The sequence below is a fragment of the Canis lupus genome, chromosome 11, assembly GCF_011100685.1.
Source record: "Canis lupus familiaris isolate Mischka breed German Shepherd chromosome 11, alternate assembly UU_Cfam_GSD_1.0, whole genome shotgun sequence".
Classification (NCBI taxonomy): domain Eukaryota; kingdom Metazoa; phylum Chordata; class Mammalia; order Carnivora; family Canidae; genus Canis; species Canis lupus.
The window spans coordinates 35,079,759-35,201,654 of NC_049232.1; the positions used below are offsets into that span (position 1 = coordinate 35,079,759).

The 121,896-nt window shown below is 37.1% G+C and overlaps 1 protein-coding gene and 1 long non-coding RNA gene across 5 annotated transcripts; one reads left to right on the forward strand and one right to left on the reverse strand.

Moving 5' to 3' along the window:
• Window positions 1-54,907: 54,907 nt before the first annotated feature.
• Window positions 54,908-117,167, reverse strand: ZDHHC21 (zinc finger DHHC-type palmitoyltransferase 21). 4 transcript variants are annotated; one of them, XM_038552417.1, is made up of 9 exons: window positions 117,032-117,167; window positions 109,027-109,164; window positions 103,072-103,271; window positions 101,743-101,841; window positions 94,523-94,634; window positions 92,259-92,397; window positions 71,166-71,282; window positions 58,528-58,571; window positions 54,908-57,980 (listed from the first exon to the last, which is right to left on the reverse strand). In XM_038552417.1, exons 3-9 carry the CDS (start codon window positions 103,223-103,225, stop codon window positions 57,848-57,850), a joined length of 798 nt encoding a protein of 265 aa, XP_038408345.1. In that variant the 5' UTR covers window positions 103,226-103,271; window positions 109,027-109,164; window positions 117,032-117,167; the 3' UTR covers window positions 54,908-57,847. The 4 variants fall into 4 exon arrangements, with proteins under 4 accessions (XP_038408345.1, XP_038408346.1, XP_038408343.1 ...); XM_038552418.1 differs by lacking the exons at window positions 54,908-57,980; window positions 58,528-58,571 and adding an exon at window positions 66,422-67,233 and having other exon boundaries at window positions 103,189-103,271; XM_038552415.1 differs by lacking the exons at window positions 54,908-57,980; window positions 58,528-58,571 and adding an exon at window positions 66,429-67,233.
• Window positions 117,168-117,514: 347 nt separating this feature from the next.
• On the forward strand, window positions 117,515-118,865 carry LOC111098047. The gene is made up of 2 exons (XR_005366395.1): window positions 117,515-117,922; window positions 118,218-118,865. It is a non-coding gene; the product is annotated as an uncharacterized LOC111098047 (long non-coding RNA).
• Window positions 118,866-121,896: the final 3,031 nt, after the last annotated feature.

The following is a 121,896-nucleotide window of genomic DNA, read 5'->3' on the forward strand; positions in this document are numbered from 1 at the left end:
GTATATAATTTCATTCTTTTAAGTTTATTGATATTTGTTTTGTGGTCTAGATGAGGATACTGTTATTCCTTGCTTTTTAGGAAGAAGCCTTTAAAAAGTGGTATTCTGGGGGTGCCTGGATGGCTCAGTCAGTTAGCATCTGACTCTTGATATCAGCTAAGGTCTTGATCTCAAGGTCATGAGTTCAAGACCCACACTGGGCTCCACCTGGGGGTGAGCCCACTTAAAAAAAAAAAAAAAAAGAACAGTGGTACTCTGAACCTCTTGTCCATCCCTTTATGTTTCACCTTTTCCCTCCTCTGGTCTCTAAGTTTCTTATCTTGCTGGAACACTTGTCAGAGCCCAGACTTTTCAAACCCTTGTCTTCCTTATGAACTTCTTTTTCTTTTATGTGAACCAGACCTTAAAGTTCCTTAAAGACTTGCAAGCAGCCTGGCTCTCTAAAAGATAGATTCTAGGAATATTTCCCAAACTTCTAAGGAAATGGGAATCTGGAGATAAGTTTATGTTTCTAAAATATCATGGGAAGGGAGGGAACCTGGGTGACTCAATGGTTGAGCGTCTGCCTTCAGCTCAGGTCATGATCCTGGGGTCCTGGGATCGAGTCCTGCATTGGGCTTCCTGTAGGGAGCCTGCTTTTCCTTTTGCCTAGGTCTCTGTCCTCTTTCTGTGTCTCTCACAGAATAAATAAAATCTTTAAAAAATAAAATAAAATGTCATGGAAGAATATGTGGACTAAGAATAATAATAAACTCCTTAACATTTTCCCCAGTGATTTACATCTAGAATGGTCTCTGAAAGAGATCATCACAAGGGAGAAGAGAGCCTTGTAATAATATCTTGAGGGTGTAGGTTGTGTTCACCTCCCCAAATATCTGTTTAAAATACAGTTTATCAGGTTGTAAGGGAAAAATTCTGTTTCTCAAATGGAAACTCATGTATGAAAATTTCACAAATTACAGGTTCATATTGCCATTAAACTCAGAGAATTGACACAAGGGAGCAGAACCCAATGGTCTAAAGCTGTGCTAATATGGTAGCCACTAGCCACACATCTGACTGGAGTCAGGCAGACCTTGGCTTTCACTCCAGGTCTACCACTTGGAAATGTTACTTACCTCTCAGATTGTTGGTTTCTCTTCCATAAAATGAGCATAATAACAGAACTCAATAATTAGAACTCATCTTATGTTACTTATTATTGTAATCAACTCATGATACTGTGTACAAAGTGTTTAGTAGTGAATACATATTCCTTATCAGAAGTTGAGAGATCAAGTAACAGCGCCATTGAGAAACATAAGGTTGGGGCAGAGCATGTACCAAAGCAGAGATCGTAGCAGTAGCTAAGGAAGTCATTTGGACTGCCCTGTATGCAGCTCAACATGGCTGGAGGCTGTCACCTTACATATTTAAAAATGCCCAAAAGTAATAGAGTGGAAATAGTGGAGATTAAAGTTGACAAATGACAGAACAGTGCAATCGGAAGTGGAGTCATGTGGGCAGCCTGGGTGCTCAGTGGTTTAGCGCTGCCTTCAGCCCAGGGTGTGGTCCTGGAGACCTGGGATTGAGTCCCATGTCAGGCTCCCTGCATGGAATGGAGCCTGCTTCTCCCTCTGCCTGTGTCTGTCTTCTGTCTCTCTCTCTCTCTGTGTCTCTCATGAATAAATTAAAAAAAAAAAAGAAGTGGAGTCATGAGCCAATGGGGCCACCATAAAAGTGCGCTCAGAAGAAGTACAACCTATGTGAGCTGGAGGCCATGTAGGTGAGGGGTGCCAACATCATTTCCTTTGGCCAACTGAGCATGAATGAATGGAAACGTGCATTATAGCAGGGCAGACCATAGGGGAAAAATGATTTGGGCATAGAATCAGAAGAACCTTAAGTCAAACCCTGGCTCAGCTTGTCAACCATGTATGTCATTCAACCTTTCTGGACTGCAAGGCCCTCACCTGTAGGAGAGTGGTACTATGCCTTGCTGGCTAGATGCATGAAGTATCTATCAGGAGGTCTAGATAAGGAAGCTGAAGATTGCTACACAAATATAAACTTCCTGGGAGGATGGCATTTGAATGAGGTCAATGTGGCCTGTCTCTGCCAGGAGGGCAAGGGTGTTACCAGTGGCAATGCAGCTCTCCGGTGTTCCAACGTGATTTAGGAGGACAAGGTCCTCTTTTGGCTCCTTCTCCTTAGATCACCAGGATACTCAACCCAACCACACTCCTTTCTGCTACCTCCTCCCCAGGGATTCTGGGGAGCTTTGGACAGGTGCAAGGTCTCTTATCAAAGAACTCGACACATGTTTGGACCAAGAGAGGTCCATATTGCATTTGATTTATGCATTTTACTCTAATCTGAAAATGGAGCAGCACTTGGGGGTGGGTTGGGAATCCCCTTCCCTCCCTTTCTTTACTGTCCCCCTAGAACAAATCCATTCATAAGACCCATCTGGGCCCCTGGACATAGACAGAACCCCTCCTCCATGAACTGTTAAGGTCGGTGTTTTAGAAGAGGGCTCATTTGCTCTGCGCATTCTCATTCTAAAGCAAACACATGGTGGAGGAGAAAAATGACCCAATTCTGCTTTGTTTCAGGTGCTTCAGGGACAACAGACCAATTCTGCACTAGGTCTTAATGTCTATGGATCAAGACAAAGAGCTTTCTCTCTGGTACTACTGCCTTTCTACATGTCATCCTTCTTCCTTCTCTAATTCTTCCACTTAGTCCATTTCAGATCAAGTTCACAGAGAAAGAATAACTTCCTGCCCCATCAGGGAAATGTCATTTCTACAAGTAAAAAGGGAATGTGGACATTGGTTTGTTATCATAGAGGGGGCATAGTCCAGGCAAAGCCTTAAAGATGCCAGAAGAAGGTTGGCTTCTCAGTGGTGTCAGCCTCCCAGGTACCACTGCATAATGGAAGCAACCAGCACTGACGGTCTGAAGACCCTGCTTCTGCTCCTATGGCTTCTCCTAATGGCTATGTGAACTGGGGTAACTCACTCCTCAATAGGTCTGGGTCTAACCCTCATCCACACAGTGAGGGTGGCGAGTAGTAACAATAATGCTGATAACTAACATTTAATGAGAACATACTATGTACCAGGGATTGTGCTAAGCTTTTTACATGTTTTCTTCCCTGATATTATTTCTCATATTTCTACTGACAAAGAAACTGCACTGAGTGCAGATGAATAAACCTTCCCAAGGTCATGGAGTGGGTTTCTCTGGAGAAGTACAATTCACTTACAGGTATGTCTGCCCCAATGCCTGTGTTGGAAGCCTCTGTGTCTATATTTGTTATTTCTTCTCTGAAGACTTCTTTCAACTTCTTTGGTCAAAGTTGACCAAATAATTGTCACACTGCAATGCAGAGATGTTTGCTGACCCATGTCAGCATGGGAGACATAGCCAGAGAACCTGGAACAGTTCTTTTTTTGCTTGTTTGAAGATTTTATTTATTTATTTGACAGAGGAGAGAGAGAGAGAGAGAGAGAGAGAGAGAGAGAGAGAGAGAACATGAGGTAGAGGGAGAGGGAGAGAGAATCTGACGCAGACTCTGCACTGAGCACAGAGCTTGATGTGGGGCTCAATCTCGAGACTGTGAGATCATGACCTGAGCTGAAACTAAGAGTTGGATGCTTAAAGACTGAGCCACCCAGGTGCACCTAGAAGAGTTCTTGGTACATAATAGATAATAAAGATTTGATGGATAAGCAAGTAGTTTCTGCATATCCTATATGAAAGCATGGATTTGATTTAGTAAACTGGCACACCATTCTCTCTTTGAGTTTAAGTACTACCAGCCAGCATCCCTTCATGGTGGGAATTCAGCCTCCAACCTTATCTCCTATGGAGGGGACCTGGGAGTGAGGAATAAGTGGAGTTCACCAGAGCTTCCAGACAATTTCTATGTGGTTAAAAAGAGAAGGTTTAGTTCAACCTTATTATTTTAGTATCACTGCTATCTGATCCTTCAATATACTGGGACTTAAAAGTGATAAATTATATTTAAAAAAAAACAGCCAGGAAAATGCATAGCCCAATAAATAGGAATGCTCAATAAATGAGTTGTGCACAGATTTTAGGGGGCACATTTAAGAGAAATTGCCTTAGTCTGATTTTATATAGCTTGAGGAATTTATTTCCATACTTACCTACTTACTGCATGGTATTAAAGAACTCAAAGTAGATAAATCTTTGGTTATTCCAAGAAAGTAGTTCAATGGTAATTATGGATTAGCACACACCCACAGTTAATAGTTGCTACAGTTTGGATTCAGTGCAACCACTCACACTGGTAATATGTGAAATACTCTTTCTCCCCACCCCAGGCACAGTGAATGACTTCCAGGGCAGGATTACTTTCCACTAAGTAGATTTTCATAGTGCCAAGCCTCAAATCATTTGTAACCATTAGGGAAAACATGAGACTGAACCAATTAAAAAAATAAAAACTATCCTGAAGCTCACAAAACCACATAATTATACTGCATCACTTAGCATTTTGATTGAGTTTTTGGAAAACTTGATACAAAGGCTGAGAAACTGCCCCAAAAGGCCTACAGACACAATGCCTTTACTTACATAAACTCACTTTTTAAAAAAAAAATGTGTTTTGGGAGGCCAGGATGGCTCAGTCAGTTAAGCATTCAGCTTTTGATTTCAGCTCAGGTCATGATCTCAGGGTCCTGGGATCCAGTCCCCAGGGGGAGTCTGCTTGAGATTCTCTCTCCCTTTGCTCCTCCCCCAACTTGTCCCCATGCTCTCTCTCTCCAAAATGAATTCTTAAAAAAATATATGTTTTTAAATTTAAAAAATGTGTTCCCAAGATGTATAGACACAGGGAAAGATGGATGGAGAGAGAGGCAGATGGATAAAAATGTAGACAAATACTATCATTAATTTCCTTGATCCAAGTCCATTAATTGTTACTTTTTTATTCATTGTTTTATGATTTTTATTCATCATTTTATAATTTTTAATAGCAAATTATCATTTTACTTATAGAAAGGCCAGCAGCATTGCCATATCACTCCTTTCTGAGTGACTGTTTATGGACCACTGGTAGTAATCAGATGATGGAGTTTGATACTAGATTTTCCTCTACCCTGGGAGAGATCACTTACTCATTTGGGTATTCAATATTTCCATGGGTGAAAAGAGGCTGTCACCTACCACAAGATTAGTCAGAATTTAAAAAGCACTCTGGAGGGGTGCCTGGGTGGCTCAGTCAGTTAAGTGCCTGCCTTTGGCTCAGGTCATGATCCTGGGGTCCTGGGATCGAGCCCCACATTGGGCTCCCTGCTGAGCAGGGGAGTCTGTTTCACTCTCTCCCTCCCCCTGCTCATGATCTCTCTCATTTGTTCTCACTCTCAAATAAATAAATAAAATCTTTTTTTTTTTTAAGCACTCTGGAAGGAATATTCAGCTCTACAATAGAAGCCAAAATGTAAATACTAAGTGGGTATCTGGAAGAGTGGGCCAGCGGATTCTCAGTGCATCCTTTTCCCCACTGCTAATGCTGCATCTCCCACCTTCTGAACAGGCGCCCTCCTGGTGCACTTGGTAGCACTCATTAGGTCCCTGGGCCTCCTCTCACATTACTTTGCTTACCAAGAAGACAAAAGTGTGTCTGTAGCCAAGTGCTCTCGGGTTTCATCCACAAACACAGATCCTGCATGGGAACCCGAGCAGAGAGAGAAAGGCGCTGTAATAGAAGCGAAGAATAAAATTGTAATGAATGTTTCATGGGGGCCAACCAGCCCTAGCAGGAAAGCAGAAAAGGGGAAAGACAGGAAGAGGAGCCCAGGAGCGGAGGCCCACGGGACTGTTCCCGAAGCTGAGGTGAGGAGAGAAAAGCGAGAGCCCAGCATTGGGACCAAGGCGTATACATAGACATGGCTTTTTAAAAAGTTAGTTAATTCAAATATTACCTATAGAAATCAGACTGCATTCAGTATCTCTTCTATAACGCGCCCCCAGCCTCTCATTAGTATTTCTTTTAATCTAAGTAGACAAACAAAACAGTACTGCTACGCAAAGAATTAATTTCAAAAATCAGAAATAACCACTGTTAACATTAGAGTATAATGTGCCAGATGCACTCATATGTTTAGGCTTTTTTTATACATAAATGATCATATTCCATATACTATTTTGTGATTTTCTTTTTTCACTTAACAACACATCAAGAATAGCTTCCCATGTCAGTTAACATAAACCACATCATTCTTAACGGCAGTCTCATATTGCATTGTCTGAATGAATGAAATTTCACTTAACCAGTCTTCTGTTGGACATATAAGTAGACTGTTTTTTAGCGATTACAAAGAATGCCTTATCAACTGGTTTCCATTGTATAATGAGCCACCTCAAAATTTCAGAGCCTAAAATAACAACCCTTTTTCTTTTTATTTAAGGGTGGGAGGGTACAAGAGAAGAGAGAGAAAAAAAAAAAAAAAGAGAAGAGAGAGAGATTGTGGAGGAGGGGAGGCAGACGGAAAGAGAGAATTTTAAGCAGGCCCCATGCCCAGTGCAAAGACCGACATGGGCCTCCATCTCATGTCCCTGAGATCAGGACCTGAGCCAAAATCAGGAGTCCGATGCTTAACCAACTAAGCCATGCAGGCACCCCAACAACCCTTTTTCCTAAGTTCACAATTCTTTGAGGAAACTGGGAGATCTGGTACAGCTGAAATGGCAGGGCCTCTCTCTACACAGTCTCTCATCTTCCAGTGGGCTAGCCTTGGCTTCTCCACACGGTGGCCTCATGGTCTCAGATGGTAAGTCCCAAAGTGCAAGTGCTTTTCAAGCCTCTGCTTCTGACACATTTGCTAAAATCTTGCTGGCTATCCCAAGTCACACATCCAACCCAGATTCAAGGGATGTAGAAATGACCCCCCTGGCTTGGTGGGAGAATCTGCAATGTCACATTTCAGGTGATGCATGTATAAGGATGGAAGGATTCTTGCCATTTCACAATCCTCCAGAAGTGCTATAATAAATATCCTTTTAACTACTTCTGTGCACGTGTACCTGGTTATTGATGTGGGATAAATTTCTAGAAAGTAACTTGTTCAGTCAAGGAACATTTTAGGCTGTAGATTCATCCTGCCACAATTGCAGTGTCTCTAATCAACTAGACTTGTAGCAATAAGAGCTCAGCGCCTGGCAGTATGTATATCGTGCAATAAATATCAATTAAATAATGGAATGAATGAATGGACAAATAAAACTAAATAAATAAATCAACAAAAAGATGAGTAGATCAACAGCCTAACAATACTGAAGTTACCATTCTTTAAATATTTGCCAGTGGAGTAAGCATTAATAGAACCCTATTATTTAATTTATACTTTAAAAATTACTAATAACCATATGCTACTTGAGCCCATATGGACAGGTCTATTTCTGGGCTCTCTATTTTATTCCACTGTCAATTTGTCTATTCCTAAGCTCTGGCACTTAATACTGTCATATCTAATTCATGCCTGCATAATACTCCATTGCCTGGAAGTACCACAATTTCCTTAAGTGTTCATTTCCTTATAGATAGATGTGTTCCTAGTCTTTTGATAGTAAAGACAGGGTTTGTTTTTTAAAAAATATTTATTTATTCATGAGGGACACAGAGATAGAGATAGAGACATAGGCAGAGGGAGAAGCTGACTCCCATAAGGAGCTCGATGAGGTACTTGATCCCAGAATGCTGGGATCACGACCTGAGCTAAAGGCAGATGCTCAACCACTGGGCCACCCAGGTGCCCCTAAGGACAGGGTTTAAACAAGTATCCTCTACACTTATGTTTTTGCTCTCAAGTGAGAGTATAGCTTTGGAATGAGAATTACTGGATAAAATAGCATGTTCATTTAAAATATTGATATTTATTGCATAAATGCTTTCCAAAGAAGTTGTAGTGATTCCCACTTTTCCAATCAGTGGGTAAATTTGCAGTTTCCCCAAACTCTCACTTACACAACATATTAGTTTTTGCCAATCTATGTGAAGAATGACATATGTCACATTTTAAAAATTATATTCCTATTTGAATTATAATGAACATTTCTTTTTTAAAGTTTATAAAGCTGTTCACATTTTCGTGTGTGACTGAACAGATTCAAATTTTTTGGACATGGATTGATTTTGTTGTTGCTCTTTCCTTAATTCTAAGAGCTCCTTGTATCATAAGGAAAATAGACTTAATATTTTGTATTTGCTTTATTCCTGGTTCTTCTCCACAAAAGTGTGTAATTTTTATATGGTCCTATTTATTAAGTATGTATTTATTGTGCCTGGATCTCAAGTATTTATTAGAAAGTCCTTTCAATCCTCTCTTACAAAAAATTGTTTCCCAAATTTTCTTTTAGTATTTTTTTCTTACTAACTTGTTTGAGAGAGAGAGAGCATGAGTGGGGGGAGGGAGGGGAAAGAGAGGGGGAGAAATAGACTGAGTAAGGAGCCCAATCTGGGGCTCGATCTCAATACCTTGGGATCATGACCTGAGCCAAAGGCGGATGCTTAACCCACTGAGCCATCCAGGTGCCCCCTTACTAGCTTGTTTAAATTGTTGGGCTCTCAGGAACTTATTTTGCATGAGAAGCAAACGGTACTTTTTTCCAAAGGACTAACCAATGCCCTTTCTCATATACTACTAATAATATAATAAATGTATCCATTCCTTCCAATGGTTGGGACTATATGTTTATCAAATAGTAAATGTATGCATGCATTTGGCTCTATTATTGAATTTTATTTTGTTCCATTCAGCTATCTGTCTATTCCAATCTTGCCAACCTTTTAAACTTACTTTAGTTTTTAGAATACATCTTACTATCTAGAGGTCCTGATTCACTTTTACTACTTTTTTTTCCCTTTCCTCTTTTTAAAGATCTTTTCGAGCATTCTTAAATATGTATCTTTGATATGCATTTTGGTTTCAATTTGTCTTTCACAAAAGGAGTATGTTAGATTTCTAGATTTTTGATACAATCAGCAGTATCTTCCTACTTGTATCTTCCTACCTAGAACTACACACATCTCTCCAATTATTCAAACCAATTTTATATCTTGTGTAAAATTTTAAGTTTTCTTTCATTTAGATTCCATAAGTTCTTAGTAATTTTCTAAGCATTTTATTTTTAAAAAATGTTGTCAATATATAGGAGTGAAACAGACTTCTCTGCCTTTGAATAATAAGTATATTGTCTCTTATTTGTGGTAAAATACACATAACACAAAATTCACTGTCTTAGTAATTTTCAAGGGTACAGTTCAGTGATGTTAAGTATATTCTCATTTTTATGCAACCGTCACCATCATCCACAACCATCTTTAATGTTGCAAACTAAAACTCTGTACCCATTAAACAGTAACTCCCTCTGCCCCTTCTACTTGCTGTCAATGAGGCAAGGATTCCAGGACTCATGTAAGTGGAATCATGCAATATTTGTTCTTTTGTGACTGGCTAGTCCATAGTCTTTAAGTGGAACACAGAAACACTGGAAATAAATGCTGCCAATAAAATTAATACTCATTATTTCTTAGTTTTTAAAGTATATTTTCTTTTCTTAAAGTATATTTTCCAGTGTTTATTGTTTCAGAAGTCAAATGATTTTGATTTGTTAAACATCAAAGTCAACTTGGTTATACAAAACAAAAATAACTATTATACCACTCAGCTAAATTTATATGTCATTCCAACTTCAATTATTTTATACTTTATTTGTATTTGATAGACCTTTTCGTATTTGTATATAATCATAGTTGCAAAAAAAAAATACATGGTTGCTCCTAATGTAATATTTTAGACCTGGAAGGTAAATTAGTGATAATCTTGTCCAACCCTCTTTTTCTTTTCTAGATGCAAATACCATTTCCCAAAGAAGGTAGGGCAAACATTATAAAAAAGAAGGTGAAGCCCAAGGAATTATTCTAACAAATATTTCAAGGCACTGAAAGAGGTAGAGAATATGAAATCCCCATCAGACTTTTTTTTTTTTTGAGAAGTCATGGAAAAGAGTAGAGAATGCTAGAATTCACAGAATCCTGGGTGAAGCATATGCGCTCCCCCTCACCATTTTTTTAAAAAGGGAGGAAAATGATAACTTTAAGGGTGACTCTGTTGTAAGTTTGAGGCTGATCACGCTCATTTTCTTGTGAGGACTTAGAAAAACTGGTTGGGCACCTGGATGGCTCAGTGGTTGAGCGTCTGCCTTCAGCTTAGGGCGTGATTCTGGGGTCCTGGGATCGAGTCCTGCATCGGGCTTCCTGCAGGGAGGCTGCTTCTCCCTCTGCCTGTGTGCCTCTGCCTCTCTCTGTCTCATGAATAAATAAATAAAATCTTTTTTTAAAAAGTTGTGAAAACTTAGAGCCATCATATGTTCACCAAAAACGTCATGTTGACTAAATCCAGTTACTAGTTTGGTATTTTTTTAGGAGCGGAGGGGCAGAGGGAGAAAGAATCTTAAGCCTGCTCCAGGCTCAGTGCCTGACATGGAGCTCTGTCTCCCGACCCTGAAATCATGACCTAAGATGAAATCAAGAGTCAGACGCTTAACCTTGGTGAAGCACCCAGGTGCCCCCAAATGCAGTTATTTTTATTTGTTAATTTTAATTTTTCTCAAGTTCAACAGAAAAAAATGTAATAAACATTGAACTCAACATAGTTTTCTTTTTAAGATTTATTTATTTATTCATGATAGACACAGAGAGAGAGAAAGAGGCAGAGACACAGGAGGAGGGAGAAGCAGGCTCCATGCCCGGAGCTCGACATGGGACTCGATCCTGGGACTCCAGGATCATGCCCTGGGCCAAAGGCGCTAAACTGCTGAGCCACCCAGGGATCCCCCTCAATATAGTTTATTAATAATAATATACCAATAACATAATTTTCTTCTGAAATATTTTAAGAATATATCAATTTATGTCTCGTGGCAATAATCAGCATTCATATACAATTTTATTTCCTACTCTTTCAACTTGGTATCATTATTACAGCATATTTTCCCTTATCTACAAACATCAGATATCTTTTGCTGGGGTGAGAGCTATTCATTTCTTTTTAAAGATTTTATTTATTTATTCATGAAAGACAGAGGGAGAGAGAGGCAGAGACACAGGCAGAGGGAGAAGCAGGTTCCCTGCAGGAAGCCCAATGCAGGGCTGGCTCCCAGGTCTCCAGGATCACACCCTGAGCCGAAAGCAGGTGCTCAACTGCTGAGCCCCCCAGGTGTCCCAGGGTCAGGGCTATTCAGAAGGCTGATCTATTGAACGGGCAGAAGAGGTGGGTAATAGAAGTAATATTAATTACATAGGTGAATTCAAGCAAAATCACCAGTCCCCTGGGCCCAGGGGAGAAAGAAGCTGAGCGGAGCAGGGGGAGGAAGCCCAGTGAGGAGAGTAACGCTTGGCATCTCACTTGGCCTCAGGAGTGAAGTCAAAAGAACACAGCGGGAGCTTAGGGTAGTGAAATTCAAGCCTTAAAACAGGCAGAAACTGCACATGCCTTGCTTCTGGTTTCCTAGTTGTGATAATTGATATATAATGACAAAAGCTGCATGCACTTGAGTAAATAGTAGAACCACACCAGGTGGAGATCTGAGGAGTCCAGAATGGCTGTGTCATTTCTCAGCCCCAATGGCTGAGACCCTGAGTCACCAGAACAGGGTCTGGTGTCCAGTGGGCTCTCGGCAAATACCTGTTACATGAACAACTAACAGGATCACTGGACTGATAGGTGAAGAGGTGCCCCAAGATATGGTGTGTCTTGATTTTGATGAAATGAAATCTGTGATTATATCCTAAGGATAAGGCCATTTCCCAGTGTGGGTAATAGTTATGTGTATTTTTGCTTGATGGACCAAATATACCCAAACTGTGGATTGATAGTTCAAGGTATGAATTATAGGACTCTGTCCTTGATTTTGTCTGGTTTAATAGTTTTAATAACAGTTTCAACTTGTATTTCTTCAATGTAATTCCTTTTCTTAAAAAAAAAAAAAAGATAGACCCTCAGTGTTGGCCTTAAATTATTTTTATCATAACGTTACTTAAACATAGGCACAAGGATCATTAAATATTGCTCATGGCTTTTATATCACTATGAAGCTAAAAGTTAGAACTAAAATGCAAACCCCGTGAAAATCAAATTAACAACATCACTGTGACATGAGATCACTGGTCTACCTTGCACGGTCCTCATGGCAATGGGCAGGTGCTTTGTGCACAGCCGGGCAATACCAGGAAGGGTCTCGTGATATCTGCGTAGCCATTACCCCACAGCCTGACACAGTGTTGTTGGTCTTAGCTCAGCACATGCACGTCATTTACACATCCAGTTGCCTAGTTTCCTTTTCTCGGTAGCCTAGATCATTTGTTGCAAGTACCATCTTAACTGCTAATGCAAATGCATGCACCCAAACACCATGGCAGTCTCAAGACAACTGGAATTTTTTACGGATTATATGATCATTGAAAGGAAAACAGGAAATTTATGATTCCTTTACAGAGCTCATTCATTCAACCAATGACTGAGCTCTCCCTAGGCACTGGGCGGCTGCTAGATGCTACAGACACAGGTCGAAACTAGACAGAGCACGTTCCTGCCTGCAGGAAGAACTGAGGTATTAACTACTCCTCAGATTTACAGATGACACTGGACTGGAAGGAGAAGCAATATGTGAAAACAGGACCTGGATTATTTTTAAAAAGTGTATACATTTTCCCTATTATGGTATGTTGCAATTCCTAAATCACTACGTGCTTATTGTAAAAAAAAATTGCAAGTGATACAGAAGTCTATAAACTAATAACTGAAAGCTACCCCTCTCTCAAACCCCATGGTCTCACTCGCCAGGAGTCACAACTATATTAGTTTGAACTTTCCAGTTATTTCCATGAGTTTGAAAAACCAATTCTGGAAAACTTCACCCTGCGAGGACAGTTTTTAGCCCCTTTTTCTCTACATGGTGGCATTTTCTAAAAAGGTGTCCTTTTTACAGAGGAGAATCCTCCGAGATGGAAGTCTCATAGAGACTGCACTGGGCAAGACTTCAATTTTGCAGAATCGCAACCTTGTTTTAAGTTTTATGAAAAAGATTAACAAGGGGCACCTGTGTGGCTCAGTGGATGAGCATCTGAATTTTTGGCTCAGGGCGTGATCCCAGGGTCCTGGGATCAAGTCCTGCGTTAGGCTCCCTGTGAGGATTCTGCTTCTCCTTCTGCCTGTGTGTCTCTGCCTCTGTGTGTCTCTCATAAATAAATAAATAAAATCTTTAAAAAAAGGATTAATGATGCCATATACAAAACACCCAGCACATAGTAGGCACTTACAAAATATCGATTCTTACATTAAAATAATGGTTGTCCTTGAACTGTTACTGGCTTTTCCAGGTGTGGTATACTATGTCTTGATTATGAAGTGATGGCAGTTCTTTTCTCGACAATCTTGGGGTGAAAAAAACCACGTTTTTTAATGTGGCTGATCTTGGAAGATTATAGCTTTTCATATCTTCAAAACACCACTGTTCAGTCACCCTTCCATTTAATATAATATCCCCCTTGTCCTCATACAGGAGATGTCAGAGGGGAGGTGGAGGTTTGGTCATTTGAATTGAGACAGGGTATTAGCATCAGGACCATATTTCTTTCCAAGTCTAAAATCTAATTTCCTCAGAACTGTGTTTAACAGTTCTGCATTTACGGCTTGAGTTCCTGGCGTCCCATCCGCTCGCCTATACAACATCACTTAGGTAATGCTTGGAAAGTACTTTGAAGGAAATGGGCCCAGAAGTGCTAAGTGGAATTACATGATATGAGTCGACAGTGGGGAGCCACATGAATAGATAAAATCTCCTGTCTGCACTACATTTCATTTTCTCCAGTAAATTTTATGGAACCCTCATGTGTTATGCTGGAAATAAAGCAGGAAGTCACATTTTTTATGAGTAATATGTATGTTGAACATTGAAAAAAATAACAAAGTAGTGGAATGGAATATTTGCACTCAGTTGGGTATAATAAAAATAGTCAGAAATTAAGGGTCAGCCACTTTCCATTATACAATATTTTTAATAAATAAGAAAAATAAAAGATAGGATAAAGTAAACCATGGAGGGAACAGTTATGGAAAAATTTCTTATCCAGGAAATGTGGTTCTGAAGAATTTGAAAGAAAGTTTATATCAGAATATATTTACCTGTTCAACATTTGTGTATTAATTCAATAAACGTTCACTAAATGCCATCAGAAAGCCAACCACTGTGTTAAATACTGGTATAGACAGCATGGGGCCATGCTATACTGGAGGCAAGATAAATGCGTCTTTGTAGAACATGGAGAAGGAATTCTCTGGCAAAGTCATAGAAAGTGTCTCTCGAGGAGATGATATCTGTACAATCCTACGGGTGATTAGGTTTTTGCTAGGTGGAGATGGGGAGAAAGAGATTTCACCGCAGTGGAACAGCATTAACAAAACATAGAAGTGTGAAATACATGGGAGGTGAGGGAATGACAAGGTTTAATAACCTGGAACACATAATGCTAAGTCTAAAGGTGAGACCAAGCAAAAAGCTAGCTCTGATTTTGCAGAACCTTGTAGGTATTGCTAAAAACATGTGCCCTTTCTTCCTTTTTCATAGAACATATACTGGCACATTTGTGGAAATGATGTATTCTACTCATTGAAATTCAGCAGAAGTACCCAGGGAAATCCTGAGGACATTGAGATGAAAATAAAAAGATCCCAATGGTCCAATGCTCACAGTGTAGTTAGTATACTGTTCTTCCACACACCTTTAGTATTCACTTCAATCATTTGTTACTCCATTTGTTGGTACTATCCCCTGAATACATCACTTCTAAGATCAAGAGCAGTAAGCCATAGAGGAAGGAGTGGGGCTCTAGTGTCAGATTTCCTTCTAGAGTCAGACTCGACTCCCAAGTCCCACAAACACTAGTTGCTTGACAATGGGCAGCATCTCCTACTCCATCAAAAGGGAGTCCTAACTGTCCAAATTCATAGGGATGCCACGTGGATCAAGTGAGAAAATGCAGGCACAGCACCTGGCAAGCTGTGAACACTGTAGATATGTAGGCTGTTCCTACAGACCTGTTATATGGGCATCTGTGTTCCAGTGAAGAACTGTGTGGCTTCTCAGAGCATCATCTGCAGCTCCCTAGGGAAGAAGCCACCATTGCTGATTGCTTCTGTTCTGTGACTGCTCTCCTTCCTTTGCAAGATGAAACGGATATCATTTGGAGATGTTTGGTCACCATCCTCTGTAGAACCATTGTCACTATCACTAGCATTGTTATCATCCCATCATATATTGGTGGAGAATGCATGTAAGTGAACATGAACCAGTCAGAGAGCAAACCCTAGCCTATATAGCCCAAAGGGACATGGAATACTGTAGCATAGGAAATAAACAGATGATTTTTTAAAAAATAAAGTAAATGGGATTACATTTGGGGAAGTGTTTTCTCTTCCCTCAAAATGCCACAGCAATGTATATATTTTGTTTCTCAGGGCCTTTCTCAGTGCCATTCTCAGTGCCTCAGTGCCTCAGTGCCTCTAACCTCATTTCTACTCACCCCAAATTGAAAAATCAGATGAGGAGACAGAGGGGTTCAAGAAGATCAAGTCCAAAAATATAAATAAAACAACAGGATGACTGGCACCTATGAATATACTGAGAATATATTTTACCTTTTGACAATGAGCTTAGGACTGAACCACTGATTGGTATATAGAAAAGTAAAAAATTCAAAAATCATGGCAATTGTTAACTCCAGGGAAAATAGAAAGTTGTTCAAAAAAGTAAATGTGGTCCTATTAATTTACATCATTATCTACATGATAACATTTACATCATATGACATTCCACCTTCTACCTTAAATCTTTGTATCATGATAAAGAAAGCGTACTTCTCACACAGATGCTTCCACACAAACCAATATATAGGATGATGGATGGGTGCTAGGTCTTTCATACTGTCCACAAAAAATGTGAATAAGACTAGATGCTGAGTAAAATGCCTACTTACCTCCAAGCAAGTCATTGCAGGGGATGAGATAAATGACAACATGATTTATACACTGGAATAGACAAGTATAGTAACTTATATTGTCATTACATAAAATGATGCTGTAATGTAATATAGTCTTCATACTTTCATTTAAAAAATTCAAGTATGGCAAATATGGCTCAGCTGTGAGAAATATTCATGTAGTTATGTTAAGGTAGAGTCTGAATATGTATCTATCAAGTGTATGATATAACCATAGTGAGAGGATATAGAAGGAAAAGTGTGTGTGTGTGTGTGTGTGTGTGAGTTGTGGAGGCAGGACAGGGCAAAAATAAAGATAACATTAAATCTCAAAAGTCAAAACAGATCATCATATTACTTAGTAATATGGAGGCAATCCAAAAGAAACAGCTGAAAGAGCTGAAAATGGCTGCCCTGGGAAGGAGCACAAGCAGAGGTTACTGTTTTTCACAATAAATCTTATAAAGCAGGATTTTTTCACTATAAAAACTATGAACATGTATTAAATAAATATAAAATATATTTAAAGGCATGATGAAAATGGGGTTCAGTTTGAAGTGTTTGAATCAAGGGCTGCAAGGAGGGATGAGTTTTGGGTGAGTCCATTGTTCAGGGCTTCAGAAAGCAAGAAAAAGGTGCAAGTTTTTAAGCAAAGGAGTAACTTATCAAGTTGTATTCTGGAAAAACTAGTCATAAATATATGTATATAAAATATAAAATTATATAGTATAATTAAATCTATTATATTTTATATATATTAAACATTATAATTAAATATATATTAACTATATAATTGAATTACATATTTTTATTTACACACAATAAACAATAACCCCACAGGGATTAGGAAAAGTTTAAGAACAGGGAAGCCAATTTGCAAACTTTTGCAATACTCCTAGTAAGCAATGATGACTTTCAGAACCAAACCAGGGAATATGGGCATTGAGAGAACATGGATCCAAGTGATATGTACGAGGTGGACTTCTCTCACTTCTATGGGAAACGAAGAGGACAAAGTGAAGAACCCAGGTTCCTGGCTTAGCAGATTGGGAGATGGTGGTACCATTAACCAAAATGGACCTTCAGAAGGGGAGACAAGTCTCTAGAGGGAAGTCCAGGGAGGAAAAAAAAAAAAATAGTGCATCTGTTTCTGTACACATCTGAAATGTCAAAGGGACATCTAGAGGAAGAACTTGTAAATGCCCATCAGGAGGTCAGGATGGAGAAAGAAACAGAAGACAGGGATTTGGGAGTTCCTGGTTTATGTGTGGTAAGCAGAGTCTCAGGAGGCCAGTCCAATCCCCAAAGAAAGTGTATGGTATAAATCAGGGCAAAGAACTGCCCTGGAAAATAAAAATTTCGAAGAAATAATCAGCTGGGCAAAGGCCAACAAAGACAGTAAAATGTAAAAAGGAAAGTAGAAGAGCTAAGTGAGGCTGGCAGCACTGAAATCACAACAGATGAGGGTTTTGAAGAGCAAGGAGGGTTTCACCAAGTCAAAATTTCCAGAGACAAGTCAAGGACCACAATGAAGATATCAGTGACTTTAACAAGGCATATGTAGTGATGGAACAGTATGGACAGGATCGAATAAATGACAGTTGATTAAGTAGATACAGAAATCATGGCAATGCTTTCAAGAAATTTGGTAGAAAAAAGAAATAGGAAAATAGAGTGGATCATGAAAATCTATTTTCACTGTCCAGTGCCCTTCCTTTCTTCTAGTTAAGCAAACCTGCTTATCCAAACCTTTATTTGGATATCTGCTATATCCACATGGGGCAGAGAATGTTGCAGTCATGGTATCCACTGTAGGGTGGCACGTGGCTCAAGAAAGGCTGAGAGGAGACCTTCTCTGGGAATTATTATTTTTTTCAAATTATTTACATAGAATTTTTATTAACTTTTAATGGACATTTATATTTTGAGATGGGCACTGATGAAGAATCAAGGGCCAAGACTTGTTCTCATTCTTTAATTATTGACTTAAAGTTCCCTCATGGCATTCACCCTCCCAGGCCACCTCATTTAGAGGCAACATCCTTTCTTCCCATCCTGATTGTTTTTCTGCAGAGCCCCTGTGATAACCTCAGTTAATGGCCTACAGGTATATCCAGGTCCTAAACCCTGGAATCTGTGGATGTTCTCTTCTATGAAAAAAGGGTTTTTGAATATGTGATTAAGTTAAGGATTTTGCGATGAGTAATCTTCTCTTGGAATTATTAAACTGGAACTAAGAAAGGTTGGTTGATTCTCTCTGGTGGCAATGCTGAAAAGAGATACCCCTGAGAAATGCCCAAAGCCATGTTTCCAGCTTGGTAGAGAAAAACAGTCTGAGTGGTTGAAGCCCCACAAACAAAAGCTGAGATAAGCAATAGTAAGATAGGGAGTCCTATGGAACAGCCTTGGGAGTTTCCTAAGTTCTAGACCTCAAGGCACCTGAGCCGCCCTGGTCTGTCTTCCTGAAGCCTGGTTGCTTAGCTCTTGTGGCTTTCCCTTCAGTTTTCTGAGCCATCCCAGGGTCCTTCAATTAACCCTTCAGTTTGCTCAAACTCAGATTGCTTTGCCTATCATTTACTACCAAAAACAAAAGTTCCACTAGAGAGTGGTAACTTGAAGGAAAGAAAGATTGGAGAGATGATTGATAGATGATAGAGGTGGATAGATAGATATTGATTGATTGATTGATTGATTGATTGATTGATTCAGGGAAGTAAGCATTGTTTGAAAGCACAAGGGAATGAGCTAGAAAATAGAAAGGCTAAACATATACTGAGAGAGCATGCCTGATGGACTTTTCTGAGAAAGTAGGAGGAGGTGGGATTGTGAGCCCGGGTGGAGGCAGCCATCCCTCTGAGACAGAAACCAAGGACAGAAGCATTAAAGAACCTCATCCCTCTGCTACATTATTCTTCCTCCTGTCCTGGGAGACAAGGTCATTTCTGAAAAGGAGTGAAGGTTTTAGGGTAAGGGTTTCTGAGGAAAGTAAAAATAGCTTCAAGCCAATGCCAAGGGCCATGAGAATAAGAGTTGTTTAGGAACAAAAATCTAAGTCTTGTTTTCCTCTTCTTTAACATTTATGTGACACCATGTATTGGTGTTTGTGAAAGTTATCATTTGTGGAATTATGTGTGAGTTGCTATGTATATCCCGTCTCTTCATTTTCAACAAGATGAAGGACACTTACACAGTCAATTAATTATCTAAAGCTGGGGTTGGCAAACTTTTTCTGTAAAGAACCAGAGAGTAAATATTTTAGACTTTATGGGCCATATGGTCTTTGTGGTTGTAGCTCAGAAAACAGCCACAGACAAAATGCAAATGAATGGGTGAGTTCCAATAAAACTTCATATCCAAAACCGGGCTACTGGCACAACCTGATTAAAAAATGGGCAAGGGACTTAAATAGACAAGGCTAAAAAAAAAAAAAAAAAAAAAAAAAAAGGCATACAAATGGCCAATAAGCACATGAAAGCTTAGTATCACTAATCATTAGGGAAATGAAATGAAAATCAAAACCACAATGAGATACCACCTCACACTCATTAGGATGGCTACCATCAAAAATTCAGAAAACAAGTTGTTGGCAAGGATGTGGAGAAATTGTAACCCAAGGGGAACCTGGGTGGCTCAGTTGGTTAAGCGTCTGCCTTCAGCTCAGGTCATGATCTTGGGGTCCTAGGATCCAGCCCCACGTGAGGCTCCCTACTCAGCAGGGAATCTACTTCTCCCTCTGCTTCCCGCTCCCCACCCCCAACTCATGATTTTGCTCGCTCTCTCTCTAAAAAGTAAATAAAATCTTAAAAAAAAAAAATTGTACCCCTTGTGCACTGTTAGTGAGGTTGTAAACCTGTAGAGCAGGTCCTCAAAAAATTACACATAGAATTAACATATGATCCAGCAATCCCACTTCTGGGTATATAGCCAAAAGAATAGAACACAGTGTCTTCAAGAAATATTTGTACATCCATATTCAGAGCATGGTACAACATGGATGAAACTTTGAGGACATTATGCTAAGTGAAATCGGCTAGTCATAAAAAGACAAATACTGTATGATTCCACTTATATTAGGTACCCAGAGTAGTCAAGTTTGTAGAAACAGAAAGTAGCATGGTGGTTGCCAGGAACTGGGGAAGGGGAGATGGGGGCGGTTTCAGTGGGTTATAGAGTGTCAGTTCTACAAGATAAAAGGGTTTCTGGAGACTGGTTGTGCAACACCAAGAATGTACTTAACACTGCTGAACTGTACACTTAGAAATGGGTAAGATGGGGGTGCCTGGGTGGCTCAGTCAGTTAAGGGTCCACCTCTTGATTCTGGCTTAGGTCATGATCTCAGGGTTGTGAGATTGAGCCCCACATCTCCCTCTCTCTGGAGAAAGAAAGAGAAAGAAGAAAGAAAGAAAGAGGAAAGAAAGGAAGAAGAAAGAAAGAAAGAAAGAAAGAAAGAAAGAAAGAAAAGAAGAAAGAAAAGAAAGAAAAAGGAAGAACCAGAAAAAGAAAGAAGAAAGAAAGAAAGACAGAAAAGAAAAAAGCAGCAGAAAGCCCGCCCGCCCGAAAGCCCGCCCTCCCGAAAGCCCCCCAACGAACAAGACCTGCAGCCCCTACGCCAAAGAAGAAGGAAGAAAGAAGGAAGGAAAGATGGTAGATTTTGTGTTGAGTATATTTTACCACAATTTTATAAAAAGCAAACAAAGAGGAGTTTCTGGGTGGCTCAGTCAGTTAGGTATCTGCCTTTGGCTTAGGTCATGATCCCAAGGTCCCGAGATCAAGCCCCACATTGGGCTCCCTGCTCAGTGGGGAGTCTGCTTCTCCCTCTCCCTCTGCCCCTCCCCCCAGTTGTGCTCTCTGGCTCTATCTCTGTCATATAAACAAATAACATCTTTTAAAAAAAGCAAACAGATAAATGGCCAAATTCAACCATCAGGCCATCATTTGCCGGCCCCTGATCTAGAGAGTCTGAGGGAATGATTATTACAGAGTGGAAATAAAAATTTCCCCTTCACAGGGGGTGAGTGCTGTAAAGGTCAAGCCTCTCCTGGGCCTCTCTGCCCCTCTTCTATTTAGTCTTATGGGGGCAAGGCATAGACGTTTCATACATAGTCACTGAACGGAACTGCAGTTTCTCTGTGGCCAAGTCCCAGAGGGGGTAGTGTCTGGAGTCAATCACATGGGGAGGGGGAGAAGGAAAGGAGTAAAAACATTATTTCCTCCAGAGGAAAACTGGTTTCAGTAACACCAATGCTCTTACCCAAAAGTCAAAGTTCCAGTTGCCTATATTAAACGCATCCTGTGTGCAGAGGCCCTGTAATAAGCCTCTGAACAGCCAGCGTGGCCATAGCCTCCACAGGGCCGCTTTGTCTTCAGTGTTGTTTAACCTGTACCTAGAACAGTGTCAGACAATTTGTTTGCTTGCTTGTTTCAGACAACCTTTTGATGCGGTTTCCAGCTGTCCTGTTGTGCACCAAATGCAAGGTTTCTAGATTTAAGATAAGAAAACAAGTCACCGATGACTAGAGAGCCCACGAGGTATATGCATCATCTTGGGAGCGGTGAACTGAGGTGGAGCAGGTGAGGTGAGGTGAGGGGGGTGGCTCCAGTCTCTAGCGCATAGACGTGGGCAGCTCTCATCCTCAGGGGTGCCGTGTATGGCTCCCTACTCACGCCTGGGCTTCCTGATTTTCTTTGAACTACCTAACTGCACAGTTTTATCAAAATCCATTTCTTCAAAGGACACCATCCCCCTCCCTGTGATTAGGAAAAGATTTTAGTAAGAAATGGAGGATAACAGAGGGTCACCATACTACCACAAGGCATCACAGGGGGATTTCTGGGGCCTTCAGAACCGCCGCCCACCTCCTAGCTGTCTTCCCAGAAAGCCAACCCTGGGCAGGGAGCAGGGGAGCTCTCAAACCCACTTCCAAAGTCGAAACCTGCTCCTGTTTTACAAGGTTAAATGTTGAAAGTGAAGGTTTGATTGCGGGTTCTGTAAAAATGGGAAAGGATGAAAAGAGACAAAAATGTGGCTTTTCAGGGTAAGGCTTTTATTGAAAGCAGGTACATTGTGGAGCTCAAGCCGAGAGACAAAGGGGGCCTTGTGTAGCTCCCTCGGCCGGGCGCTGTGGTGCGGCCACAGGGGTAAAGGGAGTCAGGGAAATGGCTTCTGTGTGCCGTGGAAAAGAAAGAGCAATTCATGAGGACTGCAAATGGGGGCTTGCTCTGAGGGGCGCCCGCAGGCCAGGCTCGGCCGCGGTCAGGTTTCACGTAAGGAGAGGAGGCCTGAGGGGAGCTGGGAGCTGAGGGAGGCCGAGGGCTCCCTGTGGCCCATCGACCAGCAATGGGAGGGACGGGCAGCTTCTCCCCCAAAGCATCATCAGAGCAGGAGTCCGAGAGGCCCCTGGCCAGGACTCCTTGGAGAGGGGTGCCCAGCAGAGGGAGGGGGGGAGGAGAGCCTCCTGCCTTACGAGTCAGTTCTCTGGGGCAGACCCTGTGCAGCACACTGTCCAACACGGTGCTGGCTGAGGCCTGGAAAAGGAATGGGTCCCTACTGAGGTGTGCTGTGGAGGTACCCTCTCTGTCACAGAAACGAATGTAAAATGTCTCAGTAAGTCTTGTATTGACTGTATGCAGAAAGGAGAACATTTGGGATATGTTGGCTCAAATAAAACCCATCATTGATTCCACCTGCCCCTTTCTACTTTTTAAATATGTGTCTGCTGGAAAATTCTAAATCATACACACGGCTCGCAGTTTGTTCTCTTTGGGCCCTGCTGCCTGGAGGACACACTCAGAGGTGCAGTGCCATTGTCAGCTAATTTTCTTTCAGTATTGGATCAAGGACAGACTAAGATGGAGGAGAAAACCCAGAGAACTCACTCACGGTCCTTAGGCCAGAACCCCTACCTCGAGGCAGCTGATTCACATGGCACAGATCCATCCCGCTCCCGTCCTTGCCCCCAGGCCCCCCATACCTGGGTCACACTGTGTTCCCAGCACCCAGCCTGGCACAGAGAGGCCCCTATGTCTGTCTGAGAAAGGCGTATGGCTGGGATCCCTCCATTTTGTAAGGATTTTCCTTATGGTGTAGAGGGCCCTGGTGAAAAGTGTACAGCCTGAATTCGAAACCATTTCACCATCACCAGGCACATGACTCTAGGCGAGTGACTTAGAGTGGCAAGACCTGATTTACCTTTTCTGTCAAACAAAAATGCTAACTAACCATTGCTCTGATTTCCTCATAGGGCAAAGATCAGATGAGAAAGAATGAACCCCAAAGCTCATGCTGGCATTTGGAGCATGGACGATGAATGCTATTTAGTGCTGAGATTCTTTTGAATCAAAAACAAAAGGTCTCAATGTTTCCCTCCGAAGTTAAGAAACGGTACCCAGGGTGGATGGGAGGGTGAGGGAACCCGACACTGACCCAACTCCATCAGGCCAGCAGGAACTCTGGACCATCACTCGGAGTCTACTCTCCTTGAGCCACTGGAGGACTGAAATAGTCATCACAAATGTGTTCACGACGTCAGCGCTGTAAGAGCTCTGGGGACCAGCCATGGGTGAGATGGAACCTTAACTCATGGCCAAACAATGAAGAAACTGAGTTTTTTATTTTAAAGTATCAACAAAAGCCAATTTTATCCATAGAACATTGCATTTCAAAGACATGAAGTTGGGACGCCTGGGTGGCTCAGTGGTTGAGCATCTGCCTTTGGCTCGGGGTGTGATCCCCGTCTGGGATCGAGTCCCATATCAGGCTCCCTGCAAGGAGCCTGCTTCTCCCTCTGCCTGTGTCTCTGCCTCTCTCTGTGTCTCTCATGAATAAATAAATAAAATCTTTAAAAAAAAAAGGCATGAAGTTAACAGGTTACTTATTTTATCCCTGCCAGCTGAATACACAGTAAGTACTGCATCATGCCACATGGGCGTTATCTAATAAATTGCCCTAGCTTCACAATAAAAAAGAGTTAAAGTACTGACCCCTACTAGCTTTTATTTTTTTTACAAAAGATTATTTATTTATTAATGAGAGACACACAGAGACATAAGCAGGCTCTCTGTGGGGAGCCCAGTGTGGGACTTGATCCCGGGACCCCAAGATCACGACCTGAGCCGAAGACAGACACTCAACCACTGAGCCATCCAGGTGCCCCTGACCCCTACTAGTTTTTAAAGCCTAAACAGGATGTAGGATCTATCTCCAAATTGTTCAGCTCTGCTAATCACTGTCCCCGAGAGGAGCTGACTCCCAGTGCAGAGGGGAACCAGAAAGAAGGGAACATTTAGTACCAGATGTGGTCAGACTGTGTAGGGTCACCCAGGATGACCAAGGGTGTCTCTTCTCCCCGAGATCCCAGGATGCCCGCCTCTTGCAAACCCCACTCGCTGTCCTAAGGCTGGGAACGACTTTGGTTTTGCCATCTGCCTTACAGCTTTTGTCTCCTGTCCTGAGATCATTTATTTTATTTTATTTTTTTCTGGGATAGGAGGGGGAGTATACAATATGGATGCAGTTTATGGAAAGTCTTCCTTCTCCTTCCCCCTCCCCTGGCCACACATGCAAAATGTGATTTGAGAATAAATGACAGGAAGGCTTAGACTAAGGCTTGTTATTCGATTTGAGAGCTAGAACCACTGGTATCCATGGTAAAACTGTTACCCAGGAGACACCCTAGTTTGGGAGACGTGGGCCTGCAGGAAGAGCGTTCCAGATGGGAAACGAGTGATGTCAAGGGGCAGGAGACCGAGGTCTTTTTAAAACACTGGTTCACAGAGCCTCAGACAACAGCTGATGGAACAAGGTGTGACACGACCTGGGCCACCAGTCACCGAACACTGGAAATCAGTCAAAGAACACGGGACACCTGCATTTCTATCAGAGAATCCAAAGGATTCTGGTAGTTTGAAGATCCCGAAAGAGCTGGTAGTTTGAAGAACCCGAAAGAGCTGAATGGGTTTCCCCTTTAAGACTGAAGGATAGGGCCAGCCTGGGTGGCTCAGCGGTTTAGCGCTGCCTTCAGCCCAAGGCCTGATCCTGGAGACCTGGGCTCAAGTCCCACATGGGGCTCCCTGCATGGAGCCTGCTTCTCCCTCTGCCTGTGTCTCTGCCTCTCTCTCTCTCTCTTTCTCTGTGTCTCTCATGAATAAAAAAAAAAAAAAAAAGAAAAAAGACTGAAGGATAAAGACAGCCCAGGTGGTGGAATGACTGTTTTCTTGAAGAATGAAGAGTTTTTAGAGGGCTCTGAACTGTACAGCCCAGAGGTGGTGAGACAGGTTGCTGGTAACAGCCGCCGGAGACCGTGGGAGTGGAGTGGGCTGGAGGGAGGGCGGGTAACGAGAAACGCTGCCCCGTGGGAGGAAGAAATGCAGGCATCCTGGTGCACAAGCATCTAAAGCCGCAGCAAAACCCACTGAAGTGAGGGATGCTCGCCACATTATCAGCCTGGAAGACACCCTGACCATCTCACAATACGGTGGTTCTCGACCACTGGTGTGTGAGACGCCTGCTGGCCTGGCTTCATCTGAGTCACCAGGGAACTAAATAAAATCATCATTTTTTTTTCAATCTTACAAGACTGAGGACAGAATGGCTATTTTTAACAAGCTCTTGGGGGGCTTACTTTGCAAAGCTTGACAACCACTTATCTGGTCTACCTTCCAGTGTCTTTAATTAGAGGGCAGGGCTAAGGTTAAGTGACTGGCCCAAGGACACAGAACCAGTTAGTAGCAACAGACGAACTAGAATCTGATCCTGTAATTCTAACTGGTAGTATCTCCTTGGCCTCACAATGCCTCTTCAAATTTCTATTTGGGCATATCAGTTAGCTCTGAGTCATAACCCCCCAAAACATCACTGAAAACCACCACAATTTAGCTCAGAATGCTAAACAACTAAGTTGTTGGACACTTAGACATGTCCCATTTGGGTGCTTTTTCTGGTCTCAGATGGGCTCCCTTGTCCATGTGGTCAGCTACAAGTCAGGTAGGTGGCTGAGGACTGGCTGGCTGTTAGCTGGGGTGAAGTGAGGTGGGTCACATGATTGTCATCCTCTCACAGGCTGAGTCTGTTCTCTTGGCACCTGGGCAGGTTCCAAGATGGTGAGTGGAAGATGCCAAGCCCCTTGTGGCCTCATGTGAACTACAGCATCATCACTGCTGCCACATTCTATTAACCAAATCCACCACAAGGCCAACCTGGATTCCAGAGTTTGGGGTGCCATTCTGAAAACAGGGTTAAGTCTAGTCTACACACTAGAAGATGAGACTCTCAAGCTAGAAGGTGAGGCTCCCAGCTGCTTGTCCAACTTGGCTTTGAGAAAACTGGCAACCAGATTTATGCATACCAAACAAGAGATTGTAGGAATCTTCTCTAGGGAAATTGATCAACCCAAAAGAGACATCATAAAAATAATGACCTTTGTGAGCTGCTCAGAAAATGACAAGATATCTGTGATTTCTCCATAAGGAAGCCTCCAGCCAGGGCCTAAATCTTCCATACAGATTGCTCCTGGCAACTTTATATGGGAACCATCCGCCGAGGCCCAGAGACCTCTGAATGAAGTCTCTACCATGACAGACAGCAACAAAACCAGCAACCAATTAATGAGACGGGAGGTGGGCATCGAGGTTGCATGATAAGAAAGCCACATCCACATTTTCATAGATGAAAGTCAGCATATGACACCCACTTGGAAAAAATTAAGAAATATCATCACAAACATTTAGAAATATATTGGTAGCCAAACTAAAATGAAAGAGTGCTAGAAATTATTCTCTCTTAGGAATGGGACTCTAGGGAGAAGAGAGCAGAGCTTGCCTGATTTCACAAGAAACTTTGTAAAACTACTAGATATCTTTTTTAAGATTTTTATTTATTTATTTATTTATTTATTTATTTATTTATTTATTTATTTATTTAAAGAGAGCACATGGTGAGGAGGGGCAGAGGGAAAGAGTCTTAAGCAGAAGCTGTGCTGAGCATGGAACCCAAAAGGGAGCTCGATCTCATAACCCTGAGATCACAATCTGATCCAAAAGCAAGAGTCAGGAGCTCAACTTACTGTGCCCGCCCCGGCACCCCAAAACTACTAGATGTTGTGAGAATAAAAATTTATTAAGTATACAAAACCTACTTAAATGTCTTCTCTTCTTCCAAACTTCTCCATCTCACAAGCAAGTTCATGGCTCTACTTTACATGTTTCCACACAGGATTGGTTTATTGAAACATTGGTGAATAAATATAAGATGAGAACACATTCATGCCTTTAACTACATTTCATCTGAAATGTATCTGTTTAGCTGTCTATCCTCCTTTCTATTAGGCTTTCTGTTTTCTGAGGTCAGTACAGCAGTGCGGTGCCCTCAGAGGATGATCCTACGTGTGGGCAGGAGGTGGGGGGTGGACATTATAGGTCCAAACTCTTCTTGTTTTATTCACTATCCTTTTCATTTTTTCATTTGTCAGTTTATAATTAGCCTTGGTCCTCAAAACAATTTAACTTGACCTGTAAAAACATATCCAGTTATAAAAGAAATAAGTGTAGAAATCAGGACAAATGGAAGCCTGCTTTTGAGAAGTCACACAAACATATTATTTAAACTGTGAAAGAAAGCAGGTGGGGGTGGGGGGCGAACGGAAGAAAGGAAGAGGATTCAAACAGCGTTGCACTGCAGTGAAACAGCTACTTATTCCAGCCTTCTGTTCTCTCTACCAGTTGTTATTCTTAGGCATGCCCATTTAATATGATTTAATCATAGCACAATAAACATTTATATTGATTTATTCTGTGATATTTTAAGCCACAAATCATTTTCTCTGATGAGAGTAGTAAGCTGGTGAATTATGATCTTCATAATTATTTTTAGGGAGTTATACCAACATCTCATCCTGTCAATGTGCCATAATTTAATAACTCATTCTCTTGTTATTGAATATTTTGCTGTTTTAATTGGTGCTACAATGGTATCTTGTACATATTGGATATATTTTTCCTTTTGAAAAAAAGATTTCCTGTAGATAAGCTATCTATTCACCATAGATAGTTGTACAGGCCTGTATTATAGGGTCTGGAACCGGTGAATGAATGGCTTTAAACTCCCTCAAATTCTTACACTGCTAAGAGCAGTGCAACGGTGTGCTGTTCAGAATCACTATTAGAGATGAGAATTTCTAATTTATTAACATTTAAAAACATTTTTATCTTACAACTTCCATTTTTATCTTATGTCAGTTCTAGGTTCTCATACCTTCTACTCATTTATCTGTTGTATTCTTGGTGTCTTTCTCCTTAACGTATATGTGATTTATATAACATAGATATTAGTCTTTTGTCAATGTAGTAATAAATATTTTTCCCATTGGTTTTCCATTTCATTTTGGCTTTGATGTTTTTAATATAATAGAAAGTTTTCATTTCATTTATTTCATTTTTAATTTTTATTCATGAGAAACAGAGAGAGGCAGAGACATAGGCAGAGGGAGAAGCAGGCTCCCTGTGGGGAGCCTGATGTGGGACTCGATCCCAGGACCCTAGGATCACGACCTCAGCCAAAGGCAGACACTCAACCACTGAACCACCCAGGTGTCCTGAAAATTTTCATTTTAAAAATAGATTTGAAAAAAATGAAGTTGAATCTGTAGATTTTCCCTCATGATTTCTTCTGCCCATCCATTTGTTGCTTCGAGTCCCTGAAGAATTCAACACAAGCATCATTTGCTTTGTTTATAACTGAGCTTAATGCCAACCATATTCAGTTTATCATTCAAATAAACAGCCTTCTGAAACTAGGGAAGCCAGTTCATCCAAACAACACCCAGAAGCCAATTCTAAAGTTCTGAGCTAGAAATTACTCTAATTGAAGCTATGACAAAATTTCATAATGGGCATGAGTGATGCTGGGGCAATAAAAAATTACATGTTACAAAATTGCCTTTTTAAGTTCCTTCACCTTTTAAAAAATTCCATTCCCTTTGCACATTTTAGGTTCAGGATATTAAAATGTGAGACTGACCCTTGACTCGTTTAACCTTTGAATTTGAGTTTAACAGATTCAAATTCATGGATTCCATTTCAACATAAAATCCTATGAGCTTTGCACCCTTGGGAATGTTAACAGTAAGAATTCGAAGTGTTCTCCGAGCAGAACTAAGAAGCAGGAAAATGGAGCAGTTTCCCGGATCATGCCTTCCCCCTCTTTCCTTTCAGCTCCCACTCCCAGAAAAGTCAACATTCCAAGCTTGGAAGGAGATGAGGAGAATGAAGAGCCTGAAGGCGAAAATTTATCTGAGAGAAAGAAAGAGACAGAAGACACGGGACTGGAGGGAGTTTGCAAGCAGAGCCTGCATGGGCCAGGAGTAAGGAAGAGCCACTCAGGTGGCTCAGAGAATTTGCCCAGTGCTTCCACAGCACCCCGCCCTCCGCCCCCCACTCTGGAAGTCTCTTGGCCCTGGCCTTGCTCAGGCTGTCCTCCCCACCACCCAAACCCCTCCCCACTGGTAGATGATACCTACTTATCCTTTGACACCAAGCCATTCAAAATGTGCTCTAGGAATTTGTGCCAGGCTCTGTTTTGTTGTTTTGTTGTGTTTTGTTGTTTGTTTGTTTTAACCAGTGAAATGAGGTAAGGCTGGAAGTTAAAAGTAACCATTTAGGAATTTTTATAGTAATATGCTAGAGTCATTATGTATTGGTATACTCTAATCACAAAATTGGGCTTGTACTTTTTAATTTTACTGGTCTAGTCACCGATTTTTTTTATTGTATATTACCTAGGAAACTGGAAATTAAAAAGAGAAAAAAAATTAGTCCTTTATTATGGATAGTTTGAGAAGCTGCCTGAAGACTCATCTTTGAATATCCCTTCCTCCAGGAAACCTCAACCATTTCCTCCCAGATGGAGTGCATACTTTTCCTCCATGCTTTTAAATATGCAAGCAAATCTCTAACCTTGGACACTTGTTTTAATCACCTGTTTATTCCTTTACATGCAATAAACTGAGCTTCTTGAGGGCAAGTACTGTTACTTATCTTTATATGTCCAGCATCCAATATAATGCATGGCCCACAGAAAACATTCAATAAATGTTTGCTTAATGTAATTAACTGAATGGTCCTGCCTGGGAATGTACAGCCTATATTTGACTCAGTGACATCCACTGAGCTAAAACATCCATTATTAATCAAATCCTCTCCTAACTGGCAACCTTTCTTTAAAATATGCTTCATCATTAGATACGGTTATTGGCAAACACCATATTGCTATCCTGGGAGCCAATCCGACAAGTTTCGTAGGCAGAAAGTTTTAAGCTCCTTCTCTGCATTTGTCTTTGTGTTGATTTCACAGCCTAACCATCTGAGGTAATTTTATTTCCCTGATTTTCGATTTCAGGTGAACACCTTGCTTTTGTTCTATTGCCCACATGGAAGAATGATATATTTCCTAGTGTTGCTATGAGGAATATATCATATGGTGGATGCAGAGTACATGGCATATAGTAGGCTTGAAATAAATCTTTATCTGAAGGGATGGCAAACTTAGGTGTGGTGCTATAGCCTCCTCCCCACCATCTGAGGCATACATTGCTACATAATCACGTTCTTGTCCAGCCACTACCAACTGATGTGAAATGGAAATGTACACCTTATTTGTCATCCTCAGTAGAAACCATGCATCCCCGGCATGATTCTAGGCTAATGTTGAAGTGAGTGATAATTCCAGTTCAAAAGCAGTTTTTAGCAAGTACAGGATAATGAGTCTGGGTAAGCAGGCAATCAATGGTATAGGAAAGTGAGAACATACTTTTTCCAGATCTCCCAAAGGTGAAAGAACTATCGCATTGTTGAAAGACAGGCAAGTAGGTCTTCTGGACAGTGATGTTATCTCTTCGTTTGTAAGAACTAGAAGTGTAAAGAGCATACAGCCAGATTAAGATGTAACCAACTAGTATATTTCCCCCAAGAGAAAGGAATCGGTAAATCCTAGTCTCCTGGTAGCTTTACTTAACAAGGTAGGGAATGTCTATGTTAGTCTCTGGAATGATGCAAGGACACTGAATGGGTCTTTAGACAAAATTATACGAAGAAAATACAAAATGGAATTGTGATAAAAATATGTAATAAATATGCACAGCAAAAAAGACTGATGGACATCCATCAAAATAAAGATTGTGGTTTTAGAATACAATTAGACTTGATGTTTTTATTTGGGGGGGGTCTTCTATCATGCAGTTTTATTAAAAATAACATTAAGATTAATCAAGTGAGTGTTTTCAATTCTAAAATTTTCTAAATAGAAGGAACATTTAAGAAAGGGAAAATGGGGTCTCCAGGTGGTAAGGGCCCTGAAATAGAGAGCAAATAAGCAATGAGTATTTTATTGGTTTCCTGCTTCTTAGTTACGTATGGGGAGAGAAACAAACCCATGCAAAGGCAGCCATGTGCCAAAATTGTCCTGAAAACGAGACTTCCAACTTCCCCCAAGAAGAGTAGGTCTTGGTACCTCAATTAGAAAACTGGGAATGATTCACCAAGTGGACTATTCATGGGTGTGTCTGTCTTTTGAGGCTAGAAGCAAGTACGAACCATCTAGGATCATAGTCTCTTCTTTGCATAACATGGTTTTATTCCAGAGTGTCTGATAGAGTTATTACATCCATACACCCATGAACTGGAAGTTTGTGCATCCTCTTCAAGTACTCCAATATTGACTGTTTTTTAAAATGGCCCATTTTAATCTGACCATCACTGTAACATACAAAAAATAACTTGCAAAAAATAATAAGAGGAAACAAGAGAATGTTGTCTTTTGTTGTAATCTGTGGGAAGATATGAGATGAATGCTTTGAAACGAAGCATTTATGCAGAGAACATGGAATAGTGTGTGTCTCTGAGGAAGCTGTCTTGTTTATCTACAAGATAAGGACCATGTGTAGCCAGGTGCATTACTAGCTGTTTTCAGAAACTTGGTGTCTGGGTTGGAAATGATTTGAATACTTTTTTTTTTTTTTTTTCTCCTGGAGGCTGTAAGTTTTCTCCCTAATTATTAGTGGAATGTCGTATAAAAGCCAAAGTGGTGATCTCTTCTTAGGTTGCAAGTTAATTTCCATCCTGTGATACTATTTTTTTATTCATCCTGTTTAGAATAACTGCCTTAGAAGTCTCTCTCACGTTGGTTCCCAACACTTTTTAAAAGATTCTCTCCAAAAAAAAAAAAAAAAGATTCTCTCCAAATCCCCTAAAAATGCAGATTCATATATAAAAAGTGCTACTACCCACCACCCCTCATTGACCGGCATGCCTTATGCCATGTGTCATTCCAAAATAGTGAATGGATCTTGTCTCCTGACTTCTGTTGACGAATGTCTTGGGAGACTTAGAGGCCCATTCATTCTACCTGACCCTACACACTCACTTCTTTTTTTTTTTTTTAAGATTTAATTTATTCACTTGACAGAGACAGAGAGAGCACAACAGGGGAGAAGGAGAAGTATGCTCCCTGCTGGGCAGGAAGCCCCGCACAGGGCTCCATCCCAGGACTCGGTCATGACCTGAGTGGAAGCCCAACGTTTAACTGCCTGAGCCACCCGGGCACCCTCAGCACACTCACTCCTTAACCCTATTGTCTATGCTCCCCTGCCACCAACCACCACTTTGGAATCAAACTTGTTCTTAGGATTCTCTTCTCTGATTTCAACTTCCTTGACCATACCAATTCCTTACCGTTGGTCATCTCTTTTTTCTGGACACTTCCGTCTTTGGTGTCCATGGCCTTGGACATTCTTGGTCCTCCGTCTGCCTTTCTGCTTACTTCCTTACCTCCTTTAAGAGCTCCTCAGCACCTGTCTGCTTTCTATATGTAGGAGCCTCCAGAGTTTATGTCTTGTCTCTCTTTTTGTGTCTGCTCCATGACCTCACCCACCATCACCCTCATTTGAATGCCTCCTTAAGCTGAGTATTTGGTTGCATCACTTTCCACCCAAGTTGATGAACTTCAACTTTAATAACCTGCCCGCACTTCAAAGTTGCCTTATTTCCAACTGAGATAATTATCCTCCTCCCCCTAAATTAGCTCTTTCTTAATTCCCTATTTTCATATATGGCAACACAGTTCTTTGAGGGACCTAGGCTGCAACATAGAACTGTATTTGCTACCTCCCTCTTTGTGGTCCTCAGTATCCAGACAGTCAGGAGGTGTTGCCAACTCTCCATGGCAGCAATGGTTTCCTGAATTCTCCTTTCCTTCACTTCTGGTTCATATCCTTCTTCTATACAAAGAACTATTAGAATGGCCTCTTCCTGGTCTCTGTGTTCTCCACCACAATGATCTTCCCCAAAGCGTGGCTTTGATCATGACACATTCCATGCTCAAGAACATTCAATGGCTCTCTATTCTCCAACAATGTAAGAGCAAACTCTTCTTGCATTCAAGCACACACAGCTTTCTAACCTAGTCTCCCCACACCCCTATGTGTACCTCATACTGTGGTGAATTTACACCTGTGTATCTGTTGTCTTCTGGACATTCCATGTTTTATACTTTTACTCACTCTCTTGCATCCATCTCAAATATCCTTCCTGATTATTTCTGTTTCTAGAAATCTTATTCATCTAGTAGACTCAGTTCATATTCTTCATAAGCCTCTCCTTATCCTACCAGACCACACACCTGTCATTTTCCTTTTTCCTTTCCTATTCTGCTTTGTAGTATAGTTGTTTGTATACTTGTTTAGCCCTCTTTATTAGACTGGTCAGAAACATGTCATCAGAAGAGAGGGACTTGGTTAGCAGTCTAACTGTTACATAGCTCCTTTGAGCCTTGGTATCCTCGTTCATAAAATGCAGATGATGATATAATGTAATGATGATTAAGACCTTGGGCTTCAGAAGCAGGCTGACCTGGATGATAAGTTCCTGCTAAATACTGTCTATTATTATGATTGTAATTAATTCCTTCTTGGGTTGTTGCATCAATTCTGTGGGGTAAAACAAAAGCCCCCCTCAAAGGCAAGTTATTATCAGCTCTGTAAAAGTAACGTGGAATAATACAGAACAGCTAGCAGCTCTGGGATCTAAGTCCCTGTGCGTAATTTGGTGTGCATATAATTATAAACAATAACAAGCTATATAAATAAGGTATGATCCTGTTCTGTCTTCATCTTTGAACCTTCTGAGGTGGTATGACAAAGTATTAATGGTAGAGCCCTGGACTTTCTCAAATACCTGGACAAAGAATTCTATGAGTCTCTGTTTCCTTATCTGTAAAATACAGCTAACTGTATCAGCCACAGACATTAAATAAGGTAAATTATAAAATTCTTAGTACAGTATTTGCCATAAAATAGCTGCTCAAGGGATCCCTGGGTGGCGTAGCGGTTTAGTGCCTGCCTTTGGCCCAGGGCGTGATCCTGGAGACCCAGGATCGAGTCCCACGTCGGGCTCCCGGTGCATGGAGCCTGCTTCTCCCTCTGCCTGTGTCTCTGCCTCTCTCTCTCTCGCACTGTGTGGCTATCATAAATAAATAAAATAAAATAAAAAATTAAAAAAAAATAGCTGCTCAATAAATGTTAGATTCCTTTCTCTTATTTCCTCCTTTTCCCAAAAGTGCCTCACATCTAGTATAAACTTATTAAATATTTGAAATTAACTGAACTTAAAAATACTGAGCATTTGGGGCACCTGGGTGGCTCAGTTAGTTAAACCTCTGTCTTTGGCTCAGGTCATGATCTCAGGATCCTGGGATCAAGCCCCACATAGGCCTCTGCACTCAGTGGGGAGTCTGCTTGTCCCTCTGCCCCTCCCCTGGACTCATGCTCTGTCTCTCAAATAAACAAATAAAAATATTTAAAAATTAAAAAAAATACTGAGGATGTACTTAGAATATATGTACTTTTCACAGGGCATTAGAGTCTTATAACAGCTGACTCCTGGAGAAGCCAGAAGTAATCTCTTCAGAGGTTTAAAAACATATAATTAATTCTTTATTAAAACTGAATTCTATGAAAAAGTTTTAATAAAGACAAAAATTACAGCAAGAATTATAGGGAAAATCTGGCACAAGGTAGCTCCACAGCTCTCTCTATGCCCAGATACTGTAATGGTCAGGCACATGTAGAACAAAGATCTTCCCTGTTTTCCTACAGGATTCAAACAAAACAAGCCTCAAAGCAAATATATGGCCAATTTTTTTCTTCAAAATAAGTTTACACTTACGATAACCTATTAAGGGGCTTCTGCATTCTAAGGGTTTTACATGTACTAATTTATCTGATCCTCAAACCACCACATGTGGTAAAGTACAATTATCATTCTCATGTCAGAGATTATGAAAATAAGGCACAGGAAGGTTAATTGTTCAAGATCACACAGCTAATAAGAGCCAGAGCTAGGATTAAGAATCTTGGCTCTAGAGATCTTCCTTGTAACTATTACACACAAATGATACATTTAGTGCTCCATTTTAGAAAGCACTAAGGTAGAGATTCTCAAGCCTAGCTATATAACTGAAATCACCTATGGATTGATACACGGATTCAGATTCCCAAGTCCAGATCAAGACAGACTGAATCAAACTCTCCAAGTGACATCTGGCTGTATGTGGTTTTGGAGGCACCACTGGGAATTCTTTAAGGGTGGAACAGAAGAGTGCTAAGGGTTGACATCCTGATTCTAGGGCGGGAAGGGTCTGTTGTTTCAAGACATCATGGAAGAAGGCTCTGGAGAGCCTCATTTCCTATTGTGGGCCTCATCTAGGACCAGCAATACATCTGAAGCCCACCCCAATTGACCACAGGCCATGTCCTCTGAGGCGGAAGTATCAAAGATTCCACAGCCTGGGTAAGGTTCTGAAGCCACTGTGCACAGTACGGAAGGCCATACCTGGCATTCTTATTGTGCCCACGTACATGTCCATTAGAACTTAAGCCAGCCATAGGGTGATGCCAGCCAGGTCCCTGGAACATTCTCAGACCCCAGACACCCACTAACTGTAGATGTGGCAAGATGTGCTCCTCAGGAGGGCTGCTGCCATGTGAGCCTTCTCCTCCTTGATTGTCTTTTCAGCTTGTTAGCTGTCAGTGCCTTTCTGGTCTTTGGGTTTATCTCAGGGGGTGGGGAGTGGGATGGGAAAGGGTACTCATTTCTATATCGCTGCTGCTGGCAATAGGAGGCAAAGTTGAGGGTAACTGCCAACAGCTTCCCCTTTCTCTTCTTTTTGTTCACTCAATCTGTCTGGACCAATGCACAAGGAAAAAAGACAGACAGAATGGCCCTCCAAAGTTGCACTCTGTTTTAAAGCTGATAAAGGATGTGTTTCCCACAGCTTAGGAGAAAAATATATTATCAAGTGCCTAAGCAATTAAACAAATGGTATTTGCAAACATCTGCTGTCCAGAACTGTTGCCTGTGTTCAAACAAAGCCTCACACTGTCTTTGGCAAACCAGGGTGAGAAAAGCTGGGTGCCATTTGCTAAATGAACTCTTCCAGATTACAATTCTGTGGCCTGAGGGAATTAATTCAAATCCACATGGGGAAATTAATTCCCAAAGAGGTAGTTATTCCCTTAGAGAATCAAAGAAACGAGGACCCAGAGTAAAGTTGGCAGTAAGTCAATGAGTGTTTTATTACCCTCTATAAACCATATTTATTATTTATGTCTAAATCACAGGATCCTAAAGTTAAAAAGACTCCAAAAGGAGAATGAGACTTTTTGGTTGAAAATGGCTGCTAACAGCACCAGGGCTTCCCTGAAATTTGTCTAGATGATACCTATGAATATACGACCAAAGATGGAAACTTGCAATTGCATCCCTGAGACAAACAGCCAAATGCACAATCTGGGGGAAAGACAGCACTAGTGGTTAGGAAATGCAGACTCTAGATCTGAATTTTGGCCCTACCTGAATTTTAGCCCTGGCCAGCTGAGTGGCCTTTATATTCCTGCCTGGAAAGATGAGATCATGGGGACAATTTCATATGCTTGTTCTAAGGATTAGAGAAGATAACCTCTGTAAAGCTCTCAGCACCACGTGTGGCACAAAGTAAGTATCCCACAATCATTAGCTTCTAGTAGCAGAATTTCATGGCTGTTATTGTTGTCACTGTAAAACAGAATTTTCCCCATTGTCCTAGAATCATAACAAATGAAGAAAGTAATGGCAGAAAATGCCCTAGGTTTACTGAGAGGTGCCCATTTCGGTCTTCCCCACCTCCATCTCCAGTCCTTCAATTAATATAAAGGAAGAACTGGCAGGGAAATGTGGCCTCTCGGTGAATCTTTTAAGAGAAAGGGGGTATATTCACCCTCCCTTCCCCATAGGGGAGGGTAACTGACATTTGTTCTCCTTGAAACTAAGGAAGGGAGACCCTAAAAGAAATTCTAACTAACTTTGGGGGTTTCCAACCCCCCCCCATTTTTAATTAACCAACAGATTAGTAATCTTTCCACTGAAAGCTGGCAAGGCATTGGGCCAGCTGAGTATCTAATGTGTTCCTTGGGCTCTAGGAAGTGAGTAGGAAAAGATGGTGAGCTGGGCTTTGAAAGGATCAAACTGGTCAGCGGGTAATTAAACTGCCCACGACAACAAAGTCTAACAGTCGTAAAGGAACGCAATAATACCTACTGTACAAAAGTGTCAAATTCAGAAAATTCAACATCTAACTGAACATTACTAGATGCATGATAAAGCAAGAACATGTAATCATAATGAGGAGAAAAGTCAGTCAATAAAAACAGATGCAAAAATGTCAGAAATGATGGAATTAACAGACAAGTCTAAACACAGACTGTTTAAAACACAGCTGTCATAATCATGTTTAAGTGTTTAAAGGAAAACATGTACCTCATAAAAAGATAAATGGATGATACAAGGAACTAAATGTAAATTTTAGAAATAAAAAATAAATCTAAAATGAAAAATTCACTATATGGAATTAACAGTAGTTTAGAGACTACAGAAGACCATGAATTTGCAACATCAAAATTGAAACTTTTTGAACAGGACAGAGAGAGAGAATATTAAAACAAGCAAATAAAACAGAGCCTCAATAGCCTATGGAACAAAACCAAGTGTTATAACATATATTTAAAAGTGATGGGGTAGACAAAATATTTGAAGATATAACAGCCAAGTTTAAAAAATGTTATGAAAAGAATAAACTCATAGATTTAAGATGTTCAATAAGCCCACACAGGATAACCACAAGGAAAACCAGACCAAGACATATCATAATTAAACTGCTGAAACCACATATAGAGAGATTATTAAATGAGACAGGACAAAAGAAAAAATGGTACTTTGGGCAGAGGGGGGAAAAATAAAGGACTTAACAAACTTCTCACCAGAAAATATGCATGCCAGAAAACAATGGAATGGAAGGGCTAAAAGTGGGGTAAGAAACCCCTCTAACCTAGAATTCTATATTCAACAAAATGTCCTTCAAAAATGAAGGTGAAATAAAACTTTTCCAGACAAACAAAAGTTGAATGAATTCATTACCAGCAGGCCTGAATCACAAGAAATGTAAAAGGAAATTCTCAGACAGAAGGAAAAAGATATACATAAAACCAAGATCTAAAAAAAGGATTGAAAAGCACCAGAAATGGTAAGCAGATGGGGAAATTTTAAAAATATTTTTCCTACTTTTAAATTTCTTTCAAAGATAATTGACTGGTAAGAGAAAAGTAATAACAATGTTATTGTGAGCTTTGTAACACATGTACCAGTAAATATATGACATCAACATTCAAAAGGAAAGAAGAAGGAAATGGAAACAAAATGTTGTATGATTTTTGCATTATACATGAAGCAGAATAATATCTGAAAATAGACTGGCAAGTGAAAGAGGTATATTGTAGTTCTGAGAGAAACCATTAAAAAATTCAAAGGGGTACAGTTAATAAACCAATAGTGGGGGGGGGAAATGAAGTATTAAAGAAATACTAAGTTAATCCCAAAAAGGCAGGAAACAGAAAACGGATAGGACAAATAATTTTTTAAAAAGTATGAGATGTTAGACTTCAAAACGACCATAATGGTAATTATGTTAAGTGTAAATGGTCTAAATCAGGAGTTCTAAATCCATGGGTTATGGCCCCTTGGCAGAAATCAAGACAAAACATCACACTGTATTAGTAATCATGGTATTGTTTATCCTCATTAAATCTGCAGGAAAAAAAGTCCCACTTAAGAAAATCTTCATGAAGCAGTAAAAATTACTGATATTATTAAATCATGATCCTTCAGTACACATCTTTATATTAAAAAAAATCCCTCTTTGTCTCTAATAACATCTCTTGGTATAAAAATCTCTTTTTATCCAATATCATTACAGCTATTCTAGCTCTCTTATGATTACTGCTTGCATGATCTATCTTTTGTAATCCTTTTATTTTCAGCCTACTTATGTCTTTTATCTCTTGTAGATAGTGTATAGTTGGATCTTGCTTTTTTTATCCAGTCTGACCATCTGTACATTTCGATTGGAGTTTTTATTCTATTTACACTTAAGTGATTATTGACATAATTGGATTTATATATACAAATTTACTACTTGTTTTGTATATCTTACATCCTTTTTTTTCCCCTTCTATTCCTCTCCCACTGCCTTCTTTTGTCTTACATATATATTTTTAGGGTACCATCTTAATTTCTCTACTAATTTTAAATTATATTTTATTGGATTATTTTCTTAGTGGCTATTTCAGTGATTAGAATCTTCACTGTAACTCACTACCATCTACTATGAATTAACACTAACTTAATTCCAGCAAAATAAAGAAACTTTGTTCTAATAGAAGTCCATCTCCTCTCTTCCTTTGTGCTATTGTGTATGTGTGTATATATCCATATCCATACATATATGTAATCTATATATTTTATATATATAAAATCTATGTTATAAACCAAACAGTATGGTATATAACCAGAAAGCTCTAGCAATTATAAATCTATACTCATCTAACAACAGAGTCCTAAAATACATGAAGCAAAAACTTGAAGAATTAAAAGAAGAAATATACAATTCAACAATATTTAGAGAGTAATGCTCTAATCTCAATAATTAAGATAAGACCTTGACAGAAAACCACTACAGATACAAAAGACTTGAAAAAACATATTAACTAACTTGCCATAACTAACAAGAGAACACTACCCCAAACCAGAATATACATTCTTTTCAAACATATTTGTAACATTCTTCAAGAGACATCATATGCTAGGACAAAAACAAACAAACAAACAAAAAAACCTCAATAAATTAAAATAATTGAGAAACCATTTTCCAACCACAGCAGAATTAAAGGAGAAATCTACGGTAGAAATAAACTTGAGAAATTTCTAAATGTTTGCATAGAAAACAAAAATAGAGAAAACTAATGAAAACAAAAGTATATCATTAAAATGATCACAATACTGCCAAACCTTAAAGTAGAATAACAAAACAAGAAGAGGAAGACATTAGTAAAATTAGAAATGAAAAAGGGGGCATCACTACTGACACTACAGAAATTAAAAGGCTTCTATTATGAACAAGTTTATGCAACAAATTAGACAACTTGGATGAAAAAGACAAATTCCTAGAAAGACATAAATCCCCAAAACATGGAAAAACTTGAATAGACCGTTGATAACAAGTTAACAAACTGAATAAGTTAATTAAAAATCTTCTAGCAAAAAAAAAAAAAAAAATCTTCTAGCAAAGAAAAGCCCACGTCCATTTATCTTCACTAAAATTTATCAATTTATCTTATGTTTTTAAGATTTTATCTTTTTGAGAGAAAGAGAAAGAAAGAGAAAGAGAAAGAGAGAGAGAAAGAGAGAGAGAGAGAGAGCATGAGCTGGTGGCAGGGTGGTGGTGGTGGTGAGCCTGGGGCAGAGGGACAGAAAGAGAGAGAGAAGTAGACTCTCCGCTGAGCAGGGAGCCTGACACAGGACTTGATCCCAGGACACCGGGACCATGACCTGAGCCAAAGGCAGACACTTAACCCACTGACCCATCCAGGTACACCTCATCAAATATTTAAAGAAATACAACCAATCCTTCATAACTGCTTCAGGAAGTGGAACAGATAATACACTGAGGATTATTCATACAAAAGAATAACACTCAGCAGCAACAACAAAAAACGAACTGATACAACATGAATGAATCTCAAAAACATTATGCTGAGCAGAAGCCTGTTAAAAAAGAAATGGGACATACTGTATAATTCCATTTATGTGAAGTTCTGAAAAAAAAAAAAAAAAACATGAGCAGCTCTTGTTTCAAATGGGTGGGGGTATTTAAAAATACCATTTCTTACATGAAGTCTACAATTCAAAAATATTGGTGAATGCTTCTGAAATTTTTAACAATAATTAGAAGAATTAAATGCATGCAAAATACCTCCAAAAACACAAGTAACCTTATAAATCAGATATGAAAAAATAAGCTATCCCCAAAAAAGTTGTGTTGGTGACACTTTGTACACCTAAAAAATTTAAACTTAGTCTCCCACTACACATTTATTACAAAAATGAAAGTTTATAGAAACTCCTCACTTCCTTTATGCTATTGTATGTGTATATATATCCATATCCATACATATTTGTAATCTATATATTTTATATATTTTTGAAATATATAAAATTCCAAGAATTTTGGAAGATAATTTGGTATTTCCTATCAAAATTAAAAATATGCACATCCTCTGACTTGTCAATTTTACTTCTAGAAATCTACCTAAAGAAATAATAGCAAAAGAGCAGAAAGATATTGTACAGAAATATTTACTGTAGCATTGTTACTAATAGCAAAAACAATTTTTTAAAAGGAATCCATTTGACGTCCATTATAGAAGACATAAATAAATTAAATAAATTATAGGAAACTGCTATAGGGAAATCTATAGAAAAGTTAAAAGAATCCAATAGATTATTATATCTTGATATGGATGATCACAAGACATATTATTAAGTTAAAAATTCAAATCACACAAGAGTTAGTAGAATCTCCCTTGAAAAACAAACCAACCACTCATGTGACAGATCTATGTATATATATATATGATATATGTGAAGGAAGGGTTGAGAAAGGACAGACACCAAATTATGGTCAGTAGCTACCTTGGTGGGAGAGTGAGAGTGGGGATTTTTCACATTTTGTTCCTGATGGTGGGAATTGCTATGGAGAAAGAAACAGAAGAGATGAGAAGAACTGTTGTGGGGAAGTTTATGTAAATTTAAGAAACTGATCAAACAATAAAATATTTTTCATGTTTACACAAAGTATAAAAACATGAATGGGATAATAGGTTTCAAATTTATAATAGTGTTTACCTTCAGTAAGGAGAAAGAAGATTCTACAAGGACTTGGGTACCAGAACATGGGGCTGACTGAATGCCCTCTTAGAGCTTATCTACCAGTGATCACCCAAATAATTGATATTATTTTTCAAAAATAAAAAAATGCACATGGCAAATGAATGGCAAAAATTAGAGTACTTTGGATAGATTGGTATTTTCCATATTGTGGGCACTTTTCCATACTGAGAATATATGAAATGCTTTCAAACATTTAAGAATTCTCTAAATCAGAAATAAGTTATAAGAAGTACAGACCACTCCAAAAAACTTGGTATCAGGTACTTCTAGTTGCCATTAAAATATGAACCTACTCAAAGGAATGAGGCTATTTGGCCTATAGTTACATAATTTATAGAACATTTCATTAACTTGATGGTCATTACTTACTCATTAAGGATTCGTCATCCATAGTTTCAGTGTGGAACTATAAAAGCTCCACATCATATTAGACCCCTAATCAGTTTTTGCCATGAATCATAAGAAGTAGGGAACATTTTTAGTTATTTAAAAAAAAGTAAATTTCAGGGGTGCCCAGGTGGCTCAGTCAGTAAAGCTCCGACTCTTGGTTTCGGCTCAGGTCAAGATCTCAGGGTAATGAGACTGACACCTGTGTCGGGCTCTGTGCTGAGCACAGGTTCTGCTTGAGATTCTTTCCCTCTCCCTCTCCCTTCCCCTCTGCTGCTCTACTTGTTCATGCCCTCTCTCTCTAAAATAAATAAAATCTTTTAAAAATAGTAAATTTCAGTATTAAAAAGGATAAATATAATCCAGACCATGCCCAATTAAACAACTAACAACATACTTAAGTGCATATGTATGGTAGCATCTGAGTGTTTGGATTTGTATATTCCAAGTTCTCTATTTCCTGAATTATTCTGGCATTTTTTACATGCAAAACACATTGCTATTTGAGCGTTTGATCTAAGCAGAGGCATTTTTTTGAAGAAGAAGATAGCTAATTTGAAAAAAAGAAAAACTAAACAAGAAAAGGACATGTAAAGAATATGCTGCAACTGATACAATTTTTTTAAGTTAGCTTAGATGTATTTTTTTTCTTCCAAACACATCCTGTATCCTTCCTCAGTCCTGTTTGCTCAGCTGGATGTCCACAGGGTCCAATTTTCCCTCCAATTGCCCTTGCACGCTAATATAATTGCTGCTCGTATGGGTAATTGGTCAGCCTAGAGCAGCATTTGTATGGATTTGTTCATCTACAGTATCTGGCAGCTTCTCAAATGGTTTCGCAATATTATACTATCATGCATTTTTAGTTTTTGTCTTTTTATAACAAGACTAAATAGATGTAAATCTTTAAGGATGCTATATTTAGCTGTTTCAAAAGTAGGAATACAAATGTAAGTTCTATTTAAGCAGCTACTGTTCCTTTCCACTTATCAAATATAGAGTAAATGAACTTGAGTCTCAAATGCATAATGTTTTGCCCTATCTTCCTTTCCTTCTTCCCTAGACATAGCCAAATTAAGTAGATCCAAACAAACTTTAGCTTAAAAAGGATAATAAGCCATCTTCACTTAGTACTGCCCTTGATGAGTCAGTAAAAATGATTAATTTTATTAAATCTTGATCTTGGAGCACATTGCTAATATTCTGTTTGACAACATGGGAAGTACACATAGAGGATTTCACCTGTATTCCAAAGTACAATTGTTATTCTTGAGGAAAAGCACTGGTGCAACTGTTTGAGTTGCAAGCTGAACTAGCCATGTTTTTTATGGGACACTATTTTTTATTTGAAAGAGTAACTGACAAACTATGCTTTTTCAGATGTAAAAATGTAAAAAAATGAGAACTTTTTTTTTCAAAAATAAGCAAAATACTCCTGTCACTTCAAGGAAAACTATAGACAGTATGTGGTTACCAGTGATAAAATTCAACTTTTTAAGTAAAAAATAGGATCTTGAAAAATATAATGTATTACTAGGAGTTTAACAGATTTCTAGTATTTACTTCTCTGATAAGGTCAGTGGTAATATTTTTTTAAATTTAATCTAATTAATATTATAGAATGAACAGTGCAACACATGGAAGATCTGCATTATTCTAGTATTTTCCAAGTGACCAATGAACGGTGTCACAAAATCATGGAGGGGTCAAGAGAGCTTTCCAAAGGGAAAAAAGAGACCAGTGGATTTTAATATAACAAAATATGAAAAGTTTTTTGGGGAGAGTCTGGAAGACGGTGGTGTAGGAGGACCCTAGGCTTGCTTCATCCCATGAATACAACTAGATAACTATTGAACCATCCTAAATATCCCAGATAACCAACCTGAAGCCTAGCTGAACAAACTCCACAACCAAAAGTAAAGAAGAGGCCACATGGAAGAAGGTAGGAAATGCACAGACCCGGTTTGGAAAACAGCTCCTGGCCATTGTGGTTTGGGGGAGGAGAGCTGCAGTTGCAGAGGAGGGCAAGGGACAGACTGACGTACAGGGGAGTGCACAGAGAAAATGAGTCCAAACAGCAATTCACTTAGGAAGTGAGAGGGGCTGAATTTTGCTGAGTTCTTATAACCAATGGGGCTTAAAGCCTGGAAGGTTTTTTTTTTATTTTTTAATTTTTTTAAAGATTGTATTTATTTATTCATGAGAGAGAGAGGCAAAGACAGAAGCAGAGGGAGAAGCAGGCTTCCTGTGGGGAGCTGATGTGGGACTCGATCCCAGGACCCTGGGATCATGACCTGAGCCAAAGGCAGATGCTCAACCACTGAGCCACCCAGGCATCCCAAACCTGGAGTTTTGAAGATCAGCCAGCTTGGCTCCAACAGAGCCAAGAAGCAGGGCAAAGAACCCACAGACATACATCATGGAAACAGCCATCTGAAGAGTGCCTTGCACACACTGTGAGGAGGTTATTTGCTCATCTTGGAGCATGTTTCAAAGAGGTAGCCTTCACTGAGAGACTTCCTAGGAAGAAAAGAACTGGCAGGGGCCACTCCCTTCCCCCGCTTCTCAGCATAAGCACAGAGACACCTGTGGGAATCAGTGCAGTGCAGACACTAGCTACCTTACTTACACCAAGCCCCACCCCGGACACATACAGGTTCTGGGAGAATCACCCTTCCCAGTTAAGCTTGGCTCAGTCCCAGTGTGATTAGCCTCTTCCCTCAGAAGACCAGCCCAAACCTCCATCTATACCACATCTCCCCAGCTTGGGAGCTCTGTGGAGCCTTGGTTCCATCAAAATGGCAACAGTTTTCATTTCTTAAGCAGACCAGAGCACATCTATTTAAAACATGCCACATTCAGGCCAGGGAGCAAACACTGCCAATAACGGGGAAAAGGGAGCCAGCAGACTTACTGAAAAGAGAAAAGACCAAAATAAATTAAATCACAAATAAGTGAAGGAGTAGCAACCAACACTATAGAAATACAAACTATTATAAAAGAATATTATGAAAAACTATATGCCAAAAATTGGACAACCTAGAAGAAATGGATAAATACCTAGAAACACAAAAACTACCAAAACTAAAACAGGAAGAATTAGAACATTTAAACACACTGATAATCGGCAAATACATTGATTCAATAATCAAAAAACTCCCAACAAACAAAAGTCCAATACCAGATGGCTTCAAAGGCAAATTCTACCAAACATTTAAGAAGAGCTAATATCTATTTTTCTCTAATTATTCCAAAAAGTAGAAAAGGAAGGGAAACTTCCAAATTCATTCTATGAAGCCAGCATTACCTAATTGCAAAACCAAAGATCTCACTAAAAAAAGAAAAAGAAAAAGAAAAAAAGAACTACAGGCAAATATCTCTGATGAACATAGATGCAAAAATCCTCCACAAAATACTAGCAAACTGAACTTAACAATACATTTTTTAAAATCATTCACTGTAATTAAGTGGGATTTATTCCTGGGTTGCAAAGGTGGTTCAATATATGCAAATCAATCAATGTGAAATATCACCTCAATAAAAGAAAGGCTAAGAACCATATGATCATTTCCACAGGTGCAGAAAAAGCATCTGACCAAGTACAACACCCATTCACGATAAAAACCCTCAACAAAGTAGGTTTACAGGGAACACACCTCAAAGTGATAAAGGCTACATATGAAAAGCCCACTGCCAACATCATCCTTAATGGGAAAAAACTAAGAGCTTTTCACCTAAGGTCAGGAATAAGACAAGGATGTCCACGGCCACCACTTTTATTCAACATAGTATGGGAAGTCCTAATCACAGCAATCAGACAACAAAAAGAAATAAAAGGCAACCAAATCAGTAAGGAAGAAGTAAAATTTTCACTATTTGTGGATGACATGATACTATATATAGAAAAGCCAAAAGACTCCACCAAAAAACTGCTAGAATTGATGAATGAATTCAGTAAAGTTGCAGGATATAAAATCAATGTCTAGAAATCTGTTGCATTTCTATGCACCAATAATAAAGCAGCAGAAAGAGAAATTAAGAAAACAATCCCACCTACAACTGCACCAAAAATAGTAAGATGCCTTGGAACAAATCTAGGCAAGAGATGGGACTAGTACTCTGAAGACTATAAAACACAGATGAAAGAAACTGAAGATGACACAAAGAAATGGAAAGACGTTTCATGCTCACGGATTGATAGAACAATTGTTAAAATGCCTATACTATCTACACATTCACAATGCAATCCCTACCAAAATAATATCATTTTTTTTTTTACAGAACTATACCAAACAACCCTACAATTTGCATGGAACCAAAAAAGATCCCAAATAGCCAAAGCAGTCTTGAAAAAGAAAGGCAAAGCTATAGGCATCGCCATTCCAGACTTCAAGTTATATTTCAAAGCTGTGGTAATCAAAACAGTATGGTAATGGTACAGAAATAGACATATAGATCAATAGACCAGATTAGAAAACTCAGAAATAAGCCTACAATTATATGGTCAATTAATCTTTGACAAAGCAGAAAAGAATATCCCATGGGGAAAAAGCAGTCTCTTTAACAAATGATGTTGGGAAAAGTGGAGAGCAAAATGCATAAGAATGAAACTGGACCACTTGCTTACACTATACACAAAAATAAATTCAAAATGGACTAAAGACCTAAATGTGAGCCCTGATAATACAAAAACTCTAGAAAAGAACATAGACAGTAACTTCTCTAACACTGGCCATGCAACATTTTTCTAGATATGTCTCTTGAGCAAGGAAATCACAGGCAAAAATGAACTATTTAGACTTCATCAAAATAAAAAGCTTCTGCACAATGATGAAAACAATCAACAAAACTAAAAGGCAGCCTATGGAATGGGAGAAGATTTTTGCTAATGACATATCTGATAAAGGGTTAGTATCCAAAATATATAAAGAACTTACAAAACTCAAGAAACAAATAATCCACTTAAGAAATGAGAAGACATGAACAGAAATTTCTCCAAAAACGACATACAGATGGCCAACAGATGAGAAAAGATGTTCACCATCAATTATCAGGGAAATGCAAATCAAAACTACAATAAGATATCACTTCATATCTGTCAGAATGGCTAAAATCAACAACACAAGAAACAACAGGTGTGGGGAGGATATGGAGAAAAAGGAATTATCTTGCACTGTTGATGGGAATGTAAACTGGTGCAGGCACTGTGGAACAGTTAAAAATAGAACTACATTGTGATCCAATAATCAAACTACTGGGTATTTACTCAAAGAATACGAAAACACCAACTCAAAGGGATAAATGCACCCCTATGTTTATAGCAGCATTATCTGCAAAAGCCAAGATATGGAAGCCTAAGTATTCACCAACTGATGAATGGATAAAGAAGAGGTGGCATATATACAACGGATTATTCAGCTATAAAAAGAATGAAATCTTGCCATTTGTGATGACATGGATAGAGCTAGACAGTATAATGAATGCTATGTGAAATAAGTCAGAAAAGACAAGTATCATATGATTTCATTCATGTGTGGAATTTAAGTAACCAATGAGCAAATGAAAAAAGAGAGAAACCAAGAAACAGACTTAGACTCAACTATAGAGAACAAACAAATGGTTACCAGAGGAGAGGTAGGTGGGTGAAATAGGTGATGGGAATTAAGGAGTGCACTTGTGATGAACACTGGGTGATGTACAGAACTGCTGAATCACTGTATTGTACACCTGAAGCTAATAAAACACTGTATGTTTACTAAATGGAATTAAAAACTTAAGTTTCTTCATTTTATTTCCGGTTCCACATTGCAAGTAAAGTTTCAAGAAACCATCACTTAATGAGTTGTTGTGTAGCATCAAAGAATATGCATAGCCATTTGAAGAGACTATTAAAATGTTCACCTTTTCACAACCTACACTATTTGCATGAGACCAGATTTCTCTAGATACTTCAAACAAAATAACAATACAACAGATTAAATGCAGAAACAGAGGAGATGTGAAATTTTTTAGAAAGGCAGATACTAGAGCTTTGAAAAAAATATATAAATTCAAGTCTCTAAATAATAATCACTTATGTTAACATGCAATGAGTTTATTATTGCTATTCCAATGAATAAATAAGCATTTAAAATACTTCTTAGTTTTAATTTTTAATAATAGTCAATAGTGATTAAGACGACCTGCAAAAACAAAAACTCTTTGAGGTCTGCAGTAAGTCTTATGAGTTTAAAGGAGTCCTCTGACCAAAAAGATATAAAATCATTGTAATTTAGCATCACCAAGGAAGCACAAGTATTGTAAATGTTGCTTAGAATCAGAACAAAAGAAACTGAAAAAGAAACAAGATTACAGTTTAGAATCTTTGGTTTGTCGGAATGCAACAATATTTGCCTTCAAAGTTTGTAGTTTTATTTGCAATTCCACCGTGTCATTTAAGTGTAAATCCAGAATATTTATCAACATAACCTTTCTGATAATAAAAACTTAAGAATTTTAAATAAAGTTAAGCCTGTATCTTTCCATCTCAGGGCAGCGTATATTCCTTCACTGTTTCTAAGACAAACTGATTGGTCTTCTCACATGGTATTTTTGACCAATCTATATTCATTAATATACACTTCACTTCTCCTTTGTGACTTTTACGTGGAAGTAGTTAGTTGAGACTTTGGAAATTTCTCAATAAAAAACTATCTAGAAACCATGAGACTACAACCCCATGGGAACAAAGGTGTTAAGTAATTTAATAACCCTGGCTCTAAAATGCCTAGATGTACACTTAAGCTTTCTGCATTATATGTCAATTATTCCTCAAAGAAAAAATATTTCTATAAAATAGTGTCTGGCACAACAAGTGGTAAATAAATTGGGTGACTGAATCTAGCCATCTGGGTCATCTCTAACACAAAAAATGACTGTGAATATTGTGTTTGTCAATTTCAACCTAGGATGCACACCTAGCTCTTCTTGATGTGTAATGAATTTTGAGATTATGGTAGAACAATATCCTAAAAAGGCAACTAATTATCAATAATCGTCCAAATTGCATAAAACTAAAAAAAAAAAAAAAGGCCTATCATACACACTTGGTGCTGGAATCTAGAATTTGGGTTGATTTTAATAAAGAGGTGGGTGAGGAAAACAGTTCTATATTTTTAAAAAATATTTATTTAAAAATAAGATTTCTAAAAATACAGTACATAATACATTTCAAGAGAAGTAAAAATTCCACAATTTAAATTAAAAACAATCTGTAAAGAAAAACAGAAATATTACATGAATAAAAACTAAATTGCTAAAATTATTTTTAAAAAAAGACATTGTTCTTAAGGTAGATACATGGTTTTTCATTTTAAGAACCAGTGGAGACTTTTCATTTAAACAAGTACATCTCAGATACACAGCTCCTGCTTGTCATAATCTTCCCTATTTTCAACCTAGTCTTGAATCTTTCAACTGCTATTTTCTTTTTTACCATTAGCACTAGAAATGTTAGTGAAGATTTTCTTTAAATGCTCTTGAGGGATCAGACAAGGTAAAACAGACAATGCAGCAGCAGAACAGTCCTCAGATTTAAACATATTCACTGAATGAAAAAAACACCTGACATTTTTAAAAGCAGGATCTTTCTATGGCACTTGGAACACACCACCATTAAAAGGTGTTTTATCTTAGGGATAGAACACTACAGACAATTAGAGGTTGACACAAGTCCCCAAATATCACAGATTTTGCCCATTCATTAAACTTGCCAGTCAGATTTTTTAAAAGCCTACTCTGGGGACACACAGCTCATACAAACATGGTCATCAGTGCTCAAGCCTCCCAAAGCTTATCCTGCCGCCCGCCCACCCCACCCTGCCCCCATCATGTTAGCCTTACAACCCATTTATCTGAGTATCTCTGATAGTACAGGAGATTCTTCCTATCATAACATCTTAGCTGCTCCATTCTACCTATGGTAAAGTAAAACTTCTTTTTAATATTCATCTCTGGACAACAAATTGTGGCGAACTATCCACTAACAAAAACTTGAACAAGTAACTGCATTCAACCACATTAATTGAAATAATACATAAACAAGTCAAAAAAAGCTCAGAACCAATATTGTAGCAACAGAATCTAGGAAATATATTATTGACAATTAGAGAGAGACTATTGGTTCTTCCCATTTTGCTTACAAATTTTCCTTTAACCTCTAATGACATGTACATATGTATTTCTACGTATATTAGAATGATCCTAAGTTATATTTCATTTCAGTTTCAGACTTGATCCTTTTTTTCCATTCAGAAATCACTGCAAAACCATATATTGTATCTACATTCAAGGAGAGAGTTTCAGTTGATTGAAAATAATGCAAAATATTCTCAAATGTGATTGTCTACTTTTCCAATACACCAACAATTGTCTTCTTGCCAGAAATCTTACCATTTCAGTTGCAGTTTTAAAGACACTAAACAAGTGTCCTGAAAATTTGTGGGAAAAAAATAAGGAACCAGATTAGTGTACATAGCAGTACAACATTTGGACAATTACAAATATTTCTAAAGGGTATTTTCTCACATTTTTTGTAAAATGAACCATTAAACAGAACTGGTTTTCAAAATAATCTTACTCTAACTTTTTATGTAAAATAAATAACATCCAGACCTCTTTTTTTTGTGTGTGTTTTGGTGAAGTTCAATTTTCTATTAATTGTTTTGCTTAAATCAAGGTACATCAATCTGCATTTCCTCTTAGGAAAGTGTGTGTGTATGCGCGTGCATGCGCAAATGTGTGTACACATAAATTTCTTAAGGTGTTCTTTAATTGTATCTTTATTTGCAAAATACATAAATGGCAACATCATTCTTTAGTGCCACTAAGGGTTAGGTACACCTCCACCCCCACACAGACACAGATGCAGGATTCTCATAATCAGAATGGGCCCTTCACTTTTCATTTTAGCATATTGTTTCAGCATTCATTTAAAGGGCTCAATAAACTATATAGCTCATGTATAGAAATAAAAGGAGAGTTCTTATTATTTTTTCACTTACTCCTGTAGAAATAAAAACAACATAAAAAAATCTTGTGAAAAGTGTTCAATTATCTTTTCTAACCTCAGCCCATTAAACTATCTTTTAAAGTAGCCAATCTATATTAAAATACAGAAATGAAAAACCATAGTCATATGCCTAACTACAAAAAAAATTCCAAATGAGAGACATTTAAAACCAATTAAACTGAGGCAGTGTGCAAAATCTAAGATGTGATCATCAAAATTGTTGTTAGGAACACTGTTCACAAGTCTCCATCAACCAAAAATTAAGAAAAAAAAATTCACTCTTTGGTACAGGAATTACAAATGTCACTCAGTGCTAAAGTGAGTAGCACCAGGATGTTTTAGTTGTTGAGGTTGTAAAACACTAACACTAACTTCAGGCACCAGTAGGTTAAAATATCACCCGATGCATACTGGCAAGAATACAGAGCTTGCAATACGCAGACAATCTTTTCTTTTAGTTAACAGCCTATACAATTAAACCCTGTGCTTAGTCAAACAGGCAAGCGAAACCACAAAAAGAGACACCCTTTGTTGTTGCTGTTTCGTCCACATCTGTTTACACGTAAAGCTATCAATACCAAAAAAGACTCAAGTGTTGAACGACTGTGGTAAGCACTATATTGCATGTTACAGCTATTCATAATACCAATAGGTTGGGTGGCCTTCCAGGGATCAAGAGCTCCCAAACAGCCCAAACTTCAAAGTGAAAAATCATCCTTTACATAGAAATCGCTGATTTTCCCTCAGTGGCAAAATTTACTCTCTCTCACACTTAGTATCCTTTCACTGCAATGGGAGGCTTGTAAAAAAAGGACCTGTCTTTTCAAATGTTGGGCAACCTATTCATTTCTCCCCTGTGTTCAACAGCTCTACCTTTCACATTACTCATAACACTTCAGGTGAGTATATGCTACATAATTGTGATATTTAAAATTTAAAATAATTTATCAAAGGCATCTGGCCAACTGATGAAATCAGCAATATAAATAAAGTAACTCGAAATGCTTACATGCATTAGCAACTCTCACAGTAAAATGATATCAACAAGAGATGAGGATGAGGCTCAAATGATTGTAGCTGGGGGAAGGGGTTTCCTGATGTCCCAGAGACTGCACCCAGTCAACCCTGCTGCCCAGATGCTGCTCATCCATGTCCCACTGGCCCTCTCTCCATCTTTGTAAATTCCCCTACTCTCTCCATCCAGTTCTGGCTGCCCTCTATTCACTTCTACCTGCCATCCATGGTAGACAAAGGGAAAAGGACGTACGATGGTAAAAACATATATATAATGATAATGGAAAATACGGGCAATATCAACAACTTAAGAACTGTAAGTTACACTGTTATTTCTGTTTCAAATCAGCACTAGCAGGAAGCATTACGACATCTGAAGAACAGACCAAAATGTAATGAATTTTGTTGCTAAAAATCGCACAATGAAAATGAAAGGAAACATCAGAGAAAACACTTTCCTGAAATTAAACCATCATCATCCCAAAGGCAGCAGAAATGCTAAATACTAGTTGATATATAAAATAACATGAGTTCAAAATACTTTAAGTTGCTTTTATCACTTTCTCACATTCTAGTATAGAATATTCTAGAATTCAAGTGAGAAGGGCTAAATTCAGAGCATAATGAAATTGATTTCTAGATAAATTGAGGATAATTCTTAGAGTAGAAGGTAACAAATGTGGACATTAAATAATACACCCATTTAATTGTTAATTATATGGTTAACAACACTAGTAAGTAGAATAGTAAGTAGAGTAAGTAGAATATACTAAATGTACCAGACTAACTACATTTGCCAATACTTATATTTCAAAAGCAAGAGTAGGTTGGGTAAAAAATCTAATACTTGTATTTATTAGTAAATTATTTAATGTTTGTAAGTATAAACTTTCCCAAATAAATTCTAGGTATATCTACATTTGTTAGAGATGATGTCAACAATTTATTTAATGAAGCAGCAACAGTTTAGTAAACTTGAGCTAGATAATCTATTCATACATAAAGCACAAGGGAAGTAGTTAGAAAAAAAGTTCAGGGACAGACTAGTAGCTCTGTTAACATTAATGCCGCTGTAAACCATGGCTGGACACACTGCAATTTTATAGCAACACATGTGAGAACAATCGAACTGCCCTCTGATCTAATACATAGAAAACTATGTGGCCAAAATCTAAATTACTTCACATTTCCTGGTTGGAAGTGTTATCCTAACCAAAGTCTTCATGATTAGCTTTCAGAAATAATATATCCTTTTGGGTGAAACACACCTTCAAGTAATTACTTTTATAGAAGTGACTTGAAAAGGCCTGATGACGAATAGTTATAATTAGCCAGCATCCTTAGAGAAAAATACCTCTAAGCATCAGCAAAAACTCACCAATGTTCAATCTATCAGAAGTTTTAACTTAGTTGTTAAACTAAACATTATGTATTGTAATGTGCTCTACTTCCATTATTATTAAAAGTAAACTATGCTTTCTTCTGTTAAGAGTACCATCAACTAAAATGTTAAATATAGGTATCTCTTACACTAACCACAGATATTTTTAATACAACTCTTAGGCAAAATAGTATTTTTCTTATAACGGAACACCTTCACATATTTTAAAACTCCATGTCTTGGTTATAAAGTACTAAAAGCTCTTTAACTGAATGCCTACTATTTAGGGAATCCTGAACTCAAGTCAATTTTTGCCTGCAATCTTGGGCCCATAAGCATGTTTGTTCACAGAACAGAAGAACAAATATAATCGTTCAAGAGGTGTAACTTAGAGTCTCTAGCTAAAAATATTTCATTTCCAGAAGCCCAACTCCAAACTTCACTGATCTAAAGCATCCTTTAACATATATTTTGCTTAAAAATGAAAGGGAATGTTTATAAGGAAACAAAGCGACCATATCAGTAATCCCACTGCTCATAACTATTTTCTGATGCTCAACATCATTACTTATTTACATCCAAAGTACATAACACAATGATTACCAAAGCTAGAGCTGTAACTCTGAATAAGATAATTAAAAAAGAATGCAGAAAGGTATAGAAAGAATTATTAATCTCTCATTTTTAATGCAGTAGAATCAATAAAAAAAGTCATTCCAAAACTGAAATTAAAAAAAAAAAAAACGTATCTTTTTTCGATATTGATTAAAACACATTAGGTACTTGCTTGCCAATGTAACTACAGTAAGGTTCTGTGTTTTGTAATAAATTGGTCATTTTAGGTAATGGCTTTCCCAATCCTAAGGACTTAATCTGCCCAAGTAAGATTTAAAATAAAATTCATGAAACAGTTTACATTTGTTTATCCTGATCTGACAGAAATTTCTAATTGAGAATAAAAAAATATAAGAATATACATAATGAAGCAAGGTAGTTATCACATTTATATGAGCTAGACATTGCCATCATAAACTGGAACAGACTGATTTTCATAGACTCTTACATTTTTGTACATACAATCCCCCTAAGCTCTGACATGTTCAGAATTAGGCTATACAACGAATTGCGGGGTAGTACATCTCTAGAGCCAGGATAATTATACCAATTAGCCAAAAGAGGGCGCAGACGGAACACAACTAGACTTCCTGCACTCCCTGGGAACCGGCTGGTTGGTTTCTTTCAAGTAGTGGCACAAGAATTACAAACCCAGTTAGGTGTGCTAACTTCGGAATACTGAAAGTTACAGCATACGGATATACAGATATGCTTTAATATAGATTCTTATATAAATAGATCGATATAGAGCATTTCTGCCATTCAAACAAAATAAATATATGCCTTGCTTAGTGTATCAGTTTGTATCCCAGTAACTTAGAAGAGTAAGGTGGCAGGATCAAGACCAGGGAGGTAAAGAGAAAGGAGGAAAGAAAATGTGCCTAGAAGTGGTATGTCTGAGAAAACTAAAAACAATCTTCGGGAAAGGGACCACCTCTGGCTCTCATTGCTAAGGCAGAGGTTGGCACTGCGGACCTCCCAGGTACATAACTTTAAGGTAGTTACTGCTACTACATGAAGTATAAATATGTCCGTAAAGCTCTTTAGGGGGTCTACAGTTGGCTTTGCTTTTGCTCAAGGTTCTCATTTGACAGGAATGTATACAGCATAAGGCATTTGACTGATATCTATCTATATATCTACACATTACCTCCCTATTAACAGTTCTGTCACCAGACCAAATTTGGTCAATATGTTAGCTTGCACAAAACCCAACTCAGTTGCCTGACACGAACATACTAATTTTGTGATTCATTAAGCTCTATAAATATAACTTCTCATATTAAATTTACTATGCATCTTATCAGCACCAATAAATATTTTCATCTGCCACGTCTAAATTTTTAAATAATAAAGTACTGCAGTCAGAACATGAAAGACATGGTATTTATATCTCTGAGAACAGCTTATTCAATTATTTTAGAAGGTATTTACAATTCCTGAAAGAACTAACTACAGTAGAGTTAACTGGCTGACAATGGAAATCTGTTTCATGATTTCTCAGGTATGACTCCCTACTCTCAGAACTAAAAGGAAAATATTGATATGCTCCAAGAACAGCAGACCTCTTCAATCTTCTCTTCAAGGCAAAGACTGTGAGGGCATACACTTTCTAAAAAGATATATGGATTTTGCAGTATTCTCATGGAAAAAATATAAAAGCTGAATTTCTTTTCAAAGCATGCTAAATGTCTTTTCACACAAATCATCTATGCTTTCCAAGAGACCATCACCATTAGAAATTTAAATTTGTATAAGCTAATGATAAATATAGATCATTATGTTTTCTTATTTTTAAGGTCATTTCTTAACGTTAGCTACTAACAAAAGGTATGTCAATCCAAATTTGTAGTTGGCTGATTAAAATTTCATTTCAATGTGGGTGATTATAGGTACGCAAGAGTTACTTATTTTTACTTGCAACTTCCTATACAGTTTCATTATGAGTTGGCCAATACCTATACATATAAACGTCCAATATGTAATTTTAGATATACTAGTAGGTAAAGAAAAAAGTACATATGTTTTTCAAAAGCACAATATTCCTCTTTATACTGTACATTATATATTATCTAGTTACACTAGTATTTTAAAAACATATGCATTCTAATATAACTGTACTAGAAAAGGTATCTGTGGAATTATTGCAAATCCTCTACCCTTTTTGCTCACCAAAATCTTAGGGTAAAACAGAATACATGCCTGTGTGGTCAAAAGTTCCATCTTGGAGCATTTTAACAACAACCAATAATCACATCAGTACCGGGAAAAGAAACGGGAAAAGCTAATATGGGAAAAAATCTTTCCTTTAAAATAAGGTAGGTAGTTGGGTGCTTTATTTTAGTGGTGTTTTTATTTTGTTTTTGGTGAAGAGAAAAACAGAAAACATTAGAGAGCTACTTCTAAGAAAATACTGCCCTTTTTCAGTTGTTTTTGGTTTTTTGTTGTTCAATTCTATGCTGTATTAAAAGAATCCTGCAGCACATGTAAAAGGCAGTATTTATTACTACTTAAGCTATTATGTATGTGAAAAAGAAAATTTACATAGAATATAAGGTGTATCAACTTTTGTAAACCCGAAGCATTAAATTCAGATTTGGTTAGTACTGCTTAAGAGTGAAAAATTTAAATAAACATCTGAAATTTCCCATAAATTAAAACCTATAACACTGTCAGTACTAAAAAAAAAAATATGTACAATTATTTTATCTCAATCACCGCCTTTTGGGTTTAATAATAAAAGCATTTAAAGAAATCCCTGTGGAAAGCTAATTTGAAAGTAAACATGCTTTAAAACTTAAATATAGATCTCGTATTAGTCCCACAACAGGATCAAGATCACTATTAAAATAAAGCCTGGGGCACATTATGATGCCTAAGATTGGTGGGTGGATTTTAATTGACTTGAAGACTGTCATAGTTCTATTATCAGAAAACCTGTAACGCATTTCCAGCATGGAGGACCCATCTGTGCCCACCATCCATCTGTTTAGACGTGATTGGCAAAGTGGTAGGGAACTCGCAGTGGTTGCCTCTGCCTGAAAGGAATAAACCACAGGATCTTCCAACGAGTGCCAAAAACTTCTGAGAAGGTCTGCTGCCATGGCTTTCGGGGCCTCGATCTACAGAAGACAGCATTATTAGTGAAAGACAGCACTCCCATGGTGCACTTCAGTCAGCTAAAACAATACAGGTTGGCTGGGGATCCATTACTGGACTCTGATGAATTGTGTCCCAGCATCACAAATACAGCTTTTCTTTCATTATGGCATGCAGCTGAGTTTTAACTCTGGCTAGCAGATATTGTATCTGTGTCGTCAATCAACCTAGGGCAACTTTTGAAGCAGAGGAGAGTCTCAGGATTAACAGGATGTGTGTCAACAACACAGTAGCAAATCTCTTTTGATGTACTTTCAGGACAAATAATTTAACTTACTTTAGTTAGACAAGTAACAAGAATGATCAGTACTTATTTTGTTTGAAAACTATCATGGCTTGAAGACCCCTACTGTAAGACTGGATTATGCTTGTCTAGCTCAGGCTTTAGACAAGGCACCAAGAAAAAGCCATCATTATGTTATCTTTCCACTACATGCACACATTTTTCAAATGTGGCCAGCTGTTTCCATTTTTAAATAAGAGCACCACAGACTTCGCTTTTATACTTACATTTCTTCACAACAGTTTGACATCTTTTCAATAGATGTTGTATCCTATTAAAAATTAAAGAAAAATTATACTCAGATGTAACAAAGTTATCAAGGCTTTCTTCCATATCTACTTTATGAACCTTTTCATCATATTCAGAGAATATTCTAAAGATTTAAACAGTTTACATATGGGTACTAAGAATTTTAAATTAACTGCATACATTGCTGAAATCCCCTTGACAAAAACAGAATGAACATTACACTGTGCCAAATTAAAAAAAATTATTCAATTACAAAACCTCACAAAAATTGTAGGAGTCTCACTTTATTAAAACATAACCCTTTATTATATTTGCTTTCTTTGATAATTCTTTTAAAAGTCTAGGATTTATTTTTAATTCAACTGTTAGTGAATAGGCACTAAAAATTAAATACCAAAATGATGAATTAAAGGCACTCATGAACAGAGAACTGCCAAGGGCCAAAGAGTGCTACTGGTTCTGGATTTCTATAAACAAATACAAATCCAACAAGACAATCTATGCATTTGCCACATATTACAGCATCTATTATTCTGAAAAGTAAACTTTTTTTAACACAAAAAATCAGTATCTTCATAATAATACAATTTTATGTGTTTTCTATAGAGCTCTAACACAAATATGTGAGCAAAACAATTTAACGAAGAAAAGACCATTTTCTAGACATGCTGGTTTCATGTACATTAAGAGAAAAATCCATCCTCAATCCACTGAGAAACCGTGACAGTACGTAATATCCAAATAATCAAAACACAAATCACACAATCTTATTGTAGACATATATTTATATCTTAAGCATACTTCAAAGCACTACAAAGAAAATACGTTCTTTTAAATATATGAAAAAAGGCAAGTTTTCCTCCTCTCATCCTCTAATAGCTTGCTCACATATGGCAGGTAGACTATGCTGTTATTAAGCAGTACTATTCATGCAAATATCTGGGGTGACAACTCCAATGCCAAGAACTTCTTTGGTTGTAAAACTCTCTTCCAATGATACTAATAAAAAACACTCTGACTTTAAAAATCTCTTTATAGAAGTTACATCAATGGCTCACAATATTAAGTTCTTAATGTATGAACAGCTGAATAACTATAGTTAGCCCACAAATGAGAAAATTATTTTTTTAGATGACAAAGTCACCAATAGCAGTGTTTCATTTCCATATTTCCTGGGAATTTGTGACAAGATTGTAGATTAGCCACATATTCCATATTCATTAGTTTTCCTATCGTGCTTTGAAATTCATGGTATCCAATGACAAGTCTATTTATAATTAACTTTTCTCAGCTCTGTTGCATAATTTCCTCAAAATAACATTTTACTTTGTGACAACACAGTCTGCAAATACATGAGAACGTTGATTATGGGCTTAGCGGAAAGTGGGGCCTCTGCTTCCACATCTGTATGGAAAGTGAATGAAGTAATTTTAACGGGTTCTTAGCAATGATGGGTGACAGGTTGCCCCAAAACAATGAAGGCAGGTTGTGCAATCAGGCAAAAGAAAAACAGGACAGAGGTCTGTAAGTGTTCCTAGGACAGGTAAGTAAATGGCCTTAAATCACACTTGCAGAGAATACTTACAAACTATTTTGAGATAGGAAAGGTGACTGACTACAAAGTCACTACTATACCTAGTATTATTGGAAATTTTTACTATGCATAAATTTACAATTTGATTGAAACTTTGAGGAACTTATTTGTGGCAGTAAAAGAATCAACTTCAAAGTCTTTGGATTCAGACATTACGAAAAGCTTTTATTTCCAAGTGCTTTTGATATCTTTCCAGGATCTGGTTCAAGAAATAAGTAGAATAGTACCTGTTAAGTCACCATAAACAGATGGTTATTCTATCAAAGAATGTGATGTTTACCATGATGTTTTGAACAGGATTTGTGAGGCTAGCCAAAAAAAGGTGTTTTTCCCCTCTATGAATAGCAAATGATTATTTCTCTGAAACTCAGCTATCAAGAATACTATTGTAAGAAAAAAAATACAATTTGTATTTGAATAGCCAAACATGGCACAAATATGTCCTTGTGTTGCTCAGAGCAACACAAGTTATCACGCTACCACATTCGTAAACACGATAGGAATTGCAAACCAGAGGAGAGAGGGTTCTACTGGCAGAGAACACTGAAAACCACAACTTAGTGCCAAAAGTGCCAACTGAGCCTTCATATACTGTTTGTTTTGTGCTGCAAAGCAGGGAAATGTGGGATATTTTAGAAAAAAAATAAAAATAAATAAAATAGATGTTGGTGCAGATTATTTCATTCAGCATGAAAGATTCAATACCTTTAGTACCGTCAGGAAAGATACTCAGAAAACTTTGTTCTTCAAAGAATGATAAGAAACAAGGTTTTTTTGTTGTTGTTGTTTGTTTGTTTTTAGAAACAAGTTTTTATAGTATGTTGTCTACAATTGGAATAGTTTACCCAGAAAAATACGTCATGACGATGGGTCTAGTGACTAAAATATCTAAGACTTCCATCTATCTGCATAACTAAGAGATATATGAAAATCCCTTCCTATTTTATTTTTAGAGAGAGGGAAGGGGGGGAGAGAAGATGAGCATGTGCAAGGGAAGGGGGTGGGACAGAAGAAAAGGGAGAGAGAGAATCTGAAGCAGACTCCACGCCCACTACAGAGCCCAATATGGGGCTTGATCTCACAGCCCTGAGATCATGACCTGAGCCAAACTCAAGAGCTTGATGCTTAACCAACTGACTCACCCAGGTGCCTGTTTTCTTATTTTAAGAACTGAAAGTTTATTTTCTAAAAAAGTAAACTGGAAACAGCAAGATCTATATGGGCTTTGCCTATTTTATCAACAGTTACTCTATCTTCTCCTGCATGTTGGTCTTACCCTAAGAAATGATCTTTCAGGGCACCTGGGTGGCTCAGTGGTTGAGTGCCTGCCTTCGACTTGGGGCATGGTCCTGGGTTTAGGTATCAAGTCCTACATCGGGCTCCCTGCAAGGAGCCTGCTTCTCCCTCTGCCTATGTCTCTGTCTCTCTCTGTGTGTCTCTCATGAATAAATAAATAAATCTTACAAAAAAAATATCTTTCAGATTCAGTCTAAGAAAGTAAGTTAAAATATCCTAACTGATAAGATTATATTTGGAAATGGAGGAGAGAGAAGTAGTTCCTAACAGAAAGTCAGAGGGAAGTATTTATTGTTTGTTAGAAAAATTAGGAGTATTGGGGGCCAAAGAGCAAGAATTTATCACCAAACATTTCCTGGTTAACAGTCCTAAGAATCTGGCCCTCCTGGAATAGACAGCTTGATGATACAATCCATCCAACTGACTCATCCTGTTTTGAGTTCATTTTCACCAAGCAACACTGCCATATATGTTGTTGTACAGGAGAAAGAATGTGCTGGAGAGTACTTTGGCACACCTGACAACTACATATAAGGGAATAAACAGTCAATCTGGTTTATATGACTATCACTTTTGAAGTAATAAACATTATTGCCTCTGGGCCTAACTCTGGAAACGTGTTCAAAGTGGAGTTTCTACACCTGCCAAACTGAAAACTTGATGCAATTTAAGAGCATTCTATCACAAAGACATTAAGACAGCTCACTCTAACCTCAATGATTGCCTACACTCTTTATTCTTACTTTATTGCACATACCTAATTCAATGATTCTGTTGATTTAATCTGGAGTTTAAAAAACTGCTCAGGAACTTTATTCATGAGAGATTATATATCTGTTTTATCTATCACTAATGTCTATTAATTCTAAGATAGACTTTTGCTTGACTTCCTAGCACCTCTTATCCATGTATGGACAGCAGCTTTATATCTTCCATGGCACCAAGCAGCAAAACTCTTCCGAGTGGATACTCAATATATGCCTGCAGCACTAAACTCACTGAACATGGACAGAAATAGCATGATTCCTTAATTTCTTTCATTGCAATCCAAAGAGAGAATATTTCCTGTTAATCATAGCTCTCTCTCCTCCTTTGAAGCCAGAACTCACTATATTCCTCATTTGAAATAATCAGTTCTTTAAGCATCTATCTCCAACAGAGGACCTATATCTTTTATTAAAGCTGTATCTTTTATTACAGATCTGAAGTTCATATAAACATTTAATCAGTCATGGAATCAAAGTGAGAAGGCAGCAGATCTTATATGTATAGTCACTGAAAATCTCTTTCCAAAATAATTCCTGTACTTCTCTTCATCAAGCCACTTTCTGGCTGTGTAACCTTAGGAAAGTTACTAAAACTCTGTATCTCAATTTTCAAATAATTCCTTACTCTTAGCTTTTGTAGGCATTAAATGAGTTAATATATATTAGAGCCCTTAATAAACCCTCAATAAATGGTAGCCCTACTTTTTACTAGATATTGCCTACTATACTTTTTATTGATATTTATTGATATACTATACTCTTTTTGAGAGGGCTGAGAGATATAATATCTCAATTATATTAGAATATAATTTTTAAAAAGTGGATTGTATAATGAAAGATAAAATAACGGGGACTATGGGAGACTACACAGATAATCCAATGTCCACAAGGGGCTTACAATCCAGTTGAAAAAATAAATACTATGTACATAAACCATGATTCATTTACTCATTTATCCATCTATCAAAAATATACTAAGACATATTATACCACAGTCCTTAGAATCAAGGAGCTTATAGTCAGTGAAAGCAGTCAAGTAGACAAGATAATTTGTAATACACAGAGAATGACAGAGAGAATGGTTACATAAAATAACATATTGTTTAAGTAAGCCTTAGGCTAAATATTTGGAACAGCTGGAAACCATGTTCACAATCAACACTCCAGGTTAACAACTCTTACATTTTTAATACAACATTATACTTTCAATAAGATTTCTGGTTACCAGTATACTGGTAAGTAAGATTGGTTAATGTGCTTCTCTGCCTGAGATTTAGGGAGTAACAAAAATATTAACAAAATATGACAGAGAGAAGCACAGGAATCATTGTGGGAAAGATCTACAAGTTAACTATAAATACAGGATTCAGTGCTTCCTCCAATCCTACAGTAATATTTTAAAGTCAGATCAAAAATTCATGTAGATTCAGAACATGAGAAAATGAATGGGTAAAAATTCAAGTAAAATGAAAACTCGTAACTGTTTAGCTTCTTTACCAAAAAGCGCATCAATTTAATCACTCAAGTAATTAATAATGCTTTGAGAAAATTAAAATGCACTATTCCTATGGAAGAACTTCTAGAAATAGTTTTAGATAGTTAATTACTTGCAATTTTATCAGAAATACAAGAAGACTGACACTGAGCCAGAGAGATGACACAACACAAATATACTTTTCACAGAGGAACGTGTTTATGCTAAAGAGCAATACAATTCCACACATAATAACTTTGATGCTAGAGGCATTTTTTAAAAGAATGCTTTTGTATTACTATTATGCAATGTAACTTAGTATGTATTTAAACCAATTCTTTGGCAAGGGAGAACCTAGGTTCTATAAAGTTCTCTATATATTCAAAGTTCAAAGAAATATTAATTAGCCAATACTTGTGTATAATATTAAAAGCATATAAGAAATGGCATTTTTAATTCTCATGATTTTTCTAGGTTTTTAAAACCCACTAAGAAGATATTTCAGTTAATATTACAACTAGAAGATTCTATTAGAAATATTTTGTTTTTATTAAACAAAAAATATAATTCAGAATAGAAAACAAAATGTTATACGGAATGCCCTTTATAAAAATGTTAAGTAAGCTGAGTTCAGCATAATTAGCCATGATTTCCATATTTGCAATGCTGATCTGTAGTTGAGTAAACCAAACATAATTTGTACAGAGACTATACTGAATGTTGCTATTCACCACACTGATTCAGTGGCATACTTGGTAAAATTTAATTATAAGGATTAATAATCTCGGGGCTACATTTCTGGGTATATATTAAAAGGCAGGTAAGTCCACTAATTGTCTGATTAATGAGAATGCCATTCAGTGGATAATCTCATTTAAACTAACTGAACATTTTGAACATAAGATACTTTTCATTGTATAAAATAATCAAGTTAAAGTTAAGTCACCCCTGCATTTGTGATTCTTTCTGCATTTGAGTAATCATGAATCAGGATGTGGGGAGGGGGGAGCATTTTCCCCCTTTTAATTTGAAAAGCTTTACTGTAAGCTATCTTTTTAGTAATTCAAGTAGAGTCCAACAACAGTACCTGGGAGACTAACTGAGCAAAAGCTCAAATTTTTTCTTTGAGAATTTAAAGCTCAAAACCACAGCTAAATACATCTTCCCCATCCTGCCCTCAACCTCACCACAACTGAGAAAAGCACTCTGCTCCAGAGGCGCCATCAAAAGCTTAAGCTATTATATAAACTCCACGGTGCCCAGGAAACAAAAATGCTGGTATACAAAATTTAGATAAACTGTCAGAGCAGTGTCATGGTACACAATAGCTCACTGTCAGAACCTCACCAGAAGGCGCTGTACCAGCTGTTAGAGCGCTTCTTGATGAACTCTCCCCAAGCCCAGTGACTGAAAACATGACTAATACAATCATCCAGCACTATGAGTACTGGTGCTCATCAGAATGGACATTATTCTTGGCTGTGTGTGAACTACTGCTCAATAAGAAATTCTGACAACATCAATTACATTAATAACAACATCACTATCCATTTCGGAAACAGAAACAAAAAGGCTAAGCAGACTAAGTAAGGAATAATTAGAATAATCTGCTCCCTAAATAAAGAATGCTTCAAAGCAGATTGCTCTGAAAACATTTTAACTTCAATATTAATTTTAGTAAATATGCACAAACATATCTTTAAACATATGTCTAAAATTAAATCTAAAAATAATCAAAGGTAAATCCTCTAAAATTGGGTTTAAGATAGTCTATTGCACAGAAACATCTGTTTGTGTTGAGATCTTTTAACCTTGGAAATGAGATTAGAAATCCACTGTTTTTAAATTTAATTTCTAGTTATTTTATCTGGGTCACAGATAATCTGCTCTTGTTAAATCTAAAATGACATCAGATAATCATTACTGTAATTATCCTGTTACCTTCTACTATAAATAAGAAGACAGGATCTTCTCTCTCACATGGACAGAAATTATTTATTTATTCCAAGTAAGAATAAGGAAAAAATTACTGAAAACGGATGTGCTGCTTCCTCAAAACCTCAATCTAAATCTAAAAAGGACAGCATTTGTTTTGCCTATTTGTTGTCTAATAAGCCTATATTCAAGTTATGTAATGATACAGTTTATATAATGAAATAATACTCCTACCAGTGTTTTCCCAAAATGCCTCCTGGTCTTTGGAATGCAGGAATAGGGGAAGGAGGAAGACGTCAGTGGAAGGATTAAATTTACTGTGATTCCTTCTCCTTTTCTTTCGTAAGCTACCTAACAAATTCATCACTTCTTTCACATTGTGAGAGATGCTTGGATTCAAATTACTACAAAAACACTCCCAGGTGTGAAATTTCCTGTGGGTAGTACTAATTTTTTCATAAAATGAAACAGCAAGCATACTGTATTTTAAAAAAGCAAAATCGGGATCCCTGGGTGGCGCAGCGGTTTAGCGCCTGTCTTTGGCCCAGGGCGCGATCCTGGAGACCCGGGATCGAATCCCACGTCGGGCTCCCGGTGCATGGAGCCTGCTTCTCCCTCTGCCTGTGTCTCTGCCTCTCTCTCTCTGTGACTATCATAAATAAATAAAAATTTAAAATAAATAAATAAATAAGCAAAATCTCTGTATTTTTAATTTTAATTAAAAATATTAAATTCTTTTATTTAAATACTGATAATTCATTAGATTTAAAATTAATACTGAGGTTTAACAACTTTAAATAATTAAACCTTAAAGAGCCTTAAATCAATGTGAGGAGGAGTACATTCTGGAAACCATAAAAGAAATTTTGTTTTTAATCCCAAAAGAGTGATGCTAGAAGCTCACTATGAAAGCCCAGAAAATGGAATTGAAATTTACTGTAAATGTCCAAAGTACTTAGATTCAATAGGAGGTAGAGTGGGTAAACACTGGACTAACAAATATATATCTTAACACTGCATTCTTTTTTTGAATGTTTCACAAATGTATAATTTCTACAGATATCAGAACTGTTTAGTAGAGTATTCTGAGAGGGCACTATATGTACACAGAAAGAAATGAAACTTTTGGAGAAAGCATTATATAACAAATGTGGTTTCTACTTAGTTTTAGAAATAGCACAACATCAGAACCCAAACTCCCCATCTTAAGACAATGAAGTGCTGTTCAGTATTATAGCAAAAGAAAAAATCATGCAATTTGGAAAATATTAACATGTTGGTAATACAGAAAAGAGTCAGAATAAAATCTGGTATCATATGTCCTTTAAAAACCAACAAATTCAGTAAGTAATCTGATATTCTTCATCCTTTAAAAAGCAACAAATTCAAAAAATAACTTTATGGCCAATTCAAAAGTGAACACTAAAATTTTATAGTGGAGATTCTTGAAAGATTTTTGAAGACTTTGCTGCCAAACTTCCTTCTCTGAAGCTTCTGGGGCTGCTGGGTAAGAAGGAACCTGTTGCCCCCAGCTATAAACCCAATGACCCTTATAAGTAACTTGCACTCTTAGCAGCAACATCCCAAATGTCCATTTCCAGCCATTCATCATTAGAAACTGAAAAAAAAATCTGAGAATTATCATTTCAGGGGATATAAACCTCTACCAATGATCTTGGCAACTGCAAAAGTGAAAATTCAAAGTGTGAGTATAATCTAGCAATTCTGACATAATTTAAAGATAGACTATAAAACAATTATGAATTAGTAGTATAAGAGTAGAGAAAAGAGGCAAAGACCTACTTTCATCTTCACTACTGTTATTAAAACCATGTTATTCATCATCATTCAAGAAATCATGATATTAAAAAATATTTCAAGCTGATTAACAATAAAAGTAATTTAAACAGACATTATACAATCGATGAACAGCGAATAAGCACATGAAGAAGTGTTCGGTATCACGAGTCATCAGGGAAACAGAAATTAAAACAAGATGCTAAAAAAACCGACCTCAGGAGTTGCAATTAAAGGCTGACAACAACAAATGTTGACAAGAATGTGGAGCAACTAGAATTCTCATACATCGTTGGTGAGAGTACAAATGGTACGGTCTCTTGGGAAAAAGATCTGGCAGTTGCTTATGAAACAAAAGATAAACTTTTCTTAAGTGACAAAGCAATTCTTGTCCTAGATATTGCCCCAAGAAAATGAAAGCATGTTAATACAAAAAGACCGAACAAAAATGTTCTTAGTAGGTTTATTCACAATTGTCCAAGCTGGAATCGAGCCAGCCTTCTATCAACAAAGTAAATAATTGTGGCACAGTCATACAGTGCAATACTACTCAGCAACGATAAGTAATCATCAATACATGCAACAACACAGATCAAAAAAGATTATATTGAGTGAAAAACTTATATGAATGACACACATGAAATTCTACAACCAGTACTAATCTATGGTGGGGAAAAATCAGATCAGTAGTGCCTCTGCGGAGGAGGCAGATTTATTGCCATGAGGCATGAGGAAACTTTCTGAGGTGATGGTAATATTCTATGTTATGAAAAGTTTTGGGGTGCACTGCTCATCCAATAGGAACACCCAATAGGAACACTTAAATGTATGCTCTTCACTGTAGGAAATTTTGCCTCAAAGGAAAAAAATGTAAACAAGCATCGAGCTCTAGTTAATGATTTGCATGGTGAACAATTTGATGCAATTTATTTTGATATGTATATCAAAAGATAATATAGACTGATAGTTTGACATGAGATAATTATTCTACTATGTCCATTGTGGCTGGATATTCACCTACCCACATGCAAAATTCTTCAAAATTTCCTGTGTGTTTAGTATTTTTCCTATAAAACCTAGGGAGCAAAGGTTATGAGTACCTTATAAAGTATACAAACACAGGTTATACAGGAAATATGTTTTCCCTCCATTTCTGACTATTCTTTCTGTTCTATTCAGAGGCTGGTTATCACTACCTATATCTAATGTGCCTTTCCAGGGGTAGTCTGAAAACAGATAGAAGGACAGAGAGAGACACACAGCTATTTCCTGCATATTTCTTTTTTTCTGAAAGTTAACATTGTTATTAACATTTCTTACTGATCAATAAGAGGAAAGAACACATTAAGAAAATAGGACACTGACAAATTATATGCAAAATGAATGAAAATAAAATGAGTAAAATTAACACCTAACTTATGAGAGAAGTCATTTTGTTAAGAGCTATATTGTCATATAATTGATATACTATACAATTCACACATTTAAAGTGCACATTTTGATGTTTTTTTTTAGTATGTTCACAGTCATTCAACCATTACCAAATATGTTCAGCACCTCATACAAGAAACCCAATATCCTTTAGCCATCACCTCCAGTCCCCCTAGCTCTCCACTCCTAGTTAACCATTAATCTCCTTTCTGTCTCTACAGACTTGCCTATTCTCCACATTTCATATAAATGGAATTACACAAAGGCAAGACCTCTTATGACTGGTCTCTTTCACTTAGCATAATGTTTTCAAGGTTCATCCATGTGGTAGCATGCATCAGGACTTCCACTTCTTTTTAGGGCAGAATAATGTCCATTGTATGGATAGTCCACATTTTGTATATCCACTCATCAGCTAACAGATATCTGGAGTACTCTCAGTTTGGGGCTATTATGTATGAACAACATTGCTATAAATGTTCATGTACAAATTTTTCCATGTGAACACACGTTTCATTTCTCTGGAGTAGACAACTAGGAGTGGAACTGCTGAATGAAGTGATGATTCTGTGTTTAACTTTTTAAAGAACTGCCAAACTGTTGTCTGCACTGTTTAACATGCCCCCTAACAGTGTGTGAGGATTCTGACTCCTCTACATCCTTACCAACTTTTGCTACTATCTTTTTTTCATACAGCCATCATAGCGTGTGTGAAGTGGTACCTCATCATGGTTTTGATTTTCATTTCTCTGATGACCAGTGTTATAGAGCATCTTTTCATGTATTTTTTGTCCATTGATATAACCTCTTTGAACAAATGTCCATTCAGATTCTTTGACCATGTTTTAATTAAGCTGTCCTTTTATTATTGAGTTACAGGAGTTCTCTATCCTAGATATAAAAAGCCCCTTATCACATACATGATTTACAAATATTTTCTCCCATTCCATGAGCCACCTTTTCACATTCTGGATAGTGTCCTTTGAAGCACAAAAGTCTACACTTTTATTTAACTATATTTTTTTCTTGGTTGTTTGCACTTTGGGAGTCATATCTGAAACACTATTTCCTATTCCAAAATTTACTCTTATGTTTTCTTCTAGGAGTTCTATAATCTTAGATCCTACATTTAGGTCTACAATCCATTTTGAGTTAATTTATGTATTATGGTTTGAGGTAAGGGTCAACTTTATTCTTTTGCATGTGTACATTTAGTTATCCCAGCAGCATTTATTAAAGATTTTTCTTAAAAAAAAAAAAAAAGATTTTTCTTTACCCCATTGAATAGTTTGGGTGCTCCTGTTGAAAATTAGTTGACCATATTTATATACAAATACCTCTAGAGTTTCAATTCTATGTCATATATATATATATATATATATATATATATATATATATATATACCCTTGTGCCAGTACCACACTTTTTTGATTACTGTTACTTTATAGAAAGTTTTGATATGTTTTTTTTCTTACTATACATTGTTTTCACTGAACATATTCTGGTAAACACTTAAGTTTACATATACATTTGCTATACATAACATAACAATGGAGATCATTTCTTACATACATATTTATTTATACATATGTCAATAGTTTCTGCAAAATAAATGTGTAGAGATTGATCAAAAGGACTGTGCATTTTAATGTTTGATACACACTGACAATTCACCTTTCCAAAAGGTTATGCTAATTTACCCTCTATCAACAATGTATAAGAAAACCTTAACCTATATCTTCTACAATGCAGTGTATTACCAAACTTTTATATCATTACTCAATATAATTTTCTCACTTTTTGAACTTCTCTGTTTGATAAATCCCATTTGACTAATAAATATATGCAAAAAATAAATAAGACCTAATTACTAATAAAATGTTTCTACCAGCAACTCCACTTTTTGGAATTTATCTTAAATAGTTTAAAGAGGAAAATGAGATGTTCAAAGTAGTGTAATTTGTAATATAGAAAAAAATATTACACATTAGATGCTGATCAACAGGAAAAGTGTTAACTAAAATATAGTCAAGTCACTAAACAGAGTATATCCAACTATTAAAAACTATAAACATGGAGTCTGTAGTCATACAAAAATATGCTAATTTTTAAAAGCAGGATACAAAATTGTATAATTGTATATATACTCTATACACCTATTGTAACTACTTTAAAATTACATAGGCATATGAAAATGAAAATATATAAATAGCTATGGGTAATTTTCTCCTTTAATTTATAAACTTTTTGTCACTTCTTAGAATTAAGTTCATAATTAGGGAATATGTTCATAAATACATTACATTGAAAAAACATACTTACTGTGATGATGCCAATAAGCTGAGTATAAAAAAGTCCAGTTATTCCAACTAACATAGTGATGCCCATAAAGGCAGCTAGTCTCATTATGGCCAATTCATGCCTAACAACAAAGAGGTCCTATAAGAAGAGAGAAAAAAGACTTAAAACAAATTGACAAGTTATGTAAAATTTCAAAACAGTCAAGAATTAACCCATTAACATTGCTCCCTTATCTTAAAAAAATACTCTCCCCCTTTTAAGTTTATTCCACTTAATCAATACATAAATATTAGAAAATTTCAAAAATAAGTGTTTTAATTCATAGTAGCAAGCCAAAAAATAGGAATTTTACTACTCTTGTATCAAAAAGCCTCAATCCTAAAGTTCCAAATTAGCCAAGCTTATTTACTGTTTCCAGAAAAAAAAAAATAAACAAAAAGAAAACATATAGTGCACAATTACACAGTTACACAAAAGGAAATTTTATTATTATATTTCTAGAGAGTTTGAATGTACAAGCCTGACTCATAGTATTAAAGATCAAGTGATCAAGACACCTAGAGATACGTCACTTAGTCAAAATGAGGGGGAAACAAATGATAGGATCGTGTGGACCAGCTCTCTTTAAGCCTTCTTCACCCATTCAACTATCCATCCACTCAACCATCACCACCAAACACTGTGCTATGTAACAGAAAAGTAAGAATGAGAAAGATATGATCTATGCCCTGAAAAAGCTGCAGTTTATTTCAAGAGAGAACCCAATTTTTTGAAACTCAAAACAACATGATATATGCTCTCTAACAGGGATGCATGCAGAGGACTGTAGAAACACCAAGCAAGGAGGAGAAATGTAAATGCTCTGAGGGAAAGCTGATTTCCTGGCTCAAGGCATAAAAACGAGTCTCTTGAAAGTGAACCCAAGAAAGTGGTGTAAAAATGAAAACAAGAAGCATTTCATTTCCTCTGTTACCAAGCAGAGAGACCAGAAGAGTGAGAGAGAGTTCTGGAAACCTACTGCTGCTAAGCTCTGAAATAATACTTCCACAGTGAACAGAAGCAACAAATGAATGGGAAGGACCCCCAAAATATAACCACCCATATGCTTTTTAAACACTAATTCAGGCTAAGGCTTAAAGATATCTTCCTGGCAACATCAAAAATAGGAAGGTCACTGAACATAATGAGTTTGCTTGAAACAAAAGAACTGGTGCCTTTCTGTGTATCACAGTGACCATCCACCAGACTCAAGCAGAAATCTGAGTCTACACCCAAACCACTCAATTCGTTAGTCTAGAAAAACTTAAAATTCACCAAGACACTCATGATGCTGTTTAGCAGTCAAATTCTGGCAGTCAGTTCAAAAGCTCAGTGAAAAGAGCCTAACGCAGAGTCCTTACAAAACATGCTAAAATAAAAAAATGGAGCCATGTATAAGAAATTAAGTGCAGTAAATTCTGCTATAATGCTGCTTGAAAACACGAAAGTGTTCCAACATGGTCAGTATGTGAAACAACAGCTTGAGCGTAGCAAGAATTCCATTTACTTATGTGTGATTTTTAACTGCAAGAAACCCTACATGATTTTGGAAAACCACACCCTGCTAAACGAAGGTACATGGGAATACACATAACACGTGCACACATCTGAACACCTACTGGCTACCATAATTCATTGTCTGTATTATGAGTCACACTCTGCCACAACTGCTATTACAATTTTCCCTCAGATTTCAGATGGCTCTCCTTCCATTGCTTCTGAGTAAGTCACTTACTGCAACCTGTCTGATGCCCACTTCCACAACTACATGGCAGGTCTCTTTTAAGGTAAAGTGTCAAGTCCAGTATAGTATTATGTATGCATTTCTTAACTATTTAACTGTGAAACCAAGCTGTTGATTTTATTAGGTTCTGATCCTTTTGAGAGTCTTCTGATCCTTTTGAGAGTCACTGACAAAGTTTCTGAGTGTTGTGCCTCCATCTTCCCATAAGCCCTGTGGTTTTCACTGCATAATTTTGCATAGAAGGGTGAATTTCAGAAATGCACATATGGTGTTATAGTAGAGTGGAGTGTAATAAAAATACCATATTTGACCAAATAAAATGCATCTTCTCTTCTCCCAATGAAAAGCTTTTTTAAAAATTTTGTCAACTAGGATTTATAAATCTTGGGGATGATGAGACTAAAAGATCTAATTCTAATATTATATTTATTCACTTGGTTTCATACTTATATTTAAGAGTATTTGTGTAAAACAGTAAAATACCTTGAGAAATTCCATTTTAGCACACTATCTTGGTCATTTAGCACAGTTCTTCAGAGCACAACATCCTTGCTTTATTTTAATTTTTTTTCATGAAGCAATTCTGGGATCTAAAAATTGGTCTGGGAAACTTTATCCAAATCACAAGAACCCGTTTACTATTCAAGATCTTTACTACATCATCAGTGTTGTAGCTGAATGTGTCTCCCCCAAAATCCAGATGTTAAAAACTTAATTCCTAGGACCCTAGAATGTGATCACATTTGGAGACAGAGCCTTTAAAGAGGTGAAGGGCTTAAAACAAGTCCTTTAGGGTGGGCACTAACTCAATCTGACTGGTAGCCCTATAAGAGTAAATTAAAAAACACAGACACCAGGGATGCTCAAGCACAGATGTCCTCATGTGAGGACACAGCGACAAGGTGGTCCATCTGCAAGCCAAGGACAGAGGCATCCAGAGAAACCCAACCTGCTGACTTCTTGCTCTTCGACTTCCAGCCTCCAAAACTGTTGAGAAAATGAATTTGTTGTTTAAGCCTTCCAGTCTCTAATAATTTGTTATGGAAGCCCTAGCAAACTGCTATAATAAAGATATATCTTTATCGTTTTCATTTTCCCATTTCTTTTTGTTGTTGTTGTTAAGAAATGTCTTTATATCCAGAAAACGCATAGGATGTAAGTTCATTTTAGGGAAAAATAACACCACTCGCTCAAGAATGAGAACATCTGAAACCACACAGAGCTTTCTTTTTTTTTTTTGTACATTCCTTTGCTATCATATTCTCTCCCTCACCTCTACCCTGAAGGCAAAGATTACTACTTCATTCTTCATACCATTTGGATACTACCATGTTTTACTTGTATATTGCAAATACCTTCTTCTACTCTGAATCTACCTTTTCACTTTTTTTATGGCATATTTTGATAACTCCAAGTGCTTCAATTTAATGTAAACCAATTTATCAATCTTTTCCTTTAATGCTTTTTATTTCCTGTTTAAGAAGCCTGAGGTAGGGGCAGCCTGGGTGGCTCAGAGGTTTAGCGCCACCTTCAGCCCAGGGCGTGATCCTGGAGATCCAGGATGAGTCCCATGTCAAGCTCCCTGCGTGGAGCCTGCTTCTCCCTCTGCCTGTGTCTCTGCCTTTCTCTCTCTCTCTCTCTCTCTCTCTCTCATGAATAAATAAATAAAATCTCTAAAAAAAAAGAAGCCTGAGGTAATAATGATTTATTCGTCTATTATCATTCAAAGCCTTTAAAAGCTTTATAGTTTTGCCTTTCATATTTAGGTCACTAATCCACCTGAAATTGATGTTTATTCTTTTTGTGCACTGAAACATAGGGGTCTGAATTGGTTTATCCCTATACCAGTGACTTACACTTTAGCTACTATGTCTTTCTACTAAATCTCCATACCTAATGGGCCATGTCACCCCTCTTGTTCTTTTTCAAGAATGCCTCAGTCATTCTAGATAATCTGTATTTCCATCAGAATTTTAAAATTAGTTTTTCAAATTATAATACATAATCAAGACTCTCTCTCTCTCTCTCTCTCTCTCTCTCTCTCTCCATTCAGCTTCATATCTTTCCCCCAGACATCTTGTACTTTTTTGACCATATTTAATTCAGGAACTTCCTGTTTCTTGATTCTATTTAAAAAGTTTTGCTATTAATTTAATTGTCTAAAGGGTTGTCTGAATACATATGATTTTAATTCTAATCTGTTAATGTGATAAAAATACTGATTTTCTAATATAAAAACTACCTTTCATTTCTAAGATCTGATCAAGCTGGTTATGTATATATAATATATATATTCAGTTTGCTACTATTTTGTGTAGAAGTTGTTTATGTTCATAATCAGTCTAGGCTATAATTTGCTTTCTTATCTTTGATAAGATGTATTCAACATATAGTACACATATATGTACATATATGGGGAGAGTTCCCTCTTTTTCTTTTAAAAGAGTTTTATAAGACTAGAGTTCTTGTTTCCTTTCATATTTGATTAGACTAGACCTTACTGGTAAATCTGTGAATATTCTTTGCAAAAGTTTTAACTACTCACTTAGGGTGATAGAACTCCTGTTTCCAATTTCTTCCTGAAGCAGTTTTCTTCTTGGAGCTATACTATGCTTATGATCAGGAAACTCAGTACTGTTAAAGATATCAACTATCCAAACTGATTATAAAATTAATACAATCCCAATAAAAATCCCCCACCAGGAGAGCGCATAGTGTACTGGTGGCAGAGGGTTTTTTGGTTTTCGTTTTTTTTTACTTTTACTTTGTTTCAATTTGTACAAATTACTAAGTAAGCTGTTTCTAAATTTCATTGAAACAAACAGAAAAACCACAGCGAATATCATATCACTCCTATATAAAAAGAAAAAAGTGAGAGGGTTGGTTTACTACATGCATTCTCAATACAGGTTATATGGCTCCTAAGAGGGAGAAAATTTTTTCTTCGGGCGGAGGTGGCGGGGGAAGAATCACGGGTGTTGAATCACCCGTTTCAACAGTTTTGTGCCCAAACACAAATTAATCCTACCTGACAAAATTCTATTACTTGGTATTTAATTTCATTGAAGGAAGCGGAGAAAATGTCTAAAAAGGCTCCCGAAGGAGCAAAAAATAATGAAAAAAAAAAAAAAAAGAGTCTCCACCGGATAACAAAATTTGTTATCTAACTATGGTTATGACAGCATGGTACAACCACAAGGATAGACAAACAGACCAATGGACTAGCAAAGAACCAGAAACAGATACACACATACACTACTTGTTTTATGACGAAGATGGCACTGCAGGGCAAAGTGGAAAGAATTATCTTTTTAATAAATGGTGCTAAATCAATTGGCTATCCACCTATGAAAAAAATGAAACCCTGACTCATACCTCATGAGAAACATAAAAATCAATTCCAGGTGGAAATGTAAAAAAATATAATACTTGGAAGACAATACAGGAGAATTATATTGATGATCTGGGGATAGAAAAAGACTTCTTACGTTGAACCTAAAAAGCACTAACTGAAAAAGAAAAGATTGATAAGTTGGAGTACATGAAAATCAAAAACTTCTGTTCATCAAAAAATATCATCAACACTGAAAAGGTAAGCTAGAGAAAAGATATTTACAACACATGTACTCAAAAAAGAGCTCAAATCTAAAACACTCTACAATTACAAAAAAAAAAAAAGTCAACACCTCTCTAACCACCAAATAGGCAAAATACTTAACATAGGCACACTATATGAAATAGGCTATTCATTTGGTCAGTAAACATATGAAAAGGGGTTCAATACCATTAGTCATTGGAGAAATGCAAATGAGAACAAAAGTCAAGTACTGCTCATCTCCAGCAAAATGGCTAACTTTGTAAAGTACTCTGAACCTATATCCTCTACTAGTGGAGGATTTAAATTTGTAGGACCACTTTGGAAAACTGTGAACAGTATGTAAAGGAACATAGATATATACTTTGAACACTATAACTTCTAGCTTTAAGTCCCAGTGAAACTCATGCACGTATACAGCAAGAGATATGAACAATGATGCTTTCTGGCAACATTAACTATAACAGCCCCAAACTGGAAACAATTCAAATGTCCGTCAGTAGACTGAATAAATTGTCTTATATTAAATGAAACACAGTTGACCTCTGAATACCACCAGCTTGACCACCACCAGTCTACTTATATCCAGATTTTTTTTTACTGTATTAAACATGTACTTTCTTTTCCTAATGCTTTTATTAATAACATTTTTTTTCTCTAGCTTACTTCATCGTAAGAATACAGTATATAACAGGTATTTAAATATGTGTTAACCAACTGTTTAAGTTATTGGTAAGGCTGCCAGCCAATAGTAGACTATTAGCGAAGTTTTGGGAGAGTCAAAGTTATACATGAATTTTCAACTGCACAGGGGTGAGCTCCCCTAACCCCTGCACTATTTAAGGGTCAAACGCACCATGAATATTTATAGCAATATTCATTGCAATGAAAACAAACTCTATCAATGTAACAAAAAGAACAAATCTTAGGCTAACAAATTCTCAACAACCGTGGCACCTCCAATCTGTCGACCCAAATACCATTTCACTACCTATTACTACCTTCCCCCAATACTTTCACTTGACTCCCTGCTTGTTTACACTCCACCGTACACTACTATAACCTCTCCTGAGGACACCATCAACTTTCTTGACCCTCACTTTCACCTTCTGGTTCACTAGCTGCTCCTTCTTAGTCACCTTTCTGATTCCTCCTCCTCTTTCTGCCTTCTAAAAGTTAAGAGTGCCCTGGGCTTGGTCTTTAAACCTCTTTTCTTCTCTCGAAGACAAAAAGACTATACACTTCCTAGAAAATCTCCTATCAGATTCCCTGACTCTAAATACCATCTTTATGCTGAAAGCTCATAAATTTGTAGTACACACCACTCCACTGAAATCCACATTCCTGTATCTGTCTAGTTAACATCTCTTCTTAGATATATTCAATATCCAGGTTATCTCATAGTAAACACATCAAACCAAAGTCTTTAACTTCTTCCTAAAATCAACTCTTCCTCCAGGCTTCTCCACTTTAGTAAGTGATATATTTTTTCCTCCAGTTGTTCAGGCCATGAAATCATCTTCGACTTGTCATATTTTTTTTCGACTTGTCATATCTGATCTCATACCCCACATCGAAATCATCACCAAGTCTTTTAGCTCTTTAAACTATAATGGACCACTTCTCAACACTTCCACCACTCCCATAATCGTTTCATGTTTGGACATTTTAGTAGTCTCGCAACTAGTCTTACTGCTGCCATCCTTATCCTCCTCCAATTAATTCTTCATATCCTTCCCATCAGTTTTCTTCCTAAAATGTAAATGAGTTTGTGTAACTCTGCTCAAGACCCCTCCAATAGTTTCCAAAGTCCCGACCACCAAACATCCTAAAAAAAAACATCTCCAACCTCCAATTCCATCTACCACTACTCTCAATTCAGCTCCTCCTACTTTCTCCCCAACTTGCTCTACTCAAGGTAGGCTGGCCTTCTTACCATTCCTTGAAAATATCAAGTGTGCTCCCGCCTCAGGAGGACTGGACTTTGGTTCTTTCCTCTCCCTGGAATGCTCTTTCTCCCAATATCAGTGACTTGCTTGAGTTCCAGGTCTCTGCTCAAGTATCACTGTTGACACTTTTAGTAAGGCCTTCTCCAACTACATTATCAATCATTAACTTCTATCCCTTACCCAACTGTAATCATACTTAACAATACTCCTTTGCCTGTCATATATGTGTTTATTGCCTGTCTCCTCCAATTAGAATATAAGCTCCTTAATGCAAGAACTTGGTTTTATTCACTGCTGCACCCTCAGAGCCTAGATCAGCGACCAATGCACACAGTAGACACTCAACAAATATTTGTTAAATGACTAAATGAGTATTTTCATAAGTTTTAAAAATAAACTTGTTTTACAAATAAAATTTTATATTACTATAAAATGGTAAGTTTTTATAGCATCAGTAGAAAGCAATTTCTATTTATAAGCTATTATTTTAAGTAGTTTTCTGTGTTTCTAGGAGACTAACCCAAAAATTAACAAGGTTTTAGGTATATGTGATCTTTCTCCTTACTAAAAAGTTTCTCAACTTTAGCATGGTTGATGCTTTGGGCTGAATTACTCTCTGTTGGGGGGACTATCCTATGACTTGTAGGATATTTAGCAGCAACTCTGGCCCCTACCCACTAGATGCCTGAAGCACTCCCAAGATCTGTGACAACCAAAAATGTCTCCTGACATTACCAATGTACTCTTGGGGACAAAACCTCCCTCTTCCCCAGCCCTCTCCCCCACCACTGCACTGCTGGAAGGGATTTGGTTTTCCCTATTTTTCAAAAATGAAAATAGCTTATGTCATAACTGAGATATGTAAAGCATACAAATTTGAATTTTCAAAATGGCTTTATAACCAACTTTACATGCTGAAGTTAGATTCATGTGGCAATTAGACATAACTGCATAAGATATAATCCTGTTTTATCTCTAATGTTATCAGCACTTCTTAGAATAAGCCATAGCTTAAGTTTTAGCATAATATTCCAAAGAAGTTATAGGAGCATTCTGCACCCTCTCTGACATCCAGCCCCCAAGTAAAATGCACTCTTTCAGTTTTGTTAAATCCTAACGGAAACTCAAATCTAAATAAAATTATTCACATTTAATGGCCATCAAGTGTTCAGGATTACACATTAAATTTTGATACAGATATAATTGCAGCTTTCTTAGAGAGCAAACTATACTGGTACCTCACTGCCAGTTTCATGGCTGAGGGTAAAATATTTAGAAAACCCATTTTGTCTGCCTTCTCATATCTTAATAGTAAAAAAAATCTAGAAAAACTGGAGCAATTCAATTAAAAAAAAAACACCATGTGTTCTTGCTACATTTACAATTTAACTTATGATGTTTGGTCAAAGATGAGCAAGATGAGTGCCTGGTTGGCTCAGTTGGTTAAGTGTCCGACTCTTGATTTCAGCTCAGATCCTGATCTGGGGTTCATGGGATTGAGCCCCATGCATGAAGCCTGATTGATATTCTCTCTGTCTCTCCCCCTCTCCTTCTCCCCAACCCCACACATTCTCTCTCTCAAATACATAAATCCTCAAAAAAAAAAAAAAAAAAAAAAAGATGAGACAATGAAATTGCTGCCAGGCTATAACCATTTAAACTCAAAGCGACTGAACCATTCTCAGAGAGAAATAAAAACTGCTAAATCATTTATATTAAATGCTATAATATTCATAAATAGCTATATAAACAAATTTGCCAAATATATATTCAATAGACCTGGTATGCAGGGCAAGGTCAAGATTTATTATAAGGTTTTCATGTTCTATGTATCACTAAAAGCAAAGGGATATATTGACACACACAACTGACAACTGTTAGAATAATGGTATTCTTATTGGGTTTGTTTTTTTGTTTTTTTTTTTTAACTCTCAACCCTGAGATGGAGACCTGAGCTGAAATCAAGAGTCTGGACACTTAACCAATTGAGCCACTCAGGCACCCCAATAATAGGTTATTCTTAAACTGTTTTTTCCCTATTAATATAAACTAGTTATGTATCTGACACTATTACTTTCAAGCAAAAAAAAAAAAATATTTACCAAGGGATGATATTTCTACTACCACTTCAGGATGCACGCACAAAAATGCCAAATGACCATATTAGCATTAAAAAGAATTTTCATTTCATTTTTTCTTAATTCCACACTATTCTTGTCTAGTCTCAACTATTTTCCCCCAAAATCCAAAAAAGTTAAATGCATATTTCAATGATTTTATCTGTTCTAAAGTGATCAAGATAAATCAATGAATGACTTTACAGACACCAAAAAACAAAGTTATTGACTAAGTCTAAAATACTTCTTAAATAGCAACAAATAATAGAAGTACTCAGGATACATTAAAACTGATTATATAGACAGAATAAAATAAATTATAAGGAGATTTACCAACATTCAAAGCTAACTGCAATCCCATCTTCTGGTTAGCCAAAAAGCTACACATCTAATCTGTGGCACTGTTGTATCTGACATCAAATCCTTAGCAACAGTATTAAATATGGGCTCACTGGAATAATAATAATGTATCTTCCTAGCCAAGGATTGGTCAAATTGCTACACATGATTTATCTTCCTCTTCTGAATGTTGGTGGCATGTACCTTTTGTGATTCTCTCCCTGCCATCCCCCTCCTGTCACTCTTCCCATAGCCTTAAATGCAGTGAATATATTAGTTTTGGGCCTTCACAAAAAAATAGGTACAAAAGAATCAATTACAAATTATCTGAATCTACTTCATCTAAAAACAGTTTAAAAGATGATACTTTAGAACTAATGTGCTATGACACAAATGATTAGCTACAAAATCTCTATACTAACAGCTATAAATTATTTATTTCAAAAAGAAAACCACCTCAGATTTTCTCACCTAGAGAGACAGTGTTGCCTATGAGATTGACAGCAGGTACATATTTTTAAAAAATATTTAAGCCATTATAATGCCTTTACAAGGTCTATTTTGACAGTCTTTATATTAGATAAGTTACTACAAATGCATTACCTCAGTAAAAAGTGAAAACAGCAAAGTATGAATTCACCAATCAGGATACTTGATGAGCTTTCTTTGAAGAAGAGATTTTTGTGATGCTTCAGCGTTTTTTAAATCTGTATTTTTTAAAAATTAACAATGCTATCATAATATTGTTAAAAAAAAAAAAAAACCATTAGGGAAAAATACAAAAAGTGCAATAGTATCTTGGTAATATGGAAAGAACACTGATTTAGAGATGGATAGAAATGGCCCAAAATCATACCTCTGCCAAGTGATAACTCTTGGACTAGAGTATTTTTGGAACTCTCCGATTCTTAGTCACCTTCTCTGTACAATAGAACCATAATACTTATCCTCTCAGAGATACTTTAAATGACTTGACATTTTCTACTAATCAAATGCTTACAGATCCAAAATAACCAAACGTAAAATTTATGAAAAATATGACTAATGATATATTCATTATCCATGAATAATAAATTTCTAAAAGCATTCTAAGTAAAATGATACCTTCCTCCATATTTAATTATAAAGCTATAATTTTCTAATTTTGCTTTTGGTAAGCTAGCATACAACAAAATGAAATACATTATTATAATTTAATAATATACCAAATGACTAGGCACTTGCTTTTAAATATTTAAAATAACTATGTGGGAAGTAGTCAAATATGGACCTTGGTCAAAGAAAATTCAGTTTCTTTAATATTCATTTATTTTATTCATTTAAAATGCCAAATCATTGCCAATCTACATGTCTTGAAATCTTTAAAATGACTTCATCCCAATTAACTACTTAAAGTAAGACATTAGTCTCAAGAGGGGTTTTAAAAAATAAAATTTAGCATTATATTGGCATGATAAATATAAATGATGCTCAAACTAATTTAACATCTAACATTTGAAAAACTTATCCAAATATCTCAAAGCTTATGATTTTTATTGATCTTGGATTCTGTGATTCTAACAAAAAATGCTTAAGTCATCCTTATCTATTTAGAAAGATACCTATCATTTAAGTTTCTGCAGTTTTTCCATTTACGTATTTTTGTTTTAATACTGAGAATTTTGGGATCCCTGGGTGGCGCAGCGGTTTGGCGCCTGCCTTTGGCCCAGGGCGCGATCCTGGAGACCCGGGATCGAATCCCACGTCGGGCTCTCGGTGCATGGAGCCTGCTTCTCCCTCTGCCTGTGTCTCCACCTCTCTCTCTCTCTCTGTGACTATCATAGATAAATAAAAATTAAAAAAAAAAATACTGAGAATTTTGAGATTATTTTAGTGACTGTCTACAAAGAAGACAGTAATACTTATTTTAGAGTTGTAGGCTTTCATTAGTATAAAACTTAGAATATATATCAATAATTACAGCGTTAAAATATATCCTTATTTGAGGCATTGATTCCTGGTGAATAAATTCCTTATCTCCTATACCTCCTTCCCTCATTAAAGGATATTTGAAATATTTCCTCAAAGCTTTACATAGTAAAAACATATAAATCCTTGAAAGTTCATGATAGGTGGACATTTTAAAAGTAAAGGAAGAGAAGAAATTTAAAAAGTATTAAGTTACTCTAAAAAAAAACACCTGGGCAACTGCAAAGCAGTTAAAACAACCCAGCACAGAAAGAATTTCCTGACAAGAGGAAGCTAAGAGAAGAGGAATGGAAGAATCAGGGTCTTAAGCCCTTCACTTCCCAGAATTTGCAAAACAGCTTGCTTTCTCTCTCAACTCTCTCTTCCTTGAGCTTAACCAAAATGTACCAGTTTTCTACTGAATACAGGTTGAGTGCCATTACAACAAAGTTTAAATGGTAATCCATTTCTTCTATTGTTTAATGAATAAACACTCTTACCTTAAAAACAAACAAATAAACAAAAGAAACAAAAACCTAGTGAAGAGCTGTTAACACTTTCTTTTCCCAACCAGAAAACTAGTACTTGGCTTTAAAACTTGGCTACAAAAAATACTATGCTGCCATCTACCAACTTGAAAGGGTATAAAAAAAGAACACAGACTAAGCTTTTACTTCCTTTGACTTACAGGAGAATACAGGGTCAAATCCATGGCATCCCATAATTGTGCTAATATCTCCACAAGAAAGATGCATAGTAATCATTAATACATTAATCTCCAAAGATAATTAGGGATATCTGGGGATCTTTATTCCATATCTCAAATATTTGAAAAGGTAACAATGTGAATTAACATGCTGACACTATCTGGCCAGCTTTCCACACAAAGTGAAGAGATGGATATAGTTTTGTTTGGTTGTTTTAGAGAAAAATAAAAAAGAAACAGGCAAAAACCTAGAAAAAAAATTGATGAGCAGAGCTGTTTGGAGAATATTCCACTACAAAATGTTACCTTTTTAAAATGTCAATGGTAATAATGGGGCCTTTTGTACTGAAATTCCTGGTTGTTTTTTTCTACCTTGTTACAAGAAAAAAAATAAAGTGTCATTAAAAGAATTATTATGGTAAAAACAAGGCTCTATTATTTCACCTTAGAAATATTTGCTATAAAAAAAAGAAATATTTGCTATACGGTATATTAGTATTTTAGAAAGTATTTGACCTTAAAATCAATTATTTCAATTATTGCCTCTAACCTTTTGTTGTTCTTTTGCCAACAATGACTTCCTTCATCTCATCTTGTTAATCTCTTACCTATATTAAAAGTCCATCCCAAGCCTCATTTCCTATAACAGTTCTTAAACCCTATAGCCAGAGCAGCACTGTTCTGCACAACTCCACAGGACACCTCTTACTTAGACTAGGACATGAGTGTTGTCTCTTGGAGATGCACAGTTAGGCAACACAGATTAGAATCACTTGGGAAGTGGGGCACCTGGGTGGCTCAGTCGGTTAGGCATCTGACTCTTGGTTTTGGCTCAGGTCCTGATTTCACAGCTCCTAAGACTTAGTGCCACATGCAGCCCTGCGTTCAGCAGGAGTCTGCTTGGACAGTCTCTCCCTCTGCTCCTTCCCAGCTTTTGTGCATGCACACACAAATGCACTCTCTCTTTCTCTAATAAATAAATAAATAAATATATATATAAATAAATAAATAAATCTTTAAAAAGGAAAACGAGTCACGTGGGAAGAAATTTTAAAATGAAATGCTACTGCCAACAACACCTGTGAGGGAAACCATTTTATGAGACTAATCTCAATAAGAACACTACTAAAAGCCACATAAAATCCAATTAATTAATAAACAGCTGACTGAAGACACTGGGAAGTAGCCAAAGTAGTCAAGGCTTAAAGGCCCAAGATCTGAGAGTCTAGAAATGCACTAAGGTGAGTCCTACTGCTTCTTACCTTAAGGTACTTGCCAATTCATAAGCAGTATGAAAGGTCAATCAGAAGCAGAGGCTCAGAGCTGTCTGTAATCTTACAGAGTTGGGGAAAGAACAAGGAAAAGGCATGATCCATAGTAAACACCAAAATTTTTCAGCTGAGAAAATGAAGGGTTACTTCATAAGAGAGAAGGAAAACTGAAAGTAGTCCTTCACAAAGACAAAACCGAGTAATCATAAATCTTTACAAAACTTCAATAAATGTAATAAATGTCATCTTCAAAAGAACTGCTATATTAAGACCAATGTTCTGTTACTCAGCCTTAGAAATATTCATCATACAAACCTTTGGTTGGATCAAGATGAGCCTTCTCTTTATTGCCAATCCAAAAAAAGGAGTAAATCATATAGAAGAAAAAAATCATATAGAAGAAAAAAAATCAACCAGCTCTTCTACAGTTTGTCAAATGCCTGGTATCCCACAAAACTTATCAGATCTGTCAGAAGAAAGGACCAAATATCTGGAAACTAAGGGAGACAGAAAAAAAATTCAACAGAAACAGACCCATAAGTAGATCTCAAAACTGAAATGTCAGACATAGACATTAAAATAACTTTAAAATGTTCAAAACTATAGATGACAAATTAGAATTTCACTAAAGAAATGATCTATGAAAAAGGTTTCAATGAAAATTTTGAAAGTGAAAAATATAACTGAATTAATAACTCAGTAGAAGGGTTTGACAGTAGATTAGACAGATCAGAAGAGCTGATCAAAATAAACCAGAATAAAGGTCAGTAGAACACGTGCTCTGAAGCAGAGAGGAAAAAAAAAAAAAAAAAAAAAAAAAAAACACAGAAAAGACTGTGAAAGGTGTGCAGTGCAGTGAGCTCTCATGTACATAAAATCAGAGTATCAGAAATGCAAAAGAAAAGTTGGGCAAAAGCAGTATTTGAATTAATGGTATAGTATAGGCAAAGAAATAAATGTTTGTAACTTAAGAATGTCATCAAGCCAGAGATTCAAGAAATTATATAAACTCTCTCAAACAGGAAAAATGCAAAGAAACAATGAAGCACATCACAGAACAACTGCTAAGTACAAAGACTGCCCCCTCATCACCCCATAAAGGTGTCCAGTCCAAAGTGGTGATATACAAAGCTCCTGAATTCAACTCTTTTCACAGACACACTGAATCTACTGCTACACATGGAGAGATTCTCTTTGAAAGAAATCTAGAAACTAGATGAGCAATTCCTACTCAACAATATACATCACAACTGTAGAAAATCATCAAATCACAAAGAAAGAGAGCAAGCCTATTAATAATTACCTTAAATGTAAACTGGACTAAATTCTCCAATCAAAAGACAAGAATGGCTGAATGGATTAAAGAAAAAAATCCTCAATACAGTGCCTACAAGTGATTCACTTTGGCTTTAAGGAGACATAAACTGCAAATAAAGAGATGGAAAATGATATTTCATGTAAATGGTAACCAAAAGCAAGCAGATATACTTTTATGTCAGACAACATAGACTTTTTTAAATAAGATTTTTACGTATTTATTCATGAGAGACAGAAACATAGGCAGAGGGATAAGCAGGCTCCCTGTGGGAAGCCTGATGCGGGACTCAATCTCAGGGACCTGGGATCACAACCTGAGCCAAAGGCAGATGCTCAACCACTGAGCAACCCAGGTGCCTTATGGACAAAATAGATTTAAGTCAAAGACTGTAAATAAGAGACAAGGAAGACCGACATAATGATAAAGGGATTAATCCAACAAAAGGACATAATATTTGTAAATATTTATGCACACAATATAGAGCCACTTAAACACAACATAACACAAATATTAACAGACCTGAAGAGAGAAACAAAGAACAATACAATAATGGCAGGGGCTTCAATACTTGAGTTTCAACAATGGATAGATCATCCAGAAGAAAATTAACAGGGAAACATTGGACTTAAACTGTACACATTAGATCATCCCATCCAACAGTAGCAGAATGTACACTCTTCTCAAGCATACACAGAACACTCTCTAGGACAGATCATATGTTTAGGCCACAAAACAAGTCTTAATAAATTTAAGATGACTGAAATCATATCAAGCATCTTTTCCAACCACAATGGTATGAGACTAGAAATCAGTTATAAGAAAAAAAAAAAAGGAAAATTCACAAATACGTGGAGCTGAAACAATCTCTACTGAACAACCAACTTCTTGTTCAGAGAAGAAGTCAAAACAAATAAAAAAATATCTTGAGGCAAATGGAAACTGGACACACTACAACTTAGGAGATGCAGCAAAAGTGGTTCTGAGAGAAGTTCATAGCAACAAATGCCTACTTTAGGAAAAAAGAAATGTCTCAAACCACTTATCTTTATACGGTAAGGAACTAGAAAAAAAAAAAAAAAAAAAAAACAACCAAGCCAAAAGTTAGTAGAAGGAAAGAAATAACAAAGATAAGAGAAAAAAATAAATGAAATAGAGACTAAAAAGACAATAGAAAATATCAAGGAAACTTAAAGGGGATTCTTTGAGAAGATAAACAAAACAGACAAAACTTTAGCTAGACTCACTAAAAAAATAGAGGACAAGGAAAATCAGAAACGAGAGAGGAGACATTACAACTGACACCACACAAACAAAAGGATCATATGACACTACTATAAAAAAATTGTATAGCAACGAATGGGACAACCTAGAAGAAAATGAATAAATTCCTAAAGACATACAACCTATCAGAACTGAATCATAAAGAAATAGAAAGTCTGAACAGACCAATTACTAGGAAGGAAATTGAATCAGTAATAAAAAACCACCCAACAAAGAAAGTCCAGAACAAGAGAGCTTTACTCGAAGAATTAATTCCAACCCTTATTTCAAAATCATTTTACAAGATCTCCATTAATCTGATACCAAAATCAGACATTAGAAGAAAGGAAAATCACAGGATAAAATCCCTGATGAACATAAATGCAAAAATCCTCCACAAAATATTTGCAAACTGAATTCAACAATACATTTAAAAAATCATACACCATGATGAAGTAGGATTTATTCCAGGGATATAAAATGATTTGACATCTGCAAAACAATCAACGTGATACACCACATTAGAATGGGGGGAGAGGAAAAAAAGGAATCATGATCATATCAATAAATGCAGAAAAAGCAATCTATAAAATTCAACATCCATTCACAATAAAAAAAAAGTCTTAAAATTAGGCATAGAAGGAACATATCTCAACAAAATAAATTCCATATATGACAAGCCCAGAGGAATCATACTCTGTAATAAAAAAGCAGAAAGCTTTTCCTGTAAGATCAGGAGTAAGACAAAGATGCCCACTTTCACCACTTTTATTCAACTTAGTACTGCTTGTCAGAGCAATAAGGCAAGAAAAAAAATAAAAGGCATCCAAAATAGAAAAAAAGTAAAACTATCTTTCTTTGCAGATAACATGATATAAACAGAAAACCTAAAGACTCCACCAAAACCTGTTAGAACTAATGAGTGAATTTAGCAAAATTACAGGATACAAAATCAATATACAGATATCAGTAGTGTACCTATAACACTAATAAGAAACTATCAGAAAGGGAATTAAGAAAACAATCCCATTTATAATTGCATCAAAAAATACCTTAGAATAAATTTAACTATTGAAGGGAAAGATCTATACAGTGACAACTATGCCACTGATGAAAGAAATTGAAGAAAACACTATTAAATAGAAAGCTATTCGATGCTCATGGTTTGTAAGAATGAAACATGCTTAAAATGTCCATACTACCCAAGCAAGCTGCAGATTTCAATGCAATCCCTATCAAAATTCCAATGGCATTTTCCTCACAGAAACGGCACAATCCTAAAATTTTTATAGAGTAACAAAAAAAAAAACCCTGAATAATCAACCTTGAGAAAGACAAATAAAGCTGGAGGCATCAGAGTTTTTGCTTTCAAACTATATTAAAAACCTTTAATAATCAAAACAGTATGATAGTGATATAAAAACAGACACATACATCAATGGAACAAAATAGAGAGCCCAGAAATAAACCTATGCATATATGATCAATTAATTTTGACAAGGAATCAAGAAAAATGGAAAAAGGATAGTCTCCTCAGTAAATAGTGTTGGTAAAATGGGACAGCCATATGCAGAGAATGAAAACATACCTTTATCTAATACCATGCAAAAGCACTTTATATCCACTTTTTCTCCTACATTTTTAATCTTTTTTTTTTTGTAGATTTTATTTATTTATTCATGAGAGACACAGAGAGAGAAGGGCAAAGACATAGGCAGAGGGAGAAGCAGGCTCCATGAAGGAAACCCAATGCAGGACTCAATCCTGGAACTCCAGGATCATGCCCTGAGCCAAAGGCAGATGCTCAACTGCTGAGTCACCCAGGTATCCCACATCTTTAATCTCTTAATAGTAAACGTTTGTTTACTATTCTGAGGGCATTTTGTCAACATTCAGTATGCATGTAAATATATACTTAATAAAATATATATTTATAAATACATATATTTCTGAGGATTCAAATACCATCACCTATAATCAGTTTTCCTGTTAAAAAAACAAAAACAAAAACAGGGACACCTGAGTAGCTCAGGGGTTGAGCATCTGCCTTTGGCTCAGTGCATGATCCCGGGGTCCAGGGTCGAGTCCCACATCGGGCTCCTCATGGAGAGCCTGCTTCTCCTTCTGCCTATGTCTCTGCCTCTCTCTGTGTGTCTCTCATGAATAAATAAAATATTTTTTTAAACCCAAAAAACAAAATAGAGTGATCCTTCCTGTAATTGGTAGAATTTTCCCAAAGTTTCTGTCTTTCATTTGGAGATGGAAATCAGTTTGTCTTGAGTACTGAAATTTCTTCAGTCTGTCACCAGTCTCCCAGCAATACCATCCAATAGTCTGTAAAATTTTCATAAAAATTAATAGGCCAGGGACTCCTGGGTGGCTCATTCAGTTGGGCATCCCACTCTTGGTTTTGGCTCAGGTCATAATGTCAGGCTCCACATTCATTCAGTGGGAAGTCTGCTTCTCTCCCTCCCCCACTACCCCTCCTCACCACTTGCACACGTGTGTGCGCGTTCTCTCTCTCTCAAATAAATGTTTAAAAAAACTCAAATGAATGTCTATTCTATATCCGATACTTTTACATGTGTTATCTCATTTAATCTCTTATTATTCACATTTTCCAAAAGAGAACACTGCAATCCAGAATGCTTAAACATGGTGTCAAAGATTATACGTACAATAACAAAAGCCAGGCTTTGATCCTAGGTGTGTCGGTTTACAAAGCCAAGATCATTCTACTACCACGGTTGGCAAACTCAATATAGAGAGTTAATATTTCAGGTTTTTTGGGCCATATGTACCTGTCACAATTACTCAACTCTGTTGTTGTAGCCTAAAAACAACTGCAGACAATATGGGAACAAATCAGAGTAGCTGCGTTTCAGCAAAACTTTATTAATAAAAACAGGTAGAAGGTCAAATTGCCAATCCCTCCACTATACTATAATGCATTTCCTCCTAGGGAACCTCTATTAAGTTTTCATTAACATGACCGAATTTTATCTCTCTCCCTCTCACCTTAAAAAATTATGACCTTAATCTTACTGGGTAACTATTATTTTAATGCTTTTCTTATTAGGCTCAATTACTTGAAACAGGTTACTCTTAGGATATGTTCAACCTTTTACATATTCTAACTATAATGCCAATTATATCAGAAATTAATCTATAAATGAGATGAAACATTTCTAAAACTACAATACTAGCATGCACTAAATTCTCAGTGTGAAAATGTCAAACATCCATATTTAAAGTTCTCCTTTTGAACTCTTTTCACTTATTAGTATCTAATATTAATTGCTCAATCTATATTTAATAAGCATAATCACCACAAGGCCCCACCTAATATACACAGCCAAACAACAATAGCAAATACTCTCTTTTAATTATACAAAATGGTCATATAGAAGGGCACACGGGTGGTGCAGTTAGTTAAGCATCTGAGTCTTGGCTTCAGGTCAGTCAATTCAGATCGTTAAAATGATTTCAGGGTTCTGAGATCAAGCCCTGAATTCGGCTCTATGCTCAGCAAGGAGTCTGCTTGGGACTCTCACTCTCTCTCCTCCCTGTCCCTCCCCCTCACTCATTCTCCCTCTCTCTAAAATAAATCAATAAATCTTTTTTAAAAAGATCATATATATAGAAATGACCTAAAGACACAGAACTTAAAGACCTTATTCTTTAGAAAGACCCTTCTCTCACTTATTCCAAAATTTAGCTATGTGTACCACCACTGAAATTGTTATTTTTAAGATTTAAATGATATAACTAGGAAAGAAAAATTCCCCTTCTCCATGGAGGATTCTGGTCTTTTGTCCCTTTATCCCATCCTACCTTCCTTCCTCACATGCGCAAGTGCATCCTTGTGCATGCTTTCTTTCTGTTCTGCCTGTCTGCCTCCTTCTCTGTCTTACACACACATACACGCACACGGTATCTCAAAAACACAATCCAAGTTATGCACAAAACTAGGCTGGAATATCAACTGCCAAAACACATAAAGTAAGATTCAACAACACAAGATCAGATTCAAATCCCAGCTCTACAACTAAAATCATATGAATAATTACTATCTAGCTTTGTGCCTTCATGATCTACCTATTTAACCTCTATAGTATGTTTGCTCATTTATAAAAATGGGAGGAAAGTGTACCCACCTCATGTGGTTGTTGTATGCATTAAAGTGAGAACTGAAACATGCCCACAAGCATGGTATTAACATTTACATAGTCAAGTACTTAACACATGTTGCTGCTATTACCACCACAATCACTCCTACCATCATCAATCTGGGGCAAGCCTTACTAAGGTCTATTGTTACCCTGTACAAAATGACAAAAGCACAGTTTCCAATGGTATATATAACAACAACTTTTTAAAGGAGCTTGCAAATTCTTTTCATTGTTAAAAGTCCGGGATGGGGGGGGGGGGGGGGGCGGAATCCTTTTTCTTAAAAATGTTCCTTCGAGAACCTTTAAAAAAAATTAAAGCCTATTTTTCTTCCTGAAAGGAAACAAGAAGTTAACATTTTTCAGTTACTCTCTCATCATTGTAGGTATTTTTAAACCAAAACATATACACTGAAAGATCTAATATGTTGCTTTTTAAAGAAAGTCATTGAGCCCTAATAAATAATCAAAAATGGATTTGGTTAAAAGGGAATGTCAGATTAGGGCACTTTCTTAATCCCGATACATTTTAAAATTCACCAAGTTTGGAGTTTATTTTTGTTGTTTTTTTTGTTTTCAATCTTCTGCACTTAAAGGAACTGCATGTTAATAACTGTATACTACAGCCACTCTAAATTAGTGGATATAAATATTTCTTACCAAGTTACGCTTTTTTACTGGAAGAAAGTAATAATAGTGGCAGAAAGAAAACATCAGTGCATAAGAAGTAAGAAGTTCCGTGTAGAAACACAACTGCAGAAAAAGCCAATGATTATCTTCACCGACACAATTGTTAATCCTGAAGAAAAAAGGAAAACAGAAACAGTATTTTAAACTTTAGTAAGACATATCCTCAGGAGTGGTAAAACTGAAAACAAACGCGAACAACTTCACGTATGCTGAACTTCATGGAGATAGGCGAACACTCTTAAACCTATGAGCAAACAGTGCGCAGGAACAGACGTACTATAAATATGCCACCTCACATTTGGAAAGCACTTTCTACTTTACAAAGAAGTCCATGGATATGATCTGCCTTCTACTCACAGCCACCCGGGGTGGCAGGAAGAGCAGATGGCAGTCTCCTTGTTTCATTGGTATGGAAACAGGAACAAAGCAGTGAAGACACTCGCCAGAGGAAGTGATAGTGGCCAAGAGAACAAGAACCTTCTATATATTGCTCTTCTATGACAGCATCCCAGCTGTGGAGAGCAATCAGAATGATTTGAGGTAGGAGGACAGAAACCTGTCACACTGACATTACTGTTAAGCACTCCCGATTTTTACTACTTTTAAAGTCTATCCTGAGGGGCACCTGGGTGGCTCAGTGGTTGAGCATCTGCCTTTGGCTCAGGTCATGATCCAGAATCCTGGGATCAAGTCCTATATGGGGCTCCCCACAGGGAGCCTGCTTCTCCCTCTGCCTATCTCTCTGTGTCTCTCTCTCTCTTCCTAAGTAAATAAAATCGTAAAAAAATAAATTCCATTCTTAGTTGCTCAAAATAAATACACATCCGCAAGTACTTATAAATCCTTAGAGCTACACTTCCACCTTGAAAATAGTGAATAGTAACTAAGAACAGTAATTAATGTCAAAATCCTAAACATTATTCTAAAAAAGGTTACACAATTGAGTTTTTCAGTGTGGTTACCACTTGCCTAATAATATATGTTTCACCTAGCCTTTTTTTAAAAAAAATCTATTATAAACAGATCACTCAGGTTTAGATAATTACTTGAGAATTAATCTGTTTAACTTCAAGGCACATTTTTTTTAAACATCAACTATATATTATACACTATACTATCCTATTGATGGACTTAGACAATTTTAAACTTTTTTATACAGTAACAAAGTGCTTTTATCTAAAATACTTTTATTTTTCCTAATCTTGGGAAATTACCTTCTATTTAAATAATCACCTTATGGTAAAAATCAAATTTTCACTAAAAGCTCGCAAATATTAACTTGTGCTATCAGAGTAAGTTACCAAAAATATGGGAAACTCTAAATTGATCAGCATCATCAGGCAAAACTAAACTCCAACCTTGAGTCAACTATAGATAAATGCAGTTATAAATTTAAGAAGCCCATTATGCAGTTAACTTTGTATATATGCATGTATGTGTGTACAAACATAAATATATATGTATTTAGATATATTTACAAAGTGCTACACTATACTAGTTTAAATATTTATACAGAGATCCCATGCTAGGAAAACAGAATTAAATACAATATCTTGTTCACAGATTTTTGTGACAGCTTTGAAATGAGATACAATGCAGAATTCTCACAGCATTTGTTTTTAAAATTCTATTTCTCAACTGAACTGTTTTTAAAAATATTACAAGAGAGCCCCCTATTGGCCAAAAATGTTGGCAGTTCAGCAGAATCAGCTAACTACCACTTATACACACTCAGCTTGCATGTAATCTTAATACTTGTGTCCAATACATAATATTGAAAAAAGTTTACAGGGGGAGAAATGAGGTTATCAGCATTTCTGAAATGTGTTATTCTTTAATTAAACAATTGTAAAGGGAAATACAAACAATGCAATGTATACGGTTTATTACAGTTAGAAATAATAACAGCTACTATTTAAATACTTTCTATGTGTAAGATGCTACACTAGATGCTTTACATACACTGCTTCATTTATACAACCATCTTAGTTCTTTTGTACATGTGGATGCATCTAAGTGTCAGTTTTCTGCTTGAATATCTCCTTATTAGAAAAGACAGGATCTATGTGCAAAAATGACTTTGGCAGCTGATAGAACCTGACAGAATAAAGGTATCCTTACTGAAGGAATTTTAAAAACTGCATGACTTTAATATAACTTTAATTTTAATCTGATAAGTACTGTGATTTATTTTTTACTATTTTTTTACTAAAATTAAATCATAAATTTCTTACCATGGACAGTGATGATCCATTCTCCTAACACAGTGGCCACAGCGGCTACAGTGATGGGAACGCTTTGGTCTCATCAAATTACATTTGTTACATAATTCCCAGAACTCCCTTTCTAGAGAAGGAAATTAAAATCCATTTAATAAAGGCAAATGACTAATGTTGAAACTTAGCAACAGCAGTTTAGATTTTATAGAAGTCATTGATATATATGTCCAAGAGACTTTTCTTCTTCTACATCTTCACCGTAAAAGAGTTTGCCATAAATATTGCTTTTATTTTTTTATTTAAATTCAATTTGCCAACATATAACACCCCGTACACATCTTATCATGTGCCCTCCTTAATGCCTGTCACCCAGTTACCCCATCCCCCACCCAAATATTGCTTTTCAATGCATGTCTTACTCTATACATTTCTAATTTTAAACACTGTAATAGTAAAACACTATTAATAGTCAAACTAAGGAACAGAAAATAATGTATTTGGGTTTGGGGTATATTGCTATAAGTAAAATTTAATGACAAAACCCTAAAGTATAAAAAAAAAAAAAACCCTAAAGTATAACCAAATTATATTAAAACAATTTTATGTAAACAAATTCATTTCTAGAAATTTTATTAACTAAAGACTCTAAAGAAGAAATAATGCTGAATCCTAGTTTCATTAAGAAGTCAAAATCAATCCTATAAACTCATTAGAAAAGAGAGAGCATTCCCACCCCATAACCGTTTTATATTTTTAATAACAGTGAATTTATTTGGGAGTGTTTATGGGAAAGGGTTAGAAAAGGGTTTCGGAGGTATTAGAATGATTTCAGAAGAAGATTATGAGAGAATTATTATTTAATGAAAATAAGGGAGTTCTTTACAAAACTCTTACCACCGAGTAGCAATTTTCTCTACCTTGTAATTAAAGATCACACATTTAAGTTTTGTGCCAAAAACATTAAGTTTACAGAAAGCCATTTATTTTCATTATAATTTTTTCTAATCAGATCTTTAAGAACTATATGAAAGTCATCTACCAAGACAACTGCTTTATTATTCAGAATGTATCTCTTTAATATTTGTTGAAATGGAATTTTACTTTTACAAAATTCTTAAACCCTCCATCACTTATATTTAAACTACACTCTAATCTTGTTAAAAGCATGGGCATAGTAATAGTAATAGTAATAAAGCCTAGCTACCATATTGAGTAAATACTAGTATATGCAAACTATGAACCTAGCACACAATAGGTGGTCACTAAATGCTTGCTAAAGTATGAGAAGTTTGAATTTAAAAAATGACAGATTTTAAATATAAGTAAAAGAAGATAATGGTAGATAGTGTTCCATTTTCTAAAAAGATACCCTATTTTAATTCCATTATTTTAGTTTAATGGCCAAGAGTAAAATCAATATACTGGAATTTTATATAGTGAAGTATTAGGAAAAAACTCTACTATAGAAGATGTCAATAATAATAATAATAATATCAAATTCATTGATCCAATAATACTGAATAAGTTGAGAAATTATCATTTGCATTTAAAATTTCATTTTTAATTATTGATATTCAATTTAGTTAACATATACTATATTATTAGTTTCAGAGGTAGGATTTAGTGATTAATGAGTTGCATATAACACCCAGTGCTCATTACATCAAGTGCCCTTCTTTATACCCATCACCCATTTCAACATATCCTCCCCACCCTCCTTCCCTCCAGCAACCTCAGTTTGTTTTCTAGAGTTAAGATCCTGCTTTATTTCTTATTCACAGTTCTTATTTTAATAAAAAACTTACATGAAAGAGCAACATTATTTAATTTAGACATCTAAACTAATATTGTTTAACTGTAAGTGAAATGAAAACTCATTTCATATGTAGCACAATACAATGTCACAAGCAAATTACTCTTTCCCCACTTAGCTAGAGATGCTCTCAACCATCCCAATGTTAAAACTTTGAATTATATATTGCAAGAAATATAGTCAGGAAGTAGACTCCCCCTGATAAGCCAATTTTCATTAAAAGACAATATAAAATCATTAGGTTTTAAACCAGTGCCTTAAAATATAAATATAGTGTATTCATTATTAGTCATTTCAGCATACGAGAGTCTAAAGAGTAAAAATCTTTATTTCATACTTAAAAATGTTATCTCCTCAGAAAACAAGCCAGCATTTGGCTATAGTGCAAGAAAGCCTAGAACTGTGTAGTCTATTCCACCGGGTGGGAAACTACAATCCACAGGCAAATAAATCCAGGCCACCACCTGTTTTCATGAGCTAAGAATAGTTTTTACAATTTTCAATGATTGACAATAAGAAGAATGTGTGATATGTAAAAGTCTTGAAATTCAAATTCCAGCCATACATAAAGTTTTATTTGAACACAGTTCAAATGAATACTCATTCATTTACATTTTATTTCTGGCTGCTTTGGGGCTACAATGGCAGAGCTGAGGGGCTGTGACAGAGATTGTATGGTCTATAAAGCTGAAAATATTTACTATCTGGACTCATACAGTAAAGAAGAGTTTGCCAATCTATGGTCTAGATCATAAATTTGTTTAAAAAAAGAGCTTGAGCCATTCTACTGGCTAAATTTAGGATACTATAAAGTATCTATAATGGCTTTGAAAACTCACATTTTCTCACACACGTACACACACACACACACACACACACCTATGTGTTTAGAGGAGAAAAAAAAATCACCATTTTAAATATCTAGAAATTTAAAGTAGCATCTATGTTTTTGCCTTGTATAGCAAGAAAAAAGATCCATCCATCTTAATCTACCCTACGTATCTATAAACCATTTCTTGCTCTTCTCCTTTTTCTTCTTTGGGGTTTATTCATTTCAAATGTGCCCTGGTAACTGACATATTCTGATGTCTGAAGACTTCTGTACTAGCCATCTAATATAAAATAAATGCCTATAGGGAAAAAATCAGAAGGCAGAATGCCATCTGTAACTGATGAAAATAAAGATTTTATTTATTTATTTATTTATTTATTTTTTAAATAAAGATTTTAAATTTAAAAAAAGGCCTATGGGAGAGAGAAATCAATTGCTAATTTATGATAGCTATAGAAAAATTGACAACCGGCTTTTTTTAAAGGAAAGAAAAATTTTAAAGAAAAGAACAATTGAAAAGTGACTTTTTTAAAGAAAAGAAAAATCAAAACATAAAGCAAATTAAAGAAGACAAACTCCACAAATGACTCGGTAAACCTAAGTGACCTAAGTAAATAGTATCACAGTATCACATTGTGTAGCATGGATCCTCTTAAAGCTGTAAATGCATAAATAAATACAAAGCAAGATTTGGTTTTGTTTTACTTATCCCTCAGAAAGAAAGTAATCACATTCTATTTCAGACTTTTAAAAAACTTGCATATTAGGCCTTCTCAATTACTGTATTTAAAAAACACGAAATAATGTTTTAGGGAGGAAAATATAACTTGAAACTATGAAAATCAATACAACATTTGGCTCTTTACAGAGGTTTCCTGACAGAATCACTTGACAATGTAGAAAATAAATGGCAGTAAGTCTTTAACAGATCTCCTTTAAAAAGCAATATAAGTAATGGAGAGGAGGGGACTGGGTGGCTCAGTCAGTTAAGCATCTGACTTCAGCTCACATCATGATCCTGGAGTCCTGGGATCGAGTCCCACATTGGGCTCCCTGCTCAGCTGGGAGTCTGCTCCTCCCTCTCCCTTTGCCACTCCCGCTGCTTGTGCACTCACACAATCAGTCAAATAAATAAATAAAAATTAAAAATAAAAGAAATGGGGAGGGAAGCAAAACTACAAGTGAAAACATGACTTTGAGCATTAATAGCATATGTGTCCCTACATGTGTGCTATTTTGGGGTAAAATTTCAAGGGACATTATCACACAAATTTTAAAGGTGCTACATTTTTTAAAATTTGGAAAATTTTGTTCAGTAACAGATACGTAAAAGTCTTGAAATTCAAGATTTTTGAATTTTGCTCTACTCAAAATGCCTCTAATGATGACAAAAACAGTTAAGTCAAACATGTAAGTTAAGAACTTGATGATGAAAATGTTCTAAAATTGACTGTGGTGGTGCACCTGCCTGGCTGGCCCAGTCAATAGAGCACACGACTCTTGATCTCTGGGTTATGAATTCAAGCTCCACATTGGATATAGAGCTTCCTTTAAAATATAAATAAATAAAATTGATTGTGGTAATGGTTGCACAACTCTGTGGACATACTAAAAAAGCCACTAAAATGGGTGAATCATATGGCATGTGAATTATACTCAATAAAGCTGTTTTTTCTTTAAAGCTAAGAGACTGAATGAAATCATTTTATAACACTTGGAAATGACAAAGTAATATTTCTATATTTCAAGCATGCATGGGATGAATTTGAATCATATAAATACATGTTTAATGATTTCATTTGACTATTTTACCTACATGCCCAAAAGTTTATAAAAATCAAATTCTGGGGATCTTTGTGTGGGACAATGAAACATTCTCTTATATTCAAATGACCTCATATATTTGGTGAGTCATTCTATTTAAAAAAAAAAAAAAAAGAAACAAAGTCATGTAAAATATTTCAGAGTTAATTCAATTAAAACATGGTTAAAACTGGGGCACCTGGGTGGGTCACTCAGTTAAGTGTCTGCCTTCCGCTCAGGTTGTGATCCCAGGGTGCTAGGATCAAGCCCTGTGTTGGGCTTCTTCCTTAATGGAGAGCCCACTTCTCCCTCTTCTCAGCCTCTCCCTGCACTCATGCTCTCTCTCCATCTTTCTTTCTCTCTCTCTCTTTTTCACTAGCACAATCTCAAATAAATAAAATCTTTCTTTTTAAATGGTTAAAATCAAAAGTATTAGGGCTTAAGTTTACTTTTCTAAAGAATTCAATTATATGAAAACTGCTCAACTTTAAAACAATGATGAATAAATATCAGTTTTTATAGCCCCAACTCAAGTCATGCGATTTTTTCACAGTCAAAATTTTGTATTTTTTACTATGTTAAAACCATATTTGCAAAATAATCAGGAAACCTACACCATGAAACACATGATAACTTCAGTTTTCCCCAGAATCAAAGCAAAGGTGAATAAAGGGCTAAAATTATTCATCTCTATATAGATCGTGGTAAAAAAAAAAAAGGGGGGGGGGATGGAGACAAGTATTTGGGTGTCACAGCACTCTATGACAACCTGCTGTGTGACCTATACAGAACAATCTACACTGGGTTATTCAGTCTACCTACCTCATGCAATTACCATGAGGATCAAATGACAGGAGATAGTAAAATACTTTGGAAACATTAAAAAACAATAAATGAAAAAAAAATAAAAATAAAAATAAAAAAATAAAAAAAAACAATAAATGAATTTTTTTTTTCATTTGGACAAAAGGTAAGTCTTCAGGACTCAGTGAAGAATAACAGGCCAAATGTCAACTGAGTTCAGAAAGAATGCAGACATCCAAACAGCAGCAACATGCCATGGAGTCCTCCCATCATTAGCTAAAGGTAACACAGCGCTTTCATGTCAATTCAATTAGTCCTGAGGACATAACTCATTTGGCATTCATTAAAACCAATGTTTTTTAAATGTTTAACTAGCTAATTTTTTTTTAAATCATAAAATTCCTCTTAAAAACTGCAGTTCTCTGTTTTTTCTTTAAAAATTGTGAGATCTAAGAACACTGGGCCTACATGACAATTTCACCGTAGCTGCTGTCTTTAGATGGGAGACTTTCAGTATGACATCGTTCTTCGTTGGCCTCTCTTACTGATTTGTAGCATCTGATACATGCAGGCATTTGAGTTTCTGACTGCTGCAAACTAAAGATTTTGTCAGAAATGGGTCCTGAGTTAGGAAAGGCTTGCTTCTCTAATTTCCTGGAAACACTGGGTTTCAGAGTCGAAGGAGGCAATATGTTTATTAACATGTTAGAGAGCCCTTGATTTAGGCTACTTGAAGAAAGAGATTTGGTACAAATTGCAGATTGCCACCCTCCCTACCCCAAAACGTGTGCATGTGCGCACACACGAAAACTGACAGTGATACTGCTTCTCTAAGTAAATAGAAGCAAAATATTTGACACAGTTCTCAGAAATTGCTAGTCATATAACCATCAGTGTCATATCATTCCCATTTAATCATTAAACTTGCAAGGCCAAGTATGTCCCTAAACAATGGCTCTCAGCAACTTAAGGGAGGCTCTTTAAGTGACTTGCCACTAATCTAATTTCAGAGGGAATTAATAGGTTCCCCAATTTTTTACACACTGGAATCACCTGAGATCTTTGAAGAGTGCTGATATCTGGCTCCAACCTCCATACGTTAGGATTTAATTAATACAGGATTGTGATCAGGACACTGACATTTTTAAAAGCTCCCTTGGTGTCGGCAAGGCTGGAAAGCACTGAAGTACTATAGGGAATATTCTGGTTCTCTAATATCCAACAAAGTCACAGAAATTCCTCATTAGAAGAAAGCACAAGGAGTTCTCAAAGCTTATATAGCAAATGATCAAAAAGTGCAACTGAGGAAAGAGAGTACCTGAGGTTTACTATACCTGGCATATAATAATAAACAAGCAATGCATTTTCAGTGTATTGAACCACATTTCTGTGGTTCAAATGGTTATTATGCAATAAGGGAGCCCCAAATTACCTTCAACAGACACTAGAATAAAAAGCCTTCTAATTTTTTCACTGAGTTGTTAAAACTTGGAAAAATGTAGGCAATTGTGTCATTATACTACAAATATTTACTCTAAGCAATATTCAATTTATAATATCACAAAGAGAGGGATACCATCAAAAAGAATCCTTTTAAATAAAAACATATCAGGTAATTATATATCATTCAACAAGCATTTACTTGTGACAGAGATAGGCACTAAGGATAGAGCACAGAACAAATGAAGAAAACAAAACAAAAACTCTACACCCTCACAGAGGCTATTATGTAGGTCTAGGGTGGGAGAAGAGAAAACCAAATAAACAGGTAAACTACAAGGAGGCAGGGATTGGGGGATACCAGGGTCAGCTGGGATTTGCAATTTTAAAAAAAGAAGTCTAGAAAGGAAACATTTTTTGAGAAAAGACTTGAGAATGGTGTTAGAGTACTTTATAATGAATACATGCTAAAGACTATAAAATACATTCACAAAGGTAATAATGCCAGCAGAACAAAAGTGATCAATCTGAAGAGTGCCATACCTCCATGTGGAATCTTAGGGTTCTCAGGGAGTCTTCCTGGATCAGTAAATGAGGCCCTCACTAATGCAACCAGACAAAATATGGCAATGCCATAGAATACTTTGAAATAAATAAGAAAGTTAAGTAAATAAAATTAGTCATTTGTTCTTCAAAATATTTTATCAAAAAGTATATTGAAAGTTTAAAAGCATGTTTTAAATAATGCCATCAGGATTAATAATTTTCAAAAAATAAAATGGAAAAATTAAATGACTAAATAAAATAATTAAGTACTAATGCATTTCATTCATCAAATAATACAGCCAATAGACTGTCTCATACATATTAATGTTAAATATTATTTTGCATAACTGATAAATTTGCTATAAATCAGATTTTTTATTAACAGATTCCTTGCCAATAATGGCATAAATGAATAAGCACCCTTTTAATTACTAAAAGTACTATATTTGACAGAATCAAAGCAGCATTTTAAAACCCATCCTACAATTATACGTTTTCATCACCTCTAACAGGCTATCTTCAAAATTATTTTGAGTTAGTTACATCCAATTGCTCCTTTCAATGGATCTTAAGATATCGATGTAATGTGAAAATAAAGAATCTAGAAATTTTGAGTTTTTAAAAGAATAGTTAGAAAAATAACAGTAAGGGAAGAGGGAGGAAGGCAGTGCACCCGTAATAGGAAACTTAGTTTGAATGCTAACACCAGAATGGACTGCATGGTACTGGTCAGTTTTACCACTTGTATAACAGAGATTATATTTCCTATAGCACTTGTGAGGCCAAAATGACATAATGTACAAGGAAACTGTAAATGCCATGTACATGTAAAATATTTCATTTCAATCTTATTCTTTTAATCATAAGCAAGCCATCACCAAATGAACCATAGCAGAAAATAATTATCCAAGAGTTCAGTGTCACCATAATCCACATCATAATCCATAATTTTTGTATCATGAAATTCTCATTTCTCAGTAATGTGGACCATCTTCATCCTTAAAACTCCTTCCACATTTGAAATAAGTACATAATAGAAACACTTAAAATACACACAGACACACACAAAATAGCACTACTGTGTCAGTTTCATTTTAAACGAAACAACCTTTAAATCTTTTGCAGAGTTAGATATGGAGATCCCACACATATCCAACCCTGCAAAGTATATAAAAGCCAGTTTTTTTCAAAGCTTCCACAATTTAGTAACTTAATATTAACAGCACTAATAATATTAAAAGAAAGGTTATCACAGTGATACTATATGCCAAAAATATTCACAATGAGAAAACTAATTATATAAAGAAATAAAGATCAGAAACTTACTTATTATTAATATGCCTGGAATATGTCCTTCTTCATAGTGAGGAAAGAGGACAATTTTGGGAATTAAAACAATATTGTATAACCAGACAAAGACAATCAAACCCATGCAGCACCAACCATGTGGATCAACAACAAAGTGAATCCGGAGACCCATTTTTGCAGTCCCACAACTGCCTGCCAACCCACAAGGAATGACGATCCTAAGGAGAGGTAACAAAGGAAAAAATTAGTTATGTAGAAAAAAGTACTTGACTAAGACAAAACTATGTTACTGGCAACTATAAAATGACACCGAATTTTCTTTGTATGTTTTTGACAAAAGGAAACACATTGGAATACAAAAAGAAGTTTCAGGATAGTCAAATTTCATCATGAGCTTCAACTAATTTAATTCCAATCTTCACTATGAATTGCTATCATAGAGGATAAATTGGCAATACCTTCTGAAGCTAAACACAAGTCTGTCCTTAACCCAGCAATTCCACGTGTAAACCCAAGAGAAAGGAGACACATATTAAAAGATATGTGCGAAATTGTTTAGCAGTTTTAATCATTAGACTAACTGATGGTCATACAAGTCAAAATACTTGGTCATACAAGTCCCTCTTGTGGTGGGAGGGGTGTTACTAACTACAAAACGACATAAGGAAAACGTTGAGAGGCTAGAATTGTTCTGTATCTTGACCTGGGTATACACATATGTAAAAGTTCACTGTTCTATACACTTAAGATTTGTGCAATTTTAAACCACAATACAATGCCTTAAAAAGTCATTTTGCAAAGTTATGATAACCAGAAAGTAACCACAAAACTGCCAAAAAATATTTAAATTCACAGAACTAAGCCCTACTAATCTTATTACTATCAATTCAAGAAGACCCCTGTTTAAATGGGACTTTTTCATATGAGTGTTAACAAAATCAATCTCCCGAGTAATTCTATTTTCATGGTACCAAAAGAGTGATTTAAAATATATGCCTACCTTAGTAGATAGAAATTACTCTGTAAAGTCAAGGGGGCACTTTTCCCATTAAATACAATGGAATAATACAATAATAAAGTAGGACAATGTTTCTCAAATCTGTAGGCAAATCAGAATCAACTGAGGAGCTTTTTAAAAATACCTTATTCTTGGGTCCTATTCCAGATCTACTGAATTATAATTCTTTATGGAGTAAAGCTCAAAAACCAATAAAATGTTTTAAAATGTTCCCCACGTGTCTCTGATAGAGCTGACTGATATCTAAAGACCACCGATCCAAAAGCTTCCCTAAGACTTCAATGTTAGGGCAATGAGTTGACCTCAGTTCAACAAATTTATTCATGGAGCCACCACAACATACCAGTTATTATAGATACAATGAGGAATGAGATGTGGTCTTTTTTTAAAGTAACTAACAGTCTAGTGTGGAAGAGTCACAAACTGGGTTTAATAGAACATGTTAAGGTCCAGATATGTGGACAAGATGGCCCCAGAGGCATGGAGGATATGGACTAGCTAAATTTGGGCAGGACTCCCTATAGATGGTGAAATCTGAGTTCAGCTTTAAAAGAGTAAAAGTTACCCAAGCAAAGAAAAGTGGCAACAACACTGTAAACAGAAGAAACATCAGGAAGCATACAAGGGCAAAAATTGTAGGAGGTATTACAATTGCCATCATAAGTCATAAAGTGTACAGTGGAGCATGAAGGGTATTTATACTTTAATAAATTATTGAAACTCTGGTGTCAAGGATAAAATTAAAGATCAGTTAGGCTAAGGAAAGACAAAAGCCAAAATTAGGTTTGGAGAAGAGATCAACTGAGGAAATAGTTACAATAAAACCAGTATGTTTTACTAACTGACTGGATATTAGGGGTTACAGAGGAATGAGGCAAGAAGGACTCCCAGATTTTCATCTTCTATCCCTCACTATCATCAGTTGGAGAGCCTCAGGATCTCACCCCTTAGGGGCCTTGCCAATGTTCTTTAAAGCTACAAAGATACCAGAACAAAGAAAAATGATTTAGGATTAGCTAATTTTAAAGTAATACCCTGATCCTATCATCCTTAGAACATGCAAATACTGGAGCAGTAGGAAAAAAAAGACAAGAAACCAAATGCACCACCACCCAACTGTTTAAATCAGATATGGTCTAAATTAGTACTTATGTATGAATTTTAAAATAGAAATAGTGCCTAAGCCTTTAAAAAAGTAAAAGTTGAACTTCATCACCTTTTAATTAGAAAATTAAAAGACCTATCAGTATCATTAAAGTGAGGAAAGTCACAGAGGATAAAGTGTGCTATTTAATTTACTGGGTATCATTGTTTTAAAAACTAAAGGAGCTCAAATACAAATGATAAGCTGTCTACATAGCTAAAATGAGAAACATTAAAAAGAATGTTTATTTTTACAGCCTTGCCAACCATCAAGTGCCAAAAGAAATGACAGAAGGCTCTGTCTCTCAACATGTTCAATATTATTAACTTCATGTACCTTCTTTCTTGTAATGTTTCAGTTCCAGTTAGGACTGAAAAAAACAGACTATGAATTCCAATAATTACAGAGAATAATTTCACTATTTATTTCTAAATTTATTAGTATTAGAAACAGAGAAGCCTACAAGCCAGCAAAATAAGTAGCAGAATTAGCAAATACTCATTAATTTTTTTGAACTCTATTTGTATTCTCCTCCACCAGAGAATAACAAATTTTTCTTATGAGATTCCTCACAACTGAAAATACTAGATACTGAAAGGTAGAGTCAAATGTGTCTGATTTTCCTGCATGTAAGCATATGTAGACAGCAAGCCCTAAAAGAACAAGCATCCCCAAGGAGAAGTAAGTAAAGAACAGAAAAATAGAACAAAGAATAAATAAGATGTTAAATTCTTTTTTAAATACCTGATTAGTGAAAATTAATGCCACATAAGCTTTACAGCTAGATTGCGGAGAAGCAAACAGTAGTCTTCCAAGAGCTCCAAATCAGATTACAACCAGAAACACATAACTGGTAGAGTTGCAGAATCACTCCACTCAGTTAATATCTACTAGGCGTGGCTTATGGCCGAACAGAAACTATTACACATCCTGAGCAACAATCAAACTGAACACAGTGCTGCTGCTGGGTCTTAAGGATGGCATTTGTAAAATACTTTCATTAGCTGGAGATTCTAACATGCTAATTTATACATTAAAAGGTGAGTTCATAACTCAAACTTTGATGTAACTAGTGGACATACTGGTACTTCCACATTTTTTAAGATTGCTATCTGGTGACTCTACTTGAGTGCTGTGACTAAGTTCATTAATGATGTAAATTACTACAGCACAAACTGTTTTTTTTAAGATATTATAATTCAACTCTAATAAACTGGACTACATAAATATTTACAGTGTCCAAACTATTCTAGGAGAAAACTAGCTTTCCTTTCTTGCCTTTTTAGGCCACTAAATCTTACTACGTATTTTCCTCAGGAAGAATACTAGAATCACTATGAAAAGAAGGGGATGGAAAACTATTAAAGGACAGAAAACGATAACATCAAAAGGCAAAATTTAGGAAAGGATAGAAATTAGCCAAAATGATTTACAAGAAATCTAGCCAAATGTTCTCTTTAAACTCAGTTTTATGTGATTCTCCACATCAGCCTTATGAATGTTTCATAAATATTGAAAAAGTATTCCTTCTCTCATCCTTCCTATCTGAAATGTCCCTACAATTTAGCTTACTCTATTTAAATTCAATTCATACTTTAAGGTCAATTTATTTTTTTTTATTTTTTTTTTATTTTTTATTTATTTATGATAGTCACACAGAGAGAGAGAGAGAGGCAGAGAGACATAGGCAGAGGGAGAAGCAGGCTCCATGCACCGGGAGCCCGATGTGGGATTCGATCCCGGGTCTCCAGGATCGCGTCCTGGGCCAAAGGCAGGCGCTAAACCGCTGCGCCACCCAGGGTTCCCTTCAAGGTCAATTTAAATCTCACTCTCCAGATGAAATTTTTCCTGCCACCTCAGTTCACAGTGATTTTTCTCTTCTAAATTTCAAATACAAAGTAAAACTAGTAGAAGAAAATAGCAAGTAGTTTTACAATCTTGAAATGAGGAAGTCGTCTCCAACAAGACCACATAAATATTAAAATTTCTGAAACCTAAAACTTACTGCAAGCAAAATTAAAAGACAAAGTATCCCTTTCAAAAAACATTACAATACATGACAGGTAAGAGGCATACAAAGTAAATACACAGAGAAGCAATTCACAAAGGAAAAAAAATAATGGCTAATCATTATTGATTAGGAAAATATGAAATAACTAGGCGTGTTTTTTATCCTTTGTATTCACAAAATTTTTGAAAGACATGATTATCCAATGATGAGACAGCATGGAGGAAAGGACATGCTCATCCATTACTGGTATGCATGTAAACTGATACAATCATCTTTATAGGGCAAGTTAGTAGGATCTATTAAAAAATCAAACTCTTTCACCCAGCAGTTTTATCTCTAGTAACAGCTACCAAAGTACTCATTAGAGTGTAGAGGTATGTACCCATTCAAGGTGTTCCACATGGTGCTTTTTGTAATCACAAAAATTGGGCACAACGTCAAAGTTCATGAAGAGGGAAGGAATGGTCAAATAAATTATAAGACATCTAAAGTGTCAAGCTACTATAATTTTAAAAGAAAACAAGAAAGGAAAAAAAGGAGGTATATCTAGACCTGCATATGGCTACCCACACATAGTGTTGAATGAAAGAAAGAAGTTATGAGAAAAAAGCTTAACAGCGGTTTCCTAGAAGAGAGGGGAATAATGGAGAGACTAGGAAAAGGCATAAGGGAACACTCCAGTTCCCTCATGAAGATCTCCATCTCGGTACGAATTTGAGGCACACAGGTTGTGAATTTGTCAGAAGTCCGCAAACATACACTTAAGAATGGTGCGTTTCATGGTATGTAAATTTACCCTTTAAAAACCCCTATATACCAACATTGAACTCTAGTTAATGATATGTAGGCTGAAACATCAGGGAGGGGGCGGAAGGCAGAAATGTACTGATGTCTGCAATTAAGTATGAAATGGATCCAAAAAAAAAAAAATAAAGTGGGTTGACGGGTAGACAGAGAGATGGATGAGCATGTGATGAAGTTTAATAAAATATGAGTTGCAGAATCGAGGTGATAAGTATTCAGATATTACACCACAAATTTTTTTCAACTCTTCTGCTTAAAATTGTTCATAATTCAATTGGAGGGGAAAACAAATTACAGAAAAGTTTATATAACATGATTCTTTCTTTGTTAAAAAAATACATATAAATAATTTCTCAATATTTACAGAAAAAAAATATAAAAGAAAACACATCCACCAAACTGTTAACACTAGTGGTTATTACTGAGCTGAGGAAGGAAAGAGAGTGAGAAGAAAAGCTTTCACATTTTATGTATAGATTATGTGTTCTTTTAAGTTTATTAATAAACATATGCACTTCTAAATTCTTTTCAACCAACTGAAAAATAAAGGTAGCTGAGGAGGTTCTGATTAGACACTACAACCTTTTACACAAGATGTTTAATTTAAGGCCTCTCTTTGCCACTATATTTATCACCCTAAGATTAAATGCTTTTAAAATATTTTTTAAAAATAAGAATAAAAATAAAATTAATATCTTTTAAAATGCAGTATAGAAGCATCAGCTGTAAATCCATATCAGATTTGTATTTCAGGAGGATGTTTCTGAAATTCATATTACTTACAGATTACTTTTCTCTATGGAAAAAGAAATTTCTTATTTAAAAAAATGTCTAGCTAAAATTTAATATGAAAAATTTTAAATAAACATAATGCAACTACAATTATCTTTTTCTACAAATGAACAATTGTTTCATGCATCTAAAAATAAGACTTTGATGATACTATGCCACATAATACAGAAACATATCCCCATGTAAAATTAAATGTAGACTTACCACTTGCAAATTCACCAAGATGTGCTGTAATTTTTCTGGTACTTGCATTTAGAGGTTTTATCTTGATTCATTCTTTTTTTAAGAATTCATTCATCCCAACAACTGGATCTCTCCTCAATGAGAGTTCTCGATGAGAATCTATTAATTGTTTAAACAAATAATCTCTTACAAAGATAAAAATTGTAAGTCACTCAATATTTCATGAAAATGTCAATTACAAAAGTTTTAAATTCAGAAATAAGATGGCTCAACTCCACCTGATTTTGTGTTTTCATATCCTACCCATCCCCCCAAAATCTGCATTTGATTACCATTATACAGGAAAGTTTTCTCTTTTGAAAACACCCAGTTCCCATAAAATCAAATTAGTATTGTGTGTCCAACATTTGGGCTTCATCAAACTTCCTGACCACAAATCACAAAATGACAACAGATTCTGAGATCACTGATGAGACAAAATGCAATGTAACGTCCCTCAAGATGTGAGGCTGGAACTATCCAATCACAATTGATAAACATAAAGAGTTTAAAATAGAAGCAAGTTTTAGTTTAAAATGCTTTAAGGAAAAAAGTTATCCTCCTATAATGAAACATTAAGAGAATCAACCATAAAAGTTAGTTTCTACAGTTCAAGCTTAAACAACCATACTGTAGCATTCTAGATAACATACATACACCAATTCAGTACTTATTAATGGAATTAACATCTATTGACTATATACTATGCCTTTGCACAGGATACAGACAAAAAAGAGATGGGCCCCATCCTCAGTGGAGACAGACTAATAAATAGACAAGATCCATACCATGTAAGACAAGGTAAGATAGAGGGCAAGAGGGCAAGAATGCACCTCATCTAGGAAGGATGTTGGTTCAGGGAACTTTTTTCAGTTTTGGGAATATTTATGTATATACTAGGTTGTAGTACAAAAGGTATTTCTTACAGCGAGTAAAAGATGTCTGGAGAGAGTGGAAAGTGCAAGTTAGCTAGTCAAAGAATGGAGGCTCTTCTGAACAAGGAAGAGAAATAAGCAAAAGTATAGAAGCAGGCAGAGAAAACCTAAACAGACTGAAATGACTAGAGTCATTGCATATGGTAGAACGGAGTAAAACATGTTTAACCTTTTGAGCACACTCATCTCCAAGAAATATATTTTATGACCTCACCAGTATACACAGAAATTTATGACATGTTTTATATTCATTATATGAAATATATAATGGAAAAAATGTAATGAAATATTTGCCCTTACTACATGTGATGTACTCAGACACTGCTATCCTATTTTATCCTAGTTCACTTTAATAAAAATATATAATGTTGGGTCACAGACCACTAAAGAGATTTCATGACTCACAAGAGTGATCTAAGAGCAAAAAACACTGTTAAACCATGCAAATGAGTTTGGACTTTGCACTGAAAACAGTGGGAAACCATCAAAGGATTTTAGGCAGAAGAATGCCATGAGGAAGTTCGCATTTTGGAAAGAACAGCAACACTGTGAAGAATGGACTTGGGTGGATGGATAAAGCTCCCAAACGGACTACACAAAATAAGCTAGGCTTACAGGTTAAACCTGGTGAGAAATGAGGGTACCTGGGAAAACCAAAAACAAAGACTTATAAGGGGAGTGCAGTGGGACAGAGGTGAAGAAAGAACACAGGGCAGGAGATATGCTGGAAAAGGGCAAATTAAGAATTCTATGAGTAAAACTGGTCATACTTGGTGATCAACTAGAAGCAAAGGGCAGATGGTAGGACTGCTCCCAGGTTTTTGGCTTAGGGACTCCATGAAGGGCGGTACCATTCTCCAAGACAGGAAATGAAGGACAAGTTAGAGGAGTTTCCTAAGCATACTGCTTAGCAGAACAAAAGGAAACTATTACTAACTGAGGATGTGAGAAATTCATCAAAATCATTAGCACTGCATTTCCATTCCCTTTATAGACTTTTTTTTTTTTTTTTTTTTTTTTTATGATAGTCACAGAGAGAGAGAGAGGCAGAGACACAGGCAGAGGGAGAAGCAGGCTCCACGCACCGGGAGCCCGATGTGGGATTCGATCCCGGGTCTCCAGGATCGCGCCCTGGGCCAAAGGCAGGCGCCAAACCGCTGCGCCACCCAGGGATCCCCCCTTTATAGACTTTTTTAACTCTATTTTCTCCCAGTGTCAATTTTTCTATAGCCATGATTTTTAGATTGTCAAATATAATTTGTTTCTACTCTTACTTTCTAAGCTAATTTAGAGTGGTTTCTTTGCCTGCACTTTTGATTTTTTAGAGACAAAATATGGAATGACAAAGTAGAGGGGCTGCTACTCTAAGAGCAAATGAACAAATTCATCTTCGTCTAGAAAAAAATCACAAGCAGAATTAAATGTGGTACAACAAAATGTTCTGAAACATGGCCAAAGTCAATAATACTGCTATGGCTATGACCGTAGGGTGGCTTCCTAATGTTTCAGCAAAACAGTTCTTCCTGTCAGTATTATTAGGTAATAGCACAAGTCAAACATCTATGAGTCAAACCCAGGTCACTTAATGGCTTAGAATCAAGGAAAACGCCTACTTTACATTGACAGTTATTAGAGCTTCACTGCACCATAGCATTTACAATGGGATGACCATTTCATCTAATTCAACAGCATCACCAACACCAAGGAATCAAATCAAATCAAATCAAATCTCTGTAGTATATAAACAATGTTAGGCTTAAAATTCCTTGTAATTTTAGGATAACAAAGAACATCCCAAAGTTTCCTAACTATAAAAAGTCATTAAGTATTTTTAACATTGTTATCTCTGAAGAAATACAATCCACAATTCATGGGGCAAACCAAAATAAAATACCAGTTTCCAAAATGGTTAATATAGAAATACATAAAATTTAAATTTATAGTTGTAGCTTAAAATGAAATTACAACTATAAAATTTTAAACATATTTATATAGATATTTAACTTCTGATGTTATCTACCCTGAAAACTGGCCAGGTTAAATAATTCCACCTAAAATATCAGGCTACTGGGGTGCCTGGTGCCTCACTCAGTTGGTTAGGCAGCTGACTCTTGGTTTTGGCTCAGACCATGATCTCAGGGTCCTGAGACAGGACCAGAGTCAGACTCTGCTAGGTGGGGAGTCTGCCCCAGGATTCTCTCTCTCCCCTCCATCTCTCCCCTTGCTCGTGCGCTTGTGGACTCTCTCCCTCTCCCTAAAATAAAATCTTTAAATATATATAATTATTTTTAATTTTTTAAAAATCAGGCTGTAGCTGTCTCTAATCAAGGAGGTAATTTAATTTTTAAAATATCACATAGGTATCCAGTTTATTTCAAGAGTAGGAAATTAATCTTGTGGTATATGAAAAAGAGAGCCACATTCAAATTATGGCACAGCCTCCAAGCTGCCGTTTCTTTTCAAGCTTCCGTTTAGCCATCTGTAAAATGGTGATAAAAATAACTCATGGAATTGTTGTTATGCTTAAATGAGAAACTGCCTGACAAATGAAAAGCAACTCTCAAAATAGTAACTTTAAAGGGGCTTGGGGAATAGGAGAGGAAGAGAGAGGAAGGTAAGTAAGTTTTACTTCTAGTCCTACAAACTCCAGAATCAAACAATGTTTCCAGGGCCCTATCTTTAAAGTCCTGATACAATTAGCCATACCCCAACTCTACCTCCTCCAACAGTAGCCTGAGGACACTTGTCAGGGATGAGAAACCTCCCACAGCCCAGCCTTTCAGCTGGTATGGTACTATGAGCATACAGGGAAGTTTTATTTCTACGTGTTGGCATGGGGTCTCTTCAAGCAGAAAACTTAAAATAGAGATTTGATCTAAAATAGAGTGGCTGAACTAAAACCTGTAAACCAAAATCTTTCAAGGAAAAGCAGAAGGGCTGGTAAGTTAAGGACTAAAAAACCATGAGAGCAAATCAGGACCTGATTTCAGAAACTAATGAAGAATTTTGACTCAATGCTGAGTTCTCCAAGAAGACTCTGTGAAAATGTGGGTGGGCAAAGTGTCAAAGCAAAACATACTTGCAGTATCAATGGCTTCAAGAACCCACTTCTAGAACAGTCCTTAAATTACTACCTTCTAGGCAGAATTGAACATAAGCCATTGGCTCCTCTATGTACCTTCATGAGTGAAAAATAAATGTAAATTAATACCTCTGTTAAAAATATTGCACTACAATGACATACTTCATCAGAATTCCCTAACAGAAAGTAAAAACAGGGGCGCCTAGATGGCTCCATCAGTAAAGCGTCTGCCTTCAGCTCAGGTCATGATCCTGGGGTCCTGGGATCCAGCCCTGCACTGGGCTCCCTGCTCAGCCGGGAGCCTGGTTCTCCCTCTGCCTCTGTCCTTCTCCCCTCCCCCCTGGTTGTGCTTGCTCTCTCTCAAATAAATAAAATCTTAAAAAAAAAAAAAAAAAAAGTCTACATGGGACTCTTCACTTAGGAAGATAGAGATGGGGATCCCTGGGTGGCGCAGCGGTTTAGCGCCTGCCTTTGGCCCAGGGCGCGATCCTGGAGACCCGGGATCGAATCCCACGTCAGGCTCCCGGTGCAGGGAGCCTGCTTCTCCCTCTGCCTATGTCTCTGCCTCTCTCTCTCTCTCTCTCTGTGACTATCATAAATAAATGAAAAAAAAAATTAAAAAAAAAAAGACTTTAAAAAAAAAAAAGGAAGGTAGAGATGTGGGAAAGGGTCAGGAAAGGCAAGCGAAGAACTCAAGTGTAGGGTAGGGACAGAAGGCAACAGATAACCTTTGCTGCAAACACAGGACAAGGAAAAACCTTCAGATAAAGTAAAAGTAGAAATAAAGAGGCCCTGGTGTTTCCTAGACATGAACCTCACATGTTCTTCCAAGGAGAAGGGAAACTAGCTGCCTACCTCTAGTACCCACAGCACCAAGACAGACTGAAAACAAAACAAAACAAAACCAAAACTAAATCAGATATCCTTCAAAGCAGGCCTTACCAAAGCAGGCACAGTTTAAGAACAATAATACTAAAACAAATAATCACTCCTTACTTGCTTGAAGTTGAAAATTCTGCAGTAGGTCAAGTTATGCATTCCATAATGACGGATAAAAGGCTTAAAAGCAGAAGCCCGGTTGAGGTCATACCTGCACACATTAAAGTGCGAACTAAAATAAAATTAATCAGAGAGTGGCAAAATACTAATTTTTACCTAACCTGCCCTTTGGGGAAATGGCAACAGGTAGGTGAAAAGAGCAGATACCCAGCCTGCCGCTTACACGAGATGACGTTAAATCTAGCTGCAGGTAAATAAAGCATGGGCAAGAGGGGGTCTGAAAGGCAGAAGACAAACTCTGAGCATGTCACATCTTTTCCCTAGAGTACATTAAAAGAGGGAAATAAGTAAAAAACTACTATCACCCTAAGATATTTTTGGTGAGGTAGCTACCCATGAGAGCAGTGTTATTCCACATCGTGAATAACTAGATTTATTCAATTCACCAATGAGTCTTAACCAAAAAAATCACTATGCTGACAACAACAAAAAGGGATTTTTCCCCATTTATTCTTATTATCTTTCACCTGTATTTTTCACTGATACAAAATAGTTCAAACATTTTCAACTCCGTAGGAGGTATAAGTGCACTCATCATTCTACTAAAGTTAAAATGCTATTTATATTTAGTGCACTTGAAAAACTGAATCTGAGCCCTAATGTTTTACTAAAGCAATATAAAATTCCTTCATGCCTTAATATAAAAGTAAAACTGAGCTTAGGGAAAAACTCTCTGGTAATAAAAATAGCTTTTCCTCTGCCTTCCCTGTTATCCCTGTTAATACTGATATTACCTGTATGTAGCCTTCTATGCTAAAAAAAGATTGTATTCACTCACACTCAATTACAAACCCAGAAAAAGACTCCATGGTGACAATACTAGACTTCTCAATTAGTTTCTTCACTAATACATGGCATTATTTTATCTATGCATTTTTCCACAGGCTCTGAATTAGTCCCTGTGAACTAAAAAAAAAAAAAAAAAAAAATCCAGCAATGGGCAAATAAGTAAAACGTTATGATTCATTGGTCACTTCTTCTTTAGGATCTACCTGTTAAACTGATGGTTACATGTGTGCATTTAAAAATACCTACCTTTCTCTTATTAAGTAAAACACCCCAGAGATAGGCAGTGTGACACGGTTACCATATTATTTAAAATATGCTCCTATACCATTCATTCCAACTACAACTGCTAAAATATATTACACGTAACGGAAATCACCAGTGTTTGAAGGGACCTAATATGATCCCACTGTTTTACATCCAAAATGAGGAAGTCTATAATAGTACTACACCAATTTTCCAAAAATATGGAAATATACATTTTTTATATTTTGATATAATTTTCCTAATACTTCTTCAGGTATATGTTTAAAATGTGCCTTTAACATGTTAAAGGGTTTTTAATTAATTACAAATGTTGTATATGCTAAGTATGGAAAAGCTAAAACAAGCCTTAAATAATTTAGCCTGGGATCCCTGGGTGGCGCAGCGGTTTGGCGCCTGCCTTTGGCCCAGGGCGCGATCCTAGAGACCCGGGATCGAATCCCACGTCGGGCTCCCGGTGCATGGAGCCTGCTCCTCCCTCTGCCTGTGTCTCTGCCTCTCTCTCTCTCTCTCTCTCTCTGTGTGACTATCACAAATAAATTTAAAAAAAAATAATAATAATTTAGCCTAACTCCTTAGCTGTATAGATAAGAATACAGGATGGGTCACTGACCTATCATGACCCTACAGCTAGACTGTGACAGCAATGGGGCTAGAATCTAGCTTTTCTTTCCACTACACTAAATCTCACTTGGTTCTTTCCTTCCAATTGATTTCTCACCTCACCTCTTCTTCAAAAGTCTTTTTGCCATTAAGAGGTTGTGCAACTAAAGCAAAATAAAACACGGCTCTGGGTTTTACCTGTAAAATAAGTAAAACCTAAAGCAATGAAAGGATTTAACAAGACATTACACAAAAAGCCACAGGAGGCACAAGTCAAGCAGTCATCAAATGATAACTATCGTTGTTGTTATTTTTACCACGAGGCAGGTAGTGAATTTTTTTTTTTTCAGTTTGCATACACACTAGCATCCTAGGCTGAGCACCCATTTGACACATCATCTTTTTTAACGTGCGCTTAATTATCCTTAGCCGTCGTTTAGGCTGTAACTTTACACGATGATTTATGACCCACCCATAATGACCTTGATTTTTTCCCCCCCTCTTGTACTTTTATGGACTGCTACACTGCAATATCTTCGAGTAATAACCGGTCAGGCTCCCTCAGCCCTAGAGATACAGACATCCTCCTCTGACTCACAAGGGATTTTAAAATGTGACCCAAATAGATCTCGAGAAACCACAACTTTAAATGGACTCTCCACTTAAAATCCAGCGACCTATTTATTATAGTGAATGGTAACAAGTGCAAACTGCTGCCTTCCAGAAGCTGTTTTCTCAAAATCCCTCTGGGGTGGGGGTGGGGGTGGGGGTGGGGGTACCAGAAGGTCACTAAAGGAGCCAACTACTGGTGCCGCTGCTGGTCCTCCGCGGCCGCGCGCCAGGGGTCCGCAAATGAATGAAAGGCTGAGAGGGCCTGCGCGGCTCTGCGGGCGGGCACGGAGGTTCCCAGGCGAGGAGCTCGGGGCACAGGCTGAATACATTAAAAGGCTAAATAAATAAATAAGCCAAACCCGCCCCCCAATCGCTGGGACTAGAGCAGGAACCCATCCCCACCCCCAGTTCTAGGAGGGGGCGCTGGCGGGCGCGGCTCCGGGGCAGCTGCTCCGAGAGCGCCGGGGCGAGCCGGGCGAGCGGGTCCCGGGCGGGGGGCAGGTGCGGGGAGGGGCAGGGCGCGCGGCGCGAGCGCGGCCAGGTGAGGGCGGCGGGGCCCGGCGGGGCGGGGAGGGGAGGGGAGGGGAGGGGGAGGGGGCGGGGCGGGGGGGGGGGCCGCGTCGGCCCCGCGCCTGCACACACTCACCGGCGCCGGCGGGCTCGCCTCTCGCCGCCGCTGCTCTCGCGGCCGCCAGCCGCTCTTCCCCCTCCTCCCCCTCCTCCTCCTCCCCCTCCTCCCCCTCCTCCTCCTCCCGCGCCGCGGCCGTCGCCGTCGCCCGGGCCGGGCGCGCTCCCCTTCCGCTTCCGGGAGCCGGAGCGCCGGGGCCGGCGGGGTGGGGGTGCGCCCGCCCGCCCGCCCGCACGCCGCCGCCGCCGCCGCCTCTCCGCTCCCGGGGGCCGCGATGGGAGCCGCCGAGGGCCGAAAGAGCCGAAATCGCGCCGCGGGCAGGAGGAGAGGCGCCCGGGCCCAGCCGCGTGCGGCGCGGCCCCGCCGTCCCCGGAGCGCTCGCACCTGACGCCCCTCGGCGCCTCCGCCCTCCGCGCCGCACCTTCCCGGTCGTGCCCCGGTCGTGCCCCGGCTGTGCCCCGGCCGTGCCCCGCTGCCCTCCTCCCCGCCCCCGCCCCCACCCCCACCTGGGGAGGGCGGAGGCGCCTCCCCGTCAGGCTCGCAGGCCCCTGCTCCCCCAGGGCGTCCTGGATGCCCCGGCGCCTTGCCTCAGAGCGGCCCGCAGCAGCGGCGTCCTCCGCGCGCTGGGTACAGGTGCGCCCCCAGGCCGGCTGCATCGGGGCCTGCGTTCTAACCAGCCCTCCGGGTGATTCCGACGCGCGCACCGCCCGTGTTGCAGGGCACTGGATTCCAGTGCGTGGTCGTGCCCATTTCAGACCCTCGGAGGAGCAAGAGCCAGAGTTGGCGCAGCCACCTAGGGAGTTGCCTATTCCTGTGGGCAACCTCAGCCCGCGCTCGGACAAGCTTTACTAGGCGTTTAAGGAGGCAGCCCAAAGTTGCCAGCTTTCCCATCCCGCCACCTAGGGAAAAGTAAGTTGAGTTGGCATTGCAAATAACCCACCTCCAGGTCTAAGTTGGGACCTTAGCAAACACCTGCCTTCCCTCACCTAAGCTGATACGATGCGGTACTACAATGGTGGTGGTAACATAGAGCTAAATCTCTTGCCTGCATGCCACAAGAGGAGAGTGTATGGGTGGAAGATTACTACTTGGTGCATGAAATCTGAACTTCTCACAGGATAGCATTGCAAGCCCTTCACCAACGCGTCTCCATGTACCTCTCCAGTCCTAGCTCAAATGAACCTGGTTCCTTTACCCTTCTTAGGATGCCCTTTGTCATCCTCTCTGATGATCTTCACCCAGACCTGGAAGTCAGCTCAAATCCTGCCAGCGCAGCGTACTCTTCCACCACACACACGCCGAAGCTTCTTTTGAACCCTTATGGTACCTTGTACTGCTAGGTTTTTTAAACATGTTGTGTTCTGGTTTATGAATCAATTACAAATACCTTTGAACCTTAAAGGCCTAGGCCAGTGGTTATCCAAGTGTGGTCCTCACACCAGCAGCATCAACACCACCTGGGAACTAGTGAGAGATGCACGTCCTCCAGCTCCATTCCAGATCTACTGTAGTAGAAACGTTAGGGGTGAAGCCCAGTAATTGGTGTTTCAACAAGCCTTCCAGGTGATCCTGATGCACACTCAACTTTTACAACTACTGATCTGGAAAATTTCTTTTATCCCCCCTCCCCCGCCCCAAGGAACTCACTGATAGGGATTGATTTGATTATATACAAGTTTTATTCCCTTTAAAATTAAGAAATCAGCTCCTCCATTTATGCATAGCTAGGTTGAGAGGCTGTGACAATTGCTTTTGAAAGAATTGCCTTTGGTTTTCATAATGCATTTTATGTAGTAGGATTTTTTGTAACTTGGTTTGTTTGAAAAAAATAAAGGGGCGCCTGGGTGGCTCAGCCCGTTGAGCGTCCGACTCTTGGTTTCAGCCTAGGTCATGAGCTGGTGGGTGTGAGATTGAGTCCCACCTGGGGCTCTGTGCTCAGTGTGGAGATTCAGATTCTCTCTCCCCTCATTCAATCTGTCTCATGAATAAATAAATAAATAAATAAATAAATAAATAAATAAATAAATAAATAAATAAATAAATCTTTAAAGAGAGAAAGAAGGAAAGAAAGAAGGAATACAGGGGTGCCTGGGTGGCTCAGTTAAGTGTTGGACTCTTGATTTCTGCTCTGGTCATGATCTCGGGGTTGTGGGATGGAGCCCCACATCCAGCTCAGCACGGAGTCTGCTTGAGATCTCCTCTCCCTATCCCCACTTATGGACATTCTCTCTCTCAAATAAATAAACCTTTAAAAGAAAGAGAGGGAAAGGAAGGAAGGAAGTAAACACAACTAGTCACTTTGGGGGAAGGGGAAACATGGAGTTTTACTTTCAAAATTCAAGTACCTAAAAAAAAAAAAAAAATTCAAGTACCTGAATTGCATATTACTTTGCTCTTTTTTTTCAGTATACTATAGTGAGAAGGAATAATTTATGGCAAGTGATTTCAACAAGTACCAAATGATTATTAGTTCAGTGGCATGTGGCAGGAGAAAGTGGCAGGAAAAATATTCTCAGAATCATGATCTTTTTAGCATGAGTACTTAAGTCTAATCAAAGGCCTGTCTATCCCTTACACTGGAGGTCAAGTCATAAACATGACTGTATCATACTGTATCATACTGCAACGTATATACTTGACTCCTGTGTCATAATGAGAGGGTCAGGGAGATAGGGCATCATGTAATCTTTTGAGAAGTTTTTCTGTTTACTGGAAGGATGGAGAGGAGATATAAGTCCTACATTATATTCTCCCTCCAGAATTCTGGTCTACTTCATCCTTCCTGTGACTAACTGGAACATGATTATTAATCAAACTAATATTTATCTGGGAATTGAAAAAGTAGACAAGAACAAGCAGCATTGCTGCCACTGCCAACTTAGCTTCTCAACAAAGGCACAGTCAGGGCATTTATGTGGATAAACTCAGCCAACTACTGTGCTCTCGTGCCGTGACTGGGGAGAACTGGATTTGACTACACTTTCCAAAAGTCAGAGCAAGTGCAGTCCAGAGTTTAATCAACACTGGCTAATAGCCCTTGGCAGCTTTGGGTGGATGGCGTTCTCCACCTGCCCAGCTGGGTACCATGCCGTAAGCACCCACATTTGATGCACATTCATGATTTCTTGGTTGCTTATAGTCATCTCCCCCATCTGTTTGAGTGGCAGAGTGCCCATTCCAGAACAGTCTAATATTCTAATAGTTGTTCTTAACCTTTTTTGGGTTACACACATCTCTTTGAGCATCTAATGAAAGTTACAGACCCTCTTCCCAACAAAGTGTGTGTGTATACACACAATTATATAAACATGTACATACATATTTATAAATAAAATTTCAGAAGCTTTGCCACCTTCCCATACCTCCAGAGGACCATAATGGAATCATGAACGTCAGGTGAAGAATTTGCTTTAGGATATGGAGAGCAGGTAAAATAAACTTTTTTTTTCTCCAAATACCAAAAATAACTCTAAAAACCACTGTGTGCTTAGGAGATAGAACAAAAGTAATGCTAAGCAGAGTTACATATGGGAGTATGTAACTAAAGAAGCAGCCAGTAGTGTAGAAGTAGCCAGTAGTGTCAACAGGGTGGTTCAAGAGTGGCTTCACAGAGAAAGGTTCTTGCATCAGGCAAATAAGAACTGGACTTTGAGGGGCTCCTGGGTGACTCCGTGGTTGAGCTCAGGTCATGATCCCAGGGTCCTGGGATTGAGTCCCACATTGGGCTCCCTGCAGGGAGGCTGCTTCTCCCTCTGCCTATGTCTCTGCCTCTCTCTGTGTGTCTCTCATGAATAAATAAAATCTAAAAAAAAAAAAAAAAAGAATTGGACTTTGGCTGGGACAGAGGATCCCTTCAGAACAAGGGAAATGTATGCAAAGGCATGGAGACATGAAAGTACCCAGTGGCCCATCTGGTGGGGCTCAAACATAAAATACATGGAAAAATAGAGAATGAAAACTTAGAACAGAGTTGAATTATGGTGAGCTTCAAATTCAATGCTATTTCCAGCAAGGAGCCACTAAGCTTTCAGAGTAAGATAACTTCAAAAGTGAGTGCCATGGCATCATCAAAATGCAGAGTAGTAGAACATTTTAAAAAGTTCTATATATTCTAAATTGGCTTCCTCTCAACTTTTAGGGTTGCTTGATGTTTTCTTTAGAGGTTTCTATTAGGCTAAATCAAGATGAACTCTAAATTCTTACAGTTAGTTACGTGCCAGTGAGAAAACATGGTCTAGTGAATGTTCAGGTGAATTTAGAATCCATGCCACTTGAAAGATTTAAAATGTATTTGGAATTGAAAGAATGAAAATCAACTTGGACTGAAAAGAGAAAAGAAGCCCTGCCACTAATCAGGCTGGGAGGAGAGACACAGGTAAAGCCAGCTGCCAAGTTAATAGCAAACATTGCTTCTGCCAAGGTCACATGGCAGATATAAATTACTATAATGACCCCCTCTGGGTAATTACTGACCAGTGGTGCCTCAGACCACTTGCTATTTTCATTTATTACTAAGGATATCCAAATGCTCAGCCAACTCCACCTCATGACAGCCCCCAATTCCTATTAATTCCCTCTTTTTCTAATCCCACCTCAAAACAACAACCAATACAAAACTGATGCCTGCTTCAGTTAGACCATCTTCAAAATCCTTCAGTGAAAGCCCAATTGACATTGCCCCTCCTACTTGTCTAGTGGCACTTCTCTGAAGTGCCCTTCCTCCGTGAAAGGCAAGAAATCTGATTTTTGTCAGGCTACAGGCTTGTCTCTTGGTAGTCTTTAGCTGAGTTTTAGCAACCCATTTGATAATTGAAAGCCACCTGTTGTCGGGACTCAAAAGTCAGGGTTCTTCAGGAAAGAGGTCTCCTTTTCTGTGTCAATGG

Excerpts from the sequence above, each read along its gene's own strand:
- ZDHHC21 (XM_038552415.1), bottom strand. The coding sequence starts at position 103,225 with ATGGGTCTCCGGATTCACTTTGTTGTTGATCCACATGGTTGGTGCTGC. Across the intron at positions 71,283-92,258 it reads CAGTAAAAAAGCGTAACTTG|GACCTCTTTGTTGTTAGGCA; the intron begins GTAAGAAATATT and ends CTCTTCTTATAG. Across the intron at positions 67,234-71,165 it reads AGCTTATTGGCATCATCACA|TTTCTAATGATGAATGGCTG; the intron begins GTAAGTATGTTT and ends TTTTTTTTTCAG.